This window comes from Mytilus galloprovincialis, chromosome 2 (assembly GCF_965363235.1).
Source record: "Mytilus galloprovincialis chromosome 2, xbMytGall1.hap1.1, whole genome shotgun sequence".
Lineage (NCBI taxonomy): Eukaryota > Metazoa > Mollusca > Bivalvia > Mytilida > Mytilidae > Mytilus > Mytilus galloprovincialis.
The window spans coordinates 106,555,263-106,693,946 of NC_134839.1; the positions used below are offsets into that span (position 1 = coordinate 106,555,263).

Here is a 138,684-nt window from a genome sequence, read left to right on the forward strand (position 1 = left end):
TAAACATTTCCAGATTATGAGGGCAATACAACAAGAGTCTTTAGATTGCAGTGAACTATTATTCCAAAATCTGTTTGACAATACATGTACTAGAATACATCTCTAAGTTGACTGTTTGTCTATTTCTCATGTATGCATTAAGTTAAATTATGTCCCCTTACATAATCAATTTGCCTTTATTGTGCTTTTCACTGTCAGAAAATATTAACAACTAAAGGTAGTTGCATGGAAAATGAATAAACCATTTAATCTTACTGATATAGCATCATAAATACATTCTTTGTCAAAAATAATGTCTAGTTAATGTACAGAAACCCCTATTTCTATCTCTTTTTCAGACCAATATGAGAGATAAATGACTAAGTAAGAACCCCTTAACCACTTACTGGTTCCCCAAAAGCTCCTTCTGGTGTCAATTTACATTAGAACTACAAATTTAACCTCAAGAAAACTAGTATAGCTGTACTTGTGTTGAAAAAAATAAGAAATTATGCAATTTATTTATTTCGGTGAAAATAATAGGATGTACATGCAACCGAAGAATGTCGCGTCTCAAATTTCAGTGGTTGCACATGTGTCAGACACTGCGAAAAGTTAAAGCGAGCATTTATAATTAAAAACATTTTGCAAGTTACATAAAAATAATGAAGTTCTACTTTCTAGGTAAATTTTTACATTATTACCTACACATCAGCCAAAATTTGCTGAATCAGCAATTTTTACTCTCAGGGGTGGAATTTAAGGCTTGTTTTTATCATAGTTGCCCTTAATCAACTTTTTATTGATAAACTTACAAATTGCATGGGTAAAAAAAGTTCATTTATTGATTTAGTGTAAAAATATATATCCCCCTTAAGGTGGCACGGTAGTATTTCCTGGCCCATAAGGGATAATGATAGCCTTTTTAGAATTTTCACCACTTTCTAACACTGCAAAAAATTCTACATTCACAGTTAACTGAAGTACTTTCATTTTACTATTCAGAAATGAATTTGAATATGTATCATGACCGTTTACTTTTTTTGCTATTTTTAAAAACCTAAGGCCACTAGTACTTTTAGGTATTTTATGGTGCAGTGAATACAAAATTTAAAAAAATTCTCAAAAATTCATTTTCATCTGTATGTAAAATTATTTCATATTTTTCTACACCTGATTCATCCCTCAGTTTGGGAAAGTATGTTCAGTTGATACTGTATTTTTTGTCCAATCACACTGTTTAGATACATTTACCTAAGTAGGGTACACAAAAGAGCAACCTAAATTCTGGAATGCAAATACTACCGTGCCACCTTAACCAAGACTTAACAAACTTGAAACCAGTCATGACACCTATGATTCATAGACTTCTTACTTTGGAACATATTACAATAAAAAATACTAGTCTGCACTCATTTCTTACCAAAAAAAATGAAACATTACATCCCTACCCCATCTGGCAGATTTTCACTTTTTTTTCATTTTACCATTTTTACTTAAGGAGTGAACAAAACCCAAATATATTATGTTTCAAATCAACACAGAAGTCAAACATGGTGATTCAGGAGGAATTATTGGATTGCCAACTATGTTTATGGTTAATCTGACTAAAAGAAACAGTTTAAGCACCAAATCATGAAAACTGATATTAAAGTCCATTCCACATTTTACAGCATGCCTTATGTTACTTTAAACATTTCCAGATTATGAGGGCAATACAACAAGAGTCTTTAGATTGCAGTGAACTATTATTCCAAAATCTGTTTGACAATACATGTACTAGAATACATCTCTAAGTTGACTGTTTGTCTATTTCTCATGTATGCATTAAGTTAAATTATGTCCCCTTACATAATCAATTTGCCTTTATTGTGCTTTTCACTGTCAGAAAATATTAACAACTAAAGGTAGTTGCATGGAAAATGAATAAACCATTTAATCTTACTGATATAGCATCATAAATACATTCTTTGTCAAAAATAATGTCTAGTTAATGTACAGAAACCCCTATTTCTATCTCTTTTTCAGACCAATATGAGAGATAAATGACTAAGTAAGAACCCCTTAACCACTTACTGGTTCCCCAAAAGCTCCTTCTGGTGTCAATTTACATTAGAACTACAAATTTAACCTCAAGAAAACTAGTATAGCTGTACTTGTGTTGAAAAAAATAAGAAATTATGCAATTTATTTATTTCGGTGAAAATAATAGGATGTACATGCAACCGAAGAATGTCGCGTCTCAAATTTCAGTGGTTGCACATGTGTCAGACACTGCGAAAAGTTAAAGCGAGCATTTATAATTAAAAACATTTTGCAAGTTACATAAAAATAATGAAGTTCTACTTTCTAGGTAAATTTTTACATTATTACCTACACATCAGCCAAAATTTGCTGAATCAGCAATTTTTACTCTCAGGGGTGGAATTTAAGGCTTGTTTTTATCATAGTTGCCCTTAATCAACTTTTTATTGATAAACTTACAAATTGCATGGGTAAAAAAAGTTCATTTATTGATTTAGTGTAAAAATATATATCCCCCTTAAGGTGGCACGGTAGTATTTCCTGGCCCATAAGGGATAATGATAGCCTTTTTAGAATTTTCACCACTTTCTAACACTGCAAAAAATTCTACATTCACAGTTAACTGAAGTACTTTCATTTTACTATTCAGAAATGAATTTGAATATGTATCATGACCGTTTACTTTTTTTGCTATTTTTAAAAACCTAAGGCCACTAGTACTTTTAGGTATTTTATGGTGCAGTGAATACAAAATTTAAAAAAATTCTCAAAAATTCATTTTCATCTGTATGTAAAATTATTTCATATTTTTCTACACCTGATTCATCCCTCAGTTTGGGAAAGTATGTTCAGTTGATACTGTATTTTTTGTCCAATCACACTGTTTAGATACATTTACCTAAGTAGGGTACACAAAAGAGCAACCTAAATTCTGGAATGCAAATACTACCGTGCCACCTTAACCAAGACTTAACAAACTTGAAACCAGTCATGACACCTATGATTCATAGACTTCTTACTTTGGAACATATTACAATAAAAAATACTAGTCTGCACTCATTTCTTACCAAAAAAAATGAAACATTACATCCCTACCCCATCTGGCAGATTTTCACTTTTTTTTCATTTTACCATTTTTACTTAAGGAGTGAACAAAACCCAAATATATTATGTTTCAAATCAACACAGAAGTCAAACATGGTGATTCAGGAGGAATTATTGGATTGCCAACTATGTTTATGGTTAATCTGACTAAAAGAAACAGTTTAAGCACCAAATCATGAAAACTGATATTAAAGTCCATTCCACATTTTACAGCATGCCTTATGTTACTTTAAACATTTCCAGATTATGAGGGCAATACAACAAGAGTCTTTAGATTGCAGTGAACTATTATTCCAAAATCTGTTTGACAATACATGTACTAGAATACATCTCTAAGTTGACTGTTTGTCTATTTCTCATGTATGCATTAAGTTAAATTATGTCCCCTTACATAATCAATTTGCCTTTATTGTGCTTTTCACTGTCAGAAAATATTAACAACTAAAGGTAGTTGCATGGAAAATGAATAAACCATTTAATCTTACTGATATAGCATCATAAATACATTCTTTGTCAAAAATAATGTCTAGTTAATGTACAGAAACCCCTATTTCTATCTCTTTTTCAGACCAATATGAGAGATAAATGACTAAGTAAGAACCCCTTAACCACTTACTGGTTCCCCAAAAGCTCCTTCTGGTGTCAATTTACATTAGAACTACAAATTTAACCTCAAGAAAACTAGTATAGCTGTACTTGTGTTGAAAAAAATAAGAAATTATGCAATTTATTTATTTCGGTGAAAATAATAGGATGTACATGCAACCGAAGAATGTCGCGTCTCAAATTTCAGTGGTTGCACATGTGTCAGACACTGCGAAAAGTTAAAGCGAGCATTTATAATTAAAAACATTTTGCAAGTTACATAAAAATAATGAAGTTCTACTTTCTAGGTAAATTTTTACATTATTACCTACACATCAGCCAAAATTTGCTGAATCAGCAATTTTTACTCTCAGGGGTGGAATTTAAGGCTTGTTTTTATCATAGTTGCCCTTAATCAACTTTTTATTGATAAACTTACAAATTGCATGGGTAAAAAAAGTTCATTTATTGATTTAGTGTAAAAATATATATCCCCCTTAAGGTGGCACGGTAGTATTTCCTGGCCCATAAGGGATAATGATAGCCTTTTTAGAATTTTCACCACTTTCTAACACTGCAAAAAATTCTACATTCACAGTTAACTGAAGTACTTTCATTTTACTATTCAGAAATGAATTTGAATATGTATCATGACCGTTTACTTTTTTTGCTATTTTTAAAAACCTAAGGCCACTAGTACTTTTAGGTATTTTATGGTGCAGTGAATACAAAATTTAAAAAAATTCTCAAAAATTCATTTTCATCTGTATGTAAAATTATTTCATATTTTTCTACACCTGATTCATCCCTCAGTTTGGGAAAGTATGTTCAGTTGATACTGTATTTTTTGTCCAATCACACTGTTTAGATACATTTACCTAAGTAGGGTACACAAAAGAGCAACCTAAATTCTGGAATGCAAATACTACCGTGCCACCTTAACCAAGACTTAACAAACTTGAAACCAGTCATGACACCTATGATTCATAGACTTCTTACTTTGGAACATATTACAATAAAAAATACTAGTCTGCACTCATTTCTTACCAAAAAAAATGAAACATTACATCCCTACCCCATCTGGCAGATTTTCACTTTTTTTTCATTTTACCATTTTTACTTAAGGAGTGAACAAAACCCAAATATATTATGTTTCAAATCAACACAGAAGTCAAACATGGTGATTCAGGAGGAATTATTGGATTGCCAACTATGTTTATGGTTAATCTGACTAAAAGAAACAGTTTAAGCACCAAATCATGAAAACTGATATTAAAGTCCATTCCACATTTTACAGCATGCCTTATGTTACTTTAAACATTTCCAGATTATGAGGGCAATACAACAAGAGTCTTTAGATTGCAGTGAACTATTATTCCAAAATCTGTTTGACAATACATGTACTAGAATACATCTCTAAGTTGACTGTTTGTCTATTTCTCATGTATGCATTAAGTTAAATTATGTCCCCTTACATAATCAATTTGCCTTTATTGTGCTTTTCACTGTCAGAAAATATTAACAACTAAAGGTAGTTGCATGGAAAATGAATAAACCATTTAATCTTACTGATATAGCATCATAAATACATTCTTTGTCAAAAATAATGTCTAGTTAATGTACAGAAACCCCTATTTCTATCTCTTTTTCAGACCAATATGAGAGATAAATGACTAAGTAAGAACCCCTTAACCACTTACTGGTTCCCCAAAAGCTCCTTCTGGTGTCAATTTACATTAGAACTACAAATTTAACCTCAAGAAAACTAGTATAGCTGTACTTGTGTTGAAAAAAATAAGAAATTATGCAATTTATTTATTTCGGTGAAAATAATAGGATGTACATGCAACCGAAGAATGTCGCGTCTCAAATTTCAGTGGTTGCACATGTGTCAGACACTGCGAAAAGTTAAAGCGAGCATTTATAATTAAAAACATTTTGCAAGTTACATAAAAATAATGAAGTTCTACTTTCTAGGTAAATTTTTACATTATTACCTACACATCAGCCAAAATTTGCTGAATCAGCAATTTTTACTCTCAGGGGTGGAATTTAAGGCTTGTTTTTATCATAGTTGCCCTTAATCAACTTTTTATTGATAAACTTACAAATTGCATGGGTAAAAAAAGTTCATTTATTGATTTAGTGTAAAAATATATATCCCCCTTAAGGTGGCACGGTAGTATTTCCTGGCCCATAAGGGATAATGATAGCCTTTTTAGAATTTTCACCACTTTCTAACACTGCAAAAAATTCTACATTCACAGTTAACTGAAGTACTTTCATTTTACTATTCAGAAATGAATTTGAATATGTATCATGACCGTTTACTTTTTTTGCTATTTTTAAAAACCTAAGGCCACTAGTACTTTTAGGTATTTTATGGTGCAGTGAATACAAAATTTAAAAAAATTCTCAAAAATTCATTTTCATCTGTATGTAAAATTATTTCATATTTTTCTACACCTGATTCATCCCTCAGTTTGGGAAAGTATGTTCAGTTGATACTGTATTTTTTGTCCAATCACACTGTTTAGATACATTTACCTAAGTAGGGTACACAAAAGAGCAACCTAAATTCTGGAATGCAAATACTACCGTGCCACCTTAACCAAGACTTAACAAACTTGAAACCAGTCATGACACCTATGATTCATAGACTTCTTACTTTGGAACATATTACAATAAAAAATACTAGTCTGCACTCATTTCTTACCAAAAAAAATGAAACATTACATCCCTACCCCATCTGGCAGATTTTCACTTTTTTTTCATTTTACCATTTTTACTTAAGGAGTGAACAAAACCCAAATATATTATGTTTCAAATCAACACAGAAGTCAAACATGGTGATTCAGGAGGAATTATTGGATTGCCAACTATGTTTATGGTTAATCTGACTAAAAGAAACAGTTTAAGCACCAAATCATGAAAACTGATATTAAAGTCCATTCCACATTTTACAGCATGCCTTATGTTACTTTAAACATTTCCAGATTATGAGGGCAATACAACAAGAGTCTTTAGATTGCAGTGAACTATTATTCCAAAATCTGTTTGACAATACATGTACTAGAATACATCTCTAAGTTGACTGTTTGTCTATTTCTCATGTATGCATTAAGTTAAATTATGTCCCCTTACATAATCAATTTGCCTTTATTGTGCTTTTCACTGTCAGAAAATATTAACAACTAAAGGTAGTTGCATGGAAAATGAATAAACCATTTAATCTTACTGATATAGCATCATAAATACATTCTTTGTCAAAAATAATGTCTAGTTAATGTACAGAAACCCCTATTTCTATCTCTTTTTCAGACCAATATGAGAGATAAATGACTAAGTAAGAACCCCTTAACCACTTACTGGTTCCCCAAAAGCTCCTTCTGGTGTCAATTTACATTAGAACTACAAATTTAACCTCAAGAAAACTAGTATAGCTGTACTTGTGTTGAAAAAAATAAGAAATTATGCAATTTATTTATTTCGGTGAAAATAATAGGATGTACATGCAACCGAAGAATGTCGCGTCTCAAATTTCAGTGGTTGCACATGTGTCAGACACTGCGAAAAGTTAAAGCGAGCATTTATAATTAAAAACATTTTGCAAGTTACATAAAAATAATGAAGTTCTACTTTCTAGGTAAATTTTTACATTATTACCTACACATCAGCCAAAATTTGCTGAATCAGCAATTTTTACTCTCAGGGGTGGAATTTAAGGCTTGTTTTTATCATAGTTGCCCTTAATCAACTTTTTATTGATAAACTTACAAATTGCATGGGTAAAAAAAGTTCATTTATTGATTTAGTGTAAAAATATATATCCCCCTTAAGGTGGCACGGTAGTATTTCCTGGCCCATAAGGGATAATGATAGCCTTTTTAGAATTTTCACCACTTTCTAACACTGCAAAAAATTCTACATTCACAGTTAACTGAAGTACTTTCATTTTACTATTCAGAAATGAATTTGAATATGTATCATGACCGTTTACTTTTTTTGCTATTTTTAAAAACCTAAGGCCACTAGTACTTTTAGGTATTTTATGGTGCAGTGAATACAAAATTTAAAAAAATTCTCAAAAATTCATTTTCATCTGTATGTAAAATTATTTCATATTTTTCTACACCTGATTCATCCCTCAGTTTGGGAAAGTATGTTCAGTTGATACTGTATTTTTTGTCCAATCACACTGTTTAGATACATTTACCTAAGTAGGGTACACAAAAGAGCAACCTAAATTCTGGAATGCAAATACTACCGTGCCACCTTAACCAAGACTTAACAAACTTGAAACCAGTCATGACACCTATGATTCATAGACTTCTTACTTTGGAACATATTACAATAAAAAATACTAGTCTGCACTCATTTCTTACCAAAAAAAATGAAACATTACATCCCTACCCCATCTGGCAGATTTTCACTTTTTTTTCATTTTACCATTTTTACTTAAGGAGTGAACAAAACCCAAATATATTATGTTTCAAATCAACACAGAAGTCAAACATGGTGATTCAGGAGGAATTATTGGATTGCCAACTATGTTTATGGTTAATCTGACTAAAAGAAACAGTTTAAGCACCAAATCATGAAAACTGATATTAAAGTCCATTCCACATTTTACAGCATGCCTTATGTTACTTTAAACATTTCCAGATTATGAGGGCAATACAACAAGAGTCTTTAGATTGCAGTGAACTATTATTCCAAAATCTGTTTGACAATACATGTACTAGAATACATCTCTAAGTTGACTGTTTGTCTATTTCTCATGTATGCATTAAGTTAAATTATGTCCCCTTACATAATCAATTTGCCTTTATTGTGCTTTTCACTGTCAGAAAATATTAACAACTAAAGGTAGTTGCATGGAAAATGAATAAACCATTTAATCTTACTGATATAGCATCATAAATACATTCTTTGTCAAAAATAATGTCTAGTTAATGTACAGAAACCCCTATTTCTATCTCTTTTTCAGACCAATATGAGAGATAAATGACTAAGTAAGAACCCCTTAACCACTTACTGGTTCCCCAAAAGCTCCTTCTGGTGTCAATTTACATTAGAACTACAAATTTAACCTCAAGAAAACTAGTATAGCTGTACTTGTGTTGAAAAAAATAAGAAATTATGCAATTTATTTATTTCGGTGAAAATAATAGGATGTACATGCAACCGAAGAATGTCGCGTCTCAAATTTCAGTGGTTGCACATGTGTCAGACACTGCGAAAAGTTAAAGCGAGCATTTATAATTAAAAACATTTTGCAAGTTACATAAAAATAATGAAGTTCTACTTTCTAGGTAAATTTTTACATTATTACCTACACATCAGCCAAAATTTGCTGAATCAGCAATTTTTACTCTCAGGGGTGGAATTTAAGGCTTGTTTTTATCATAGTTGCCCTTAATCAACTTTTTATTGATAAACTTACAAATTGCATGGGTAAAAAAAGTTCATTTATTGATTTAGTGTAAAAATATATATCCCCCTTAACCAAGACTTAACAAACTTGAAACCAGTCATGACACCTATGATTCATAGACTTCTTACTTTGGAACATATTACAATAAAAAATACTAGTCTGCACTCATTTCTTACCAAAAAAAATGAAACATTACATCCCTACCCCATCTGGCAGATTTTCACTTTTTTTTCATTTTACCATTTTTACTTAAGGAGTGAACAAAACCCAAATATATTATGTTTCAAATCAACACAGAAGTCAAACATGGTGATTCAGGAGGAATTATTGGATTGCCAACTATGTTTATGGTTAATCTGACTAAAAGAAACAGTTTAAGCACCAAATCATGAAAACTGATATTAAAGTCCATTCCACATTTTACAGCATGCCTTATGTTACTTTAAACATTTCCAGATTATGAGGGCAATACAACAAGAGTCTTTAGATTGCAGTGAACTATTATTCCAAAATCTGTTTGACAATACATGTACTAGAATACATCTCTAAGTTGACTGTTTGTCTATTTCTCATGTATGCATTAAGTTAAATTATGTCCCCTTACATAATCAATTTGCCTTTATTGTGCTTTTCACTGTCAGAAAATATTAACAACTAAAGGTAGTTGCATGGAAAATGAATAAACCATTTAATCTTACTGATATAGCATCATAAATACATTCTTTGTCAAAAATAATGTCTAGTTAATGTACAGAAACCCCTATTTCTATCTCTTTTTCAGACCAATATGAGAGATAAATGACTAAGTAAGAACCCCTTAACCACTTACTGGTTCCCCAAAAGCTCCTTCTGGTGTCAATTTACATTAGAACTACAAATTTAACCTCAAGAAAACTAGTATAGCTGTACTTGTGTTGAAAAAAATAAGAAATTATGCAATTTATTTATTTCGGTGAAAATAATAGGATGTACATGCAACCGAAGAATGTCGCGTCTCAAATTTCAGTGGTTGCACATGTGTCAGACACTGCGAAAAGTTAAAGCGAGCATTTATAATTAAAAACATTTTGCAAGTTACATAAAAATAATGAAGTTCTACTTTCTAGGTAAATTTTTACATTATTACCTACACATCAGCCAAAATTTGCTGAATCAGCAATTTTTACTCTCAGGGGTGGAATTTAAGGCTTGTTTTTATCATAGTTGCCCTTAATCAACTTTTTATTGATAAACTTACAAATTGCATGGGTAAAAAAAGTTCATTTATTGATTTAGTGTAAAAATATATATCCCCCTTAAGGTGGCACGGTAGTATTTCCTGGCCCATAAGGGATAATGATAGCCTTTTTAGAATTTTCACCACTTTCTAACACTGCAAAAAATTCTACATTCACAGTTAACTGAAGTACTTTCATTTTACTATTCAGAAATGAATTTGAATATGTATCATGACCGTTTACTTTTTTTGCTATTTTTAAAAACCTAAGGCCACTAGTACTTTTAGGTATTTTATGGTGCAGTGAATACAAAATTTAAAAAAATTCTCAAAAATTCATTTTCATCTGTATGTAAAATTATTTCATATTTTTCTACACCTGATTCATCCCTCAGTTTGGGAAAGTATGTTCAGTTGATACTGTATTTTTTGTCCAATCACACTGTTTAGATACATTTACCTAAGTAGGGTACACAAAAGAGCAACCTAAATTCTGGAATGCAAATACTACCGTGCCACCTTAACCAAGACTTAACAAACTTGAAACCAGTCATGACACCTATGATTCATAGACTTCTTACTTTGGAACATATTACAATAAAAAATACTAGTCTGCACTCATTTCTTACCAAAAAAAATGAAACATTACATCCCTACCCCATCTGGCAGATTTTCACTTTTTTTTCATTTTACCATTTTTACTTAAGGAGTGAACAAAACCCAAATATATTATGTTTCAAATCAACACAGAAGTCAAACATGGTGATTCAGGAGGAATTATTGGATTGCCAACTATGTTTATGGTTAATCTGACTAAAAGAAACAGTTTAAGCACCAAATCATGAAAACTGATATTAAAGTCCATTCCACATTTTACAGCATGCCTTATGTTACTTTAAACATTTCCAGATTATGAGGGCAATACAACAAGAGTCTTTAGATTGCAGTGAACTATTATTCCAAAATCTGTTTGACAATACATGTACTAGAATACATCTCTAAGTTGACTGTTTGTCTATTTCTCATGTATGCATTAAGTTAAATTATGTCCCCTTACATAATCAATTTGCCTTTATTGTGCTTTTCACTGTCAGAAAATATTAACAACTAAAGGTAGTTGCATGGAAAATGAATAAACCATTTAATCTTACTGATATAGCATCATAAATACATTCTTTGTCAAAAATAATGTCTAGTTAATGTACAGAAACCCCTATTTCTATCTCTTTTTCAGACCAATATGAGAGATAAATGACTAAGTAAGAACCCCTTAACCACTTACTGGTTCCCCAAAAGCTCCTTCTGGTGTCAATTTACATTAGAACTACAAATTTAACCTCAAGAAAACTAGTATAGCTGTACTTGTGTTGAAAAAAATAAGAAATTATGCAATTTATTTATTTCGGTGAAAATAATAGGATGTACATGCAACCGAAGAATGTCGCGTCTCAAATTTCAGTGGTTGCACATGTGTCAGACACTGCGAAAAGTTAAAGCGAGCATTTATAATTAAAAACATTTTGCAAGTTACATAAAAATAATGAAGTTCTACTTTCTAGGTAAATTTTTACATTATTACCTACACATCAGCCAAAATTTGCTGAATCAGCAATTTTTACTCTCAGGGGTGGAATTTAAGGCTTGTTTTTATCATAGTTGCCCTTAATCAACTTTTTATTGATAAACTTACAAATTGCATGGGTAAAAAAAGTTCATTTATTGATTTAGTGTAAAAATATATATCCCCCTTAAGGTGGCACGGTAGTATTTCCTGGCCCATAAGGGATAATGATAGCCTTTTTAGAATTTTCACCACTTTCTAACACTGCAAAAAATTCTACATTCACAGTTAACTGAAGTACTTTCATTTTACTATTCAGAAATGAATTTGAATATGTATCATGACCGTTTACTTTTTTTGCTATTTTTAAAAACCTAAGGCCACTAGTACTTTTAGGTATTTTATGGTGCAGTGAATACAAAATTTAAAAAAATTCTCAAAAATTCATTTTCATCTGTATGTAAAATTATTTCATATTTTTCTACACCTGATTCATCCCTCAGTTTGGGAAAGTATGTTCAGTTGATACTGTATTTTTTGTCCAATCACACTGTTTAGATACATTTACCTAAGTAGGGTACACAAAAGAGCAACCTAAATTCTGGAATGCAAATACTACCGTGCCACCTTTACACATAAGCATTATCAATTTGCAACTAAAAACAAACATTAAATTCGATTTATGTTTTTTTTTGTGAGACAAATTATTTTATAAAGTGAATGTGTAACGAAATATCTATGAAAAAAATACAAATTAAGGATAAATATTTGCGTTCAGAAAAGGTGCATTCTATCGAACTCAATAAAGGTGTGCTTGATAACATTTTGTGTTTTAGCTCTGCAGACACTGCAAAGCTGGCCAAATCCACTTGAAACATCTCAGCAGTTATATAGCTTGTCCTCGGGTTCTGTGGCTTTGGAATTAATGTGCGACCTTCTAAACGCGTATAAAAAGGGAAAGTTTGATTCAGATATTTTCATTATGGAATGGCTTATTCAAAAGTCAACCGAAATCTTCAAACCAATCAAATGAAAATCATTGCTTACATTTTCAAAAAAGGAAATGAAAGGCAAGCAGTTAATGGCTGATAAGAACAACAAAACATTGAAAGCAGGTACAAATATTTTTTGTCGCCAGCTTGTCATAGCCCAGAAAAGACAGTTGGTTATGCGAGAGGTTCTCCAATTTGAATTAGGTCCTCTTCCATGGTCATTTGCAAACTTTGAAGGTACACATGTAAAGAAAAACAAATCTGTCCTGGGTCTTTTAGAAAAGGGCCATTCATTAGGAAAGCATGTGGATATTTGATGGTAGGCAGTCGTTCAATCCATTATTGGGATACCAAGTAGTTTTTCTTTTTTGACAATTGTTGTTTTTAAAAATCAACCTTTTAGTTTCAAAAAGAGTTCCCCGCATTGATTTTGTCACTGATAAGTATAACACAATATCCATAAAAAAATTAGAACGGCAGTTCCTTTGGAGGGTAAATCATTGCGATAAATTCTAGATCATCACAATCGTGTCCTTGACAATGGAAGAAATGTTTGTCAGTTGGGAGAAACAAAGTTGCTCATGTTGAATTCTTTGTGTCGGAATAGAGTAAACAATCCTATAGATTTACACTTGAGATATAAATTTATTTGTATCACATGGAAGTATGTGCCACAAAATATATGTTGAAAATGAAATAGTGTAGAATGTTCTGAGCTTCTAAGCAAACAGGTAGAAGCCGACAAAAAAAATGTTTCTTCATGCAAAAATACGCAGCAGACAAAGGTTTCGATTCTATTGTTATAAAATCTTTTGACACTGATGTGGAAGTATTGGCCTGCTATTTTCACAGTTGCATCAATTCTAATATTGTTAGTCTGACTTGTATTGTACGTCTTCCAAATGCAGATTATCTAAGAGGGGGGGCAAGGGGGGTCCCCATAACAGCAAAACAGTGAATTGATTTGGTGAAAAACAGATAACAAGAAATTGAAAAGGGATAATAACAGATAACAGTAAATGAAATATGAAAATAAATCTGTCCAGGACCAATCCAGTATATGACTCGTAGATCTTAGTATATAACTTGTGGTATGGACCTAGAAAATTGTAATTTGTGTAAACAAGACGTTTCGGCCGTTGAGGCAGTTCTGCCTTGGTTGATTTTTTTCCGTAACTTGTACAATAAGTTATGGTATGATTGTTGAATTTTTCTGAACGAAATTACTAGTTTCTGTTTTTGATATAGGGATATTTTTAATCTAGGGCATTTGAGGGATCAATTTTTAATGATTTAGGTTTTTTTATTTAATTTTTGAAAATAGTGCAGCCAGTGACACTTTATTATCAATTTGATTTTTAGATTTTTTTCTTCTGAAAAGCAATATATATACTTTACAAGTAATAAAAAAAAACTTTGATGCACAATATTTTTTTTTATTAAATGACCTCAGGATAAAACTTACTTATAAAATACAAAAATACCCAGATCAGTGGAGACAGGACATGTAACTGAAACACGCATGCCACTTATGGTTCTTCTGATAGTGACTCAAGTGACAATTCTAATAGTATAATAGAATTTGGACCTAGTGAAAATTTGAATGACACCAAGTGAAACACCAATCGTGCATCTTATGTGAAATTATAGAATATGGAAAATTTGGGTACCGCATTGGAAAAGCTGTAGGATTTTAAAAAGGGTATTTGTCGAAAAATTAAACTGAAGACACATCTTTATTTGCATCAATGGTTTCAGAGCTTCAATTTTCGCCATGTGAAGCAGTTAAAAAGCTTTTAAACATATGGTGGTCAGGGTTCTCTTTCATGTAAATGAAAAGAGAGGGAGTAGCACTTATAATATAAATGCTAAAAGAAAAAGATGTTGTATAATTCCAAAAGCCATAATTCAAACCCATACCACTTAGTAATGTAAAACAATTCAAAGGAGAAAACTAACTGCCTAATTTATCCACAAAATAGTGAACGAGAAACTTAGTAACACAGTAACAAACTACAACCACTGAATACAGGCTCCTTACTTGGAAGTAGGCACATACAGAATGTGATTGCGTCAACGTTAGCATGCTAGTTGGTGTCCAATCCTTCCCTAATCAGGGATATTGGTGTAATAGTACAACATAAACATTATTATGTGGTCATTGAATAAAAAAAATCTATAGGGTGTACCAATGCTTTTTTATAACAAAATCCATACTATAAGTTTTTGTACAAGTGATAAGTGAATTATAATTTGTACAAAATGCTACATGTTCACATACAATGGATTTTATTACAAAATATAATAATAATAAATACTAGAATGGTCCTGGGTCCAATTGATTTTAATATGTTTATGTGATGCATGTTACTGAAATTCTTCTGCAAATGCAGGGCCACCCGATATTTCCAGTAGAAAGACCCCAATAAATATATATTGTAAGAAGATGTGGAAAGCGTGCCAATGAGACTATTATCCATTCAAATCACAATTTTCAATTATCTTCAATTTCTACGGAAGATTGGCTGTCAAAATGCTAACATTCCAGTTTTCAATAACAGTTAACAGCAAATATATTCTCACAATAACAGATAACAAAATAGATAATAGTCCTATAACAGCTAACAAAGAATAAGACAATAACAGCTAACAGTAAATATATTTTTAGAATAACAGATAACAAAGAATTAAAATGCCCCATAACAGCATAACAGTTAAACCCCTTGCCCCCCCCCCCCCCCCATCTAATGTGCAATCAATGTATGCGAAATTGCTGGAGAATGTTTGTAGAACACTGGTAAATGAAAAAGCATAGCATCGGCGTTTTGACACGTTCTGTGCAGTTTTCAGAAGGTCTACCCTGCCTTGGTGAAAACTTTGAATAGGTAGGCGAAGAGTTGTCGAACACACTCGAGAGGTTTTTGTTTTCTATATATGGCTACGAAATTATTAACATCGATGAATTAAGATTCAGAACTTTTTGAAATGCAAAAAACATGCATTGTCATCTACTGTCCCTAACAAAAGATGCAATGTTGAAGCACATGCAACAAGCCAACTTTCAGATGAAGATTTGGAAATCTGCTCTTGAACACAACACTGGTCCGTCGCCAAACAACTATGGTTGGATTGTTAAGAACGATTTGATCAGTATGCATTGGCTAGACCAACCACCAGCGTTATATGCTTTATTAATTCTGATAAGCTGTTCATGTGAAGCTGGTTGCGCCAACAAAAGATGTTCATGTGTTCGTCAAGGTTTATCCTGAACAGATAGCTGTAAATGCTCGAAAGCTTGTAGCATGAAGGATTATCAAATCGTTGATATTGGTAACGATGACGACGACGATGATGGAGATGATGATGATGATGATGATGATGATGATGATGATGATGATAATTCGGTAGATGCAGGTGACCAAACTGAATGATTCTATGGATTGACCTTCTTCATGACTTCATGACTTTAAAATACGGTGATTCTGTTGTTAATTTTTTTTTAATAGAGATCTAGAAACCCTGACAGTTTTGAGTTATTTCATGAATGTGATGTATAAATACGTGACAGAATAGTGCATTTCTGGTAGCTTAAGTTTGTGTTTGTCGTTGATTCTATGTTTTTATTTCTAACCTTTGAATATGTTTCAACAGCCTTCTTTATAAAGCACAAAGGTGTCAGTATTCACCTCAGAAACTTACAAAACCTTTGAATAGACTTATTAAGAAGGGATATAATTACGATACTGTTGTCAAGTCATTAAAGATTGCATATTTTGGCGTTAATATTGAGTCACTGATAAGGTCTTTGCATCGGAACTAAACACATTTATTCTAAAAACAGTTGTTGGCATGACACGGGTTATGTTCTTCTCATATATGTTATGATGGTATAATACTAAACCCCTAACGGGAAGGATTGTGCCTGATGTTAATATGATGAAATCATAATCTTTCAGTCAGTTTAGTTGAAGTCTGGAGCTGGCATGTCAGTTAACTGCTAGTAGTCTGTTGTTATTTATGTATTATTGTCATTTTGTTTATTTTCTTTGGTTACATCTTCTGACATCAGACTCGGATTTCTCTTGTACTGAATTTTAATGTGCGTATTGTTATGCGTTTACTTTACTACATTGGTTAGAGGTATAGGGGGAGGGTTGAGATCTCACAAACATGTTTAACCCCGCCGCATTTTTGCGCCTGTCCCAAGTCAGGAGCCTCTGGCCTTTGTTAGTCTTGTATTATTTTAATTTTAGTTTCTTGTGTACAATTTGGAAATTAGTATGGCGTTCATTATCACTGGACTAGTATATATTTGTTTAGGGGCCAGCTGAAGTACGCCTCCGGGTGCGGGAATTTCTCGCTACATTGAAGACCTGTTGGTGACCCTCTGCTGTTGTTTTATATTTTGGCGGGTTGTTGTCTCTTTGACACATTCCCCATTTCCATTCTCAATTTTATTTAGTTACTTGATGCTTTATGTTTCAATGTAACAAATATACAATTTTATCAAGAAAATAAGTACGTATGCTTTTTTTTTATTCAAAATCATGAACTTTAGAAACTACCCTCCCCTTTTTTACTTGGTCCTCTATGATTTAAAAATTAAATAAAAATTAGCCTGCGTTTTAATAAGACATGATTTATTCCATCTTATATGAAAAATAGTACTGAATACTTGGTAATTTTTACATATTTCTGTACATATTTGTAAAACAATTTTTTTGATATACTCTTATATAAGTCCCCTTTTAACCCCTTTTGAACACTTTTTCAAAAGTATTACACCTCTTAAATTATTCTTCAGACATTACTCTTTAGATTTATACAAAATACTTGCGGTACCCTGGGGTGTAACACAGAATTGAAATTTTACCCTACCAGCTGATGGACTATTGGATTTGGTTTGGTTTGAGCGTTCCTAGTGAAAGTAAATCAAGAAAAGGCGCTTCGGGCGCACGAAGTTTATAAAATGTAATCTTCTTTTATTAACGCCGCTGGGCCGTTATCACTGCTGTTGGACTGATAGTCCCCTATGGAATCGTCAGCTCATTTATACTGGCATAATTTCCTTCAAAAGATTTCCCGTGATAAGTTAAACAGATATTTTGAAACTAAGGTTCTATACCTCCCTCAGGCATGTTTGGTCTTAGATTTTGAAACAAAGGTTCTATACCTACCTCAGGCAAGGTTGATCTTAAATTTTGAAACTAAGGTTCCATACCTACCTCAGCCAAGGTTGATCTTAGATTTTAAAACAAAGGTTCTATACCTCCCTCAGGCAAGGTTGATCTCAGATTTTGAAACTAAGGTTCTATACCTCCCTCAGGCAAGGTTGATCTTAGATTTTGAAACTGAGGTTCAATACTTCCCTCAGGCAAGGTTGATCTCAGATTTTGAAACTAAGGTTCTATACCTCCCTCAGGCAAGGTTGATCTTAGATTTTGAAACTAAGGTTCTATACCTACCTCAGGCAATGTTGATCTTAAATTTTGGAACTAAGGTTCTATACCTACCTCAGCCAAGGTTGATCTTAAATTTTGGAACTAAGGTTCTATAACTCCCTCAGGCAAGGTTGATCTTAGATTTTGAAACTAAGGTTCTATACCTACCCCAGGCAAGGTTGATCATAGATTTTGAAACTAAGGTTCTATAACTCCCTCAGGCAAGGTTGATCTCAGATTTTGAAACTAAGGTTCTATACCTCCCTCAGGCAAAGTTGATCTTAGATTTTGAAACTAAGGTTCTATACCTACCTCAGACAAGGTTGATCTTAGATTTTGAAACTAAGGTTCTATACCTCCCTCAGGCAAGGTTGATCTTAGATTTTGGAACTAAGGTTCTATACCTACCCCAGGCCAGGCAAGGTTGATCTTAGATTTTGAAACTAAGGTTCTATACCTACATCAGGCAAGGTTGATCTTAGATTTTGAAACTAAGGTTTTATACCTCCCCCAACCCCAGGCAAGGTTGATCTTAGATTTTGAAACTAAGGTTCTATACCTACCTCAGGCAAGGTTGATCTTAGATTTTGAAATTAAGGTTCTAAACCTACCTCTGACAAGGTTGATCATAGATTTTGAAACTAAGCCAGTAAGGTTTTATACCTACCTCAGGCAAGGTTGATCTTAGATTTTGAAACTAAGGTTCTATACCTACCTCAGGCAAGGATGATCTTAGATTTTGAAACTAAGGTTCCATACCTACCTCAGGCAAGGTTGATCTTAGATTTTAAAACTAAGGTTCAATACCTACCTCAGGCAAGGTTGATCTTAGATTTTGAAACTGAGGTTCAATACCTCCCTCAGGCAAGGTTGATCTCAGATTTTGAAACTAAGGTTCTATACCTCCCTCAGGCAAGGTTGATCTTAGATTTTGAAACTAAGGTTCTATACCTACCTCAGGCAAGGTTGATCTTAGATTTTGGAACTAAGGTTCTATACCTCCCTCAGGCAAGGTTGATCTTAGATTTTGGAACTAAGGTTCTATACCTACCCCAGGCCAGGCAAGGTTGATCTTAGATTTTGAAACTAAGGTTTTATACCTCCCCCAACCCCAGGCAAGGTTGATCTCAGATTTTGAAACTAAGGTTCTATACCTCCCTCAGGCAAGGTTGATCTTAGATTTTGGAACTAAGGTTCTATACCTACCCCAGGCCAGGCAAGGTTGATCTTAGATTTTGAAACTAAGGTTCTATACCTACATCAGGCAAGGTTGATCTTAGATTTTGGAACTAAGGTTCTATACCTCCCTCAGGCAAGGTTGATCTTAGATTTTGGAACTAAGGTTCTATACCTACCCCAGGCCAGGCAAGGTTGATCTTAGATTTTGAAACTAAGGTTTTATACCTCCCCCAACCCCAGGCAAGGTTGATCTCAGATTTTGAAACTAAGGTTCTATACCTCCCTCAGGCAAGGTTGATCTTAGATTTTGGAACTAAGGTTCTATACCTACCCCAGGCCAGGCAAGGTTGATCTTAGATTTTGAAACTAAGGTTCTATACCTACATCAGGCAAGGTTGATCTTAGATTTTGAAACTAAGGTTTTATACCTCCCCCAACCCCAGGCAAGGTTGATCTTAGATTTTGAAACTAAGGTTCTATACCTACCTCAGGCAAGGTTGATCTTAGATTTTGAAATTAAGGTTCTAAACCTACCTCTGACAAGGTTGATCATAGATTTTGAAACTAAGCCAGTAAGGTTTTATACCTACCTCAGGCAAGGTTGATCTTAGATTTTGAAACTAAGGTTCTATACCTACCTCAGGCAAGGATGATCTTAGATTTTGAAACTAAGGTTCAATACCTCCCTCAGGCAAGGTTGATCTTAGATTTTGAAACTGAGGTTCAATACCTCCCTCAGGCAAGGTTGATCTCAGATTTTGAAACTAAGGTTCTATACCTCCCTCAGGCAAGGTTGATCTTAGATTTTGAAACTAAGGTTCTATACCTACCTCAGGCAAGGTTGATCTTAGATTTTGGAACTAAGGTTCTATACCTACCTCAGCCAAGGTTGATCTTAGATTTTGGAACTAAGGTTCTATAACTCCCTCAGGCAAGGTTGATCTTAGATTTTGAAACAAAGGTTCTATACCTACCCCAGGCAAGGTTGATCTTAGATTTTGGAACTAAGGTTCTATAACTCCCTCAGGCAAGGTTAATCCATCCGCGTGAAAGTTAAACCAGAAAAAAAATGTTATTTCCATTTATTGAAGTTAAACCTGCGTCATCCTTATCAAAACCGATTCATCGACTTACTTGGATCAGTTTTAGGCATTTTGGATTATTCCCCTTGGTACACACAATCTACTTTATTTATATAACAAAGAACTTATTGAATACATTTCATACTATTTTACCATTATCCTAAACTATGTTTTTTTAATTTGATATAGTTTTTGTTCATATATTTAGAGATTTTTTATGACTTACTTCTATGTTTAATTTCTGGTTGCTGATCTTTAAATAACATAGATACACATGTGCATATCCCCTTCTTTTATCTAACGATGTTCAAGTTATGTGTATCGGTTGCTTGATATATCTGGCTGATCTTCTCTGTTCCATATCTAATTATGTGTATTTACTCATTAATGTTCATCGTTTTTCGAAATGCGAATCTCATAAAATGCACCTGTACTCAACTGTTGATTTTACAAGGAACATGTAGAAGTGAGGCGACAAATATCAAAGGGACATTCAAACTCACAAGTCGAAAATAAACTGTTGATTTTACAAGGAACATGCAGAATAGACACGAAAGATACCAAAGGGACATTTTGGATTATTCCCCTTGGTACACACAATCTACTTTATTTTAAATAACGAAGAACTTATTAACTACAGTTCATACTATTTAATAAAATTGAAAAAGGAAATGGTTACTAGAGCGCAATTATTCGTAATGCACTTTCCATAGGGTACCACTAGTGTTCCGTATTTTCTTTCTCGAAGAATACACACAAACTAGGGAAAAACGGGTAGCATTTCCTGTTATTAGAAATGCCAGTGTTGCATTACAACCAAAAAAATGTATAGGGTCATGCGGCTCAAATTGACTTAAAATGCAGTTGAAAAAGATCGTCTACTTTTTTCACTTAATGAAAAAGGCATATTTTTAATGGCTGCGACGTGCAGAAATGGAAGATATTTTCTATACTTCGTAAAATGTGAATATTATTTTCGGCAATTTTTAAACCTTATTGGATAAGCTTTCGATTAAATGTAATTCCAATCCTATATCAACCAATCAGAAGCCGTATAGGATTCTATTCTGAGTATCATCTTGCCGGTAAAATGTAAACAAATAATTGCGCTCTTGTAACCAAATGGGGAATGTTTTAAAGCGACAACAACCCGACCATAGAGCAGACAACAGCCGAAGGTTACCAATGGGTCTTCAATGTAGCGAGAAACTCCTGCACCCGTAAGCGTCCTTCAGCTGGCCCCTTAAAAAATATGTATACTAGTACAGTGATAATGGACGTCATACTAAACTCCGAATTATACAAGAAACTTATTAAATTAAAAATCATACAAGACTAATAAAGGCGAGAGGCTCCTGACTTGGGACAGGCGCAAAATTTCGGCGGGGTTAAAACATGTTTATGAGTTCTCAACCCTCCCCCTATACCTCTAGCCAATGTAGAAAAGTAAACGCATAACAATGCGCACATTAAAATTCAGTTCAAGAGAAGTCCGAGTCCGATGTCAGAAGATGTAACAAAAGAAAATAAATAAAACGACAATAATACATAAATAACAACAGACTACTAGTAGTTAACTGACATGCCAGCTCCAGACCTCAATTAAACTGATTGAAAGATTATGTCTTCATCATATGAATATCAGGCACAATCCCTCCCGTTAGGGGTTTAGTATCATACTATAATAAAATATATGAGAAGATCATAACCCGTGTCATGCCAACAACTGTTTTTTAAATAAATGTGATTAGTTCCGATGCAAAAACCCTATAAGGGAATCAATATTAAACCCAAAATAAGCAATCCTTAATGACCTGACAACAGTATCGTAACTTTATCCCTTCTTAATAAGTCTTTTTAAAGGTTTTGTAAGCTTTAGAGGTGAATACTGATATTTTTGTGCTTTGTAAAGAATATTACCATAAAAGATTGGATGTGAAATACCTGAACGTATAAGATGTCTGCATGTTGAGTTTATTTACGAATTATTTCCTTATACCGATGATAAAATTTAGTAAATGTTTTGATTAGTTTGTGATATCGAAAACCCTGGTGTAATAATTTTTCAGTAATACATACATTTTTCTCGCTAAGATCTAAAACGTTGTTACATACACGAGCGAATCGTACAAGTTGAGATATATAAACACCATAAGATTGTGACAAGGGAACGTCACCATCTAAAAATTGATAATTCACGATAGGAAATGAAAAATTATCTCTTTTATCGTAAATTTTTGTATTAAGCTTCCCGTTAATGATATAGATATCAAGATCGAGGAAAGGGCAGTGGTCATTGTTAGTATTAGCTTTCTTTAAAGTAAGTTCAACAGGATAAATTTCTTTAGTATACATACTGAAGTCGTAATTATTGAGAGCCAATATATCATCCAAATATCTATAAGTACTGGTTTTTTTTGTATCAAATGTTGTTTCGATGGGTCTTTGCTAATTTTAGTCATAAATTGTAACTCATAATAATACAAAAACAGGTCCGCAATAAGTGGTGCACAGTTAGTCCTCATTGGAATTCTAATAACTTGACGATATACTGAATCTCCAAAGCGAACAAAGATGTTATCAAGTAAAAATTCAAGCGTATATATAGTATCAAAGCATGTCCAATTGACATAGTTCTTTTGTTTTTTGCTACTAAAAAATGGCCTAAAAGAGTTTGAACATATGTACTCGCATTCTGACTTTTTAAATGCCCAGTTAATTAGGGATGTGAATCGTTTCTTAATAAGAATATGAGGCAAAGTAGCATATAGGGTAGAAAAATCAAAACTTTGAACAGATTCAAATCACCAATATATGCATGCAATTTATCAAGTACTTCCAACGAGTTTTTGACAATCCAAAAGTAATTAATTCCACTATTTTCAAAAGCCTTATTTGAACAATTTATTATCAGTTTTTTTTATTGTACCAAGTGTACTAGTAAGTAGAATAGACAATTTATTAGTGGAACAATGGCTTTAAGATGAAATAAATCTATATTTGTAAGGTTTTTTTGTGTAGCTTCGGAAGCCAGTACATAGTTGGGACTTCCATTGTATTTGGTTCTGCATGTAAAAAAGTATCCAAAAGCTTGTGTTTGTTATAGATGTCGTTTTCTGAAAATGAAATCAGTTGGAATGTTGGTGAATTAATCATTCTATTATCCTAACATATTTTTTTTAATTTAATAGAGTTTTTGTTCATATTTTGGGAGATTTTTATGACATTACTGCTATGTTTACTTTCTGGATGCTGATCTGTATATTACATAGATACAAATGTACATATCCCCTCTTTTCTCTAACAATGTCCAAGTTTTGTGTATCGGTTGTAAAATATATCTGGTAGATCTTCTCTGTTCAATATTTAATCAATATGTGTATTTACTAATTAATGTTTATCTTTTTTTGGAGATGAGAATCTCATAAAATGCTCCTGTAGTCAACTGTTGGTTTTACAAAGACCACGTAGAAGAGAGGCGAACGATATTAAAGGGACATTCAAACTCACAAGTCGAAAATAAACTGTTGGTTTTACAAAGACCACGTAGAAGAGAGGCGAACGACATCAAGGGGACATTCAAACTCACAAGTAGAAAATAAACTGTTGGTTTTACAAGGAACATGTAGAAGAGAGGCGAACGACATCAAGGGGACATTCAAACTCACAAGTCGAAAATAAACTGTTGGTTTAACAAGGAACATGTAGAAGAGAGGCGAACGACATCAAGGGACATTCAAACTCACAAGTCGAAAACAAACAGTTGGTTTAACAAGGAACATGTAGAACAGATGCGAACGATATCAAGGGGACTTTCAAACTCACAAGTCGAAAATAAACTGTTGATTTTACAAGGAACATGCAGAATAGATACGAAAGATACCAAAGGGACATTTTGGATTATTCCCCTTGGTACACACAATCTACTTTATTTAATATAACGAAGAACTTATTGAATACAGTTCATACTATTTAATAAAATTGAGAAAGGAAATGGGGAATGTGTCAAGGCGACAACAACCCGACCATAGAGCAGACAACAGCCGAAGCCCGTCAAGGCCACCAATGGGTCTTAAATGTAGCGAGAAACTCCCGCAGCCGTAATCGTCCTTCAGCTGACCCCTTAAAAAATATGTATACTAGTACAGTGATAATGGACGTCATACTAAACTCCGAATTATACACAAGAAACTTAAATTAAAAATCATACAAGACTAACAAAGGCCAGAGGCTCCTGACTTGGGACAGGCGCAAAATTGCGGCGGGGTTAAACATGTTTATGAGTTCTCAACCCTCCCCTATACATCTAGCCAATGAAGAAAAGTAAACGCATAACAATACGCACATTAAAATTCAGTTCGAGAGAAGTCCGAGTCCGATGTCAGAAGATGTAACAAAAGAAAATAAATAAAATGACAATAATACATAAATAACAACAGACTACTAGTAGTTAACTGATATGCCAGCTCCAGACCTCAATTAAACTGATTTAAAGATTATGTCTTCATCATATGAATATCAGGCACAATCCCTCCCGTTAGGGGTTTAGTATCATACTATAATAAAATATATGAGAAGATCATAACCCGTGTCATGCCAACAACTGTGTTTTAAATAAATGTGTTTAGTTCCGATGCAAAAACCCAAAAGGGAATCAATATTAAACCCAAAATCAGCAATCCTTAATGACCTGACAACAGTATCGTAACTATATCCCTTCTTAATAAGTCTGTTTAAAGGTTTTGTAAGCTTTTGAGGTGAATACTGATATTTTTGTGCTTTGTAAAGAATATTACCATAAAAGATTGGATGTGAAATACCTGAACGTATACGATGTCTGCATGTTGAGTTATATTTACGAATTATTTCCTTATACCGATGATAAAATTTAGTAAATGTTTTGACTAGTTTGTGATATCGAAAACCCTGGTGTAATACTTTTTCAGTAATACATAAATTTCTCTCGCTAAAATCTAATACGTTGCTACATACACGAGCGAATCGTGCAAGATGAGATATATAGACACCATAAGATGGTGACAAGGGAACGTCACCATCTAAAAATGGATAATTAACGATAGGAAATGAAAAATCATCTCTTTTATCGTAAATTTTTGTATGAAGCTTCCCGTTAATGATATAGATATCAAGATCGTGGAAAGGGCAGTGGTCATTGTTAGCATTAGCTTTATTTAAAGTAAGTTCAACAGGATAAATTTCTTTAGTATACATACTGAAGTCGTAATTATTGAGAGCCAATATATCATCCAAATATCTATAAGTATTGGTTTTTTTGTATCAAATGTTGTTTCGATGGGTCTTTGCTAATTTTAATCATAAATTGTAACTCATAACAATACAAAAATAGGTCTGCAATAAGTGGTGCACAGTTAGTCCCCATTGGAATTCCAATAACTTGACGATATACAGAATCTCCAAAGCGAACAAAGATGTTATCAAGTACAAATTCAAGCGCATATATAGTATCAAATCATGTCCAATTGACATAGTTCTTTTGTTTTTTGCTACTAAAAAATGGCCTAAAAGAGTTTGAACATATGTACTCGCATTCTGATTTTTAAATGCCCAGTTAATTAGGGATGTGAATTGTTTCTAAATAAGAATATGAGGCAAAGTAGTATATAGGGTAGAAAAATCAAAACTTTGAACAGATTCAAAATCACCAATATATGCATGCAATTTATTAAGTACTTCCAACGAGTTTTTGACAATCCAAAAATAATTAATTCCACTATTTTCAAAAGCCTCATTTGAACAATTTATTATCAGGTTTTTTATTGTACCAACTGTACTAGTAAGTAGAATAGACAATTTAGTAGTGGAACAATGGCTTTAAGATGAAATAAATCTATATTTGTAAGGTTTTTTTGTGTAGCTTCGGAAGCCAGTACATAGTTGGGACTTCCATTGTATTTGGTTCTGCTTGTAAAGAAGTAGCCAAAAGTTTGTGTTTGTTACAGATGTCGTTTTCTGAAAATGAAGTCAGTTGGAACGTTGGTGAATTAACCATTATCCTAACATATTTTTTTTTAATTAATTTAATAGAGTTTTTGTTCATATTTTGGGAGATTTTTTATGACATTACTGCTATGTTTACTTTCTGGGTGCTGATCTGTATATTACATAGATACACATGTGTTTATCCCCCTCTTTTCTCTAACAATGTCCAAGTTTAACATATATCTAGTAGATCTTCTCTGTTCAATATCTAATTAATATGTGTATTTACTCATTAATGCTTATCTTTTTTTGGAGATGAGAATCTCATCAAATGCTACTGTACTCAACTGTTGGTTTTACAAAGACCATGTAGAAGAGATGCGAACGATATTAAAGGGACATTCAAACGCACAAGTAGAAAACAAACTGTTGGTTTTACAAGAATATGTAGAAGAGAGGAGAACGACATCAAGGGGACATTCAAATTCACAAGTCGAAACGAAACTGTTGGTTTTACAAGGAACATGTAGCAGAAAGGCAAAATATGTTAAAGGGACATTCAAACGCACAAATCGACAATAAACTGTTGGTTTAACAAGGAACATGTAAAAGAGACATAACAGATATTTAAGGGACATTCAAACTCACAAGTAGAAAACAAACTGTTGGTTTGACAAGGAACATGTAGAAGAGAGGCAAAATATGTCAAAGGGACATTCAAACGCACAAGTCGACAATAAACTGTTGGTTTAACAAGGAACATGTAGAAGAGACATAAAAGATATTTAAGGGACATTCAAACGCACAAGTCGACAATAAACTGTTGGTTTAACAAGGAACATGTAGAAGAGACATAAAAGATATTTAAGGGACGTTCAAACGCACAAGTCGACAATAAACTGTTGGTTTAACAAGGAACATGTAGAAGAGACATAAAAGATATTTAAGGGACATTGAAACTCACAAGTAGAAAACAAACTGTTGGTTTAACAAGGAACATGTAGAACAGAGGCGAAAGATATTAAAGGGACATTTTGGATTATTCCCCTTGGTACACACAATCTACTTTATTTAATATAACGAAGAACTTATTGAATACAGTTCATACTATTTAATAAAATTGAGAAAGGAAATGGGGAATGTGTCAAAGCGCCAACAACCCGACCATAGAGCAGACAACAGCCGAAGGCCAATGTAGCGAGAAACTCCCGCACCGTAAGCGTCCTGCAGCTGGCCCCTTAAAAATATGTATACTAGTACAGTGATAATGGACGTCATTCTAAACTCCGAATTATACACAAGAAACTTAAATTAAAAATCATACAAGACTTACAAAGGCCAGAGGCTCCTGACTTGGGACAGGCGCAAAATTGCGGAGGGGTTAAACATGTTTATGAGATCTCAACCCTCCCCCTATACCTCTAGCCAATGTAGAAAAGTAAACACATAACAATACGCTCATTAAAATTCAGTTCAAGAGAAGTCCGAGTCCGATGTCAGAAGATGTAACAATAGAAAATAAATAAAATGACAATAATACATAAATAACAACAGACTGCTAGTAGTTAACTGACATGCCAGCTCCAGACCTCAACTAAACTGATTGAAAGATTATGTCGTCATCATATGAATATCAGGCACAATCCTTCCCTTTAGGGGTTTAGAATCATACTATCATAAAATATATGAGAAGAACATAACCCGTAACATGCCAACAACTGTTTTTTTTAATGTGTTTAGTTCCGACGCAAAGACCCTCTAAATGAATCAATATTAAAGCCAAAATATGCAATATTTAATGACCTGACAACAGTATCGTAACTATATCCCTTCTTAATAAGTCTATTTAAAGGTTTTGTAAGCTTTTGAGATGAATACTGATATTTTTGTGCTTTGTAAAGAATATAACCATAAAATATTGGATGTGAAATACCTGAACGTATAAGATGTCTGCATGTTGAGTTTTATTTACGAGTTATTTCCTTATACCGATGATAAAATTTAGTAAATGTTTTGACTAGTTTGTGATATCGAAAACCCTGGTGTAATAATTTTTCAGTAATACATAAATTTCTCTTGCTAAAATATATCTAATACGTTGTTACATACACGAGCGAATCGTACACGTTGAAATATATAAACACCATAAGATGGTGACAAGGGAACGTCACCATCTAAAAAAGGATAATTAACGATAGGAAATGAAAAATCATCACTTTTATCGTAAATTTTTGTATTAAGCTTCCCGTTAATGATATAGATATCAAGATCGAGGAAAGGGCAGTAGTCATTGTTAGTATTAGCTTTATTTAAAGTAAGTTCAACAGGATAAATTTCTTTAGTATACATACTGAAGTCGTAATTATTGAGAGCCAATATATCATCTTAATATCTATAAGTATTGTTAATTTTTTGTATCAAATGTTGTTTCGATGGGTCTTTGCTAATTTTAGTCATAAATTGTAATTCATAACAATACAAAAACAGGTCCGCAATAAGTGGTGCACAGTTAGTCCCCATTGGAATTCCAATAACTTGACGATATACGGAATCTCCAAAGCGAACAAAGATGTTATCAAGTAAAAATTCAAGCGCATATATAGTATCAAATCATGTCCAATTGACATAGTTCTTTTGTTTTTTGCTACTAAAAAATGACCTAAAAGAGTTTGAACATATGTACTCGCATTCTGACTTTTTAAATGCCCAGTTAATTAGGGATGTGAATCGTTTCTTAATAAGAATATGAGGCAAAGTAGTATATAGGGTAGAAAAATCAAAACTTTGAACAGATTCAAAATCACCAATATATGCATGCAATTTATCAAGTACTTCCAACGAGTTTTTGACAATCCAAAAGTAATTAATTCCACTATTTTCAAAAGCCTTATTTAAACAATTTATTATCAGGTTTTTTTTTTGTACCAACTGTACTAGTAAGTAGAATAGACAATTTAGTAGTGGAACAATGGCTTGAAGACGAAATAAATCTATATTTGTAAGGTTTTTTGTGTAGCTTCGGAAGCCAGTACATAGTTGGGACTTTCATTGTATTTGGTCCTGCTTGTAAAGAAGTAGCCAAAAGTTTGTATTTGTTACAGATGTCGTTTTCTGAAAATGAAGTCAGTTGAAACGTTGGTGAATTAAACATTATCCTAACATATTTTTTTTAAATTTAATAGAGTTTTTGTTCATATTTTGGGAGATTTTTTATGACATTACTGCTATGTTTACTTTCTGGGTGCTGATCTGTATAATACATAGATACACATGTGTTTATCCTCCCTCTTTTCTCTAACAATGTCCAAGTTTTGTGTATCGGTTGTAACATATATCTGGTAGATCTTCTCTGTTCAATATTTAATTAATATGTCATTATGTGAATTTACTCATTAATGTTATTTTTTGTTTTAGATGTGAATCCATGAAATGCTCCTGTACCCAACTGTTGGTTTTACAAAGACCATGTAGAAGAGAGGCGAACGATATCAAATGGACATTCAAACTCACAAGTCGGAAACAAACTGTTGGTTTTACAAGGAACATGTAGAAGAGAGACGAAAGATACCAAAGGGACTTTGAAACTCAAAACTCGAAAATAAAATGTTGGTTTTACAAGAAACATATAGAAGATACGCTAAAGATACCAAAGGGATATTCAAACTCACAAGTCAAAAATAAACTGACGACGTAGACATTGTCTTGGATATTGAAAATCTAAATGAATAATGTGCTTTAAGACAGATGTTTCTGATTTGATTTTCGCACTTAATGTCTGATATTCCAGAGTGTGGTTGTGTAGAGATTTTTTATTTGTCATTGGAGTTTTGCATTTCATGACAGAGAGTACCTAGCATTTATCAGGATGTAATTTCATTATTCATTTTTCTTCCCAGAGGACTAATTTATCTAAATGTTCATTGAGTGTATTTTACTCTGATAATACATAAATGTCTGTAATGAAGTCACCTGCAAAGAGCCTCATACCCTAGACGATTTATGTTCACTTGCATGTCATTTACGTAAAAGAAGAAGAGGCTGTGACAAGTACAGATAATTGTGGGTACTCATAGACTCTAAATCGAGGAACTCAGATGTTTCCCCTTCTATCGGTACTCGCTGAGTTCTTTCGGTTAGAAAGCTCTTGATACGGTTGTTTGTTTTCCTTGTTATTCTGTAGTGTTGAATCTTGTAAATTAGAAGAGTATTGATAATCTTGTCAAAGCCTTTGAAATATCCATGATCAGGCAGTCAGTATGATAACCATAGTCAAGGTTGTGGATCATACAGAATGTTGTTTCTTTCTTCATGACATATTATATGGCTGGTAACTATGTGCTCCATTGTTTTGTTCACACACCGTTGTCAATATAATCCGAATTACAATAAGTCTTAATTAAACAATGAACAATGGAATTTTATGCGACTGCCAAACAAGTGAGATGTTTAACTAGCTAAAAAACAAGTTTTAATCCACCATTTCCTATATAAGAAAATGCACGTATCAAGTTATGAATATGACAGCTGTTATCCATTCGTTTGATGTGTTTGAGCTTTTGATTTTGCCATTTGATTAGGGACTTTCTTTTTTTAACTGTCCTCAGAGTTCAGTAGTTTAGTGATTTTCTTTTTGCAACATATGTAGCTTAATTGGTTTAAACTTTTGCCCGCTTTTTTTATACTGGTCATACTTTTGCTGTATTCCAAGACCTTGGTACTATACCCCTGTGTCGTGAGATCCTCTAGAGAAAAATTATAACAGCATCTGAAATCATCCCCAGTTTTTTGTTGTGTTCGTGTTCTTTACTCTTTAGTTTTCTTTGTTGTATTTTATGTACTACTGTTTGTGTGTTTGTCTTTTTCTTTGTTTAGCCATGGCGTTGTCAGTTTATTTTCGATTAATGGGTGGATTTTACATATATAAATAAATAAAGGCAACGTAGTATTTGGCTGTCCGAAAGTCATAAATCGATTGAGAGAAAACAAATCATACAGGTTATTAACTAAAACTGAGGGAAGCACATTAACTATAAGAGGAAAACAACGATACAACAGAAAACTCTAAAATACAACAAAAACCAAACGACACCCACCCACAAAAACACACACACAGATATAAATGTATGTTGGAACTGTGAAATTTTTATGTTAGCTTTATCAGTTGAGATATCGTGTAGAAATCCTGTTGATTTTATTGGTGATAAACTGACGGTTTACTGCATGTTTCATATACATATATATCGTAGAACTTGTTTCTGTTCTTGAGCCATTCCATTTAACTTGAGATCAAGGAAAGATAAAGCAACAGTAGTATACCGCTGTTTGAAAGTCATCAACCGATTGAGAGAAAAAAAATCCGTGTTGTAAACTAAAACCTAGGGGAATACATCAACTTTAAGAGGAAAACAATGAAATAACAGAAACACTAAAGTTTAAAAAAAAACGACAATGCAACACACACACAGAAACAAACTATAAGATAACAACTGCAATTTTCCTGACTTGGTACAGGACATTTTTAGAATAAAGGGTAGGTTGAACTTGGTTTTGTGGCTAGCCAAACCTCGCGCTTTTATGGCAATGCTAAAAATAACACTAAAAGGACAACATTACATGACAGGACTACAGTATAAATAAATGCAATAACTTTCAGGAAAGAGAAATACACTAATAAATAATCCAATAATACATTTCGACATGCTTATAGTTATCAAAGGTATCAGGCTTATAATTTAATATTCCAGACGCGCGTTTCATTTACATAAGACGCATCAGTGACGCTCAGATCAATATAGTCAGAAAGCCAGTATAAAATTAAAGAGCATTGATGACCCAAAATACCAAAAAGTTGTGCCAAATACGGCTAATGTTATTTATGCATGTAATAAGAAAATCCTTATTATTTAGAATAATTCATACTTTTGCAAACAGTAAATTTATATAAAAAAAAAAAACAAAAAAAAAACAATGACCATTTAATAGGTATTCATGTCAACACCGAAGTGCTGACTAACCACAAACTAAAAACAAACATGTAAAACAACCTAGGGTAGTACATTAAACAGCATAACATAACCACGCATTGTCTATTACACGACTTGAATGACGCTACAAAATGACGTCACAGGTAAATTTCTAAAAATATTGATATACAAAATGTAGTTCAAGATTAGGTTTGAAATTATCGTATCAGATGTATTTTATAACAATGAAAAAACTTAGTATAGAATTGTGTTAGTAATTGGATAATTGTTTGTATTATCTAGCTATTTCTTCTGAATCAAACCGTAAAACAAATAAATCCTGTACGTTTAGTTGCTTTAAAGTAAAATCTTACAAATGAGTATTTATCTATACTTTAGAACAGCTGATTCTGCATCATATCTAGACTTAGCTGCGGAACCGTAGCTCATAGGTCCTTATGGGTTTTTTTTTAACTTTTTGCGGACCATAGAGATACGGATTTTTCCTATTTCAAAACGTTCGGAATTGCGACCCCGGTTCAGGTCGCACTTATTTGCAAAAAAAAATTATTGTTTATAATCCATGATCCATGCATAGCTTATCAATACATATAGTTCGTTTCGTTAGATATTTTTCTATGATATTTCGTACCTATTTATATTTGAATATTCATTTCCTTAACACTATTAACTAATTATTTCCATTTATAATCTGTATAATTTCCTGTCCGACTAGAGCTTCTTTTGTTTTTTTTGTAGGTATTTACTCTTGTCTATGGCTACACGACTACAAGGTTGTTTATAGCACATGATTAGTCGAGCTTCTGTTCATCTTATTTTTAGGCTTTTCCATACTAGTTCAGTTATCATATTGCTAACACTTGAACTGTTTCGATGTCAGCTGGCTATCTATCCTGCAGCTCGTATTTTCAAATTTTATTTGTATGGTTGTCCCATACTGTCGTGGCGTATCCAGTTAACGATCTTCCTAATATTTTAGGACATGATCAATTTGCGCCAATCACAGTTGTTATATTTGTTATTCTAGTGGGATTTTGTCTGATGCTTGGTCCGTTTCTGTGTGTGTTACATTGTAGTAATGTGTCGTTGTTCTCCTCTTATATTTAATGCGTTTCCCTCAGTTTTAGTTTGTTACCCCGATTTTGTTTTTTGTCCATGGATTTATGAGTTTGAACAGCGGTATACTACTGTTGCCTTTATTTAAAAGGTATCAATTGTGCCAATCTCTATTCTTATGATGGTATTGATTGTTCCAATAAATGGAATCGAATTGCGCCTCAGTTACCTGTGTATTCCTACTATATATATATCATACGACATGTAAAATATCCACTTTAGATGAAACTGTACACTCGTATCAAAATTAAGAAATATCGCCAATAAATAAAATGATCAGTAATGGAATAGTTTTTTTTTTAAACTGTAATGAAGGAGGAGGGGAGTAAATCATTTAGTGAATATATATGTAAAACTCAGATCGACGTCCAGTCTCTAATCGACGTTCAAATTTGACGTCACAATAAAATAACATTCCAAATCAACGGCCAATCTAATTCCCATCTAATCGACGTCTTCTTTGTTGTTTTGAAATTGACGTTAATTCTTTTGCTTCATTAATCGACGTTCGTTTAATGGACATATCGCAATGAAATCACAACTTCATTAAAGCCTGGGTTAACTCAAGAGTTGTTAAAAACATTATTGGCCGTACGCTTTAATTCTTTCTATTGTTTGAGTCTGCCCTCTATATGTCTTTCGATTATCTTTGTTTTGACAAAACAAGACAGATAATATAACCAAATGTCAATTCTAATATGACGTTCTTCTTTCACTTCGGTAACAAAGCCATCTCCTATTTACGACTGACATCACAATTGAAATTTGTACGTCAGTTGTGTTTTGACCAACGCCAAAATTTAAATTAAACATTTGTATTCGTGTTGCTAGCAAGTAATTTGATAGAGTCATTCTAAATTTAACTAAAACTAACATGTATCTGTTCATTTTTTAACCGTGAAACGGTTGATTTTCTATAACGTTTTGGCATAAAATCAAAATGGATGCTTTTCGAACGTTATTTTATAGGTCCACTTCAAAGTACAAAACTTAAGTTCAAAATTTTCCTATTTTAATCGAAATAGTTCTATCATGGCTTGTTTATGCCTATTTTAACATGTGAATGTATTATATTTGTCAACATTTCAGTATAAAGATATTGACAAATATTATACCTACCAATCTTAAGCTGAGCATAGAGCATGGCATTAAAGAATTATTTCATAATTTAAAGATAAATAATTGAATGAAATTAGACATATCGATGAGAGTCAGTTTTTGTTATCTATTACGTTACATTGGAAGTTAATTAGAGGGTTAAAATATTGGACACTGATTTCAGAACGTGACGTTAGATTTATACGTCAATTTGAGGAACGGACGCCGAATCGAGACAGGACGTCGATCTGAGTCTAACATATATAAATAAAAATTAATTCACAGAAAATGCGCAATTAAATGCATATTTTATTGAGACAAATGATACCTATAGTTTTTAAATTAAAGTGGCGCAGAAGTAGCATTGGCGCAAATATTTTTTGACCCAAATGATTTCATTTTGGCGCAAAAAAGATATCGCCCATATTTTATAAGCATGCTCTTTGATGGATTTTGAGTTGATGTGGAAGTTTGGATGTACGCAACCAAGGCTTCGACTTGCATGTCCTGTGATGATGTTTATTTGCCTCCCCTTGTCTAGATCATTTGCAGTGGTGCAGCATTGGTATTTAGTTGATGTTTCATGCTCCAGAGTTTGACCGTGGAGTTTGTAGTCTCACTTTAATGGATCCTTCTTTTTTCTGACTGTGTGAACGCTGGAACTCCATTCTCCTAACTTTTGTCCATTATGGCAGTTTGTCAAGGTCTAATTGAAGTTTGTGGCAATTGTTGTCTAAGGAAATGATCAAATGAAAAACAGTAACGTCCGCAAGCAGTCTCACTGTTGAATGTAAGACTTCTGGTAGGTCATTTATGTAAAAAAAAAATGGGTCCTAAGACTGATCATTGCGAGTACTCAGAATTATACTTTTACCTTGTTTGATGTTTTGCCTTTAAAAATCTACTTGGGTTTTGTCGATGAGAAATTCTTTTATCCATTTTGTTTACTTCGAATGCTATAATGGTTTATGGAGGAGTAAACAGTTGGACACTTTTTCAAACGTTTGTATATATACCAGTATTAGAAGATTTGATTGTTTTTCGTTCTTCAGACCTTTTGTTGTATACTTGTAACCGATATATCAAAGGAGTTGTGTTTCGCATGATCTTTTCCTCCTGAAGCCATTTCTTATAAAAAAAAATAATTTCGCGTCTATGCATTGTTCATCGTTTATTTAAGACTTATTGTAATTCGGATATATATTTTAGTATGCTATCAAAATCAAATATGAGAATTTGAGTTATATCAGTGAATATGAATTTGACAGCTACTGCCGCTTTAAAATAAAGATAACTTCAAGATACTATATTATAACAGTGCAATTCAGAATAATACATGGTAGAACAAACAAACTATATTGTATCAAAGAAGACTAGCACTACCTGGTATACAGCCAAACGTACCCAGTCTGCTGATATATGTCGAATTCATTAATGGAAAGGAATTTCATAAACATGCATTCATGTATGTCTATACATGTACTGTATTCGTTTCTGTTGGTGGTATTGTTATTTTAGAACTGAAAAATTAATTTGGAATTTAAAAATTACTTCAGACTTAAAACATTACTTTAGTATTTTTTAAGTAATAAATTAAAACTTCAGATTTTGTTCACGTAATTGTGTACTATTATTGTTTAAATCTGTCACGAGTTTAGTAATTTTGCTGGCACTTTCTACCGATTCAACGCAAAAATATCTTAAATGAATAAATAAATAACTTAATAAATAAGTTGCATAACTGCAAAGAAATACCTAGCTGTCTGTCTGTTGTCTGAGGTTTTTAACCGTCATTTTTTTTTAACCAAAATAATGATGCAAACTGCACTAAGAAATAGGTGATAGTGTATGATTGAATAAATCAGATAAATTGAAAATATTCTATACGATACAATTCGTAATATGCAGACATAGTGATGAGACTAAAGCAACCACCTACATCGATTACTGTTCAAAAGTGAAACGTCGTGGTGATCCAGACTGATTAAAGTATGATCTTTATCTTTAAAGAGCTTAATGGCTTGTAGAAGAGCATCATCAACGAAGTCGCTAATTGAGAATTGGAAGCATATTGTCAAAACAATTTACTTCACACAGCGAATATTGTTGATTTGGTTTGGAAAGCTTCCAAACGGATGTTTTCAGTATATTTTTGAGTCGAAGCAATTTAAACTGATTTAAAGACTTGTTTGTAGGTAAATGTAATTCTGAGATATAAAACTAAGGTACACATTACGACTTACACTGGATTTTAATAAAAGACCAGTTATGTTAATTTTGACTTATTTGTAAATGTTTATATGTTAATCCCATTAGTGTTTCATTTTTACTTTTTTATGATGTTTAAACAAATAAATGTCACATGTTTAGACGTATATAAATACATTATTATCTGTTGTGATGGTAATTGCAGTATCATCCTTTGCTACAGAGAGATATGATATCTTTCTTACCCCTATCCATCATGCACTGTGTTACTCCATCAACAGACTGCCTTGTTTTGAAACTATAGGCGTTACCCATGTAGCATCTCTCATTTCACAAACTTTCTTTAACAAAAGACAAACAACAGTTGATCTGTAAGCTGTATATTCTACTTTTCACTATAAACGACATTGTTCGACTTAAGCCTTCTTCTTCTTCTTCTTCTTCTTCTTCTTCTTCGTCTTCGTCTTCTTCTTCTTCTTCACTTCTTCTTCTTCTTCTTCTTCTTCTTCTTCTTCTTCTTCTTCTTCACTTCTTCTTCTTCTTCTTCTTCTTCTTCTTCTTCTTCTTCTTCTTCTTCTTCTTCTTCTTCTTCTTCTTCTTCTTCTTCTTCTTCTTCTTCTTCTTCTTCTTCTTCTCAAAAATGAAGGTTCGAGTGGTATACAGCATTGGACACATGTTTGTCACGACGGCAAAATGGCAGGGCTTCGACTGCTGCCTAGGAAAGAAAACAAATAAGATTTAACGTTGATAGGCTAAATTTGAAAAGAATTATTCATGTTAATATTTGATAAAATATGTTTTAATAATAATAGAAGTGTTATATTAGTTGCAATCGTTGTGGACAGTACGTTGCTGTGAATAGACGAGTTCTCACAATTTAACACACCCTACCTCATAGCCCTTTCCTCCATTTTGACGCCTTTTGACGCCTCAATTGAAACACTTTGACTACAAAATGTCTGCATCAGACTTAAAAAAAAAATAGCATCCAATATGAAAAGGATATTCATAAGAATATCTGATTTGAATTTCATTGATGAAATATTCATTTCACAATGCATTAATACTTTAAACCCGTTGATTTTTTTGTTATTAAAAAAATCCTATGCTAATCAAGTATGTAAGAAAATTAATTCCACGGAGGAAAGGGATAGTATAATGATATAGAAAGTTTCATTGGATTTATAAAACACTCTTACTTGACTTTCAAAATGCTTACAAAAAACACCTAAGTGTTATTTCCATAAGTGTTTCTCGTTTCACATTTTTTATATAGATTAGATCGTTGTTTTTTCTGTTTGACTGGTTTTATACTAGTAATTGTGTGGCCCTTTATAGCATGTTATTCATTGTAGGCCAAGGTTCCATGTTGAAGGCCGTACTTACACCTATAATTGTTAACTTTTTATAAATTTGGAGAGTTGTCTCATACCACTCGTACCACATCCATCTTCTTCTAACAATGTATAGAATATTTTCTAGCAATTGAAAGATCTTTCCAAATTTGAGACCTTAATGTTTGCTAAGTCAATATTTTAACCAATTAGATGGCAAATTTTAACACTGAATAACTTCTGTAGCAAAGGTTATCAGTATAAAAGTCCCTTGATGGTATATGTATACAAGCTGTGACTGTGTTTCTATACATGTCACATATTTAGTTCGTTAGAGTACCATAGAAATATTCGGGGGTGGGGACACATTGCACTATAAAAACATATTAAGGAAAAAAAACTTTGAATCTGATTTATTAAAGACATTAACGTTTATTTTTAAAGGTATTCAAAGACAATTCTGATTCCTAAAATATAACCATCGATCTTTTTATAATAAGGAACATCTTATAATAAGCTTTGGTTTCGAGCATCACTGAAGAGACATTGCTTGTCGAAAAGTGCATCTGGTGCAGAAAAATTGGTACCGTTTATGTTAATTTTCATATCTACATACTTGTGAGAGATTCCACGAAAACACCCATTCTCAAGAAGAAGAGCAAAGAAAAATTCAAGCTATTGAATGTATTTGTGAGATTGACCATAAATGACAATGGTGTCTTGTCAACCCCGATACTATAATATGTCCAGTACTCAGTATTTCTTCAGCTTTGTACTTGTTTGACGTTCACACTATTTTGATCTGAGCGTCACTGATGAGTCTTAACTAGTATATATTTGTTTAGGGGCCAGCTGAAGGACGCCTCCGGGTGCGGGAATTTCTCGCTACATTGAAGACCTGTTGGTGACCTTCTGCTGTTGGTTTTTTTCTATGGTCGGGTTGTTGTCTCTTTGGCACATTCCCCATTTCCATTCTCAATTTTATTAAGTAGACGAAACGCGCGTCTGGTGTTTCAAATTATAAGCATGGTACCATTGAAAACTATTTCGTCAAATACACTGCTGGTATAGCGTCAGATCTCTGAGGCTATCGTTAGCTCAGTGCTCCTTTTTTGTCGACACCACAGCCAGTATATTTTCAGATTTCCATGTTACTAGTATTATCCTTATGTGTCCAGTCTTTAGTTAATTTCACGTCTTGTGATCTGTAAGTCAACAAGGCTATTTTATTCACCCACATAACAAATGTTCTGAAGATACATACATTGATGCACTAAAAAGTTTCATCAGCTCCGTCGTCAGTCAGCACTGGCTTTGTCCAGGGTTATCATCCGCCTAGTGTCTCGTATTTCATTGATAGCACTCATGTTGCGCTGCCAGTCATCATTGATTATCATCAACCATGTATTCTATCTGCCAAGTGTTCAATGTTTTCGTCGATACAGGAACATGTGTTCTGTCAGTCCATAAGCCTATCATTATCTCGGTGTTTGTTGTTTCGCAGACACAAATGCAGGTACTAGGTACGATTCGCCAAAGCCATTATTTGCTCAGTGCTCCATCGAAGTCTCTGGTCCATACTCCATCATCCACGTAGTTTTCTGTGTTTTGTCGATATCAATGCTGATGTTCTGTCAGGTTGTGTGGTGTATATCCAACCATGTTCAATTTTTTGTTGATATATATATAGATTCTTACATTGGTACCAGTGGATTATCGGATTTATCCAATCGAGATAGTTAAAATGATCAATTTTAAATTCCGAGCCGTCTTGGAGAGGACACTAAAATTCATAGTTTATCTATCGAGATTGGATAAATCCGATAATCCACGAGTAACTATGTAAGAATCTGTTTCTAATGATTAAAAATCATTTTTTTCTTTTTTTTGTTAAACGAAAATCCCCTTCAAGTGCCTTTCACATTCCACGAAGTTATCGATTTTATTAACACCTGTTAGCACATTTTGATTCATCCAGTTAGCTAAAAAGGTTATGACCCTTAAAATCATCCAATCATCTTTTGAGATCACCGGTAACCACATGTTGATTGTTTTTTTTTTATACAATGGGTTCGGAAAGGGATAAATTTCCATAGAATGAAAGAAAATTGATTATGAACCGTCATTAACCTAGTTATCAGGGTTTAGTCGATGCCAGCATTGATGCAATGTCAGATCATGATGCTGAAATTCGCTCAGTTTTCAGTATTCTGTCAATATCATTGATGGCGCGCTGTTTGTCTTGAAACTTTCATCCGTGTAGTGTTAAGTATTTGGCCGGTACCTCAACCGGTGTATTTTCAGTCCCAGAACCTATCATCTGCTAGGTGAGACAGTCTTGTATATGTGCTAATACTATTAACAGTTTTATGTTTCGGTGACACCACTGTCAGCATACTCCTTTATCCGATGAAATCACTTACCTATTGCATCGTTCAGTGTTTCGTTATTAACTGTCGTATTTGTAAATACCTATTCCGATTTACTTCCGTCCTATCATCAGCTCCTTGTTCACTGTTTTATCTTACGGCTATACAACGGTCGGTGTTTACCTGTGTAGTGATTCATTAATACTACTGTCGATGTACTGCTATAGTCAACCATCAGACAAGAGAGTCGACTCTTGTTTTTCAAGTGAGTTTGTCCCTGAAACAATCGTTCGCCTATTGGTCAATATTTCATCAAAATCTATTCTGTTGAACTCTTAATCCCTAGTTCAGTGTTAAGTGTTCGGTGAAACCTCTTTTGGTTTACTGTCGATCAGCGAGATTATCCTCCGTACAGTGTGTCTTTGATACCACATTTGATGTACTGTAGATCCTCAAGGTTATCATCCATTCAGTGTTTGGATGATACGACTTTTGGCGTGCTTTTAATTCTCAAGGAAATCATCTATTAAATGATCATTGTTCGTTAATTCAGTGTTTCCTGTTTGAGTTGATACCTCTTTTTTTTATTTATTTGTTTATTTTCCGTTTTAATTTTTTCTGGAACTACGGTATTTTTTTATACACCTTGCTGTACTGTCAATCTTGAACGTTATTATCCGTTCAATGTTTAGTGTTTGGTTCTTTTACTTAGATCATATAGTGGCCGCCCTCAACAAATTGAAGATCGTGTCACATGAGGATAACATACAACTAGACATAAAGTAATATATACACATGGAAAAAAGTATTGCAACACCTTGATTTTTTAAAATTTGAAAAATCAGCCTTTTTTTTTGGATGAAATATAATAAAATATGTGTATAATATTATTGAAACATAGTTTATGATAACATTGACATTGAAACGAACAAAAAATGTTTGAAAACAAAAAATTTATATAACCACAATTTTAATACCAAAATGGAGTGTTTTTTGTACAAAAAAATGCATTTTACAACTTTTACTGTAGTCGAACTTTACAATGTCAGACATTTCAAAATTAATCCTTAGATGACTGTTCATATCATGGTTGATCGTTATACGCCAAAGAATTAGTACTTTGTGCGCAGCCGCCATTCAAACGGATAACCGCATCTAAACGTCTTCTGATTCCTGCCATAAATCGACTAATTTGTTGCTAAGGTAGCAGCAACCATTTCTGATGAAGGGCATTGTTTATTTCATGATGTGTTTGAACTGGGGTGTCCTTTCGCTCACTTTCCGCCCAATAGTGTCCCAAATATGCTCGATATGGTTGAAATCCGGGCTACGATCGTGCCAAGGAAGATGAACCGAATTCCATTTGAACATTGAATCTTCCTCCACGATGCTAATTTCCAACTTTGGCGAGCTCTGCACTACATTCGATAAGGAAAACTGTGTGTCTGTTCGTTAGCAAAGGTCTCCGAAATGGTCTTATCGCACGATCACCAGTAGCGATGAGTCGATCTCGAACAGTTCTTGTTAAAAAGCTCCTGTATGGCCACCACTCTCTTTTTAGGATTGTCTTGTATGCAATGGGTTTCCTTCTTACCAACCTTCATTATGCTTGATTTTCCTTAGCAAATGGTATAGGGGGTCTTCATTATCTCGGAATGTCTTTAACAGCGTTTATTGCCTGATTTATTCTCAAAACGACTTATAGTGAAATGGTGATGACCAACAATACGTGCAGTTTTTACATCGACATCCCTGCTTCCCTTATGCTGATAATCTGCCATCTGGCTGCAGTTAAGAGTTGTCAAGGACCCATTATAAGGTGTCAATCACATAACTTTAAAAATTTTGTTACTTAAAGGGTTGAAAACAAAGAGGATAAAAACAACTGTTTTGCTGTTTACGGGTACAGTAGCTGCATGTGCAGATAAAAAATTATTGAGTCGATATTTAATGATTAAATTCAGGTGATACTTAAATAATGTTTAACTAGTTCTATTTTACCAAATTATATCCCAAAAAAATGAAAAGTGTTTTTTTAATTTCAATTTCAATTTGGTGTTGCAATACTTTTTTCCATGTGTATATATACAAATTAAAATTAAGGAAAATGAACAATGCAAATAGTTTTATGTAAATAGTTTGAAATGATGCTTTGAAATTGAAGATTTAAAAGAGTCTACTGTTTTACAATTCATGGTGTTATCAGATAGTTTGTTCCAGTCGGTTATTATTCTCGGGGGAAAAATCTTTTCTGTTCAGTGTTTTGCAGGATCGAATTTGAAAGCTGTTCGAATTTAATGTCTTAATTCGTCTTTTTTGTGGAATTGATTTATTGTTTTTATGTATTGACACCTATTCATGTTTTATTATATATAGCATTACCAATCGTGTATCTTTTCTTCTGTCAGAGAAGCTGTGTCATTTTTAAAGGTGTTACTAACGCTTGATATGTTTCTGTATCTGTTTGTTGAAAAAACGATCAGCTCTTCTTTGAAATTTTTCAATGCTATCTATGTCTTGTTGTAAGTATGGTTCCAAAACAGAGCAATCATATTCTATCTTATGGTCTTACTAGGGACTTATATACTAGATCTTTAAATAGATGTTGAGCTGAATGTCAGGTTGATACAAATTATTTTGAAATGCTGTCAATCCTAGATGTGATCAGTCGTTTAATGATCCCTGTTTTAGAATATTACACTTTATATGAACTGTCGGTCCTATAGGTTTTCATTCGTTCAGTGTATACCACATTTGGAGAACTGTCGGTTATCTAGGTTTTCATCCGTTCGGTGTTAAAAAAATGAAAACAACACGTTTAATAATTTCTTGCGTCCGAATCGCTTTTCTGTAAAGCGTTTCTTTGGTATCACATTTTTGGTGACTTTGTTTTTTTGTGAACTGTTGGTTCTCGGGGTTATCAGTGTTTCACGAAACCTCGTCTCGTGTACTGCCAGGCACCAACGCTATAGTTTGCACAATGTTTCAGAATCGAGGATTATCTAGTATATGTTCATTTTAATTTATTTTGGTATTAGGTTTGTAAAACACTGCAATTTGAACTCGATTATATAGCTAAAAGGTAAAATCACAAAAATACTAAACTCAGACGAAAATCTAATCGGAAAGTCCATAATCACATGGCAAAATCAAATGACAAAACACATCAAAAACGAATGGACAAGTACTGTCATATTCCTGACTTGGTACAGGCATTTTCAAATGTAGAAAAGGGTGTATTATGCCTGGTTTTAAAGCGCTAAACCTCTACCTTTGATGACAGTCTTATCAAATTCCGTTATCTTTACAATGATGCGTGAACTAAACAGGCATAATAAATAAAATAGTCAAAATATGGGTACATCAGTCATCATCGTGTAACAATTTTAAAAGGAACCATTTAACAGAACACAAAAACATCTATCTACGAACACATTAGTTGATTCGCGTGTCTGACGTCAGGAAATTTTATACGTCACATATATTTGTCGTTCAATGTACATACAAACAATTTTAAAATTTCACATGGGCAATATTGGCATACAGGGTTAAAAAATCAAAAGTATCTAAGAAGTAATTTCAGAAATAGACTGTTTTTTAAAATAGTCCAAAAGTTATATAGAATTTATAAGAATCCACAAATAGATCATTCCACTACGCGATTGAATAATTTTGACATTTGTGGTTCAACGTATTTTCTAATTCATAATAGAAATATATCAAAATGACATATAATAGAACAATGTCATACTGACGGGATCTTTTAAAGTACAGAGTCATGTTATAAGACCCAAAGAAACACAAAAAGTCGCATATACAAAACACACCTGCAAAAAATGAAAGATAATACAAACACATTGACGGGATGTTTAACGAGCCACGTTAAATGGATATCACATAAAACAATCCAACAGTAAAAGTAATACTGATATTTGGTTTTTAATAGTTCCGCGTGTTTTTATTCCATACTTATGAATCAAACTCTTGACTCATAGTGTTTCAGATAAAACTTATCTAGAAATTGCGTGGAAGGCTAACAATTCACAGGTTACACCCTGATGTAATTAACTGAAACAACGAAACATCATTAAATTTGACTTGTTATAGGAGATAATTAAATCAATGAAGACACTTTTTGGAACACTGAAGATAAAATATTATCTGTGTATCTTTATGGCTGAAATCTAGAGACAAAATTAGCTTGATAATATATATATTGTAGAAAATAGCATTTTGATGAAAAAATTTGCACCGTCTTCTAGATGCACTGTAAGACCCCGTTTACCCTTGTACGAAATTGAATCGATCTTTATTTGAATCGATCTTAAAAAGATCAGTTCGCGTAAACATTGCACAAGCAAGATCGATCGAGATCGATCTTATTTAATCCAATGCGTTTACACTACAACATAAAAAGAACCGATCTGACCTTATTACCTTATATTTCGTAAACAAATAATCCTAGAAATAGAATGTGCACACACTGCAAAATGATGTAGAAAATAGTTGTTCATTGGGATGTCGTATGGATTTATTAATTATTATTTTGGTTCACATATCACAAGTCATTAAACAAAGATATGTGTGTTAACTATCGCTAAAAACGAACGGTCAATCTGTTTGAAGCTGAGGGTTTGTTGCAAAGAAATACATGACATGAATAGAACTTATCGATTTAGAAGATAATCCGAAAACAGCAGAATCTCTGTCTTCTTTTCTTATTCCATCCCTCGTTTTGAAACACGTGTGTCTTTGCCGCCGAACATGCGCAGATTTATTTTCATATCTAAATATAACATTCACCTGAAAAAAGATCGATCTAAGCGTTTACACTAAAAAACAAGAGGCTCTCAAGAGCCTGAATCGCTCACCTTAATTCTTTTGGTTAAATCTCTCATCAATGATTATTTTGGCTTTTCAATTTATTTAAATGTATTTTGGATCGTCCTATTTTCTTCAAAAGCCAAAAAAAATAATCATTTTCTCCTATGTTCTATTTTAGCCATGTTAAGGAGCTATGTTTCTTGACATACAAGGAAATAAAATATAAAATTTATACTAGATACTCTGAAACTCATTTAGCCTAAGTTTGGCTGAAATTGATACAGCAGTTGCAAAGGAGAAGATTTTTTAAAGTAAGTCAACATGATGAACAAATTGTGAAAAAGTCTTTAAAGGGCAATAACTCCTAAAGGGGTCAACTGACCATTTCCGTCATGTTGACTTATTTGTAAATCTTACTTTGCTGAACATTATTGCTGTTTACAGTTTATCTCTATCTATAATAATATTCAAGATAATAACCAAAAACAGCAAAATTTCTTTAAAATTACCAATTCAAGGGCAGTAACCCAACAACAGGTTGTCTGATTCATCTGAAAATTTCAGGGCAGATAGATCTTGACCTGATAAACAATATTATCCCATGTCAGATTTGCTCTAAATGCTTTGGTTTTTGAGTTATAAGCCAAAAACTGCATTTAACCCCTATGTTCTATTTTTAGCAATGGCGACCATGTTTGTTGATAGATCACAACTTCGGATACAATTTACAAACTAGATACCCTAAGGAACATTCAGTTAAAGTTTGGAAGTATTTGGCCCAGTAGTTTCAGAGGAGAAGATTTTTGTAAAAGATTACTAAGATTTACGAAAAATGGTTAAAAATGGACTATAAAGGGCAATAACTCCTTAAGGGGTCAACTGACCATTTCCGTCATGTTGACTTATTTGTAAATCTTACTTTGCTGAACATTATTCCTGTTTACAGTTTATCTCTATCTATAATAATATTCAAGATAATAACCAAAAACAGCAAAATTTCCTTAAAATTACCAATTCAGGGGCAGCAACCCAACAACAGGTTGTCTGATTCATCTGAAAATTTCAGGGCAGATAGATCTTGACCTAATAAACAATGTTACCCCATGTCAGATTTGCTCTAAATGCTTTGGTTTTTGAGTTATAAGCCAAAAACTGCATTTGACCCCTATGTTCTATTTTTAGCAATGGCGACCATGTTTGTTGATAGATCATAACTTCGGATACAATTTACAAACTAGATACCCTAAGGAACATTCAATTAAAGTTTGGAAGTATTTGGCCCAGTAGTTTCAGAGGAGAAGATTTTTGTAAAAGATTACTAAGATTTACGAAAAATGGTTAAAAATTGACTATAAAGGGCAATAACTCCTAAAGGGGTCAACTGACCATTTCCGTCATGTTGACTTATTTGTAAATCTTACTTTGCTGAACATTATTCCTGTTTACAGTTTATCTCTATCTATAATAATATTCAAGATAATAACCAAAAACAGCAAAATTTCCTTAAAATTACCAATTCAGGGGTAGCAACCCAACAACGGGTTGTCTGATTCATCTGAAAATTTCAGGGCAGATAGATCTTGACCTGATAAACAATATTACCCCGTCAGATTTGCTCTAAATGCTTTGGTTTTTGAGTTATAAGCCAAAAACTGCATTTGACCCCTATGTTCTATTTTTAGCAATGGCGACCATGTTTGTTGATAGATCAAAACTTCGGATACAATTTATAAATTAGATACCCTAAGGAACATTCAGTTAAAGTTTGAAAGTATTTGGCCCAGTAGTTTCAGAGGAGAAGATTCTTGAAATAGTTTACGACGACAGACGACGGACGACGGACGACGACGGACGCCAAGTGATGGCATAAGCTCACTTGTCCCTTCGGGACAGGTGAGCTAAAAAAGATCGATTCAAATAAGATCGACCTTTTTTTTTATAAAAACCACCTCTGGAGGTAGACTTTTTAAGCCAGATTGGAGATCGATCTTTCCCGTTTACATTAGACCAAAAATCGATCTTAGAAATTTAAGATCGATCTCGGTAAAGATCGATCTTTTTTGCTAGTGTAAACGGGGTCAAAGAGGGCACAGATCGCCCCACAAGATTGTTTGATTGTATCTTATCACCACTATGATATGTTTAATGCAAAACATAAATTTCAATAAATTCATGATAACTGAAGGATATCCAATTACAATTAATAACATAATTGGTGAAATATTTTTTTATATCACGTTACACTACTTACTGACGGATAAAAACAATAGGACCGCGCTAAATTAAGTCTATGTTATCAACTCATCATAGAAACCAATATTGTGAACGTCAAACGGGAGTTTTGTCTCCAAAAGACACATCAGTGACACCCTAATCAAAAGAGTTAAAAATGCCAAATATAAAACTAAGTTGAAAAGCTTTGAGGACCCAATTTTCCAAAAGATTTTTCTAAATACAGCTAATGGTATAGTGGGTAGAAAATCCTTAAGATTTCCAAAAATTTAAGGTTTGATAACATTTGATTTATGATTATTACCACATCAATGATAATTTAAATCAATACAGAAGTCCTGACTACTGGACTGTTGAATCCCTCGAGGAGGAAACATCCACCAGCAGTGACATTCACCCAGTGGTTGTAAATATACTCATCAAAGATAGCAAAATTTGTTTAAATAGTCATCTACGTCTTTTTTGAATTGACGACTTAAGCGAATCGTGTCCAAATTTGGATTTATCCATTGTTCACTGACCATTGTAACGACCATCCTACACAGGTGTTGCAATATATATTTAAGCAAAAGCAAAATTCAAAACGGAAAGTCCCTTCTCAAAAGGCAAAATCAAAATCTGAAACACATCCAACGAATTGATAACAACTGTCATACTCATGACTTGGTACGGAAATTTTCTTATGTAGAAAATGGATAATTAAGCCTGGTTTTATAGCTAGCTAAATCTTTCCCTGGTTTGACAGTTGAACACAGCTCCATTCTATTGAAAACGATGTAAGAACAAAAACAAACAGACGTTATAGGAAAAATGTAAAAAAATAAGGGTTCAGCAGTCAACATTATGTTATAATCTTAATCACTATAAAAATAATTAATATGTAACAAAGAACCACAAAAAGGCATATAGATAAAGCACATACGCATAAAGTAAAGACCAGAATACTGAATTCTACCATATCACAATATCACAATGACGGAATGTATAAGTACAGAGATACGTCATATGTTACAAAGAAACATAGGATGTATAAGTACAGAGCCACGTCAAATAGTTATCACCAAAATACAGATTAAACAGTTAAAAAATCATAAGACAAATAAAAGAATACTATAACACGTTATTAAGATGATAAACAACGTCAGTACCCAGAATCTGTACTTCTTCAAGGTGTTGGTATCTTCCAGTGAACGTTTTGATAAAGGACGAAACCTTCTTTGACGTACCCCTGGTTTTTCAACTTTCTGCTCAGACACTGGTGACCTTTAACAAAGTCTAAGTAGGAGCTACAAGCTCTTGAATAACGAGAATAAGTTGAGAACTGTATATCCCATATGCAGGTGAAATCGGTATACAGCTACTTAGATGGGGGAAATTGTTCATTTCAAAATCAAAATCGTCTTGTTTGTCATATTAGGTTCTGGTACTCAGATGACCGTGTATGTCAAATTCGAGAAATAAGTCTAAATATGAGACGTAGGAAGCCGTGTCTGTTGTTAATTAAATTTTTAATTTTGGGGATATATAAATGGAACCCAATCAGTAATATTTGGTTTGTTAATGGAAAGAACATCGTCATTATATCTGAATATGAAATGAAATGACCTGGCTTCTTTGATCTTTTGACAAGTGTTTGAAGGAATTCCGATTCATATGAAAATAAGAAGAGGTCGGTAAGGAGAGGTGCACAGTTTGTTTATAAATGAATTCTGACAATTTGATGAAAAAGACTACCTCAAAATTCAACAATAATGTTGTCAACAAGAAACTCTAGCATACCGATTACTTTTTTCTCTATGTAGCATATTTTACTTTTTTGTCAACTATAACCAAAATTTGCAGTATGGTATCCCAGAATTAAAACAAATATAGCGTAGGCTACCCATAAAGCATTGTAGATAATTTCTTTTAGACGATGTTGTGGAACTTTGCTTTTAGAAATAATAAAAAATATTTTTTATCTAATCCAATGTTTTTGTGACAAATGGTGTTACTTGAAACAAACGTATAAATATAATTCTTTATATTAATGAGAATGCACATTTAAACGCAGAGGGATTGGAAGCAAATAAAAAAAATCAACTAAAAAACGAACAAGAAAGCACAAAACATTCGAAAGTGTTTTAAAAACATTATTCTAAAGTATTTAAAGGAAAGGAATGATACGTACGAATGTATGGTGTCCACCCTCCTCGGTGCAAACAAATTGTTAATGAATGAAACAGTACGTTTATTCTGTTACGCCGTTCCGTTATTTATATAGTTCGTTTGATTATATTCTTAATCTGTTTATGTGTTCCAGTCTAGAAGGATTATTCACCTTTAACCTTATAAGAACGTTAAAACATCTTATCGTCGCTACTTTTCCCTCTCTCACACGTATCTAAAACTGAAGATTGCAAGGTCATACCAGTACTGGAGAACATTCTAAGGACAAACGTCATCTTGGACATAATTCGTGGCTAACCACAGAGTGAGTTAATTCTACAACATTGTATTTGAACCCTTGAAAATTGCTCTCTATATATTTGAACCCTTTTCTCCGTGAAATACCTGAAATTTAACCGTTCTTGAAAGTACACCATTTTCTCGCATTCAACGGACTATCTATTATTTTTGACATTTCGTTTTAATAACATTAATTGAACACATTGTAAAATTGTATTTTATTTGTATTTTCAGCTTTTTACCATTTGTTAGATTGACTCTTGATTAAAGTATCAGCACCTGATAGTCTTTTCTACTTCAGCCCAATCGCCGTCGGTTATACTTAGTGGTCCGGCCATTACAGTAAAAAGTCTACAACTTGCCTGTTGTGTCTCACAGATAACGCCACTCCACGTTAGTTATACAGCTACATAACAACCTACATGTTGAGCCCTGCATGAATGCGTCATCCCTTGACGTACAGTAAATTGACGACAACCTGTCTTTAATACATATCCAGACAAGGAACGACAACATAACAACGTTCATACCTTTACACTGACAGTGGACTATATAACTTGTGTGTAATAGGCAGCAACCCAACAACGTTGAGTCAACATGGATCCCAGTCATGTGGAACAACAAGAAGAGATACAGCCCCCAGAGGGAAATGTCCCAGATCTAGAACTATTACAAAATCCGTCTAATACAACACTTTCAGATGAAAATGTCGAGACTAGGCGAGTACGTGACCTCACGGAAAAAGGAAAAGGAGCTTTCACTGAAAAACGTGACAAGTTCTGTCAGGAACAAGAGACTCTCTGGACAGACATTGAATCCCAGTTATTGGAAGTAACAACGCCTCCTAACGAGCTCCAGCAACTCCTAACAGCCCAGGACATACTTGTTAAAGCCTGTAATAATTATCGTATGCTCACAGATGAATACCTAGACTTTCTGAAAAGGACCAGAACATTGGAGAGTCAAAAGGAAATAGATGCATGTAAACTCTCTTTGAATTTTCGTCCGTCCAAAGTAGAACTGGTTATGGAAAAACTACACGAGCATCGCCTCGCCCTTACGAAGGCCAAATCCACTAAAACAAAGACCTCAAAGGGTAAGAAAACATCACACAGCGGTAGCTCTAACGTGTCAGACATGTCAAGCCTGGCACGGAGAAAGCGTGTCAAGGCAGAGGCTGCCAAGTCTAAAATAGCAGTTGTTGAAACAAACATGCCCTTATCCTACAACAGGAATCAAAGTTAGAGGAACAAGCCCTGTTCAGACAAATTGAAATGGAATAGGAAGCAGCACACAAAAAGGCTGAAATGGAACAAGAAGTCGCTCAACGTAAACAGGAGGCTGCTCACAGAAAAGTGCAATTAGAACAAGAGGCCATGCGCAGGAAGGCTCAAATGCAACAAGAAGCCGTGAAAAGCCGAGCTGAAAGCCAAACTTAACATTCTTGAAGCACAGAGAGAAGCTGCAGCCGCAGAAGCCGATGCTCGTATCCTGGAATACGATGACAGCCAAGCGTTTAGCGATCTCCCTGACGAAAATTAAGACCCGATCCAGCGTGTGCAAGATTTCGTCAATAAACTTCCTGTATCAGCTGTTGTAAAGTAAATAACAGGACCTCAAAAGAAAAAAAAAACAAATTCCTGTTAAGATCGAGCTGAGTCACGAAGCACCAGCGTTCTTGCCATCCGTGGCACCGAACTTGCTGTCACAGAAATCTGTTGTCTTGCCTTCCGATACTAAGTCACCGGAAGTTACCTTAATCCCAGATCTGGGATTAGTAACCGGCATATAAAAACTAGGCCTTTCAGATGAGAGCCCTACTTAACACCACAAACAAGGTGTTATAGAAGAGACCCCTGTTGCATACCAGCAACAAATCAATCCTACGTCGGAAATAACCAGATTTCTCCTACGTAAAGACCTGTTGTTTTCCCGGCTAACAAGCTTTAACGACCGGGCAGAATCCTTCCATACATGGAAAGCCAGCTTTAAAAATGTCATAGACGAATTACAAGTTTCGGACTCGGAACAGATAGATCTATTAATTAAGTGGCTAGGGCCAGAGTCTACTAAACATACAATGAGTATAAGGGCATCAAATGCCAACAACCCAACAAGAGGCCTACAGAGGTTATGGCAGAGATTCGATGAGCGGTATGGTGCTCCAGAAACGTTGGAGGCCTCTCTCACAAGTAAACTCGTCAACTTCCCTACCTTGACGAACAAAGATAACGCACGTCTTTATGACTTGTCTGATATTCTATCAGAAATCGAATAACACAAGGAAAATCCCAAGCTGGGATATTTGCTTGCTTATTTCGATTCTTCGTCCGGGGTAAATCCTATTGTGGAAAAACTGTCAAACGGACTCCAAGAAAAGTGGATTACAAGTGCTTCAAGATACAAGTCTAAATATGAAGTTGCCTTTCCACCTTTCACAGAATTCTCTGCGTTCATCAGGGAAATAAGCAAAATTAAGAACGATCCTGGGTTCATCTTTGAGTCAAAAGTAACACCAAATACAAAAGACGTTACGCCAAGGTTCACACCTCAGACGTACTCTAAAGTCAACGTCCATAAGACGGCTGTTGAACAGCAAACTAAAGACAGCAGTCAACAACAAGATCTGTGTATCCTACACAAGACAAAGCATACATTGAATGAATGCCGAGCATTCCGAGCCAAACCAATCGAGGAACGCAAGGAACTGTTAAGACAAAACAATGTGTGCTACAAATATTGTGAGTCAACCACACACAGAAGTCGGGACTGCAACGCAAGTATTAGTTGTAACAAGTGTGGAAGTGAACGACATACCACAGCACTTCACATCACTAGACCACAACAATCTGAAAATTCCCTGTTTAGCTCACCCAAACAAGCGTACGGCGGGGAGCTTACACAAGTCTACGGCGGGGAGCAGACAGAGTCCGCTGAAACAAAGTTAACCTCTGTGAGTTCGATCTGCACAGAGATCTTCAAAGATCATAAGAGCGAGAAATCTTATGCCAAGATATTACAGGGCCGTAACTACCTATGAGGCAGGGGAGGCAACTGCCTCCCCTGAATTTTCTACACCAATTTTTTTTAAAGTAATAAAATGAAATATTGACAATATGTACACGAAGAACTTGGATTTGTATTATAAACAATACAAGTTTACAGTTTTAACAGTGTTATCATGATACGTGATATATATACGTCATTTTCCGGATTTTTGATCGATAGTGGAATGTTTCAACAAGGACGTATAAATAAGGACGTATAAGTATACGTCCTTGGTTTCAGTATTTGGTTTTTTTTTTCGTGTAGCCGTCCGTCTGTTATTCAGTATTTGTACGAGAACACATATGAAACTTTGCTTTCGACAATTTTGAATAAAACTTAACTGTTCACATTTATTTAGGGGCTCAATTAAGCAGAGGAAGTTCCCTTTGTATTATGAATCTTTTATGATATCAGAAATTTGTTACCGACTGAATCAGCTGTTGGATCATTTATTTTAACGTCTCCATATCGTACAAGAACATTGTGGTCAATGCCTTAGTAGTTAAACACTCCCATTCGTTGTAGCAGTGAATTTCTATACTAAATATATACTAGTATAGAAAGTCCCTGGTTGTAGTTATATACATGTCTGTTCAGATGTCAACAATATTGAAATTCAAGGGCCTCGATAAAAAAAATATCTTTCGTTCTATGATCTTGCTTTATATTGTTTTTTTTTTAACTTACCAGTTCAGGTCGTTTTCTAACGAAAATATCTTTAAATACAGATAATAATTGTTTGCATAAAAATTGCTTCCAGGATCCAGCAATACTGATGTTTCTTAAAGTAAGGAAATCGAAGGAAAACATATCATTCTTAGCCACTGATTCTATTGAGAAAAATTCTGCGGTCACAATTTATTCAATGTTAATAATTATAGGTCAAAGTACGGCCTTCAAAACATTGGCTCACCCCGAACAACACTCTCAGCAATCTCAGCTTGTTTTTGCATAAAATTTGCTTCCAGGTTCAAGCAATCCTTAAAGTAAGGAAATCAAAGGAAAAAGGGTGATTTTTAGGCATTTTACTGAGAGAAAAAAAATGGCCGGGGGGGGGGGGGGGGGGGGGGGCGGCCGGCCTCAGTCGGCGGCCCCAAACCCCGGCCTCCCCTGAATTAGAACCCTAGTTACGGCCCTGTATTACCTGTGGACGTGTACCACAAGGACAAGACGGACAAATTTATCAGAATGTACGCCATTATTGACGACCAAAGCAAACGGTCTCTTGCCTCGCCTGAATTCTTCCGTCTGTTCAACGTTCGGGAGAAACCTAAAAACTACTCTCTTACAACATGCTCCGGCAAAGTAGCTACTTCCGGGAAAAGAGGAAAAGATTTCGTCATAAAATCTGTACATAGTGACGTACAATTTGATCTGCCTACCTTAATTGAATGTAATAATGTTCCCAATAATCGAGACGAAATTCCTACTTCTGAAGTTGCAATGCATCATCCTCATCTGAAAGAACTCAGAGGAAGCATTCCACCAATAGAAGAACGTTGTCAAATTCTACTCCTAATTGGAAGGGACCTTATAAAGGCACACCACGTCCTTGAACAACGCCTAGGACCATCCCGAACTCCATTTGCCCGAAAGTTGAGACTTGGTTGGGTCATAATTGGAAATACATACATTGACAAGCAAACTGTTCCTATTGAAGTCAACACAAAGATAACTAACGTTTCAATCAAGGAATCAGAACAACGTCTTGCCTCAAGACCGGAAATAGCCGTTAAGGACAAGAATCCAATTGTTGTTCAGTCTAACGACAAAAACTTTCATTCGAATGCCAAGGTCGCAAAATCACATTCAATACAATCCCTTGAATGAACAGGACCTAGTACCAAGCCTGGTAAACGCACGAATTCCTCTAAAGGGACATCACTCGCGTCACTAAAAGCAAAATCTTTGACTTCTTTAGAAAAATCTATAGATAAAGAAAATTTCATTCCGAAATCAACAGGACCTAAAGTTCATGGAGTGGAAATCAGTAGCATTCACAAACCTATTCCGATAGAAGGACCTATTGCCAATATCAATCTGCCTTTGAGCAAGCAACCTCTACTCCGAGTAGGAAGCAGTATTGCCAAATCTGACTTGAATTTTAGTGAAAAGGAACCAGTAGTCTTATCTGGACATCATCACAAAGTAACACCTTTTCTTGGACATTACTACAACAAAATCAAACATAGAGGACCCCACTTCACAGATAGAACAACTGGATCAGCAGGATGGAACGTTAGGACAAAACGCTTAATTTCGTTTGATACTCAAAAAGATGTGACATTTCGCCAAACCGGAAGAGGATCAAGTATTAGCTCTCGTCATACCCACTGGAGGACCACCTTCAACCGTCGTCGCCGTCTAACAAGGTTGGAAAAAAACAGTTCCTACTATCTCAACAGCAACCGTGGAACATTCTGCAAATCACAGCAACCTTATTGGAAAGATCCTTATTCATAGGACAAGAAACTGTGCCGAACCCAGTTTTCCGTGGAATAACTCTATTCTGGAAACTTTATAGTGAAATGTCGTAAGTTGAGACGTGATATTTCTCACACGACCAATAGTGGTTATTTCATCTGTATATATTCAATTTATATTGGGATTTTATTCATTTATCTAGATCTTATATTCATTTGCGAATAGTTTATAGAATAGTGATATCAGATACACATCAGACGGGGAGTATTCTGTTACGCCGTTCCGTTATTTACATAGTTCGTTTGATTATATTCTTAATCTGTTTATGTGTTACAGTCTAGAAGGATTATTCACCTTTAACCTTATAAGAACGTTAAAACATCGCATCGTCCCTACTTTTCCCTCTCTCATACGTATCTAAAACTGAAGATTGCAAGGTCATACCAGTACTGGAGAACATTCTAAGGACAAACGTCATCTTGGACATAATTCGTGGCTAACCACAGAGTGAGTTAATTCTACAACATTGTATTTGAACCCTTGAAAATTGCTCTCTACATATTTGAACCTTTTCTCCGTGAAATACCTGAAATTTAACCGTTCTTGAAAGTACAACATTTTCTCGCATTCAACGGACTGTGCTGTGCTATCTATTATTTTTGACATTTTGTTTTAATAACATTAATTGAACACATTGTAAAATTGTATTTTATTTGTATTTTCAGCTTTTTACCATTTGTTAGATTGACTATTGATTAAAGTATCGGCACCTGATAGTCTTTTCTGCTTGAGCCCAATCGCCGTCGGTTATACTTAGTGGTCAGGCAATTACAACGCTGTATAAGGATAAATGCTGATAGCAGTAATAATTATGGATAACCTAGTTAATCCAGGAATGGTATTTATATATTTTTCAATCTGTTAACAATAAGATTTTTCACTTCGACATGTTAAGAAAACACGGGATTCATCTTCAACCTCGATATTATTGCAAAATTTAAAAATTAAAAATTCTATTTTTAAATTGATCATCTTTTTCTATTTCCAAGAAATGGCCACCTACTCACATTTAATATTTTTTTTCTATTTCAAAATATTTTTAAAGAATATATTTGCAAACCGTATTGTGTCTCTGTTTAACTCAACAAGGAAATGTTACTGTTTTTATTAGTTGATTTTATTTTTTTCAAAGAATACATTCTTATATTTATCTTTACATTTTTAATATTTTTAAATTTATATCTATTTTCTTTGTGTTCGATATATTTAAAAAACAAGAACTGTTTGTGCTGATTCATTACGATGTAGCTTATCATACATTTAGCTGTTGTTACTGGATAAAAAAAATTTTAAAACAAAAAAAAAAAACATTCATACCGTCTTGATCCTATAGCAAACTTTAAATCTAAATCATTTTGATAAAACGAGTGGCAACCGTTGTTACCATCTCATCCCAGACAATAACTAGTAAAAAAGGACTGATTCTAGAAACGTCAGTTAAAGCCACAGGCACTTGTCTGCGGGAAAAAATCCTATTTACCTTAATATAACAAAATTACAGCCACTTGTCTCAGAAAAAATTTTCCTGTATACCTTAATTTAACACTATTAAGGTATATATGACACTTGGTTTTTTTTCTGAGACAAGTGGCTGTGGTTATAGCTGTAAGCATACATCAGTATTGTATTGAGTAATGTTGTTCTTCGTTGAGATAAGTCTGTGTTAGACAATCTCCGCATGTAAGCTGTTAACATATGCTGCTCAAATAACTTGTTGTTATTTTCAATAAATTACAAGATATGTGCAATTCATTCATTGAAAAGGTTCGTGAATTTTACTATTAATGACCATGTTGTAGAACTACTATACTTTTAGAAATGGTAACAAATATTTTTATATGAATATACATTGTAATCCAATTACAAAATACAGTAGTATTTATTAATAATAAGGTAAAGCGTCAATCATATAAAATGGTCAGTGTTTATTGTTATATTTCCACGTTCATTGATGATGGTGTTGTAAACTGTAAGATACAAGATGTTGTTATTGTTGACTGCACTGTATGATCCCTATCAAGTATACAAACTGATTGAATGGGTGCCAAAGATTTCCTATGAAAGCAAACAAACGATGAATAGTAAATTAAACTCTCATCGTTCACTATAGATTGTTTTACGATCAATTGTTAAAGTAGGCAAGACAAATAAAATCGTTTAGGTTAGTTTCGATAAAACAAAACAATCTTCGTTAAAGTTATGATTCCGTGAATAAAAATAACACAGAAAAGAGAAAAAGGTGTTCTATACAAGAGACAACAAACTCAACCAAAGACAGAAAACAGGACAGGGACACCAATGGGACTTCAACACAACAAGAAAATCTCGCACTAATATTCTACTTATGATGGTTTGATTTCATTGAATCCAATAACGAAAAAAGCTTACGAGGTAAAATGTGTTTCTCCCTATCTGGCAATACTACGGATATTAAGTAGTGGTGGTAAATTAATTGCGAAAATAAAATAATGAAATATTTACCAACATAAAATAACTACACTTCAATTCCAAAGAAACTTATCAAACATAAGTTTTCCTATTCAATTAAAAGAGGGACGAAAGATACCAGAGGAACAGTCAAATCGTCGTTTGAAAAAATGATTCCGAAATTTATCTGCTGTAACTCATAATTCCTTCTGTATTAATTTTATGGAAAAACGAGCAGAAATGCATCTGATTTTTTTGGACCACTTGATAGATATAAACCTATTGTTTCAGGAAAGGTATCACTGTAATTGATTGAAATTTTCCTTTGAACCAAATTTTGGAGACTTTGTGACATGTTCACCCCCCTTTTTTGCAATATTTTATCAAAAACATGCAGATTGTTACCATGGTTACACCCAAAAGGGGTTATATTTCACCATTATGACCATTAGAAATGAAATCTATGGAAGATTCTCTTACTATGAATATATATATGCATAACACAAATATTAAGCCTTATTTGCTTGAAACACTTATAATTTTTAAACACCCTCTCTCCCCTGAGAGGGTGTTTAAAAATTATAAGTGTCAATTTTAAGTTTTTTTCCTAACTGTGTATTGCTACCTAAGTCGGTCTTAGTCATTTATACATGATTCATATCCTACCATTGGTATGTTAATAAGACTCTCAAAAGAAAAGGCACTGATGGATTGTCCTAGAAGCATATTTCATTAGACTAATAAAGGTTTATTATATATATATATATATAAGCAGTTACATTTATTTCATGTTTGAAAGGGTGCAAATTTTTAATTTGATTTGACTTTTACCAAAAGAGGCATCGTAGCAAAGGAGAAGAATAATTGTTGTCTGAGGCCAGAAACACGAAAATAATTGAATTTAACAGAAAGGAAACAAATATCGGACTTTGGAAAAGGAAGAGGGCTTTTGATACCTTTTATGAAATTATCCATACATAAAATCTTTTACAGAAAAAAAATCATTCTACAACAGTTCACAAGCTGTATATGCCCGCAAGTTTATAGAGTTTATTATTATAGCAAATTAACCTGACGATATCGGGATATGGGTATTTAGTCGGATCTTAACACGTACTTGTGATTTGCTTAAAACCGGTTTTAACGAAGAAATGTCGAAATGTTCAGAACTTAATTAAATCTGTTTTTGGGTAAGATGGTGCAAGCATACGATTTTTATTGCGTCTTACACTTTGAGAAGCGAATAATCTTTAGCTACTTTATTTAAATATTGTGTAAAAACGTTAATTATGAGCTATGAAAGTCAAGTGGCTCAAGCATTTTACTGAGGAAGTTTTAAAAAAATGCAAAGAAATATTTTAACAGTGGGTTAGATTTCATTAGTCTTTACTATCTATAGATTAACAACTTTTGGTTATATTTATAATTTAGAATCATCATTGAAGGTGGAGCGCGATTGCACAGTTAATTAATATATTGATGTGCCATTTGTATGCAAGAGTGACATTCCGTTGTATTATGTGCCAATTCGAAAAAGTTATGCGAGTATTGTCTCCCTTTACCAGGTTCATTATTTTATAATTAAGTTTAGGTTTCTGATATTAATATGAATAGTTACAAAATGTATCGATTCAATATATTTCAGTTTTTGTTATTGGTGTATCAAAAACATTGATGTACGAATATAATTTCATAAATTTGAAACGTTTAAAATGATTACATACCAATATAAAGAACCGTTCATCATTTTTGAAAAAGACTATGATTGCAATCTGTATTAATTATCTTCCCTTCATGATAGATTGATTGGGAAATGAATCAAAATTCTCTAAAGGTAATCACAGAGAGGGACTAGCAAGCAATTTTTAATTGTAGCTTAGTTAACGTTAAAACAACTTTCCACTATAAACAAATGTTATTTTATACAAATATTAGGACCTTGTTAGCTAAATCTACAAATTTTATTAGATATTATGAATTTTTATTACAATAGATTAATATGCTAGTTTATATATCCAAACTCGTTTGCTGCGTTATTGTCTTTATTGACTATTTGGTTTGTTATATTGAAAAAAGAAGATGCGGAATGATGGCATACCAAGAGACCAGTATTACTTTATCTTTGGTAAATTATATATTCAGTCATGGATTTTGTTACAACAAATCACTGAAAACCTTTAATAAATACAAGACGAAACGCTCGTCTGGCGTAAATACACAATTTAATCTTGGTATCTATGAGTTTATTCACAACCACCGGGTCGATGCTACTGCTAGTGGAGTTTTAATTCCCCGTGGATATCACCAGTCCAGTAATCAGCACTTCTGTGAATTATCATTGATATGGTTATATTCAAGGATTAACTGTTTTAAAAAAAAATGAATTTTTGATATACTAAGGCTTTTCTATCTCAGGAATAGATAACCTTTGCTGTATTTGGCAAAACTTTTAGGAATTTTGGTCCTCAATGCTCTTCAACTTCGTACTATATTTGACTTTTTAAAACTTTTTGGGATTCGTGCGTCACTGATGAGTCTTTCGTAGATGAAACGCGCGTCTGTCGTAAATACAAAATTTAATCCTGGTATCTATGATGAGTTTATTTACAACCACTGGGTAGATGTCACTGCTGGTGCAGTTTTAATTCCCCGAGGGTATCACCAGTCCAGTAATCAGCACTTCTGTGAATTATCATTGATATGGTCATATTTAAAAATTAACTGTTTATAAAAAATGAATTTTTGATATACTAAGGCTTTTCTATCTCAGGAATAGATTACCTTTGCTGTATTTGGCAAAACTTTTAGGAATTTTGGTCCTCAATGCTCTTCAACTTCGTACTATATTTGACTTTTTAAAACTTTTTGGGATTCGTGCGTCACTGATGAGTCTTTCGTAGATGAAACGCGCGTCTGTCGTAAATACAAAATTTAATCCTGGTATCAATGATGAGTTTATTTACAACAACTGGATAGATGCCACTGCTGGTGCAGTTTTAATTCCGCGAGGGTATCACCAGTCCAGTAAATAACACTTCTGTGCTGACATGATTATCATTGATATGGTAATATTTAAAAAATAACTGTTTACAAAACTATTGAATTTTTGAAATAGTAAGGCTTTTCTTCTTTAAAAAAAGATAACCTTAGCTCTATTTGGCAAAACTTTTAGGAATTTTGGTCCTCAATGCTCTTCAACTTCGTACTATATTTGGTCTTTTAAACATATTGGGATTCGCGCGCGTCACTAATGAGTCTTTTGTAGACGAAACGCTCGCTTGGCGTAAATACAAAATTTAATCCTGGTATCTATGATGAGTTTATATACACCTATGAACATACACGGTCCTAGATTCTGTCGATACTTATATTTTGGCATTGCACAAGGTCGTGTTTTTCTCTGACTGTTTATGATGTCTTATACTATCAATTGAATGTAGGATGTGAACTGTTGATACATTGGTCTTAATATATACGTTTTTTATTAATTGTTATTGGCTTTAAACTAGCTTTCAGTAAGTGCAAGTACTCTCAGCTATTATGTGTTTTGTTTCTTTTGTGTTTTAGACTATTAGTCTGTTAGTTTAGTCATTTTTATCGATCTAATGTTGATAGTTAGCTCTTATGTTATGTTATTACACCATCGTTCTAGACTGAGTGTTGGTGCCTGTAGCTCTTTATCATATTTCTTTTTCGTTTATTGTTTCGTTTAATTTGTTCTTGTGTTGTTCTGTTAAACCGCTGTCCCATGTCGGGGAGGACTTGGCAACCTCTAACATGTTCAAGCCCGCAACATTATGCATTGTTTTTCACGTCTCAAGTCATTGGTTGACATGTGTAGCTGTATATGATATTTGTTTTTCGTTTATTGTTACTCACATACATCAAGCTGTTAGTTTTCTTATTGGTAATTCCTGTACCTTTTAAAGCTTGTTTGTGGTATTTGGTTTGCTTATTAGTTTTCAACTTTAAACATATCTTATTGTTCAAAAAAAATTTCATCTCATTGATGAAGGCCTTGCGATGACCTATAGTTGTTTATAACTTCTACATCACTTCGTCTCTAGTGAAGAATTGTCTTATTGGCAGTCATATATTACCACACCTTGTTTTCATTTATAATGAGATTTTGATAAGAAACTAAAAGCTTTTTGTGTTTAGGTTTCTATAACATTTGATTTCACTAAATAATGTATATTTTGATACGATTGTCTAACGAAAAACTAACGGCCTTGTTTATGTACAAAAAAGAAAAGTCCATTTCGGTCAAAGCTAGGACATTCGTCAACGGTTTTCTATTGTTATGAACTAATGTTTTTATATATCTTGTGGAATTTGATGGCAGATCTTTGTCAGTTTAGAACTTGACGTATTGTAAAGTTAAAGATTGTCGACATGTCGGAAAATATTGATGTTCCCCTGTCTGACCGTCTATCTTCCCGTTTACCCGTAGTTAAATATGATCAGCAAAATAGGATCTTCAAATAGGTCATTCTGGCCGAAATTGTCAAATGATCCTTATAGGAATCGTTGATCCTGGATATACTTTCCGCCAAATTATGTATGCTTTTAGAAATTATATATATATTCTTATCTTGTCTCATCTTATACACATAACCAAACATAATTGAAAGTAAGAAAGGTCAAAAATAAATACCAAAATGGCATATGTTTACCAGTAGAGCGATTCAGGATTGTGTGTGGCATATGTTTACCAGGAGAGCGATTCAGGCTTTTGTGGGACTCTTTCCGGTTTTTGAAACTTTCTGAAATGAGAATTTTCTATGAGCAACATTTTACATCAACTAGGTCTTATAAAAGGTACATTCACATTTTACCTAATGTGTATTTCAGTGATGTTGAATTAAATAAAATTTATTTATCTATTTTCTTCCGTTTTTCTGTTTTGTTTGAGTGTTGGGGAATGATTCAAACGCTCCTGTAACTTTGTATCAAGAGTTCAATCATGATCAACATGCGTTGAATGATTTATTGTGATTTCAAGCTGGTCTCGAGGAGTGGCCAAACGGAAGCACTACCTATAACCGAGTACGTCAGAAAGTGATTTCTCCCCAATTTTAATACTGATGTTTATGATAGATTTTACACTATAGATCTGGTAATTAAGTAGCTTGAATAAATCAATTGGTTAAAGATCATTTACTCTGTCTGGTCAGCAGTCATTAGTAAATGATATCCTGACGTAGGATTGCCTTGACGTTGCATCACGACCTTCCTTATTCTGTGTGTTGATGTTGTTGCAGCTGATTTGAGTCCAAACAAAAAATGAGAGTGTGAATTAGATTTTTTTTCAAATATAATAACCTGAAAAATGCATATAATAGTGTCCATATGCCCATCTAGGCTGGGTATTTGTCTTATTTTATTATTGTGCAATGTGAATTATATAATCCGTATAAAAATCTGTAGACAAGCATGTGACACTTTAATAAAATAAATTATTATTATTAATTATAATTGAATTAGAGATTTTTTGTGTTCATAGATATTTCATTGGTTGTTTCAGAACCTTCAAACGTGCTTCTTCTTGCTTGGGGTTCATATCTTGCTGTTTGTATATATCTGGATTCATAGTTTGGTGAATGAGATAAATTGTCTGAAATGGTTTGATATTACGATGATGTGCTTTTTTGGTTAGCTTTTGTGAGGTAATTATTGATAAGTTACAAGTTAAAATATTTTCATCGTGCATTTTAAAGTTTTTCCTTCTCAGTCAAGAAGAATGCATGGTATGTTCTGCTTTTTTAATCTCTTTCACCATCTTCTTCAAGTCTGCTCCAAATGACAAGTTTCTCATACAGATAGGTCTTCTGATACTGAGCCACTATGTTTCTTCAAAGATGAATTTCTTTTGAAAACAATTAAAGCATTTGTATGTTGGACATTTGCTTGCAAGTAACATAGGAAAATCGGGAAAAATCAGTAATCGATCGGGGAAAATCGCTTTCTGTTACTCGGTTACAGGCAATGATAAAGTTAGTCTTTAATAAAATCTGTAAATTTCCGTTTAGATTCGTCATTTTTTAATAAATTGACCTGTTTAGTTTTAAGATGAGTCTTTTTAATTAATTGACACAATTTGTAATCTTGAAAGTTCTTTAGCTATATCTGTCTGTCTGCGTCTGTTAATTGCTGTCATTACTCTTTGGGGAAGATTTGTCTGTACGATATTCTCTTGTCTCGCCCACGTTTTGGTATAAGCGTATTTCCTAAGATATATTTATTACCTTTTCTTTAAGGTGGTTAACGAGTTTTGTAATACTCGAAGCATCAAAGTGTAACAAATTTACAGTCTGTATTTACCATTTTTATTACTTATACTAAGTGCATCCTTTCGATTCAATAATGACCGGTAAACAAACAAAAACAAAGCAATAACACCGCTTCTAATTTTGTTACTGACAAGGTGGTCACTCATCTACGTCTTTTGACCTCGAAGGAAACCGTGCTGAAGGCTTTGATACTTTTATGAAAAGCATACCTATATTTCTAGAACCTTACTAGATTCCTTTGCCTTTGTTACGTTTTATGTCAATGTATCTAAATAGCTTGATGTGCTTGATGGTTTTATTAACATTGCTTCGATTCTTTATAAAAGTATGTAGATGCAAATTGTTTGTCAAATAAGACAACAATTCACCAGAGAATAATTGGAATGAAGTTAGTAACTATAGGTCACAGTCTTGCATTCAACAATGAGTAAAATCCATACCACACAACAAATTATAAAAGGCCTGAAATGACATATGAAAAACAATTACAACGAGAAAAAAACTAACGGTCTAATTAATGTAGAAATCAATAATCGAAAAATAAATATTGTATACAGCAACAAACGACTACAACTGAATTACAGGGTCATGACTTGAGACAGTCACTTACAATGTTGTAGAGTTATACATGTTTGCTTATTGCGAGGACCGAATCTTCCTGTAACACGGAAGTGTTGTAACACCTCAAAATAAGAACAAACTAATTAATTAAAGATGCTTAACTCTGATCGATACAAAGTATGAAAACAGTAACAAAAATATTACAATATTAACAAAGTGCAGATCTGAGATGGCTCGCAATAAGTTCAGAGCTTATAACAACTAACAAAGAAAATATATACTAGTATCTAAGCCTTAAATGTCAATCAGAACACACCCACCATCAACTAGTTCTAGACACCATTTACTGCAAAAATATAGGTATCGATCAAGTGTTGGACATTGAATGTTTATCGTGTATAGCATTGGCCGTTTGATGAATTATTGATAACAAAAGTATTCAAAGGTCTAGTTACAGCCTTTACTTCATCAGTTATTTAAAGGATCGATGAATTTACCTGGATCGTATCTAAATTTACCGGCTTAAATTACAATATCACTGTAATAGTTAAGTTTGTAAGTTCCCACAGATACAGCCAAACTTCCAAAGCAAATATGTATATCTATGAATGAATTTAGTAACGATTTCAAGTCATTTGTGATAACGAAATTTTTTACTTGATTAGTAGTTATATATGTTCATAAACTGTGATTCATAACAATGTAGCTCGAAGTCTGCTATTAAAGGTGTTTGAATGGTGCCCATAGAAAAACCCACAACCTATCGATAAACGTTAGAGCCGAAATGTGCATATTTGTCAAGAAAAACATTTTCAGCTTTCACGTTGCTTGAAAAATTTCTATATAAATGCTGTAGATCCTAGGTGTCTATGTTAGGTACCTGTCTCATTGATGATTATGTAGGATGGCTTGTATTGGCGGGACATCTTCCACACATTTGGTTTGGTATTTTTTATGCACCATTATATTTGTCTTGCCAGGCTATCCCATTTAGTAAAATCTATATAGTTCTTTAAAATTATTTGACATATTGGTTTTTACAAATGACAATATTGTGTCCTCACTTTAAGTCCTATTTAATATGCTGACAAGTACGAATAAAACGTTTAAGAAACAAGTCAGGTCTCTAAGATTAGGATGCTAGTGATTTAATGGAATATGAAAAAAAATATGATCTTTCTGAAGAAAAACAATTTTTGTGAACATGCTCTTGTAAAAGTTTGATAAATGGGTTTTCATAGCAATACTATCGTGTTTTACTATGAGATTTCACTGTTTTACCCTCTAATATCGGCTACTGTATTGCAAATGACGACAAGTCGTAAATATTATAAAAAATAAAACGGTAAGTACAATGCCATGAATAGGCCCAAAAAATTGAAACATTCTAGCATATATAAAGTAAAGAATAGGAATGAGATGTTGATTTACAGATTGTTGGTAAATGTTCAGCGAGACATATTTCATCCATGTACAGATTAAATTGTCAGAGATGTGCATTGCCGCTGGAAATAGAAGGAAGTTGGATATGAATTGAACTTTTGCCTTACCTCCAAGTAGTTCTTAAAGTTTGTAAGTAAAGTGCTAATGCGGTCCGCATGTATATTATTGCAAAGGGGAAATGTTGCCTTTTAATCAGGTCTACCATCTGTGCAGCGCCATGAATGAAATACTTTACACTGGAAAGTTAAGCAACACTCATTCAAACATTCAAAATTTATAATTGTGTGCGCGTTAGTCTTTTTAATGTTTTGATTTGGACATACTATGAATTTCGATATTTTGTAACCCTTTTCTTCTTTGAAGCTTTGTATACTAACTTACGAGAATGTGTGTATGCTTAAAAAAAATGTTTAATTTACATTATTATTTAATGACTATAGTATTTTTGAATTTTAAGAGTTTAATGATTGAGAGTTAACGTATGAAAGCCCTGTGTGTTTGTTGAATGTTTTTGCCGAGATGTAGAGAGAAGACAAAACCCGAAATTACAATTTTAAGTAACCGTAGAAAGAATTTCTTTGGCCTTTACAACGTGTGAGAGAAAGATAAGAACAATTCTTTTGTTGTCACATTAACGAATCAATCAGTCAGTCTATTAATGAAGTTCGCGCCAAAACATCCGTGTTGACCTTTCACCTGAACAGACGCTTGAAAATCGCATTATTCAAGGATACTAAATGGTCTGTCTGGGAACAGCGACCTTAGTTTGCCTAAAACCCCAGACTGAAACGTTCAGCGAGAAGACCCTTAGAAAAACAAAGACTAAAATAAATTTGTGAAGGATCTGACTTATTCCGTAATCAGGGATTGAAAAAAGATTCTCAATAAGTTTGTTCAAAGTTGTCTTAATAAGATATTTTAGAGGACTATTTTCCGAATCATAAACAATGAACATTTTTATAGTATTCATGAACTTTTTATATTATTCTGTTGTTTTATTTTCTGTAAATGTCGTGATTGGTCAGAATGACACGGACACTGACCCTGGAACACCACACCCTAGAGGTCAAAACAGATTTGAAACTATGAGAAGAAGGTAAGAATTATTGTCTTTCTTCACCACCCCAGGAACTTATTTTTTCGTCATATTGAATATTCCAGTCTCTTATTGTAAACAATTATAATTAATTAGATCATATCTTGTATATATTTGTTTCATGGTTTTATGTGTCAAACTTTTTCAATATATGAATTACACTCCAGTATACACGGGACAGTACAAATATGACAAAGTGTGACCGTGCAAAAATGTAAATCAATACTTATTACATGTGAAATCCGAAGCATTGTTACATTAAAGTACTTTTCTTATACTAGTAATATTTTTAAAGTGAAATTTAATAAAAGGAGACGTATTAACATCATTAAGACAGCAACCCAAACGAAAAAAATATAACCAAAAGACCTTTTTAAAAGGATGTTTTAAACAAATGACTTATTTTGGCGGTTTTATTATGAATTTAAAACTTTTACCCTGATGGTTAAAATTGAATAACGGGTATATATTTCTTGTTAGCAAATGAAAAAAGATTCAAAAAAATTCTTTTAATGTGTCATTGTTCTGTGTAATAACTATGTATTAAACGACAGTAGGGGATGTTGACCAAATCTATATTTTACTAATATTAAAGCCAAGTTCATTTCTTTTTATTTGAAAAGGTGAATACATTTAAGATTTTATTCCAGCTGAATACAAATAAATCAATAAATAAAATTCGTTTCTGTAACCTTTTTTTAATTTTAAACAGCCACATTTGCTGTTGTCGTCAGAATGTGTATTTTTCAGTTAAAATGTGTAAGATTTGAGAATAACTTTTTTTTTAATTATTTTTCATTTATATGGAAACTACACCTACAAACTTTTAACATGTTAATGTTCAGATTTTTTATTTGATAGTTAAATTATAAAGAAATTTGTGACTGAACATGTTCCTCTATATCTTTTAATGTTTCCGTTATTTTTTAAATATCATAAATCGCAAAAAAAACCAACAGAACTAATGTTACCTTGATAGATAGTTTTCGCAAACAACAAAACTCGTCAATAATCATTTTTTTCCCTATGAAATAAAAATTACGTATTTAATAGTTTTAGTTTTGTGATCAATTTGCTCATCTCTATATTATAATTTAATCGTGTCTGAAATTGTTTCCATGCAGACTTTTTTCACACTTTCTTTTAAAAAAAATATTCTCAATTCCTGTTAATGTCGTTTATGTAAGATGGCGAAAAACTCCTGACTTTGGAAGATTTTGAAACATTTTTTCTGCTTTTGAAATATTTCGAAAATCTTCTTCTGCTTTTGGAGGTTTGTGAAACTCTTCTGTCTTTGAAATATTGTGAAATCCTTCTTTTGCCTTAGAAAGATTGTGAAACAAACCCTTCTGTTGCCTTTCAAATATCGTGAATCCCTTCTGCATTTGAAAAATTTTGAAACTATTCTTTAGCGTTTGGAAGATGATGAAAGCATTCTTTAAGCATTTGGAAGATGATGAAATTATTCTTTAGCATTTGGAAGATGATGAAATCCTTCTTTAGCATTTGAAAGATGATGAAATCCTTCTTCTGCCTTTGAAATATTATGAAATCCTTCTTATGCCTTTTGAAGATTGTTTAAATTTTTCTGACTTTCGAAGCCTTGAAACACTTCTTCTGCTTTTTAAGTATTGTGAAACCATTCTGCCCTTGTATTATTGTAAAACCCTTCTGTATTTGTATTATTGTGAAACCCTTCTGCCCTCGTATTATTGTGAAACCCTTCTGTCCTTGTATTATTGTGAAATCATTCTTATGCCTTTGAAATATTGTGAAATCCTTTTTCTGCCTTTGGAATATTGTGAAAATCCTAGTCTGCCTTTGAAATATTATAAAATCCTTCTTCTGCGATAGGAAGATTTTAAAACCGTTCTTCTGCCTTTGGAAGAGCTTTGGAAGCTTATTTTATTATATAATATTTTAGGACTCAATTTGGTGCTTGTTAGTAATTGCAACAATTTTAGTTTTTTGATATTTTTTGTATCCCAATTATGACATTTGATGATAAAAGCTATTAAAGTTTGTTTTTAAAGTTTTTACTCTATCTCTATATCTTATTCATATCATTTTAAATCCAATCATATCTTTATACTTTTTTTTATATCTTTAGAACTGAAGTTTTTTAACATACGTTTAAGAGATGTTTATAATTATTTTTATCTTAAAGATTGACGAGCTGACCTTAGTGCAAGGAAAATATCAGCGGTCAAAGACCGAATTAATTGAATGTGCACAGTGCAATGTCCGGTTGTAGAATTAGGTGGCAATCTGACCTCTGAACTGTTTAAATTTATCATGGTTATCATGGGTTATAATAATGTTCGCTGCCTTCACTCGACCAGTAAATTCTGACGTGAGCAATGATTTCAATATTATCAACTGATCATGTAATATCATTTTAGTTTAAACAGTATTTTACTCGAATAAATCAATACATATTATGCAATTCAAAAGGATTCAAATAATAGGACAAATAGGATAAATGTATCATGCATAAGATATCGCAATTCTAAAACCCTGTTATCATTGTTTTCCTTATTTTAAGATATTTTAGTATTACAGTAGAATAACCCTACTGAATATCATAGTTTCCCTTATTTTAAGATGGTAGTTAATATTACAGTAGAATAAAGTTGATATTATTTCATGCAGAAATTTTAATACATATTTATTTTAAAAACGTGCTTAATGTTCACGTGTAACTTTTGATAGAATCACATTCGATCTTGTTTAAAGACACGAAGTCATTTGTTTACTATTCTGACAATGAAATTTGCATTTTTAAAACTGGCCATTGTTTCAGAGTTGTGCTTTAAAGACATCCGTTGGTGTAAAGGGAACACTAAATAAGCGAGAATGTAAATAGGAATCTATTTCTGTCCATCTATAAGGGATTGGTTCTTCAAAGTTACAATTGAACCGGATATTCAATATGATATGTCTGAAACACTACGTGAGGTTTAACAAGTTTATGTGTATATGTGTTTAACCTGTAAGTTTATTGTTTTACATGTAGTGGCTGGGAAGATCCTGACTGGTTACAAACACTTTTAGTTAATCAATACCAGAATTTTAACCATTCAGGAGCCTGTAATTCAGTGGTTGTCGTTTGTTTATTTGTTACATATTTGTTTTTCGTTCATTTTTTTTTACATAAATAGTTTTCTTGTTTGAATTGTTTTACATTGTCATATTGGGGCCTTTTATAGCTGACTATGCGGTATGGGCTTTGCTTTTTGTTGAAGGCTGTACGGTGACCTATAGTTGTTAATGACTTCATATGTTCTCACGATTTTACACATTTTCAAAAAACAACAGAAGTAGTAAATTTTCAACACATGTTGACCAAGTGTTATCTGTTAAATTAATATAATAAATCGTCTGGATTTTTTTCATTTATTTCTCCATTCATAAAATTTCAAATACCCAGATGTTGTTATTTTTAGACGAATGCGATGACCCGAAGGAAGATCTCCCATAATGAAATAAAGTCAGGTGTTCATTTGAGAAAAACAAAACAGTGAAGGCCATTGTCTAGACTATATCATACTGATGAAGAAATATTTTAATCAACCACGTTAACCACCAAAAAACAACACTATAACGCAATAATATTATATTGGTAGACCTGAATTAGTAGCAAAGAAAATGACAAGGGATCATAATATGATTCGCTCAATCATTTTTAAAATCGATAAATTATTTATAGCATAGAATTGTCACAGTTCTCATTCTAATGTAAATTAATAAACCTTTTTGTATAAAGATATGTGTTTAGAAACATTTTAAAAAAAAAAAACGCTGTAGGTCATTTGTATGTGCTATCTGGTAAAGTTAGCTGTAACCTTCTAATACCAAGCATATAGTCTTTTCCAAGTGTTGTTATTTGACATAACTTTCCGAATTTTTGGTTTGCTTTTCAATTTATAAATATTCAATTTGGCTTTGTTTTTGTTTTGTTACGAACACTACTGATGAGTCTTATGTAGACGACACGCACGTCTGGCGTTACAAATTATAAGTCTGGTATGTTTTACAATTTATGTTCTAAAGTTTGTCTATATATAATTATAAGTACAAATAATCATGAATGATGCACTACCTACGAAAGCAATTAAGAACAATTATTATCAGACTTTACATTAATCATTTAAATTAGACGCAATTCAACGCACTTTAGACGCAATTCATCGCACGTTATATATAAATAAAATGAATGAATACACATAAAAAACAGTAATCCAACCTCCATAATCACAAAATATATATAGATGTCAATATTCCTCCTCTTTCAATATACGAGTTTATACGGTACCAACTCTCATATCTTCAACGTGCCGAACAGAGATATAAAGAGGAAGATAAATTATTTAGGTTTCAGTTATATTATTACTATGAAATGAATAGTGTTCGTTGTACTAACTTCTCAAGTGCACGTTATAGACCATTCTTTCTAAACTGCATACTATTATAGACTAAAAACCATTTATAACATATCGTTATGGAAAAGTTATTTATCTGTTAAAATGCACAAAAAGAGCTTTAATTTATATCTCATTTCGAATATCATTTCATTGTTATCAAAATAATAAACGTACCAATTAAAACTACCGGTAGCAATGCGTATCCGACGCGATCCTAAAGCAATACAATACCTCGATTGGCAATTTGTTGTCTCGAATACCCATAATGCTAGTTTATTCCAACCGGATCCTGATTTTCCGTGTATAATTTCTTTTTCTTTCCTTAATGGGTTCTCAACTCCTAAAGTCATTTTTGGCTACCCATAAAACCAGGTCCAACCTACTATATTTTTCCCTACAAATGTCCTGTACCAAGTCTGGAATATGTCAGTTGTTATTTATAAAAGTAGTCCGTTTCTTTTTATAACATATTGGCGTTTGTTTTTGCAGCAGTTCGGTGTTTCTGTTGTTCCAGTTTTTTCCTTTTATAGTTGATGTGTTTCCCTAACTTTTGGTTCCCTCACTTTTGGTTTGTGAACCAGATTTGTTTTCGCTAAATCGATTTATGACTATTGAACAGCGATATACTACTATTGCCTTTATTTAGCCAATATAATCTGAGCAATATCATCAGGAAACCAAAACCGACTTTTGTTACTTAAAAATTTCAAGATGGCGTCGTTATCAAATTTGATTTGAACAACTTCACATCGTGATGCGAAGGTAAAGGGATAAAATGCGACTCTAGGTTTACATAAAGCCCCTTCCGGTATCTATGATAGTTTACATGGTACAATATTGTTTCTTAGCAACGTAATAAATTTAGTTTCCACATGGACAACTTCCCAGAACATTCGTATAGTCGACGCATTTGTGGTTTTAACACTACGAGTGAAAATAATCACATGAACATTCGAGTATTACTCATAAATTTTTATCGAAATATTCTGTAAAAAGTATCACTGTTTTAATACAGTTCACTGATAAATTCTTCATGAATACTTTAACAGGTTAAGGAAGGCAAAAAACCCAGGGACAGCGCCCTTTGCTGTTTGAGATCTTAGAAACACACTGATGAACGTAGATATTAAAAAATGTTAATAGTTTAGTTGTCATTTCTTTTAGGTCAAGAACTCAGAGAATAAACAATATCAGAAGCCATGTATTGTCTACCCTCGGGTTCTCGTCACCTCCTCAGATAGACGAAAACATGAAGGAAGAGATTCTGAGAAATCTAAGTATATCAGGTGTTCCTTATAAGGCAGTATCACAGCAGTGCTATGCTGGATCATGTAAGTTATGATAAATATAATTATACATCAGGTGTTACTAATAAGGCTGTATCACATCAGTGCTATGCTGGATCATATAATTTCTAGGAAATCTAAGTATATCAGATTTTCCTTATAGGACTGTATCACAGCAGTGCTATGCTGGATCTTGTAACTTCTGAGAAATCTGAGTATATCAAGTGTGCCTTGCAAGGCAGTATCACAGTAGTGCATTGCTGGATCATGTAAGTTCTGAGAAATCTAAGTATAACAAGTATTCCTTATAGGGCTGTTTCACAGCAGTGCTATACTGGATCATGTAAGTTCTGGGAAATCTAAGTATATCAGATGTGCCTTACAAGGCTGTATCATAGCAGTGCTATGCTTGATCATGTAAGTCCTGAGAATTCTAGTATATCAGGTGTTCCTTATAGGGCTGTATCACAGCAGTACTATGCTGGATCTTGTAAGTTCTAAGAATCTAAGTATATTAGGTGTTCCTTATAGGGCTGTATCACAACCCGGCTATGCTGGATCTTGTAAGTTCTAAGAATCTTAGTCTATCAGGTGTTCCTTATAGGGCTGTATCACAACAGGGCTATGCTGGATCGTGTAAGTTTTAAGAATCTAAGTATATCAAGTGTTCCTTATATGGCTGTATCACAACAGGGCTATGCTGGATCTTGTAAGTTCTAAGAATCTAAGTATATCAGGTGTTCCTTATAGGGCTGTATCACAACAGGGCTATGCTGGATCTTGTAAGTTCTAAGAATCTAAGTATATCATGTGTTCCTTATAGGGCTGTATCACAGCAGTGCTATGCTGGATCATGCAAGTCTAAAAATCTAAGTATATCAGGTGTTCGTGATGTATCACAGCAGTGTCGGATCGAAGTATACTATATGCGGGTTGGTCCAGATTTGCAATTCAAATGCATGCAGTTTGATAATTTTCTTTTCATTCTGAAAAACCCTAGGTTTTTTTATTTTACCTTATTTGTAAATCATCGGGAAAGTTTGTATGCAATTATAATTTACTATATTCTACTATCAACTACAAATGAAATGTATTGTAGACCTCTTTGTCAGATGTTTGTTTGTGTTGTTTTGTGTCAGTTGTGTTGTGTATCTATGATGTATATTTACATAGTTTTGTCTGCTTGATCCCATTATCGTCACGTAAATCAATTATGTCTGATTTGATTGCTCTCGTAAATTTGTTAAATGTCAATATGACTGCATTATAAACAACTGTCATACAAGTGGGGGGTTAAACCCATCATTTTCTTTGAGAGTGCTTGTACCAATTTAGGAATATGACAGGGACAAACCAATTGGACCGTTGTTTGATATAGCATTTAAATTTTGATTTTTGTCAGGTTAAATGCACTTCCAGGTTTCTTTTTACATCACCTTACCTCGGAGTTCGGTATTTTGGATAATATTATATTTTAGCAAAGTTCAATTATGAGCAACTTTGTATTCTGCACAAAATACTAGTATTATCATACGTATAGCTATTTATTCTGCTATTGATATATCAGTACTAAATTACTTTATTTTTGGGATATTTTAAAGCCTTCTTTCTATGATATATGATCAATCCCTCGCATTTCCTACGCCTTAGGTACGTTAACCAAATATCTCGCAGCGACTTCATTTTTAATATTAATATTTTGATTATTGTTCCACATGTAGGTACATTACCAAGTTGGATTGATGAAGATTTATGGAATGACCCTGACACGAAGACTTTACGACTTTTCTTTGATATTTTGCCTGTAGAAGACAGTGGAACAAGTATACTAAATGCTACTTTAAAGCTTCACATCAAAGAAAGAACAGGTAAACCCTATGTCTTTGTTGTAAAGAGTTGCCAATAGAAAAACAGTTATGTTTATTCTGAATGAAACTTGAATGTCTTTCATAATGATTCAAGATGTGTGCCCTTGGTACATGATAGTAAATTTAGTAAGTGTTCTCTTCAATTTAGATAATTAGCAATAAAGAAGGTTATATGATTATTAAGACATTAGTTAAAAGATAAAAGGAAAATGTCCTAGATTTAGATGGACTAATGTTTTTAATGTTTCTACACTAATTGTGTCGACATGAACTTACAAGTTTTAGGAAGGCACGAGATAACAGGAAACACGAGTTTATTTATTATGCATTTAAAATTATTTTCAGACTGTGAAATTAGCAATACTAAATTTAATCTCTGGTAGTTAAGAGAGGTTATTAAGTTTGACAATAAGTGCATCACTACATTGAAATCTATAGCTTATCTTCAGGTAATGATTCAAACCTTGTAAAATATAAAGATAAAGTCGACATGAAAAATTATATACATCATTACCATCGAAAAAAGGGGGGAGATACATACGGTGCAATTATAAATCATTAGTGAAAGATACCATGTCAAAAAATAGAAAAAGAGAAAAACAACAATGAACCAAACCGACCATCGTTAAACTTAGGTGCTCCAGGAGGGTAGGAAGTTACTGTTCTCCTTGATATTAATCAAGTTTTGTTAACATTTTTATCAATGTTGCACATACTATGAGGAATTTCTTTCTCTATCAGAACTTTCACGAGATTATTTTTATTGAAAAGTATTAATCCGTAATGCTAGACTCCCAAAATCCTTATTTGTTCATCCTCGTACTGGTTTTCTGTGTAGTACAGTAATAATTTCTTGTTATTTTAGATAAACATGCATTAAAGTCCATATTTGGACAAAATTGTCATTTTCATAGTGTTTTAAGAAATCCATTGTATATATATGAGAAACATCTAAAAGTCCCTCGGTTTTATTTTGTAACCCGGATTTGCTTTCTCTCAATCGATTTTTGACTAATGAATAATTTAGCGATATTGTACTATTGCCTTTACTTATATCAAAGACAACGTGTGAATACTCTTTTCGATTTTTGTTTGTTTACTTATAGTCCCACCGAAATAAAAATGTAGTAGAAGATATAAGAATATTACTGATATCTGAAAACTTTTGTGTTACTTAAAACAATGTGATTTGAAAAGAATTATAAATGCATTTTTTTAAGCATGTCGTTGTTTTACGGAGGACAATGAATCAGGAGAGGAGGACAGCGTTCGATTTACCGTCTTTGTCAGTCAGTTTCTCAAACCACTGAGACGCAGAAATCGAGGTAAGTGAAATAGTATTATTATATAAAGGATATCCCTTTTTAAAGATTGTGTGTATGTCCTATATATCAGATAGATATTTGATTTTAATACCCGTACCCCATAAAATTGTAGCAGATGAGCATTATTATTCCCTGTCTGTGCGTTCTTCTTCCACCGATCATTCTGTCCGTCAAGTATGTAGTTTAAAATGAAGTTGTGATTATATGCGTTCAATTAATAAAAATATGCCAAATTTAGTTATCATAATGCTCTTGTATATCTACTTAGGAGGGACATCTTGAACCATCCAGCTACCATTTTCGCATAGTCAATCTTCCACGCAACAATATTTTATTATTATACTACCTCCCAATTTGAAAACAAACCAGAATGAAAATAGAAGAAATAATATTTGAAGATTCATTTGACATTTCACACTGTCAATGAACCAAACAGAAACAAAAAATTATCTCTTAACATATCTTTTTATCGTAGAGTAAAGAAAAAGACAATGCAATGATAAATACTAATATATAACTGATATGATACATTTAAAATTTCGTTTTACTGTTTATGATTTTCTATCTTTAGTACCGCGAATGAGAATTCTTGATGTGAAAATGGTGGTGGTCAAAAGGGATAAGTGGATAAGCTTCAATGTCAAAGAAGCAGTAGAGGAATGGATGCAGCGTCGGAGGCGACGTCATGGACTAGAAGTCAACGTTATCGACTCTCAGGGATTCCCGATTGATGCCAAAGCTGTGTTTGGAAATACAGACTGCTTGCTGCCAGTTGGTATGTATACCTCTTTTGTATGTTTGGATTAAAATAATGACAGATGCATCTAGATTATTTGTAAGACGATTCTGTACGTTTGGGTAGTAACATTTTATGTCTGAAAAACCTTTTGTTCTTTCTTTTTTTTTTGTAGCAGTTCTTTCTAATCATTTGGTATTAATTGCGACTGAAAATATTTATCAAAATATTCCATTATTTCCATTTTATTTTTTTATTATTGTTTACGGAACTATAAACAACTGTCATACAAGTAGGGGTTTAGTTAGCTGTAAAACCTGGTTAACTATAAACAACTGTCATACAAGTAGGGGTTTAGTTAGCTGTAAAACCTGGTTAACTTACTATTTTATAATATGTTAAGCATATGATACTCGTCTTTAATTCGTTCTGTTGGTTGATAAAGTTTGAGTTTGTCAGTTTTTAATAACTTTCTCCTTTCTTTACCTTGGAGTTCGGTATTTTTGTTATTATACAATTTTGGTTTTAAAACAGATAGTATTATATTCATGTTTTTTAGAAGTTGTAATGTCAAGATTTGAAACATTGCTATTTTAGATGTTGAATGTCAAGATACCAGTTTACCAGTAGCTGTACAAAAAAGTCTGAATTTTAGCACATCCCCAGTGTTGGAAGTTTTTACCGAAACCAGACCTAATATACAATTTAGGGAAAAACGAGATATTGCAACCATAATGCAGCCGTTCACCGAGGAAACCAGTAACGATAGTAAGCTTATTAAAGAAAGTACCTTCCTTAAACGATTACGAGGGATGTCAAACTGTGACGATGAGGATTGTGAAAAAACAGAGGCAGGTAAGAAAAGTAAGGTAGAAAAACAATTGTCATACCCAAGTCCTGCTTATTTTGACATTCAATGTCGTTTAGACAAGATATACGTCATGGCCAAATCTTCATTACCCGTACTAAAATTTATTCGATTTGGTAACAGCCGTTTTACATGACTGATCGCAAGTCCCTGTGATTTGGTAAAAGCGCTGATCGTGACGGATGACAAGTCTTTGTGATTTGGTCAAAATAATTATCATGTCTGATGGCAAGTCCCTGTGATTTAATAAACGCATTTATCGTGACTTATGACAAGTCCTTGCGATTTAATTAAAGCACTTTTTTGACTGATGGCAAGTCCCTGTGATTTGATAAAAGAACTTATTATAAGTGATGGCAAGTCCCTGTCATTCATAAAGGTTTTTTTCTCCAGAATATTTGGCAGCAAAACAATACGGCTATAATGTATAATTTTTTGTCTATATTTTCAGCACCAGTACGTGTGGAACATACTTAGGAGAGGTTGAACTATCACGTGCCACTATTCCACTCTTCTGTCGTACAAAGAGTATTACTAATTATTGTTCGACTCATTAGACATTATCAATTTCCATAAATCAATCGCATATAATTCAAGCCGAATCATAAGAAGTTTGCACTACATTATGTTAACTGATGCAATACAAAGTGTATATATTTAGAGAATTAACCGTATTCAAATCGGAAGACCACCACGACGAATACAGTTGTAAGACACATACATTGTATATACATTGTCGGGTCATTATATCTTTTTCATCTAGTTCCATCGACATCCATTTATACAAGATGATGCTACAATAACTGCTTGATTTAGAATAATGAATACAATTGTGTCTGTCTTTATTGCTACCTCATTTAATATTGTTAATGTTATTTGTTATTAATGTGTATTTTATTGTATATATATATGCATTTTTTTATTTATTGAATTTTGCGATAGGCTTTTGTAACTTGTATATTTTTGTAACAGATATTGCATTGTTTGTAAGTTACCATAAACATCAGTGCTTCTTTTTTCTTTTTCTAGGTTAAACATCCCTATTGTATGTTCTTCTAATCATGAAAAATTTGTATTTTAAAAAGGCTAAAACTTTGCCAGAGTAAAAAATCAATTTTTGAACTATTCGTCCACTTTGATTATGTTCAACTTTCCGTGCATTTATTTACATTTTTTTCAACCTTCTAAATGCCACTGTTGTTTGAATGAGGGACATTGAAAATCTGACATCAATTCCATGGGTGATGGTTGTGTTCATTGCTTTTTTACAGTGAACTTTGAATGGTTTAATTTGAACATTTAAATGCATACACAGAACCGTCCTGTATGAAGAGTTGTCCCCCTTCTTTAACGATCATTTCGTACAATTTTATCCCACTTTTCTTACTAACACGTGTTGCAGGATCGCAATATTGATGACTCAAATGTGCTTGCAATACATTGTGTTTAATGAAAGATTTCCCTGTAAATTTTTTCTTTTTGTTTGATCGATTATCTTTTGGTCATAGAGTTGTCTCTCTTTTTTTTCGACTTGTGTTTATTGCCTCATTTTTCTCAATCAATTAGACATTTAACGGAAGCAACTCTCCAAATGCAGCACTGTTATTGCTTTACATGATAGTCTAAGCTGTATTTTCAAATTTTGTTGTATTTATATTTTGTTAGATTTTATATACAATGTAAATATTTGAATAAAGCGCAACAGTAAATGTTAATTGTCTTTATATATCATTTTCTAAATTAATTGGAACACAAATCAAAAGTAAAATGATAATACTTTACACTGCATATGATCTCGAGTTGTATAATTATAATTTTACTGTATTAAACTTATTGAACATACATTTATTTTATCTTTAATCACACTTACATAAATATATCTACATTACGGAAAGAACATGGAAAAAGTTTGAAAAGATAAAGAAAGAGTCACTCTTTCTTTGAAGTCACCATCAACACAAGAGAAGCACAGTTTCCATTTTTAATTCCATGAATATAAGAAATAAATTTGTTTGTAGAGTTTATCGTTTGTGACATGAATATCAATTATGTGGTCATTTGTCATAAAAATCCTGTTTACAAAACTTTGAATTTTTCGTAAAGCTAAGGATTTTCGTATCCAAGGCATAGATAACCAAAGCCGTATTTGGCACAATGTTTTGGAATTTTCGGTCCTCAATGCTCTTCAACTTTGTACTTGATTGGCTTTATATATATATATATTAATATGAACGTCACTGATGATTCTTATGTAAACGAAACGCGCGTCTGGTGTATTAAATCATAACCCTGGTACCTTTCATCACTAATTATTGTGACGTTTGAATATTCCGTTCACAAATTTCTAAAACAAACGACAATCACTCATAAATATGTCGTACATGTTAAAATATCAATTTCTAAAACAAACGACAATCACTGAGAAATATGTCGTACATGTTAAAATATCAATTTCTAAAACAAACGAGAATCAATCATAAATATGTCGTACATGTTAAAATATCAATTTCTAAAACAAACGACAATCACTCATAAATATGTCATACATGTTAAAATATCAATTTCTAAAACAAACGACAATCACTCATAAATATGTCGTACATGTAAAAATAGCAATTTCTAAAACAAACGACAATCACTCATAAATATGTCGTACATGTTAAAATATCAATTTCTAAAACAAACGACAATCACTCATAAATATGTCGTACAGGTTAAAATATCAATTTCTGAAACAAACGACAATCACTCATACATGTGTCGTACATGTTAAAATATCAATTTCTAAAACAAACGACAATCACTCATACATGTGTCGTACATGTTAAAATATCAATTTCTAAAACAAACGACAATCACTCATAAATATGTCATACATGTCAAAATATCAATTTCTAAAACAAACGACAATCACTCATAAATATGTCGTACATGTAAAAATAGCAATTTCTAAAACAAACGACAATCACTCATAAATATGTCGTACATGTTAAAATATCAATTTCTAAAACAAACGACAATCACTCATAAATATGTCGTACAGGTTAAAATATCAATTTCTAAAACAAACGACAATCACTCATAAATGTGTCGTACATGTTAAAATATCAATTTCTAAAACAAACGACAATCACTCATAAATATGTCGTACATGTTAAAATATCAATTTCTAAAACAAACGACAATCACTCATAAATATGTCGTACATGTACATGTTAAAATATCAATTTCTAAAACAAACGACAATCACTCATAAATATGTCGTACATGTTAAAATATCAATTTCTAAAACAAACGACAATCACTCATAAATATGTCGTACATGTTAAAATATTAATTTCTTAAACAAACGACAATCACTCATAAATATGTCGTACATGTTAAAATATCAATTTCTAAAACAAACGTCAATCACTCATAAATATGTCGGACATGTTAAAATATCAATTTCGAAAACAAACGACAATCACTCATATATGTGTCGTACATGGTAAAATATCAATTATGTTTACATGTTAACTTTTATACACAAAAAGCGCAAATGTCCTATGAATTTCGTATAGGTGTATATATACAAAAAATAAAGCGCAAATGTCAATACTTTTGAAACGCAAATGTTTTTTCGTGTTACAAATAAATAAACGCAGACTTTGAAAATTGAAACAAGTGTATATCAAAGAGACAATAAACCAACCAAAGATACGAAAACAGCTCAAGAAAACCAATGGGTCTTCAACAGAGCAAAAAAATACTCGTGCCAGAAGCGGACTAAAGCTTGCCCCTATACAAAAAAGTGTACTAGTTCAGTGAATATGGACGTCACACTCAACTTAAAAACATATAAATGTAATAAAATTTTAAAAATACAACATACAAGACTAACATAGGCGGGGTTAAACATGTTTTGTACGATCTCAACCATTCCCCAATACCTCTACCCAATAAGAATAAATAAACACACGGCATTGCATGTTAAAATGCTGCTCGTGTTGCAAAATTTTGAATTGTAATGTTTGTGGATTTTTTTAGATTTTTAAGTGATTGTTGATTCTATCTTTCATGTTTGCTTTTCTTTGATCCGATTACCTTTTTTTTCAATTTCCCTATGGGACGAATACTAACCGTCTTTAACAGAAGATAACAAAGAGGGCAATCAACAATCAATAGTCGAAGAAAAGCAAATATTATATAACCATGACAAAAGAGAAACAGATAACACCATGACAAAAAAAGAGACAAAACTATGACAAAAGAAAAGCAAACAAAACCATAATAATACAAAAATAAACAAAACCATGACAAAAGACAATGAGACAAAACTATTATGACAGAAATAAGACGAACCCATGACAAAAGAAGAACAGTCAAACCCAAGACAAAAGAAAACCAAGCAAAACTATGGCTAAAGAAATGTAGACAAAGCCATGACAAAAGAAAAGCAGACAAAACTTTCACAAAATAAAAAACAGACATAACCATGAGAAAATAAAACTAGAAAAACAAAAAACTAATACAAAAAGGCATTACGAGGGGCATTACAAGTATGAATACAGTGTTGTTTATAATATCGATAAAAAATATCAGATAAAGGAATTGGCACCCAGTCACATGATAAGTGAATTCAGTTTAATTAGTTCTCCGATTTCTAACTAGCAAACAAGTTGCAATACAATACATATTAGAAGACAATTAATGAAAGAAAACATATACTTGTATAATAAAATTAACGGTACCAATTTTCTTGCACCAGATGCGCAATTCGACAATACATGTCTCTTCAGTGATGCTCGTGGCCAAAATATTTGAAATCCAAAGCTTATATAAAAGATGAAGAGCTATAATTCAAAAGGTCCAAAAAGTATAGCCAAATCCGTGAAAGGAATCACAGCTTTGCATGAGGGAGATACATTCCTTAATTTATAATAATTTCTATCATTTTGTAACAGATAGAGTCGTTGTACAAACAAGGAAAAGGTAAAATTTCAAAAATACTGAACTCCAAGTAAATTCAAAACGGAAAGTCCATAATCAAAGGCAAAATCAAACGCTCATTACATCAAACGAATGGACGAATAACAACTGTCATATTCCTGGTACAGGCAATTTTTTTTATGTAGAAAATAGTGGATTCAACCTGTTTGTATACCTAGCTATACCTCTCACTTGTATGACAGTCGCATAAATTCCATTATATTGAAAACGATGTGTGAACAAAACAAACAGACATAATAGGTACAAGTTTCAGCTTTCTTAAAACTGTGGACTGCGTCGCTGTATCCTAATTTAAGGTAATATGTGTGTATGTGGTCGTTGATTTAGTATTGTAAATGTGGATTTTTTAGTTATTGATTGATAAAAAATGGATTTAATTTAAGAGTGTGCGTTTAGAGTTTACCTCTCTGGAGGTGTGCCTTATAAAATACAGATAATGCAGTTTTTCTAAACATTGGATAGGAACATTGTTTAGCAAAACAAATCGTGAATATTGCAGATTGACAAAGCAAATAAACACGTATTAATAATTGATATTTCAATATTGAATCTCGGTATGCAATATATGCATAATAAAACGAACATGAATTAAAGACAGTTGATCGGAACTGAAATACACATAGTTAATTTTCCGGACTTTGGTGTCTTATCCTGAGACGTGAAAATATAAGGTACAACAGTCAACGTTGTGTTCTATGCTTATTCACTATTAAAAAAAAAGCAAATACGTTACAATGAAGCACAAAAAGGCATTTTTGCGCCTGTCCCAAGTCAGGAGCCTCTGGCCTTTGTCAGTCTTGCATTATTTTAACTTTTAGTTTCTTGTGTACAATTTGGAGTTTAGTATGGCATTCATTATCACTGAACTAGTATATATTTGTTAAGGGGCCAGCTGAAGGACGCCTCCGGGTTCGGGAATTTCTCGTTGCATTGAAGACCTGTTGGTGACCTTCTGATGTTGTTTGCTCTATGGTCGGGTTGTTGTCTCTTTGGCACATTCCCCATTTCCATTCTCAATCTAATATAAACAAAGCATATATGCAGAAATGAAAGTCAAGAATACAAATTATACAGAAACTTACTTTAAATAAAGCTAATACTAACAATGACCACTGCCCTTTCCTCGATCTTGATATCTTTATCATTAACGGAAAGCTTAATACAAAAAATTATGATAAAAGAGATGATTTTTCATTTCCTATCGTTAATTATTCATTTTTAGATGATGACGTTCCTTGTCATCATCTTATGGTGTTTATATATCTCAACTTGTACGATTCTCTCGTGTATATAACAACGTTTTGGATTTTAACGAGTGAAATTTATGTAGTGCTGAAAAATTTCTTTTCTACATTGGCTAGAGGTATAACCCCGCCGCATGCTTGCGCCTATCCCAAGTCAAGAGCATCTGGCCTTTGTTAGTCTTGCATTATTTTTAATTTTAGTTTCTTGTGTATAATTTGGAGTTTAGTATGGCATTCAATATCACTGAACTAGTATACATATTTGTTTAGGGCCAGCTGAAGGACGCCTCCGGGGGCGGGAATTTCTCGCTGCATTGGAGACCTATTATTGACCTTCTGCTGTTGTCTTTTCTATGGTCGGGTTGTTGTTTCTTTGACACATTCCCAATTTCCATTCTCAATTTTAAAAATGTTACCATAGTACAATAACACAATGACATGATTTATAAGTACAGATCCACTCATCGTGTATTATTTGTGAAGTTGGTAAGCAATATTTATCAAGAAGGTCTTGGTACCTTCCGATGAACTTTTTTTTAAAGGACGAGACGTTATTTAGCATACCCCTGGTTCATCCACTTTCTGCTCAGACATTGATGAAATTTTAGAAAGTATGAGCAAAGTATGAGTAGGATCTGCAAGCTCGTGAATACCGAATAAATTGGAAATGTATATCCCATATGCAGATGAAGTTGGCATATTGCTACTTAGGTGGGGCAAATTGATAATTTCAAAATTAAAATCGTCTCATTTGTCATAGATTCTGGTACCGAGATGACCGTGTATGTCAAATTCGATGTATAAATCTAAAAATGAGGCGGAAGACGTCGTGTCTGTTGTTTTTTTTTTTTTATTATTTCTAGTTCGAGCGGATATATAAGTGGAACAAAATCAGGAAAGCAGCTATCATGCATGCTTTAGATTCGCTGTTCATTTAATCGAAATTTTAAAGTCGTGTTTCTGTAACAGTATACTAGTAATATTTAAATACTTCACTAAATCTGCAGAATACCGATGACAAAAACATACAGCAACCCCAGCAAAGTACAACAAAGGAATTCAACAACAACATATTTAACCTGGAGTACATTAGGAACCATTACATACGACAAACCCAAGCTGTACAATTACAACTACTATCAGAACAAGGAACGATATACAACGACTTTACATATACCATAATGCTTCGTATCATTCAGTGCCAATAAAAAATCTGGTGACTGAGTGGGTTTTTTTTCTTCGACAGTTGCGTTGGAGGTGCCAAGTCCAAAGCATAGTTAAATTCCTACAATCAGTTATGTTTTTGCGAAGACTAATCAACAAATTATGTCATCACTTGATATCACACAAAACTACTTCGTGCACTTAAAAATTATGCTTATTTAATTTAGGTGGAGAGATTATATTATTCCGGTAGGCTTTGACCTTCGACTTATCATTTTTATTCTTAGGAGTTCATACTACGGTCAGAAATAAATGAAAACAACACTTGCGTCATAGCATAGTGATTTGTACCAAGAGTATAAAATGAATTATGTTATGAAAGGTGGTAGCTGTTTATAGCACTATGTCAACTTTTTTGTTTTGACATTTGACAATTCTGCCATCGGTGGCCTAAATTTCAAAATGGCAGGTGCAATTTTTTAAATGCAGATGTTAATGAATTAATTTTAACATTTTTTTTATACGAAGATGAATTTTCTATCGCTTTGGATTGTATTTATTCCCGTTATTCGTAACGGTTTCACAGACGATGACATTCCGAATACAACAGTGTTCCCTACGTCTACATTACGAAGGTAAGGAAAAATATCTTTTTTATATAAATTCTAGATTTTTATAAGTGAAGAAAAGAAATTTATATATATCAAACCCATATAACTATATCAAAACAATAGTAAAGAACAATTTCTTATATTAAATTGTCGCATGGTTATCTTCAATCAAAAATTGACAAATAATTGGATTACTTTTCCTTTCTTATTGTTAATTTTCCTTTCATTGATGTTGATAATCCATTGGCTTTTTCTATTTGGGGTTTATTTTGCAGTTAATTCATTTCAGTTCAAATGTACTATTTCTGTGCTTTTAACTGGTTACTTTTCTACAATTAAAGAACTTTATTTTTTTTAACTTTTGTAACAAAGCATATGAAGATAATAAGATTGTTTATTGTAAATTCAGAAATTATTGCGAGGTTTACTAATACGAATAATGCGACTGGGTAGCGACCGCAATAATAAGAACTCATATTCTGATATTTGATACATATATCTGTATGCAGCATAAATTTTCCTGAAATTGCAATAACAAATCTACATTTATGTCCAGTCCTCAAAAATCCCAATAATATTGGGGATAATGAATCTGTTCAAAGTTTAATTTTTCTACACTATATACCACTTTACCTCATATTTTCATTAAGAAATTATTCACACACCTAATGAAATGGGCAGGTTAGGGGAGGGTTGGCATCCCGCTAACATGTTTAACCCCGCCACATTATTTATGTATGTGCCTGTCCCAAGTCAGGAGCCTGTATTTTAGTGGTTTTATGTATTGCATATTTGTTTTACCTTTTTTTTTTATATAAGTAAGGCCGTTAGTTTTCTCGTTTGAATTGTTTTACATTGTCATATCGGGGCCTTTGATAGCGGACTATGCGGTATGGACTTTGTTAAATGTTGAAGGCCGTTCGGTGACCTATAGTTGTTAATGTCTGTGTCATTTTGGTCTCTTGGGGACAGTTGTCTCATTGGCAATCATACCACATCTTCTTTTTTATATTTAAAAGTTAGAATGCGAATATATATATATATATATATATATGTTCAAACTCTTTTAGATCATTTTTAAGTAACTACAAACAAAAAAACTATGTCAATTGGGAATGCTTTGATACAATAACTGCCCTTGAATATTTACTAGATAACTTTTTTGTTCGCTTTGGAGATTCCGTGTATCGTCAAATTATCGGAATTCCAAAGGGAACAACTGTGTACCACTTATTGTGGACCTGTATTGCTATGAGTTACAATGTATGATTAAATTCAGCAAAGACCTATCGAAACAACATCTGATACAAAAATTTAATAATAATTTCAGATATTTGGATGATATATTGGCTCACAATAATGCCGAATTCAGTATGTACATGAAAGATACTTATCCTCTTGAACTAACTTTAGATAAAGATAATACTAACAATGAACACTGTCCTTTCCTGTATCTTGATATTCATACCATTAACGGGAAGCTTAATACCAATATAATTTTTAAAGATTTGATTTGTCATTTCCTATAGTTTAAAAATATCCATTTTTAGATGGTGAAGTTCCCTTGTTACCATGTTAAAGTTTATATATCTCAATAGTTATCAAAAGTACCAGGATTATAATTTAGTACGCCAGACGCGCGTTTCGTCTACATAAGACTCATCGGTGACGTTCATATCAAAACATCCATAAAGCCAAACAAATAGAAAGTTGAAGAGCATTGAGGATCCAAAATTCCAAAATGTTGTGCCAAATACGGCTAAGGTAATCTATACCTGGGATAAGAAAAATCCTTAGTTTTTCGAAAAATTCATAGTTTTGTAAACAGGAAATTTATAAAATGACCACATTATTGATATTCATGCCAACACCGAAGTGTTGACTACTGGGCTGTTGATACCCTCGGGGACGAAACGTCCACCAGCAGTGGCATCGACCCAGTGGTGTAAATAGTTATCAAAAGTACCAGGATTATAATTTAGTACGCCAGACCCGCGTTTCGTCTACATAAGACTCATCAGTGACGCTCATATCAAAACATCCATAAAGCCAAACAAATAGAAAGTTGAAGAGCATTGGGATCCAAAATTCCAAAAAGTTGTTCCAAATACGGCTAAGGTAATCTATGCCTGGGATAAGAAAAATCCTTAGTTTTTCGAAAAATTCATAGTTTTGTAAACAGGAAATTTATATAATGACCACATTATTGATATTCATGCCAACACCGAAGTGTTGACTACTGGGCTGGTGATACCCTCGGGGACGAAACGTCCACCAGCAGTGGCATCGACCCAGTGGTGTAAATAGTTATCAAAAGTACCAGGATTATAATTTAGTACGCCAGACGCGCGTTTCGTCTACATAAGATTCATCAGTGACGCTCATATCAAAACATTCATAAAGCCAAACAAATAGAAAGTTGAAGAGCATTGGGGATCCAATATTCCAAAAAGTTGTGCCAAATACGGCTAAGGTAATCTATGCCTGGGATAAGAAAAATCCTTAGTTTTTCGAAAAATTCATAGTTTTGTAAACAGGAAATTTATAAAATGACCACATTATTGATATTCATGCCAACACCGAAGTGTTGACTCAAACTCAAAAACTCAACTTGTACGATTCGCTCGTGTATTTAACAACGTATTAGATTTTAGCGAAAGAAATCTATTACTGAAAAATTATTACTACAGGGTTTGCGACATTATAACAAGTCAAACCATTTACTAAATTTATCATCTGTTCAAAGACATCATTCGTAAATATAAATTAACATCCAGAAGTCGTTTACGTTCAGGTATATCACATCGATTATTTTATGGTTATATTCTTTACAAGGCACAAAAAGGCCTCAAAAGCTAATACAACCTTTAAATAGACTAAATAAGTGAAAATACGATACTGGTGTTAGGTCATTAAAGAAAGTATATTTTGGCTTTATTATTGATTCACTTGATAGGGTCTTTGCATTGGAAATACACACATTTATTCAAAAACAATTTAAAACAACTATGGACAATCAAAATGACAAAACACATATGATATACAACAACACACGACAACCATCGATTTGTAACCTCTAAGCTGTCTTGTGACATGTACATGCAGAATGCAGCGGGGTTAAACATGTGTGCGGGCGCCTAACCCCTTATCCCGTGAAAGCAGAACATACGAACAAACTTTTAAAATAACTTGAAAACGGTATGACTCATTTATGAGACATAAAGTAAACAAAAAACAACTAAAACAAATAAATCAGACACAGATTACCGACATTGGAGTACTCGCAGTTGCTTAAGCAATTTCAACGCCAAAAACAACAAATACAACGATCATTTATCCAATTAAGACTAAAATAGCAATCAGTCCTCATCCAGTGGATTAAGTATAAAATAAAGACATTATTAACAGCCAGAGAAAAACATGATCTTGTGAAATGTCGAAAATATATGCATCTAGTTTATCTACAGAATGTAGGACCTCAAATGTTTATAGCTATATATCTATTATATATAGTTATGCTTTATTTATTCATAACAAAATCAATGTTTGTACCTTAAAACAATATTTAAAATCTGTTACAATAATTAAGTTGATAATCTTATTGAATCCATTTAAATGATCCACGTTTCATATATAAATGTACGAGCTCAAAAAAATCACTACATTCAAACTCGTTTTTCGTTTATTGTTTTGTAATAATTTAGACCGTTAGTAATCTCATTTGATTTTCACTGTTTATAATTTATAGTCCTTTCGATACTTCTACCATCGATTCAATACCGTAACTGGTTGACTGTCAGTTCCTTGGTGTACTTTTCATTCATACAACTACCATCGATTCAATGTCGTTGCATGGGTTGACTGTCAGTTCCTGGATGTACTTTTTATTCATACAACTACCATCGATTCAAAGTCGTTACACGGGTTGATTGTTAGTTCCTGGGTGTACTTTTCATTCATACAACTACCATCGATTCAATGTCGTTACATGAGTTGATTGTCAGTTCCTGGGTGTACTTTTTATTCATACAACTACCATCAATTCAATGTCGTTACACAGGTTGATTGTCAGTTCCTGTGTGTACTTTTCGTTCATACAAATACCATGGATTCAATGTCGTTACACGGTTGATTGTCAGGTCCTGGGTGTACTTTTCATTCATACAAATACTATTTAGTGAATGCCGATGCTGTTTGACTGTCAGTTCCTTGGTGTAATTTTCATTCATACAACTACCATCGATTCAATGTCGTTACACGGATTGACTGTCAGTTCCTGGATGTACTTTTTATTCATACCACTACCATCGGTTCAAAGTCGTTACACGAGTTGATTGTTAGTTCCTGGGTGTACTTTTCATTCATACAACTACAATCGATTCAATGTCGTTACATGAGTTGATTGTCAGTTCCTGGGTGTACTTATTATTCATACAACTACCATCGATTCAATGTCGTTACACGGGTTGACTGTCAGTTCCTGTGTGTACTTTTCATTCATACAAATACCATCGATTCAATGTCGTTACATGAGTTGATTGTCAGTCCCTGGGTGTACTTTTCATTCATACAAGTACCATCGATTCAATGTCGTTACACGGGTTGATTGTCAGTTCCTTGGTGTAATTTTCATTCATACAACTACCATCGATTCAATGTCGTTACACGGGTTGACCGTCAGTTCCTGTGTGTATTTTCATTCATACAACTACCATCGATTCAATGTCGTTACACGAGTTGATTGTCTTTTCCTGGTTGTACTTTTCATTCATACAACTACCATCGATTCAATGTCGTTACACGGATTGACTGTCAGTTCCTTGGTGTACGTTTCATTCATACAACTACCATCGATTCAATGTCGTTGCATGGGTTGACTGTCAGTTCCTGGATGTACTTTTTATTCATACAACTACCATCGATTCAAAGTCGTTACACGGGTTGATTGTTAGTTCCTGGGTGTACTTTTCATTCATACAACTACCATCGATTCAATGTCGTTACATGAGTTGATTGTCAGTTCCTGGGTGTACTTTTTATTCATACAACTACCATCGATTCAATGTCGTTACACAGGTTGATTGTCAGTTCCTGTGTGTACTTTTCATTCATACAAATACCATGGATTCAATGTCGTTACACGGTTGATTGTCAGGTCCTGGGTGTACTTTTCATTCATACAAATACTATTTAGTGAATGCCGATGCTGTTTGACTGTCAGTTCCTTGGTGTAATTTTCATTCATACAACTACCATCGATTCAATGTCGTTACACGGATTGACTGTCAGTTCCTGGATGTACTTTTTATTCATACCACTACCATCGGTTCAAAGTCGTTACACGAGTTGATTGTTAGTTCCTGGGTGTACTTTTCATTCATACAACTACAATCGATTCAATGTCGTTACATGAGTTGATTGTCAGTTCCTGGGTGTACTTATTATTCATACAACTACCATCGATTCAATGTCGTTACACGGGTTGACTGTCAGTTCCTGTGTGTACTTTTCATTCATACAAATACCATCGATTCAATGTCGTTACATGAGTTGATTGTCAGTCCCTGGGTGTACTTTTCATTCATACAAGTACCATCGATTCAATGTCGTTACACGGGTTGATTGTCAGTTCCTTGGTGTAATTTTCATTCATACAACTACCATCGATTCAATGTCGTTACACGGGTTGACCGTCAGTTCCTGTGTGTATTTTCATTCATACAACTACCATCGATTCAATGTCGTTACACGAGTTGATTGTCTTTTCCTGGTTGTACTTTTCATTCATACAACTACCATCGATTCAATGTCGTTACACGGATTGACTGTCAGTTCCTGTGTGTACTTTTCATTCATACAAATACTATTGAGTCAATGCCGATACTGTTTGACTGTCAGTTCCTGGTTGTACTTTTTATTTATACAACTACCATCGATTCAATGTCGTTACACGGGTTGATTGTCAGTTCCTGGGTGTACTTTTCATTTATACAACTACCATCGATTCAATGTCGTTACACGGGTTGATTGTCTGTTCCTGGTTGTACTTTTCATTCATACAACTATCATCGATTCAATGTCATTACACAGTTCCTGGATGTACTTTTCATTTCTACAAATACCATCGATTCAATATTCACACTACTACCATCGAGTCAATACCGTTACTAATGGGATGTCAGTTCCTGTGTGTACTTTTATTCATACAACTACCATCGATTCAATACCGTTATTGGTTTTGAATGATATTTCCTGTGTGTACTTTTTATTCATACTATTATCATTGAGTCAATACCGTTACCGATATACTGTAATTTGCTGGGAGTACTATCCATTCATTACATCGAGTCAATACCGTTACTGGTTTACAGACATTCTAGGATAGGGGTGGAATTATGCATTCATGTACTACCATTAAGTCAATACCGTTACCGGTAGACTGTCTGTCCTAGGGTGTACCATACATCCATTCTACTATCAGCGAGTCGATGCATTTATACTGTCCGCTTTTGTTAACAGTAGCAGGTGCATTAGAACTGGCATATTCTAAATGATTGTATTTTATTTTTCATTACAATGTATTCAAACTATTTTAAGGTTGAAGTTTAACTTAATAATGACATATGTCTAAAAGAGAAAAACTGATATATACTAATCCTAAAATATTGTAAACTTGTTGATCCTATTTTTTTTTATCGGTAAGATATTGATTTTGTTATCAATAAATTAAAATATAATTATACAGCTAATAGCATTTACGGTTCCACATTCTGCCAATATTTAGTTAATTTTTGGCATTACACAAGACTATTTTTTCTCTGACTTTTTGATACGTCTTTACACTAAATCCATTAGATTTGAACTTATTAATATGTTATTCTTTTCATTAGTTGTTATAGGCTTTGTATTGCAGTCTTGTTATGTAATGCTGTCATTTTAATGTTATATCAAACATTGCCATGAAAGCGGGAGGTTTGGCATTCCACAAAACCAGGTTCACCACACCATGTTTTTCTTAAAATGTCCTGTACCAAGTCAGGAAAATGGCCATTGTTATATTATATATTGTTCGTTTCTGTGTGTGTTACATTTTAATGTTGTGTTTTTGTTGTGTCGTTGCTATCCTCTTATATTTGATGCGTTTCCCTCAGTTTTAGTTTGTAACCCCGATTTTTTTTTTCAATCGATTTATGAGTTTCGAACAGCGGTATACTACTGTTGCATTATTTTTGAACTACATTGTAGTTTTAGTTACTGTGAGTACTCCAGATCGGTTCTTTGTGTCTTAAGACTTTTTATACCTTTTGTCAATCTGACGAAGTTTTTTTTTCTTATGTTGTACTGTTACGTCCTTTTCCCAGTTAAGGAGGGGAGCATGTTTTCAGTGGGAACAATCTTTTTCCCAGATAAGGAGGCGAGAATATTTTCAACGGTACAATCATTTCCCCTTTCCATCTACTGCTTTATTGACTGCTCAATCAATCAAATTATTGTTTAACTTGTATTTTCTTTCTCAATCTTTCTTTTTTATGAAAGGCTGGATAATCATTTGTTATGTATCAAAATTTGCAATATTAATTGTTATTTCTATTACAGAATTCGGAATCATAGATTATCCATGTTACGAAGTTACGTTCTAGAAAGTCTGGGCTTTTCCTCGCCACCTCGAATAACCCATCGACAAAACGTAATGGCCGTTTTAAACGAATATCAAAATAGAAGAATAGTTCAAAGTAGATGCTATTTACCGTCATGTAAGTATAGAGTTTTCAAACTTATTTTTTTAAGTAAATCAAAGATGAAACTGCTGAATCTCAAAATTAAGTGGTTATTTGTATAAGTTATACTTGGCAAAGAACAACCCACACTGATAGGCTTTGATGAATGATCGATTCCATATTGCTTACCCAAAATAATTGGAAAAGAATGTGACCGAGGAAAATATCCGTTTTTAAGGAAACGCATATTTATTTGTAGTGTAAGGGTAAAACTTACTTGTGTTATATTTGAAACGGTACGGCATGTTGTCGAAACATAACTTGTAAATTTTAAATGTCGCATTGGGGAAAATACAGACAAAAAAGTTAAACTAAAATATAAAGTAGGCGTTTGACAATGAATAGGTGGACAGCTCTGTGTCAATGTGTCTGACTTTCCTATGTTACAGGTTCTATTTCCAACAGAATTAATTTGACAATGTGGATGGATACAAATGCCAATGAAATGAACCTGTATTTTGATGTTATTACCTCTGATGTTAATAGTGATGAACAAATTATAAATGCAACTTTAAAATTGCGGGTAAAACCAAGACCAGGTGAGATATGAATAAATTTGAATTCAATATATCAAACGTACTTCAAAATCTACACATAATGTAATCCAGTGGTTGTCCTTGGTTGCTTTCTGTCATAATAGCTCATCGTTTATTGTTGTAATTTAAAGCAGGGCGTCAGTTTTCCCTCTAGAATTGTCTTACATTTTATCATCTTTGGACTTTTATAGCTTTTTATAAGGGTTAGCTCATTATTGAAGGACGTGCGGTATCATGTAATTGATTATATCTTTGCCTTTTGTATTTATCCACCAGTTGTCTAATTGGTACTTATATCACATTTCATTATATTATATAAGATATTGTTGTAAAGCATCATGTTTCAAGGATCATTCTGATTCAAACAAAAACTTTTCTGAAACTGACTTTATCAAGATCCTTCATTTGTTTATTGGCAACATATTTGTTACGTTCGGAGGATGTGTTTTTCAACAGACTATCGGCTTTCCAATGGAAACCAATTGTGCCCCTCTTTTTGCCGACATGTTTCTTTATTAGTATGAGGCTGACTTCATACAGGAACTAGTTAGTTAGCAATATCCATTAACTCTACTTTCTGCTATATAGATAATGTTCTTTCACTTAATTCAAAATTTGGTGACTATGTTGAACGCATCTATCCCATCGAACAAGAGATAAAGGATACAACAGATACAGTTAAGTCGGCCTCATATCTTAACTTACATCTAGAAATTACAATGTGAGTCGGTTGAAAACAAAACTTTACGATAAAAGAGATGATTTCAGCTTTCCAATTGTGAACTTTCCATTTCTAAGTAGCAACATTCCAGCAGCACCTGCATACGGGGTATATATCTCCCATTTGATACGATATTCCCGTGCTTGCATTTCCTATCATGATTTTCTTGAAAGAGGGTTGCTGCTCACAAGGAAACTATTAAACCAAGAGTTCCAAATAGTGAAGTTGAAATCATCCCTTCGTAAATTTTACGGACGCCATCACGAGTTGGTTAACCGTTATGGAATAACCGTTTCACAAATGATATCGGATATGTTTGTTTACGTCATAACTACAATATCCTTCCTTTTCATGAATGTGACCTAACAAATTATACTATTTACCGGATTTGTTATAACAGGAGCAACACAACGGGTGCCACATGTGGAGCAGGATCTGCTTACCCTTCTGGAGCACCTGAGATCACCCCTAGTTTTTGGTGGGGTTCGTGTTGCTTATTCTTTAGTTTTGTATGTTGTGTCATGTGTACTATTTTTTGTCTTTTTCATTTTTAACCATGGCGTTGTCAGTTTATTTTCGATTTATGAGTTTGACTGTCCCTCTGGTATCTTTCGTCCCTCTTTTACAAGACATTATAAAGCATTCCTTTGAGCATTCTAATATACAATACTGTACAACAGTGTCTGATAAATCTGCAATATTCATTTTATTATCATTAAGTTTTACCCAACCCAATAAGTGAGCCTATATTGCAATCCCCTTGTCCGTTCGTTCGTTTGTCAAACACTTATTTTAGTCACACTTTCCCTAGGAATCACTATAAAGCAGACAACTTCATATTTGGTCAGTATTTTGCCCGTGATGAGTTGTAATGTTACTTTATAAAAGAGGGACGAAAGATACCAAAGGGACAGTAAAACTCATAAATCGAAAATAAACTGACAACGCCATAGCTAAAAATGAAAAAGACAAACAGACAAACAATGTTGCAAGCACTTTTAGGATATATCAGACACCGACTTCCTGGATGTTGATACTTTAAATATTTCAATATGATTAACGAACTTAAGATTTCTCTTCTCACATTTCTTCTGTACTAATGAAGAAAACGTTTTCTTATTTGGACATCAACTTGACACCTCAGTTAAAACTTTTGAGAGTGTTTTGGATTGTGGTACATCCTGATTCGTTGAATTTTTTAGCATGCAAGAAAACAAATATTTTCGTCACGCTTTTCTCAAAATCTACTGATCGAAATGACAACAGTTTTGACAGTGATGAGTTGTGATAAGGGAGCACTTTTTTATAACAGCTTCCTGTTTTCCGATACATCATGTTGTACTAAGAATTATTTGAGGTATGCTTAGTACGACGACGCGTGCATTCTTGTTAAGCTATCTCTAAGCATTAATTAAGCTATCTATATTATTGGTTATATATAAAGTTTGTTCTGCTACAGATAATGTTAGATTTGAATAAATAGAAATATTGGGAGTGTGCCATTGAGACAGAGTTAACAACACAAATTAAAATAAAACAATTTCATATTACAATTTCTCACAGAAATCTTCACTCCAAATGCATTCGAAATTTTTATAGAAATATGCAAACAACAGATCGTTCTTTCCTTTGTGGTGTTTTTTTTTTTTTTTTTTTTTTCATTGGTACTGTCTTATGGGTTGTTGTTAATGTATTCAGTATGTTCCACATGCACTTACCGTGATATTCTCCAATTCAAATGTGCTATTTTCAATTGCCTTGCTAAATAATTTCTAACTTCGATATAAATTCCAAAAATTATTTAAAACAACTAACTTGTATTTCAAATAACGGAATGGTTCACTTTTGATTCACTTTCAATGTTGACATTCTTTTTCTTTTAATGTCTAAACACGACGTATGCATGCGAAGCCAATCTCTAGTTAATGGGTTAAATTGAAGATCACATGAATACGGATTCAATGAGTTTGAATTATTTATTTGCAAGTAAATAATTCATTAGCGATGTTTCTTTTGATATTTTGACAAACACTGACCCGAATTGGCTGCTTAAAGCGAATAATTATTTCACAAACTCGTAGCTAATTGCTTTTTGAATTGTCGCTCTTAAATCATGATATCTTGTCTTTATAAATAAATAATGTCGATTCTATGAGAGTTTCTGATACAGATGAGTCAAGAAATTATCCCTGTATATTCATCTTACTATCCACAAGATCATGGTTTACTATAATGTTCATCACGTTACGGAATATATATGATGTACATTTAATAAGAAACTTGATAGGATAAACGGCAGAAACGGCCTAAGAGGCATGATTTTTTTTTTTTTTTTTTTTTTGCGTCAGCAGATTGAATAGTTTGAGTTTGTATTCCTCTTTACCATTGTAATAAATACTTTTAGTTGTGTTTGTTGTCTCATATACATATCTGATTGAATAGAGTTCTTTTATATTTTTAAGTTCATATTTTGTATTTATCTGTTGTTTTCCCCCAATGGTTAAAGATTTTAATTTGCCTATTCCAATGCACATATCCTAAAAATAAAGGAAACTGTAGTATTAGACCGCTGTTCGAAAGTCATTAATCGAGTGAGAGAAAACAAATCCGAAACTAAAACAGAGTGAAACACATCAACTATAAGAGGAAAGCAACGAAACAGTAGAAACACTAAAGTGCACCAAAAGACCAAACGACAGTGTATCACACACAGAAACGAACAACTGCCATTTTCCTGACTTGTACACGACATTTTAAGAAAAGTTCATATTTTGTATATATCTGTGTATTTTTTTGTTTTCCCACTGGTTAAAGTTTTTAATGTGCTTATTCCAATGCACATATCCCAAATAAAGGCAACAGTAGTATACCGCTGTTCGAAAGTTATAAATCAATTCAGAGAAAACAAATCCGGGTTACAAATTAATTAAACGGAAACACGTCAACTATAAGAGGAAATCAACGAAACAGCAGAAACACTAAAGTGCAAAAAGACCAAACGACAATGTAAGACACACGGAAATTAACCTTAAGATAACAACTGCTATTTTCCTGACTTGTACAGGACACTTAAAGGGGGAATGGTGGGTTGAACCTGGTTTTGTGGCTAGCCAAACCTGGCGCTTTTATGGCAATGTTAAATATAACACTATAACGATAAAATTACATGACAGGACTACAGTACAAATAAATGCAAAAACATTCAAGACAGAGAAATATACAAATAAACAATACAATAATACATTTCGACATGCTTATAGTAACTGTTGTCAAAGGTGACAGGTGGTAATTCAAAACGTCAGACGCGCGTTTCATCTACGTAAGACTCATCAGTGACGCTCAGATCAAAATAGTCAGAAAGACAAACAGGTATAAAGTTAAAGAGCATTAATGACTAAAATTTCAGAAGGTTGTGCCAAATACAGCTAAGGTTATCTATGCCTGAGATAAGAAAATCCTTAGTTTTAAGAACAATTCATACTTTTGCAAACAAGTCTGGGATTGTTAAATGTACATATCCCAATTCAGTTTATTTACTTTTCCTAAGTCTGTTAATGTGCCTATACAAAGTCTGTTACTATGCCTATTCTTAGTTTGTTAATGTATCTGTCCGAAGTCTGTTTATGCACCTTTCCCAATGCAAAAGCTTCGTCAGTTTATATTGTACATATCGCAAGTCAAGAATATCGTCATTCATAATTGGTCTACTAGGATTCCAATTCTGTTAATGCGCATATCTCGAAGTCTGTTAATGTTCATATTTAAAGTTTGTAAATGTGATTGGCTCAAGTCTGGTAATGAACCTATACCAGGTATGTTTATGTACCTTTCCCTAGTCCAAAACGCTGCCAAATGTGTGTATATGCCATTGTATTATATGAATGAATAAAGAAATATCTTACACTGAACATATTTTAAATGCTAAACCTGAAAATTTCGACTATTTATTATCCAGACGTTGTTATTATTAAAGGTGTATGAAGAAGTGATGAAAATGTCATATTTTTGTCAGATATTGTTGTTTGGTGAATATTTAGAACGACCACACGAAAAGCTTTATAGTGAGCCAATAAATCAGTGTGATTAAGTGGTTCTGTTACTTAGAGTGAAAATATGTGTAAGACAACTGTCTTTATATTGATGCTGTCGAATAATTAGTTTATTGATATATCTCTTTTTTGCGTGGTATCCAAACGATTACATATGTTTTACCGTGTTGTTCTGAATTCTGGTGGAAATGTTTAAAATCCCAAAACTATTTCATGTCAATGTTGCACCACCACACATCTCCCTTTTATCCGTATCAGTAAACAGTTAAAGTGTATGATTGGCGTCTGTACAACACGTGTTGGGTATGGAAACCAAGAAGGCATTAAATTCAATTGCGTACGATTCATATGGACCACTATTGTCTTCTTATCTACCTTTACCCGAGTGACTTACAGTCATATTTTAGCAGAATGGAATTATCTTTTGAACTGGATATACAGATAAAGTTTATCATTTGAATCATGTCCGGTGCTCAATAGTTATTGAAGAACATTAAACATCTGGCAGTTTCTAAGGCAACGGCACCCAAATAAGACCGCTACAACTATTAGGCTAACCTTGTCCTAGCTTGACTACTGGTCGGATGTAATCGCTGCTGCTATAGTTATACATTGTTACCTTCAACTCAGTAGTTTATCACTTTCAATAGCTGAAATTCTTTGCAATTTCATAAGTAGACATTTACCCATACTCGGAGGGACCTTTTGTTAGAATTCTGCAGATCAACCTTCGATTGTGTGGAGCTCTTTTTTTGTGGTTTATCCTCGGTTTTTAGCTTGACGTACAAGAGTTTGCCCTCTCTTTTAGTGAGAATTGTTTTAATTTATCGTCTGTTTTGTGTATTGTTGGTTTATTATCGGTCATCGGTGTAGCCCCGGGTTTTAAGTGACTCGTGTTGGTTTACACTAGCCCGATGTTCATGTAACTTGTGCTGGTTTACCCTCGGGTTGTGTGTCTTGCATTGGTTCTCCTTCAGTTTTGGAGTTTGTTTACTCTCAAGTTTTTTATGAACTATGTTGGTTTGACATTCCTTTCTTGTCTTATTTATGTGATGTTTACCCACGGTTTTAGGAACTCATGTTGGTTGACAGTCGGTTTTTAATGTGGGTTTCTTTCGTTTTTTTGTGACTTAAGCTGGTTTACTCTTGTTTTTTTTCTTGGTTTTTTGTCCTAGGTTTCGTGTGACTAATATGTGGGTTTATCAGCATGTTTGTTGGACTTATGCTAGTTCACCGATGGGTTTCATGATGGGACTTGTGTTGGTTTACCATCTGTTGTTGTGTTTTCTTACAGTCAGATTTTCTGTGATTTATGATGATTTGCCTCAGATTTGTGTAATATATATTGGTTTACCCTCGGTTTCTGATGGACTTATGTCACTTTACACTCGGTTATTGTGTGGGTTAACCATCGTGTTTTGTGTAATTTTTCTTGGTTTATTCTCGGTTTCTGTGACACTTGTGACGCTTAACACTCAGTTTTGCGTTGATTTAAGTTCGAGTTTTGTATTAATCATGCAGGCTTACCCTCGTGTTTGGTCGAACTTGTATTGGTTAACTCTTTAGTTGTTTTTTTTTTTTCTTGTATTACGTATTTGCATTACCCTAGGTGATTGTATAATTTATGTAAGTTTGATATATATATATATATATATATATATATATATATATATATATATATATATATATATATATATAAAAGTCTATAAAAACGACCAACCAGCAAATTTACTATGTACCGGATCGTCTAGAATAGGCGATACTATGCAGATAAGGAAAAAATTATATCAGTCTAAAGATTTGCACAACGGTACTGATATAAGATGTTATAATACGAAAAAGTATGAATTACAAAATAAAGCACAGAAAATGATTAGAATGATTAAAGTACATTTAAACAAAATGTTTTCGTATTATAACATCTTATATCAGTACCGTTGTGCAAATCTTTAGACTGATATATATATATATATATATATATATATATATATATATATATATATATATATATATATATATATATGAAATAAAATTGATCAGGAGTTGTCTCCCATAGACCTAGAACTATAAAGAATTATGTAATTTCTCCAAGTCACAGTGGCACCCATAACAACTATGTTTTGTCAATAACTTGGTTTATATCAGTTTAATTAGTGTAAATGTGTATTCATGTAGTTTTTTGTTTAAATGTACTTTAATCATTCTAATCATTTTCTGTGCTTTATTTTGTAATTCATTTGATTGTATAGCTCAAATTTTGGGCACCATGATTGGTTAATAAAAATTATCTATCTATCTACCTCGGTAAAAACTTGAGTCAATATGATTTTTCATCAATTTATCTGGCTACATGAGGAAAAGATATAAAGTTTACAAATAAGGAATCGATATTTCTGCGATTTCAGTTTGAATGATCAACTTATCGAGATTTTTTAAATAATAAAACGCTCTACTTTTGTGTAGTTTAAATTTTATCTTATTCCTTCGTTTCAACAACAACTTTCAATACTGGTATTAGAAGAATGTTAAAGTATATGTTCAATAGGTTTTAATACACATAAACATTACCGTTACAAATTAGGCTAGCCTTATTTCACTTTTTCAGTTTGTCTTGACTGTGGTGTTGAACAGGGTGATGAAAGATTCATTGTTACGCCGTATCAGTATGTTAAACCTCTCAGGCGAAAAAGTAAGTATATTGAATAATCTACACTTTCTTCTACGATAATGTTGTGACCGTTTGATCCGTTAAACTTCTTTACCGAATTTGTAATAATCCACACAATGCACCAACCAGTCAGTTCTTTTAACTTAGCACAGGGTCTGTTACTCCTAAAACATCCAATTTTATTTCATCTGCTCGCAAACAACACAGACTCAACTTAAAATCCGAAAAGCTCGGATACTCCGGAAAGATAAACTTGTATATCATAAAAAAAGAGTTATCTGAGACTTAATTTTTCTATAACATCGACTTGTGATTTTAGGAAAAACTAGAATGATGGATGTCAAAATGATACGTTGGTCAGAATCAACATCATGGCTTGCTTTTAATGTAATTGAAGCCGCCAGGGACTGGCTGTCAGAATCAAAGAAAAATAATGGAATTGCAGTCAAAATACAGTCCATGATGGGAGTTATTAATATAACAGAAGTGTTTAGTCCGAATGACTGTGCCGCACATACAGGTAATCTATAACAGAAGTGTTCAGTCCCAATGATTGTGCCGCACATACAAGTAATATACATAACAGAAGTGTTCAGTCCCAATGATTGTGCCGCACATACAGGTAATATACATAACAGAAGTGTTCAGTCCCAATGATTGTGCCGCACATACAGGTAATATACATAACAGAAGTGTTCAGTCCCAATGATTGTGCCGCACATGCTGGTACTTATATTAACAAAAGTGTTCAGTCCCAATCATTGTGCCGCACATACAGGTAATGTATGTAACAGAAGTTTTCAGTTCCAATGAATGTGCCGCACATACATGTCATTTATATAACAGAATGGTTTTTTTCCAAATGAGTGTGCCGCAAAAACAGGTAATCTATATAACAGAAGTGTTTAGTCCAAATGATTGTGCCGCAAGTACAGGTAATCTAAGCTTACTAGATATAGGAAGATGTGGTGTGAGTGCCAATGAGACAACTCTCCATCCAAATAACAATTTAAAAAAGTAAACCATTATAGGTCAATGTACGGCCTGCAACACGGACCATTGGCTTACACCGAACAACAAGCTATAAAGGGCCGCAAAATTACTAGTGTAAAACCATTCAAACGGGAAAACCAACGGTCTAATCTATATAAAAAAAAAACGAGAAACGAGAAACACGTATAAATTACAAACGACAACTACTGTACATCAGATTCCTGACTTAGGACAGGTGCAAACATTTGCAGCGGGATTAAACGTTTTAATGGTACCAAACCTTCTCCCTTTTTCGGAAACAATAGCATAACATCACAACATAGAAAAACACACGATAAAATATTAAATGGCAGGCTTAACTCAATCAAAAAACGTAAATTAATATACTATGAACGAATAAATTTGATATGCGATATCTGAATGTGAATGCACAGTTAATAAAATGTTAGGGACAAACATTCAAGGTAAAAAAGCAAACAAACAAGTCTAAACACAGCCATGGCAAGACACCACTGCGAAATATTTAACCCTTCGAAAATTATCACTTTTGAAAAAAAAACGGTTTTAATAATACAGGTAAATCTTTAAGTTTATACAAATGTAGTAAGTGAAAATTAGAAGATATTCCAAATAATCAAAGCTGGTATATATTGCCAAGTTCCATATTAATATAAAATAACAAAAAAACATTACTAGTATAAACAGTATCAACCATTATGAAATAAAATCTTTCTGCCAGATGGTTGTCTTATTTCCAATTAAACAACTTTTCCTATTTTATATCAATAGTGTCAATACATAGAAGTACAAACATATATATAATGAATTGTTACAAAATTGGGAATACTAGTTTAAACTAGAGGCTCTAAAGAGCCTGTGTCGCTCACCTTGGTCTATGTGAATATTAAACAAAGGAAGCAGATGGATTCATGACAAAATTGTGTTTTGGTGATCGTGATGTGTTTGTACGTCTTACTTTACTTAACATTCTTGATGCTTACAGTTATCTCTATCTATAATGAACTTTGCCCAGTAGTTTCAGTGGAAAATGTTAGTAAAAATTTACAAATTTTATAAAAATTGTTAAAAATTGACTATAAAGGACAATAACTCCTTAGGGGGTCAATTGACAATTTCGGTCATGTTGACTTATTTGTAAATCTTACTTTGCTGTACATTATTGCTGTTTAAAGTTTCTCTCTATCTATAATATTATTCAAGATAATAACCAAAAACAGTAAAATTCCTTAAAATTACCAATTTAGGGAAACAACCCAACAACGGGTTGTCCGATTTATCTGAAAATTTCAGGGCATATAGATTTTGACCTGATAAACAATTTTACCCAAGCCAGATTTGCTCTAAATGCTTTGGTTTTTGAGTTATAAGCCAAAAACTGCATTTTACCCCTATGTCCTATTTTTAGCCATGGCGGCCATCTTGGTTAAATGGCCGGGTCACCGGACACATTTTTTAAACAAGATACCCAAAAGATGATTGTGGCCAAGTTTGGATTAATTTGGCCCAGTAGTTTCAGAGGAGAAGTATTTTGTAAAAGATTACTAATATTTACGAAAAATAATTAAAAATTTACTATAAAGGGCAATAACTCCTAAAGGGGTCAACTGACCATTTCGGTCATGTGACTTATTTGTAAATCTTACTTTGCTGAACATTATTGCTGTTAACAGTTTATCTCTATCTATAATAATATTCAAGATAATAAACCAAAAACAGTAAAATTTCCTTAAAATTACCAATTTAGGGGAAGCAACCCAACAACGGGTTGTCCCATTCATCTGAAAATTTCAGGGCATATAGATTTTGACCTGATAAACAATTTTACCCAAACAGATTTGCTCTAAATGCTTTGGTTTTTGAGTTATAAGCCAAAAACTGCATTGTATCCCTATGTTCTATTTTTAGCCATGGCAGCCATCTTGGTTGGATGGCCGGGTCACCGGACACATTTTTTTAAACTAGATACCCCAAAGATGATTGTGGCCCAGTTTTGATTAATTTGGCTCAGTAGTTTCAGAGGAGAAGATTTTTGTAAAAGATTACTAAGATTTACGAAAAATGGTTAAAATTTACTACAAAGGGGAATAACTCCTAAAGGGTCAACTGACCATTTCGGTCGTGTTGACTTATTTGTAAATCTTACTTTGCTGAACGTTATTGCTGTTTACAGTTTATCTTTATCTATAATAATATTCAAGATAATAACCAAAAACAGCAAAATTTCCTTATAATTACCAATTCAGGGACAGCAACCCAACAACGGGTTGTCTGATTCATCTGAAAATTTCAGGGCAGATAGATCTTGACCTGATAAACAATTTCACCCTGTCAGATTTGCTCTAAATGCTTTGGTTTTTGAGTTATAAGCCAAAAACTGCATTTTACCCCTATGTTCTATTTTTAGCCATGGCGGCCATCTTGGTTGGTTGGCTGGGTCACCGAACACATTTTTTAAACGAGATACCCCAATAATGATTGTGACCAAGTTTGGTTAAATTTGGCCCAGTAGTTTCAGAGGAGAAGATTTTTGTAAAAGTTAACGACGACGGACGACGGACGACGACGCAGGACGACGACAGACGACGGACGCCAAGTGATGAGAAAAGCTCACTTGGCCCTTCGGGCCAGGTGAGCTATAAAATGGAATTACACCTGCTTACATTATAGCGAGCGTTGAGTTATCTTTCTTTCACCTAACTGACTCGAGATCTCCTCTCACTAATAGATTTTATTTTTTGTCTTCTTGGTTATTGGTATGCCCCTATTGCCCCTTTACATTTAGGAGATAAGCTTATCTAATTTATTATGAATTGATAAACAAAAATATTAACCAAACCTGAATGTACGCGATTGACAGCAACCAAAAACAACCACTGCATTACAGGCTTATAACTTTGGACAGATACGTAGAGGGTTCATTTTGTAACGTGTCCTAAGGTATACATATTTATCTCATGATCAGCTAAGTATAGTTTATATAAATAGGATTAACATGTACAATAAATATTGTTGACATACGGATATATGCAGTGGTACAGACATAAAATAATCCGATAGTTTAACTTTAAAGTTATTTAATCGCGCTAGCGTGATGAAGGTAACTGTTGATACGTACAGGATCTGCACTTTTTACAAATATTACTGTTTATGATTAAGGTATTATATGTAGTAATGTTCATTTTTTTTATTTCTAGATATTGACTGCAGCATTGTTGATACTCCGTTTCATTTCCAAGGCACGCCTAACGCTATCTTGGAAATATTCACCGAGAAAAACATATTCAGGTAGAAACTGGTTGAAATATATGACCTTTGATGTATTGTTATTTGTTATTTAATCAATTTTTTTTTTTAATAAATTATGTTCAAATTGTCTAACTGAATAAAGTATGTAGATTTTGATTTACGGTCATACAAATAAAACGAAATTCACAGATATTATATCAATGGTACATAATAAAAAGAGTTAATATCCCCATAGAAATGGACATTTGTGTGGTAATGGATTGAAAAAGTCATTTGTTGTCAGATAACGCAGTTTAATTTCTTTTTGTATGACATTGGGGATGGTGATAATGTAAAACATTTAGATTAAATTAATGAAGTGGAATGATTATCAATGAGACTACTTTGCGCTAGAGACAAAATAACGTAGAAAGTTCGCAACTATAGGCAACTCTGACAACAATGACCGAAACCAAACCTCACATATAAAAAGGCTCCGAAATGACAAATACAAAACCATTAAAAATAGCAAACTAACAGTCTGATGTATGTAAAATAAATAATAAACAAAAACCAAACAGCTACAAACTGACTTGGGAATGGCACATTCAGAAATTAATGTGGTTTAAGATTTTGCTGGCGCCTAACTCTTACCCTAACCTGGGACAGTATTGTCACAATATACCATAAGAACAAACTATGAAAATCAGTTGAAAAAGGGCTCATCAGATCATTGACAATCAATACAAGGAACAAAAAAACACACACACACATATAAAACTAATAAGAGTATAATAGACACAAAACACAGATATAAGAGTACTCTCAGTTACTGAAAGCTTGATCAAAGCTAATAACAACCAATAAAAAATCATGTATCTAAGACTAAAACATCAAACAGTTGAAAACCAAAATACGTTTTATTGTTTTTTACTCGCACATCGTTTTCAATATAATGGAATTTTATGCGACTGGCATATAAGTAAGAGGTTTCATAAGCTATAAACCAAGGTTTAATCCATGCACCGTTTTTACCTAAGGAAATGCTTTTACCAAGTCAGGAATATGACAGTTGTTTCCCTTCCTGTGGTGTGTTTAACCTTTCAATTTTGCCATTTGATAAAGGAATTTCCATGTTGAATTTTCGTTGAAGCTCGGTATTTTTGCTATTTTTCTGTTAAGTGTATAAGCATTATTTTGGGAAGTCGATGAAAGTAACTGCATCCAGACAAAAACCAAATCGTTATTGACTGAAACCAGGGATGATAATTACGTATAATTTATAAATTGATAGCTTGTATCAATTTTACTTTGTAAGTACGTATTGACAGTGTTTGTGTTGCTATATCTCTCAGAGCAATTGTTTAGCTCTATTATCTCATATCAAAGTTTGATATTTGATTAGGGACTTTCCGTTTTGAATTTTCCTCAGAGTTCAGTATTTCTGTGGTTTTACTTTTCACTATCTCATCAACTACTCCGGTTGCAATTATAAAAGAAAAATCGTAGATCTAAATTTAGGATGGTTGGTATTATGACACAGCATATGTTAAATAGTCTGCTTAGATTTTGACTGAGAACTTTAAATACGAAATTTTTTAAGAAAAATATTCCTGTTGTATTTGGTGTCTTCAATTTTGAGATGATAGGAACGTACGTTCGTTCCATCAGTCTAATAGCATCGGAGTTATGAATGATTTTAATTGCGACTTTCAAGGATCTTACATCATAAGTACTTTTTTTAAAGGATCCAAAAGCAAAAGGTTTTATAGCCGGACTTTTAATATTGGATATTACTATACTACATGTACATGAAATTTAAAGGCAGGGGCTATTCTTCACTACAACCGAAAAATAGAAAAAAAATGCATATTTTTCGGCTGTCCGTTTGGAAAAATAGTTTTTTTTTTTTAAATATTATGTTATTTTTACAGACACAGATGAAATAATGAAGATTATTTCTGAAGAATACACATAGTGCATGTTAAATGATTATCAGTGCATCAGTGTATATAGGTGTAATAACATCGTTATCATTGCCCCACCACCACCACCACCAAATTAGTCTTTGTTGAATTTACACTTTTTAAAAAAATGTGCAGAATTCATCTTTGATTCAAATAAAGAAATACTTGACAGAAGTAAAGTTTTGTCCTGTCCAGTACTAAAGACAAAATTTCACACAACACTTCATTGCATGTAAGATAATGACCATCACTGCAATTATAAAGTTAACCAATCAAATTATCACCGCTGTTTGTCCTATGTACAAACTTTAATAACCATGTAATCTCAAGTTTCCAAGATATTTCATAGAAACACCCAAACAAAAATGGTGCTTTGAAACTCACAAGAAATATGTTTTTATGTCTCCATGAGAAATAATTTACTGCGATGAAATGTAGTATCAATTTCCTGCAACTGTCACATTCAAGGGATTATTTGTTTGACCCTTTTTCGTATGCAACCTATGATTTTTTGGTACTATACCTTCAGAAACCAAACACTGGTCGGAGTTAAAATAATGGGACCTGGTAATGTGACATTTCGCCTTTAAGAGATAAGTAGATTTATATGCCACACTTCTACTTATAACAATGCCAGCTTGTTGGGTTATGTGTTTCAACATAAGAGATTTTTACGATGGTATCATAGTCTTCTGGCTAGCAGGGTAAACTAGACAATGCTTACTTTACATTAAATATGGTAATACTGAAAATTGTAAAACTGTATAAAAAGATAGATATATGGACAATTTACTTCTAGATATTGAGAAGATCACTAATTACTACTGCTTAAATCCAGGGATTATATGCAAGCTAGTAAAATAGATGAATGACGATCTTGTATAATTCTAAAAGACCACTTTTTAGCCAGACGAAAATCCAAGCTTTTTATAATGTATTGAAGTCATTGTTTTCAAAGTGTCCAGAGCTAAATTTTCAAGTATAGAAGAAGAAGAAGAAGAAGAAGAAGAAGAAGAAGAAGAAGAAGAAGAAGAAGAAGAAGAAGAAGATGCTTTATTTCCATAAAATAGGCTCACAAGGAGCATAATATAATATCATTATAATATTATTATTTTACAAATATAATAAACAATACAGTATACAAAGTTACAAACACAAATAAGAAACAACAGTCTTATGCACGTGAACAAATTAACAATAAATCCAATTGTTAGTAGATATAAGAAAAATGTGGTATGAGTGCGAATGAGACAACTCTCCATCTAATTCACAATTTGTAAAAGTAAACCATTATAGGTCAATGTACCTATGACCTATAATGGTTTACTTTTATAAATTGTTATTTGGATGGAGAGTTGTCTCATTGGCACTCACGCCACATCTTCCTATATCTATTAGGAAATTTGCCTTGCAACAGGCCCCTATATAAAAATAAGCAGATGTGGTACGATTGTAAATGAAAATACTGTCCATAGAATCAAAGGAAAAAGATGTCAACAATAACACGTGCCCCAGAGAGTCATTTTACAACCGACAAAGTCTATGATAAATGATTTGATTATGTGCTTCTAGTACCTCTTCTTTGAGTTCAGTATGTATTTTCTGGTTAAGACTCAAACACATGTTGTAATGGCTACTCCAGTGCTACATTAACAAGAGTTTTTAAAACTCAGTATCATTTTTTCTTTTATCTTTAACAACTCAGTATACTTTTAACCATCAATATAAATGAAGAAGGATTTATTGATTTTTTTTACTGAAACTAGAGAAATGCCTGTTATACGTTAAAGGTATATACACATGTTCTAAAGTATAAAAATATATATAGAAAGTTATGATATGTTTTGATATTTGAAAACTTTTGTTTTCAAATTGGATTGTTAATTTATTGAAAAATCAGTCTAACAGTTTGTATATATTTTTTTTTGTTATTGTCATTCTTATCGTAAAAGGTCGTAATTTTTTTAATAAAAATTGCATGAAAGCTTAGTTTTGACATTTTACAGCAATTCAAAATTACTACCTATCACCTTTAGCATGACAATTACAATAAAATTTCTATACAAACTGTTAGACTGATTTTTCACAACAACATTAAAGTGGAACTAAATCTTATGGGATTGTAAGTATGCTTTATTTTATCACCTTGCACTTTCACGACTTGACTGGTTCTCTACAGCAGTTTATTCAAATTTCTGACCAGTTGAACAGTTTGGTTTTATAAAACAAATCGCAATTTGGTCAGAATTTTGAATAAGTTGCAATAGATGGAGAGCAACACTAACAGTCAAGTCAAAGTAATAAAAAAAAAATCTTTCGTTTTTTAAAGTTAACAAATATATACAAAGAACGACAATCCAAATTGTTTATTGGGAGAAAGGCTTCCCAACAGAACTGCTAAAATATAAGTGTAGGTTGTCTTTAATATTCTTTTAGTTTAAACATATTTATTTATTGTGGATTGGGAAACATGTTTTGCAACTTATATTAATCCCTTTCCACTTTGCGGGTGCGAGTGCTGCCTTGTAGCGGCATTAGCCTACTCTTTTTCGAAATCTACAAGGGTGTCTTTAACGTGCAAGAGATATGGCTCTATCTTAACACGGGTCAGCCATTTATCGTCCCCTTCCGACGTACTATCATCGTTTCCTCAAGACCATACTCGCAGATGGTGTCAAGGGAGAGCCGAAAGTTGAGTTCCTGAAATTTTCATCTCAAACGGGAATCGAACCAGGAACCTTTGTGTCAGTAGTCCGATATTCTTTTGATGTTAATTAACACGAGTATGTCAATAGAACGTTTATTGCAGCACAACTTTCGAAGGGATGACATCAACTATACCACTTCAAACTCTTAGATCAAGTGCTTCCATGTAATCAGAAAGACTCTTTTGAGGAAATAATGTTGTGAAACGCAAGCACCGGTAGATCGTTTCATGTAAGTAGGCAATATACAATGTCAATAAATGAAAACCTATACAAAGAACGATAATTCAAATTGAAATGTTGTAAAGAAAACTTTTTTTTTAAATATCTTGATTATTTCATCGTTTCTATCTTAACGTTCTGTGGCAAACATTTCATAGATATAGGAAGATGTGGTATGAGTGCCAATGAGACAACTCTCTATCCAAATAACAATTTTTTAAAGTAAAGCATTATAAGTCAAGGTACCGCCTTCAACACGTGTATATAAATATAAAACTCAGTGGGTGGAAACAGAATTAAAATATCTGCTTAAAGAGGGATATTTACAATTACAACAGAAGTACAGAAACAAACAACTACATGCATATGTATACTGAATCATTTAAAGACTTAAAGACTTAAAATTAAGAATGGAAATGGGGAATGTGTCAAAGAGACAACAACCCGACCATAGAAAAAAAAAAACAACAGAAGGTCACCAACAGGTCTTCGATGCAGCGAGAAATTCCCGCACCCGGAGGCGTCCTTCAGCTGGCCCCTAAACAAATATATATACTAGTTCAGTGATAATAAACGCATGTACTAAACTCCAAATTGTACACAAGAAACTAAAATTAAAATTAACACAAGACTAACATAGGCCAGAGGCTCCTGGCTTGGGACAGGCGCAAAAATGCGGCGGAGTTAAACATGTTCATGAGATCTCAACCCTCCCCCTATAAGTCAATATTTCTTAAATGATCTCTAATTATTTCATCTAGCAAAATCTGAATGGATACAATTTTTTTTTGTCAAACACCGCGAGAACTAGTCATAACATAATATTGTGTGAAATTACCACTAAATCAAGATTTGAAAAACAACAGTTACTACTTAAGGAGGCTCGCGGGTATAAGATTTAAAAAAAAAAATAAACATTTATTTTTCATTACAATTTTATTTAAATTACCTTTAGTAGTTGTTACTTTACCATATGGTACAAAAATCATTCCAAAAAAATCAATTGGTGTTGGCCCCAGGTGACTTTTAAAATGTAGATATCATTGAAAAAGCTCCAAATTATCTCCCTTTGATGCAAAAATCCAATTTTTTGGCATTGAAATTGAAATATCTTTTTTTAACTCTTCGGTGACCTATATTTTTTATTGCTGTTTTCGAATAAGCTGTACATAAACTAAATAATTGTAAAATTTAAGCGATTTCTGTAATTTAGTTCTTTTTTTATTTCGATATTACCGCTATTTCTCCCATTAGTTCAACAGAAAAAAAGGACATTAACAAAAATGTATGTTTCTTTCGAAGGTAGATTGTGAGCGTAAATGAACGGTGACCCCATTTTTTTATTTCATTTTTCTATTAAGTATAAGATAAAGTTCATTTATAGAAAAATATAGCGAATTCTTATATTGAATAAAAAATTTGATTTAGACCCGCGAGCCCCCTTAAAACTAGTTGAAGGCTCTGGAAAATACTACTCAGAAACTGATTTAAAACTAGGATAAAGGACTGTTAGAAAACTAAGGAGTGAACAACACGAACCCCACAAAAAAAACCCGGGATGAATCCTGGTGCTCCAAAAGGTTAAGCAGTTCCTGCTCCACTTGTGGAACCCGTTATGTTACCCGGACATCAGTCTCATTTGGTGAAGTTACAATCGATGAATAGAAGACGGGAGTGTGGTTACGTTTATTAGAATATATCCGTGGTCATCTTTGACAGATTTTCCATTAAGGTCAATCAACTCGTGATATCATCCGTAAAACTTTCGAAGGGATGACATCAACTATACCACTTCAAACTCTTAGATCATCAAGTGCTTCCATGTAATCAGAAAGACTCTTTTAAGGAAATAATGTTGTGAAACGCAAGCACCGGTAGATCGTTTCATGTAAGTAGGCAATATACAATGTCAATAAATGAAAACCTATACAAAGAACGATAATTCAAATTGAAATATTGTAAAGAAAACTGTTTTTTTTTTTTTAAATATCTTGATTATCTTAACGTTCTGTGGCAAACATTTCATAGATATAGAAAGATGTGGTATGAGTGCCAATGAGACATCTCTACATCCAAATAACAATTTATAAAAGTAAACCATTATAGGTCAAGGTACGGCCGTCAACACATATAAATATAAAGAACGATGACTTATTACGGTTAATGTCATTCTTATGTCGAACAGGGTCAATGCTTGAGACTGTATGCTGCTAATTTAGCGTCTATTGGTTATCTGTGATGTTGGATGGCTGTCTCATTGACATCTATTATCCCACCACATAGTTTATTCGTTCATTATCTTGTACTAATGAATAATTGATTGATTGATAGAATGATTAGTATTTAATGACACTTTCAGCACTAATAAGCTATTTCGTGGCGGTCATCTCGTATTGGTAGAGGAAGTCGGAGACAAGTCCCCGGAGATATTCACCGACTTTCGGTAGGAAAACTGACAATCCTAATCAATTAAGATTTGAGTCGAGGGCACCTGTAGTTATGAATGAAATTAACAAATAAAGGTAATCAACATATATAACAACTTTACTGGACATCATGATATACATTTAATTTGATTAAGTTTGTTGTTGAAAAGTCAGGAAGGTAGAATTTGTTGCGTTGATTGGACGAAGGGCTACGGTAAGGATACTGGCTTAGTGCGGGTCGCCTATCTATTTGGGCTGACGGAAGCACTGAACATTGTTTATGTGTGTACATCGTCGACTATCTACTGGCGTTTGTTGCGGTCTAACTTGCTATAGTTACAATTTCTGTTCTAGTTTAATTATTTTTGAATATCATATGATAAAAAGAAAAAAAAATATATTTAATGTTTTAAGGCGAGCAGTTTCAATGAATTATATTCTTATACGAGATAAATTTTGAATTGTCATTGAATGATTTTTTTTGTGTGTGTGTGTGCTAAACGTCCAGTGGTAAATATTCCCGCATATTCTAGACAAACATGTATTTTTGTAGAATTTAAACTGTCACTAGAAAAGAGGGTATGTTTGGTTATCTTATGTCTCTATATATATAATGCTTTCTGAAATATTTGTTTTCTTGAGAAAGCGCTCTTTTTTCGTTTTGTATTACAGAAAATAAGTTTCAGTGTATGTTAAAGCATCTCATCATCTGTGACGTATAATTATGTTATTGATTAAACAATAAGTTGTCACAGTTTTAAGGTGGTACCTAACACAGTCTACTTTCTCTCTTTTTTTTTCTACAGGTATGAATCGCCGTTCTAGATCGGCGCATTGCTACATATATAGTAGGTTGGCTAATGTGCTATATACAGATATACACCCACACCAACTAAAAACTCATATTAACACACAAAGGAGCGTGCCACTAATCCACCAATTCATGCATACCGTTACCGTTACCGTTTTATATATATATATATATATATATAACGGTAACGGTAACGGTAAAAGCGTGCTGTACAAATACTGTAGGTGCCATACCACCAATTACTCCCTCAAAGTAGGCCTACTCGGACAAAAAATAGTGCATTTGATGTCATTGTTTACTTAAACTAACCAACAAATTGGCAGAAATGAAAGTTTTGGTGAAAGAGAAATATATTAAGACCATTTTGAGCTAAAATTTACTTGTTTATGAGTTTGCATTCAAAATTGAAGATTAATGTACTCCATAGTATACTTATTTAAGATTTCCAGAAAACCAGGGGTTATTTTTAGTGGTACCTCTATTCGGAAGACCTTTTCCTTTTTATATGATTTTAAACATCTGTTGAAAATTGGCATGAAAGCTGATACATGTACGATTCAGGATATACCTGGTTTCTATATATGAAGTTAAACTTAAGGTAAAATATTTAGAAAGCTGTGAAAATTGTAAAATTTGGTTGAACAGATAGGGACTTTTAATTGGTGGTATGACACCTGTATTGTTATTTACATATTATATACATCGTACATTACAGTGAAGTTACGATTAAGACGGATGTGATCATCTTCACTGCTCCATGCCTAAAATACTAGTTGCTAATTTATGCTAGGTGTGCGAATATATACATTAGCTTTATAGCAGTCTATGAGTAAGCATAAAAAGGTTACTGCCCCTTATATTTTTAACATACTGTTAATATTTGATATATGCGTTTATCTGCAGAATATGTAAATACATGTATAAGTTAAAATTTAGGTACACCAAAGCACTATAAGTAAGTATATAGAAGACTAGAATGTTAAAGCACTATGTTGTAAAATGCCCAAATTAACAATACATGTAGATAAATAGCCAAGCGGATTGTCGTTACTTTTGAGTAGATAATATACTTCTACATAAACTGTCACTACACCCCGATCGCCCTTACCCTGCTATCTGCCTCGTTCTACTGATATGCATGTCGTAGCAGAACAGTCGTGTGAGGTTTTCTAGCTCTATGTATTGTTGATGTTTCATATGGAGTCCATAGTTAATGCTTTTGTGAGTACAGTCCATCAGAATTTGTTCAAGCATGTTACAGTTAATTAAGTTCTGATAGAGACCACCCTTCAAGTTGTCCAGGTATAATTTTATTTTCTGGAGGTGACTTTCACGCGTTTGCGCGTGACTATTGCATGAGAGTATGAAGTGTTCTAGGTCTTCATTTTCTGTACTACACAATGAACATATTGGGGCTATATTATTCTTATTGTTGCGAAAGTACGCAATTATAAAGACATTGGACTTTTATTTTGACATTGTGTATATAAAATTACATTGTTATTTTAATTATAGTAAATGAATCATACTAGAATATTCTAGATGGATAGTGAAAGTACTTGTGTATATTTATGTTCAAGAAAGTGTTGGCAAATTCCGGAATTTACCCTGTTACTAAAAATAGATTATTTCCCATTTCTCTAGTTAATTATAGTTTGTTCTGATTTAGAATGTTCTTATGATTTTAGTATATAAGTTAAGGGTTTTTATGGATAATTATCATTGTAAAAATAGTAGTAACAGAAGTATAGAAGTATTATCAGTTGAATTAGAAAGAAAAAGACGGGTTATTCAAATGTGGTATTTATAAACTGTATATACTGTAAATAACTGTTAGTTATTGGATTAAAGATATAAAAGGATTCCGTGTTAGACTGATTTCGCCACATTGTATGGTGCCGGAACCCGGGAGTTACAGAAAAAGAAATTTATAAAGAACGCGGAAAAGAAGTTAATTCAACCACAGAAAAGATGGCAGTCTCATATTTGAAAGGACACTGTACAAGGTACAATAATTTGTTAGCTAAAGAATTAGATAAAAGTGGAGATACAATAGCACAAGGGATTCAAGATGAAAGTGTGACAACACAATTGAGGCAAGTTTTATCAGCAGAGAGACGATTAAAGGATTTTGCAGCAAAACTTGAAGATAGTATGAAAGAAATTTCACTTATATTAGAGGAAAAAGAAGATAAAGAAGGTGAAATTGTAAAATTTACAAAGGCAAGTGAAATATATTTTAAATTGCTTGACGGTGTAACACAGCGCTTAGACGAATTAAAAATATTCGAGGAAGAAATTCAGGATAAAATTACAGATACTAAGAAAACAGAATCGTCCACGGACCACAAGGTGGAGCATTTATTACAATTACAGACACAAATGCAAGAACAGATATTACAGTTTCAACAGTTACAACTCCAAGAATTACAGAGGAAAAGTCAACCTTCAACAGTAAGTGCAGTTAAACTTCCTAAATTAGACATAGTTTCGTACAATGGAGATAAGTTAAAATGGACAGAATTTTGGGATTCATTTGAAGCAGCAGTGCACACAAATCAAAGCTTGACAAAAATAGAGAAATTAAATTACTTGAAAAGCAAACTTTTTGGAACAGCTAATTCTGCTATATCTGGCTTAACGCTCTCCCATGAAAATTACGATGTAGCAATTTCAATACTAAAGGAAAGATTTGGAAATGTTCAATCTGTTGTCAACAAGCACTATTCAGATTTAATAAACCTTCAGTCAGCTTCAAATCAAACTACACATTTACGTAGACTTTATGATGACTTGGAACGACACTTACGTAGTTTGGACGCAATGCATCAAGATGTAACCCAAGATGTATTCATCTCGATGATAACATCTAAGCTACCAAAGGAAGTCCTTATTCAACTTGAAATACAGAAAGGTAACAATGAAAGATAGACAGTAGGGAAGTTAAGACAGTTTTTCAATACTTACATAACTGCTAGGGAAGCTGCAGAAAGTCAGTCTAAGGAAACACATACTGGTCCCAGTTCTGAAGAAAAACAGCAGTCTAAAATCCAGTCGAACAACAGTAATTTTCAACCAAGAAAACACTTATCTGCAGAAGCTCTGATGACAATAAAGCCATTTGGAAAAAACTCAGGCAGTGGAAATTCAATGGTTTGCCGATATTGTGACGGACACCATTGGAGTGATGAGTGCAGAAAGTTCAGTACAATTGAAGACAGGAAGCAGAAAAAGGGTCACCATAGAAGTCTATGCCCAAAGAAAATTCCCTCTCAATAGAAAGCAGTTTCACATCTAGCTGATGAAATGTGTGAAATAGCTTCAAGTGAAGAGAACGTACCAGAGAATAGCTTGTAGTCCTCCGGAGATATAGTTTTGATGCAGACAGCTCAAACAACTGTGTCAAATACAGAAGTTAATGAAACAGAAGTAGTAAGACTATTAATGGACTCCGGATCTCAGCGAACATATATAACAGAAAATTTGGCTAAGAGGTTAAACTTGAAGAAGAAAGCTACGGAGGAGATAACTCTTGTAACATTTGGTGCAGATAAGCCAAAAACATTAAGAACGCAAAAGGTGTCATTAAAGATCAGACTAAAAGATGGAGTTTGTATGCTTATTGATGCTAATGTTGTTTCTAAGATAACAGGATCAATACTAAGAAGACCTTTACAAATGGATGTATGTGAAAATGTGAAATACTTATGTAACAATCTGCAACTTGCTGACACACTGCCCAGTTGTTTAGAAAGTTCAACAATAGAGATTCTTATCGGAAATGATTATTATTTGGATATCATATTGCCACAGAAAATAGAAATTCAACAAGGGCTTTATCTACTTGGCTCTAAGCTAGGATGGATCCTTACAGGAAGGTCACAATTAAGTGATGAAGAAAGAGAGAACAAAATGACCATGACAGTAAATGGCTTATTATCTATAACAGAATGCTGTCTTCACTCTACAATTGACACATGTCTACACATCAAGCCTTCCATTGAAGATTTCTGGAAATTGGAAACTATTGGAATACAAGATTGTCCATATACATCAGACGACGAAAATACTTTGAGTAACTTTGTCACCTCACTCAAAATGGAAAATGGAAGATATCAAGTAGCCTGGCCATGGAAAGAAAAATTACCGGAACTTCCTGAAAATAGGGAATTTGCATACGGAAGACTAAAGTCACTTTTTCAGAAAATGAAGAACAATCCTGACCTATTAAACAAGTATGATGAGATTATTCTAGACCAGTGCAAAAAGGGCATCATAGAAAAGGTGTCAAACCAATGTAGTAAGGATACCGGAATCAAGCATTACATACCACATCATGCAGTAGTTGACCCAACCAAACCTACAACTAAAGTAAGGATAGTTTATGATGCGTCTGCCAAATCAAAACAAGAGAATAAAAGTTTGAATGATTGCCTGCACAGAGGACCTGTAATGTTACAAGATTTATGTGGACTCTTGTTGCGTTTTCGAATGAACAAAATTGCAGTAGTTGCTGATATTGAAAAGGCATTTCTCCAAATTGAACTACAAACAAATGACAGAGATGCAACTAGATTTTTTTGGCTATGAAACATTAATCATCCAACTGTACAAGTTTACAGATTTTGCAGAGTGCCATTTGGAGTTATATCAAGTCCTTTCCTACTTTGGAATATCATCTTGACACATACAAAAATGCAACAGCAGCAAATATTAGAGAAAACATTTATGTGGATAATGTAATCACTGGAGTAGATTCGACAGAGAATGCAGTTACATTATATAAAGAGGCAAAACAAATATTCAGTGATGCATCAATGAACTTAAGAGAATGGGCATCAAATTCACAGAAATTTTTAGAATGCATTCCCAAGGAAGATCAGGCAAATAGAGAAAAATTAAAGGTTCTTGGATTAACTTGGACTATAAAAGATGATACATTAACGGTGAACAGTGCAAGAAATGATAACATGTTTCCAGTCACCAAACGAGAAGTATTACAGAGAGTGCTTCTGTGTTTGATCCACTTGGATTTTTTACACCTGTGACTTTAAGAACCAAGCTTTTCCTCCAAATGTTGTGGAACAAGAAAATGGAATGGGATGAACAACTGACAGAGGAAGATATTCAGCAATGGAAAGAAATCTCTTTTGATTTAGATGAAATTCAGGAATATCATATTCCTAGAGCTATTGGGCTACCAGGTACAGTTACGTTCAGATTACTATGCTTTTGCGATGCTTCAACCAAAGCCTATGCTTCTGCTGTTTATCTACATCAACTCAGGGAAGACAACTTATGTAAAATTGATTTACTGTTTTCCAAGACACGCTTGGTACCAAATAAGAAAATAACTTTACCACGACTTGAGTTATTAGCAGTTGTCATTGGTGTCCGTTGCATTGACTTTGTTAAGAAGCAATTAAAACTTCCTATCTGTGAGACGATTTTGTGGACAGATTCTCAATGTGTTTTACACTGGATAGGATCGAAAAAACCTCTAGCAACATTTGTTGATAATAGAATAAAGGTGATTAGGCAGCAACAAGACATTCAATTTCAGTACGTCTATACGAAGGAAAATCCAGCTGATATTGCAAGCAGAGGCACAACAGTATCACTGTTAAAAGAAAACAGCCAATGGTGGTATGGTCCCTCTTTGTTAACAAAACACAGAACTGAGTGGCCTAGATGGGATCCTCACAATATAAGTGTTGACAATCAAAATTCGATTGAATCAGAATACAAGGTATCTAAAGTATTACATGAAGCAAAATTGCTTGCTGGAGAGAGTCCTGACGGAGAAACAAACAGTGTTGGAAATTCGAAATCTAGTGTTGGGTATCTGTTAGACATTGATTGTAGCAGATTTTCCTCATTTATCCGCTTGATCAGAGTATCAGCTTGGGTATTGAGATTTGTTAAACGGTTAAATAAAGAGACGATATCTGGTCCTCTAACAGCTGCAGAGCTAGAACACGCAAAGTTATTGTGGATAAAATCTGTTCAAAAACAATGTTTTGGTGAAGTGATGATAGCAATTAAAGAAAATAAAAGACACAACTTAGTAAGTCAGTTAGGGCTCATTTTAGACCAGGAAAATGTGATCAGGTGTGTTGGTAGATTAGGAGCTGCTCAACTGTTAGAAGGGGCAAAAACACCAATATTACTTCCAAAGAAAAACAAAGTTACTGAACTGTTAATTGAAAGCATGCACAGAAAAAACTTTCATGTTGGTGTCTCACAAACTTTATCAGCGATGCGTCAAACGTACTGGATTCCACAAGGACGTTCAGAAGTAAAAAGAGTTTTGAGAAAATGTACAATCTGCAAACCGTGTGAAGGCGGACCATATAAAATGCCATTAATGCCTCCACTACCAAAGAAACGAGTAAACGAGTCAGCCCCATTTACATATACAGGAGTAGACTATTTTGGACCAATTTTTGTGAAATCAGACACTGGAAGCAAAAAAGTATGGGTTTGCTTATATACATATCTAGTGGTTCGAGCCATACATATGGAATTAATGCAAGACATGTCAGCAGAGGAATTCTTACTAGGCTTTCGAAGGTTCATTGCTCGCTGGGGTAACCCAAAACAAATAATTTCAGATAATGGATCCCAGTTCAAGTTAGCTAGCAAAACCTTAGAAGAAGCATGGAATGGTGTAACAGTCGATTCAGATGTGCAAACATACATGGCAAATGAAGGAATTCAGTGGCAATTCATTGTTGAGTTAGCACCTTGGATGGGTGGATTTTATGAAAGATTAATTGGTATTGTGAAACGATGTTTACGAAAACAATTGGAAAGTTATGTCTAAGAAATGAACAATTTAGAACTCTCTTAGCTGAATCTGAAGCAGTGGTGAATTCTAGACCACTTGTTTATATTGGAGATGACATAAATTCCAATATTATTCTTACACCAGCACACTTTCTAACTCTGAACGCTAAAACAGGATCTCCAGATCATAACGAAGAAAATTCTACAGATCCAGAATATTTACCGCAAATCAGTAGTGCTAAAAAATTGCTATTGACATGGAAGAAAGGACAGAAACATCTAAATATGTTTTGGAAAACATGGAGAGATGAGTATCTCCTTAGTCTACGTGAAAGAACTGCCAACAAACTAAGGAGTGGAAGAATTCAGAGCAAAACTCCAGCTAAGGTTGGTGACATGGTGTTAATTAAGGAAAACCTTCCACGAGGAAGTTGGAAAATTGGCCGTATATGTCAATTAGTAGTCAGTCGAGATGGTCAAATAAGATCTGGAAAAGTTATGCTACCTAATAAAAAGACATTAAACAGAGCTCTGAATATGCTTTATCCTATAGAATGTGAAGAGTTAGATGAGGGCTTAAAAAACTCAGATACGGAAATGGATACTGAGTTGATAAATGACAATACTAGTACTACACGAGAGGGAACACAAAGACAAGCAGCCCGAACAGCAATGAAGAAGATACAAAAACAGTTGGAATCATGATAGACTTTCTTTGGCCTCTGGAGTGTTGCGAAAGTACGCAATTATAAAGACATTGGACTTTTATTTTGACATTGTGTATATAAAATTACATTGTTATTTTAATTATAGTAAATGAATCATACTAGAATATTCTAGATGGATAGTGAAAGTACTCGTGTATATTTATGTTCAAGAAAGTGTTGGCAAATTCCGGAATTTACCCTGTTACTAAAAATAGATTATTTCCCATTTCTCTAGTTAATTATAGTTTGTTCTAGATTTAGAATGTTCTTATGATTTTAGTATATAAGTTAAGGGTTTTTATGGATAATTATCATTGTAAAAATAGTAGTAACAGAAGTATAGAAGTATTATCAGTTGGATTAGAAAGAAAAAGACGGATTATTCCAATTTGGTATTTATAAACTGTATATACTGTAAATAACTGTTAGTTATTGGATTAAAGATATAAAAGGATTCCGTGTTAGACTGATTTCGCCACACTTATTGTGTCTAGACCTAACTGTCTGTAGCATATACGTTTATGTTACTAGTCTGCTCTTTATTTCTCCTGTTTTCACATTTATAGGGTTGTTTCCTGTACACTACATGCACTACCAGATATTGTGCGGCATAAATGATGGGTTTTCCTGTATTTATGCCAATGTTTTTTATTAGATTGGTCTTCAAGGCATATTTCATGCCAGTGTTTATTTTGATGATATCTAACTATCCTTTTCGTTTTTCCCTTTGATTTTGGGTGTTTCATTAGATTCTCAACTGGTTCCATCCCGTACTTTGTCAGAGCTTCATCTACTCTATTTATAAATATGTTGCTTTTTTCATTTTTCATTGCAACTTGGCGTTCCGGGATTTGATATTCTAATAAGTTATTGTTTCTTATTATGTTCATCAACAAGGATAGCATATTTCGGTCTATCACGGATTAGTACTACTCCTATTAATGTGTAGACTGCTGTGTTGGCTGCCTGATTGGGAAGGCACTGTAACTGCTTTAAGATTTTCTGTTGCATTCTTTCCATTTGGTCCATTTTTTTTCTTAATTGGCATGACCTCCAACCCATATGCCATTTTTGGAACAGAATAAACCTTCCACAGATTGTGGGATACAAGCGGAGAAAATCCTTTCCTTTATATATGCAGACCAGCTCCTTACATGCCATAAATAGTGGCCCTTCCTACTTTCAGTTTTTCATCAATATCAAATGTATTCTTTTCATTTCTGGTTATACCAAGGCGTGTTGCATTTTCACTCCTACCTATCTGAGAGTTGCCAATGTTTACTTCTCTGTCCTGTTTGGTATTATAGCATACGAGATCCGATTTCTGCGGGTTGAATTTAACCAGGTCCCTCTGTGTATGGTGGTATACAATGTCCATAATGCCTTGTAGCAATTCACATTCAGAGTTTGCTAGTACTAGGATGTCATCTGCACATGTAGGTGTAGCAATGCCTATTGTCTCCATATGGCATCCTAATTCACTTTCTGTAACACTATCTAGAATGTCATTATTATAGCATTTGAATAAGGAGGTCGAGAGTTTTGTTCCTTGCTGAATTCCTTGGATGACAGATATTTTGTCAGAAACAAGATCGTCTCATTTAATTCTTATGCTCATTTCTCTATACATATTACGGAGTAGGATCCACGTCACGGTCACCGTCAATACCATGGTGGTAGATTAGAAACTGGACGATAGTTCTTCAAAACTTCTTTGTCTAATCCCGGTTTCTTCAGTAAGGGTCGTACAACTGCTTCCTTAAATAGACTCCTTAAATCACAAAAATTTTCAGCAAGGCAACATATATTAATAAGTTACAAATTTCGCTGATCAATATAGGTTGTAGGCTTTCACTCTTTAAAGAGGTGATTGGCCAGTCCTTTAAATAATTTATTTACCCTCTTTTGTCTTTTGAACAAAAACTAAAGAAGATAGAGAGAACTAAACAGACTGCTAATAATAGATTGGCAGTACAAGATGAGGGGGAGGTGTCAACAACAACAGATTTGTATCATGCATTCAATTCCCCGGTCTACAATATTGGATCATATTGGAGAGTGTCCTTTGTTGAATATGGCTAAATAATAATAATGCACATAGACCAAGGTGAACGTCACAGTCTAATTATATTACCTAATGGGACCCGGGTGACTCAGGAACGTATATATTGACATGTTGTACTATAGTGAGCGGCTGGACAGGGGGTAGGTTTCTCCCTGCTCCCGCCCCTCTTCTCCCTTCTCCTGCCCTCTTTCTCCCTTCTCCCTCTCTTTTCTCTCTCCCTGACCTTTTCCGACATTCATTTCATTAAAATCCATAAAACATTCAGGAAGGGTTTCGCTCAGAAGATTAGTAATGCCATACTATTAAAGTAACGAGTATCTCCCCTTTAATTAACATTTAGAACTTTCTCATGTAAATATTTCTTCATGATATCCATCAAGTTGTTCAGGAGTAGATGCGCTTAAAAGATACATTAATAGACAGATAGGGTGCAATATACCTGCAACGTGATCAGACGCATATAAATTCCCATCTAGGAGGGACATTCCAATGCAACCTCCCATATTTTCGATTTTTGACAAATTTTTATCGGAAATAGTCCTGTCAAGGACGGCAGTAAAAATCGTGAATGTGTGACCCCAGCTTAATTAACTCTGATGCACGCCGTTTCCTAAATAATTTTAAAGTATAAATCAGAGCATAGCACTCAGATTTATATTGGTACGTTACGGTAAAAATTAATATGGGTCGCAAAGCAACTCATTCCGCCTTGTTGAGGCGGATATTCGGCAGTGGTTCGGGCCCGAGAAATTTTGGGATAAATGGTGCAAAATCCTGCATTCTGACCCTCTCCTGACACTTAAATTTCGCTTATGAAAACATCATTTTTTAGTAACAATTTGAGTTATCTCACTTTTTTGAAAGTCAAATTCAAAATATAGAAAAAAGAAAAGAATTTGAAACATGAAATGTGTCAAAAAGTCAACAATCCAAATGGTTACAAAAAGTGGAATATCTTGGCTTAAATGTATGCTTCCAATTGTGTGTCGGATGCCATTCAATGTGTCTTGGCATACAGGGGATTTTTCATAGTGGTACGTATACATTTGTAATAAATTTCGTTGCCGAGCGTAGCAACTCCACAAATCACGTCGACTTTGGCATAGTTAATAATATATCATAATAATACGAGCGAATAATATCTTTATAAATAACGAATAATCGCTAAAATAAACGGGATATGGAAAAGTCAACGAAATATAGTCTGATTTGTCATTTAAAAAAAAAGTAAAAGAGGGACGTACGACCTCTACGACCCCTCTGGATCCGCCACTGGCATACCCCTATTAGAAATTATTAGAAAGAAAAATTTGTGCAATTCTTTATTTCGGTTGAAAGAAATTAAAAACTTGTGACTTATTTAAGACTATCAAATAGTTGCTAAATGTAGTCAGGGGGTCAGACGTCAGTCAATACAGAAAAAAGTACTCCTTTTTAACTTGAACTTGTAAATTGTAAAAGTTTAGTTATGGTCCTTATGATGATTTTATGACGGGGACCTCAATATCTCCCAAGAAAAAGAGTAAAATTAAAAATCATACAAGACTAACAAAGGCCAGATGCTCCTGACTTGCTACAGGCACAAAAATGCGGCGAGTTAAGCATGTTTTTGAGATCTCAATCTTCCCCCTATACTATCTAGTCAATGTAGAATAAACAAACACACAACACTACGCACAGTAAAACTCAGTTGAATAGAAGTCCGAGTCTGATGTCAAAATAGGTAATAAAAGAAACTAAACAAATTGACAATGATACATAAATTAACAAGGACTTCTATCAGTTACTGACATGCGAGCTCGAGACCTGAATTAAACTAATTAATGATATCGTCTTCATCATATGAATATCCAGCACAGTCCCTGACGTTAGGGGTTTAACAGTATAACATCATAAAATTGAAAAAGGAAATGGGAAATGTGTCAAAGCGACAACCATAGAGCAGACAACAGCGAGCCGAAGGCCACCAATGGGTCTTCAGTGTAGCGAGAAAATCCCGGACGCCCGGAAATATATGAGAAGAACATAACTTGTATCATGCCAACAACTGGTTTTAGAATAAACGTGTTTTATTCATATGCAAAGTAAGTAAGTGAATCAATATTAAAGCCACAATAAGCAAGTATGTTTAAAGGTTTTGTTAGCTTTTGAGATGAATACTGACATTTTTGTGACAATGTATGAACAAAGGAAAATAAAACATTTTTAGCCGATTCTGACAGGGACATCCCAAATTCACCATCATTTCTAAAGAAATCGTATTAAGTTTAAAAAATCTTTCACATAAAGTTCAGCTACACAAAAATAGCGTAATTGATAGGCTAAGGTTGCATCATCTAGACATAAAATAGTATTTAAAAAAAAGTTTCGATAATTTATTTTTTCATTTCAGTTCCCACTTTTTTTTAGCTTGCTGATCTGTGTGAGCATAGGCTCCATGCTGAATGCCGTACTCAGTTTGACCTACAATAATTGTTTACTTTTAACACATTGTGAAACCTGAATTAAGAGATCGTAATGAATTAGTGAAAAGGTTCGGAGTATTTTTTTTGTTACTATGCGCAATTTTCTGCGACTGTCATACAAGTGAGAGGTTTGGCTAACCACAAAACCAGGTCCAATTCACCATTTTCTGCATGAGAAAATGCCTAGCTGAACCAATTCGGAATCTAACAGTTGTTATTCATTTGTTTGATTTTGCTGTTAAAGGACTTTCCGTTTTTAGATTTCGTCGGAGCCATTTTTGGTTTTTTTTTGTTGCTTTACTTTTTATTACCACTTTCTTGAATCTTTTGATTCACTCATTTATTAAATAATTGTTTTCCTGTTTAATTTTAATAATTTTAATACACATTTTTGTCTCCTTTTATACCCTTTTCTCCTCAGTGGCGGATCCAGAAATTTTCATAAGTGGGGGCCCACTGACTGACCTAAGAGGGGGCCCGCTCCAGTTTCGCTTCAGTGATTCCCTATATAAGCAACCAAATTTTTTTCCCAAAAAGGGGGGCCCGGGCCCCATTGCCACCCCCCTAAATCCGCCTCTGCTCCTTTCTCCTGTCCCTTCTCTCCCTTCTCCCGCCCCCTCTCTCCCATGCTCCCAATACCCTGTTCAGGCCCTCTATAGTGTTATCAGTTTGCTGAGAAGAGAGAAACTCTAAAAGGGGGAGAGAGAGAAATGAAAAGTATGCCCACATTTGACAGCAGTTACATTAGGAATCCATGTCAGTTTTCTACATATAATAAAAATTGACATAAAATCATGCGTATTTATATAACAATCTGATCGATCATCTGATATTTCATACCAAACAGGCATTTTGGTTCACGATTGCATTTCTTTATTTTTAAAGTACATTTGGGTGATTGGTTCAAGCTGTTAAAGTTCGCAACACTCCCTTCTCATCATTGTCTCCTTTTCGGAATGATATTTACGATGAGAGGGTGCTAATATACTAACTAGTCTACAATGATTGAAATTAAAGTTCACACGTAAGAATATTAACTACTAACTCCTAACTCATGAAACATTAATTGATGAGTGATTTTAGGCATGACAAAAGGTATTATTAAATTTTTATTAGTTATGCCACCAATGGCACTGCACCATATATATATGTCTCTGGTCACCTGTCCGAGACCACAATTGTCGTCCCTTGAATTTCGTTGTTCACGAATATAGTCCCTAGTGTTAACAGTGGGTTACTTGCCAATAATTTTTATACCCCTTCCAAATTTATTTCTCCATGTTTAATGCCTCAAATTGTAAGTAGGGGGGGGTGAAATTACACTGTAAAAAAATTTGGGTCCAGAATATTACAGGAAAGTAGTGATTTGGTCCAGCTGAAAAAGGTTAAAAATTAGCACTTCGGAAGCTGTCAAAAGATTTCAAGACACCCTAAACACAAAATTGTCCATATTTTGAGTTAGAGGCGATGAAGTTTTCTATAATTTTGATATAATTTGTCCCAAAAGTAGTATAACACACTGTAAAAATTTCATTGAGAAAGCGCAGGTGGGATTTTTTTAATTTTCATTTATGTTCTAAAAGAAATGCACTACGAATTAATTGTGTTCTCGGACCTAAGAGGTGAAGTCTGTAAATATAGAATCTGTACTTTGGCAACTTCCCTAAATGATTTGGTGATTTCAATTTGTCAAATAGCATGAAACTAAAGGATTTAAAATTTTATTTTATAGAAATTCTGCAAAAATGACCAATTTTGGCATTTTATGGTCAAAATAGGCATTTTAAGGCTTTTTCAATATTGATGCATACATGGCATCCTGACTTTCTATCTGACAGGTTTTCATGTGTCAATACTTGTGTTTCTATGCCTTTATCTAGTTCTTTTACTTGTTTATGAACTCAAAACCTACAGAAAAGAAGATTATCTCAGACAATATGTACAAAATGTGTTGTATAAATGACCCTTGTCTAACGCCCTGTTTGGATGAAGTCAAAAGTGGGGTTCTTGGTACATAAAATTTGAAGTCCACAATAAAGACCTCACTAAATTTGTATCAAAAGCACTTTACAATGTCTATTGTACCTGTTCCATCTCACATAATATCTTTCTTTTCTTCTGTAGGAAAGCAAGTGGTTTAAACATAAGCCTGTTGAGACTAAAATTGCATTCAAGTTTTTCATTAAAAAGGCAAAAATCTTTGTACCAGACCATACTGTATGTAAGAAAAGTTAATTGCAAGAGCCTTTTTGTGCTCAGATTTGTTGTATCATGTCACATGAGTATAGAAATGATAAAAAAGACACAATTTTTTAATTTCTTATAGCCTCAATATGCATTTGTTAATGTAAATATGTGGCACGGCCTAAATTGACCCTTATTTTTTTCCAGTCTTACTTGGCTTAAGACCCTTTTAAACTAATATGATATGTTATTTGTGACTTTTCTTTCCATTTAAAGTACATTCAATACATATGTAAGGATTATTTATAACCAAAAAGCTTCACAAATTTAAAATTGCTGGAAAATATTACATCTTCATGTAAGGCCCCCCTTCATTGAAAAACCTCAATTTTTAGGCCTAGGCTGATATAAATTTGACTTTTGAATAATTATGCTCAGTATGATAAATCAAATGAGTACTCTATTGCTTTTAGTACATAATAAATGATATATTAGGGCATTTAAAAAGTATTTTTTTGCAATATTTTAATTTTCAAAGCCCAAAATGTTGATAGTTGAAATTATTCAATTTTAATGTCAAAATTTAACACGCAAAGATGAGTATAGAATTTAACATATTGTCTATAATATATATCCTATTGTTATGAAACTTTGCAGGCAGTGTTATAATTTATTAAGCTTTGGTCATACCAAGTTTTTTTAAGATTTGTCAACTCTTTCTATCCTATTAGGTGAAGTCTGTAAATATAGAATCTGTACTTTGGCAACTTCCCTAAATGATTTGGTGATTTCAATTTGTCAAATAGCATGAAACTAAAGGATTTAAAATTTTATTTTATAGAAATTCTGCAAAAATGACCAATTTTGGCATTTTATGGTCAAAATAGGCATTTTAAGGCTTTTTCAATATTGATGCATACATGGCATCCTGACTTTCTATCTGACAGGTTTTCATGTGTCAATACTTGTGTTTCTATGCCTTTATCTAGTTCTTTTACTTGTTTATGAACTCAAAACCTACAGAAAAGAAGATTATCTCAGACAATATGTACAAAATGTGTTGTATAAATGACCCTTGTCTAACGCCCTGTTTGGATGAAGTCAAAAGTGGGGTTCTTGGTACATAAAATTTGAAGTCCACAATAAAGACCTCACTAAATTTGTATCAAAAGCACTTTACAATGTCTATTGTACCTGTTCCATCTCACATAATATCTTTCTTTTCTTCTGTAGGAAAGCAAGTGGTTTAAACATAAGCCTGTTGAGACTAAAATTGCATTCAAGTTTTTCATTAAAAAGGCAAAAATCTTTGTACCAGACCATACTGTATGTAAGAAAAGTTAATTGCAAGAGCCTTTTTGTGCTCAGATTTGTTGTATCATGTCACATGAGTATAGAAATGATAAAAAAGACACAATTTTTTAATTTCTTATAGCCTCAATATGCATTTGTTAATGTAAATATGTGGCACGGCCTAAATTGACCCTTATTTTTTTCCAGTCTTACTTGGCTTAAGACCCTTTTAAACTAATATGATATGTTATTTGTGACTTTTCTTTCCATTTAAAGTACATTCAATACATATGTAAGGATTATTTATAACCAAAAAGCTTCACAAATTTAAAATTGCTGGAAAATATTACATCTTCATGTAAGGCCCCCCTTCATTGAAAAACCTCAATTTTTAGGCCTAGGCTGATATAAATTTGACTTTTGAATAATTATGCTCAGTATGATAAATCAAATGAGTACTCTATTGCTTTTAGTACATAATAAATGATATATTAGGGCATTTAAAAAGTATTTTTTTGCAATATTTTAATTTTCAAAGCCCAAAATGTTGATAGTTGAAATTATTCAATTTTAATGTCAAAATTTAACACGCAAAGATGAGTATAGAATTTAACATATTGTCTATAATATATATCCTATTGTTATGAAACTTTGCAGGCAGTGTTATAATTTATTAAGCTTTGGTCATACCAAGTTTTTTTAAGATTTGTCAACTCTTTCTATCCTATTAGGTGAAGTCTGTAAATATAGAATCTGTACTTTGGCAACTTCCCTAAATGATTTGGTGATTTCAATTTGTCAAATAGCATGAAACTAAAGGATTTAAAATTTTATTTTATAGAAATTCTGCAAAAATGACCAATTTTGGCATTTTATGGTCAAAATAGGCATTTTAAGGCTTTTTCAATATTGATGCATACATGGCATCCTGACTTTCTATCTGACAGGTTTTCATGTGTCAATACTTGTGTTTCTATGCCTTTATCTAGTTCTTTTACTTGTTTATGAACTCAAAACCTACAGAAAAGAAGATTATCTCAGACAATATGTACAAAATGTGTTGTATAAATGACCCTTGTCTAACGCCCTGTTTGGATGAAGTCAAAAGTGGGGTTCTTGGTACATAAAATTTGAAGTCCACAATAAAGACCTCACTAAATTTGTATCAAAAGCACTTTACAATGTCTATTGTACCTGTTCCATCTCACATAATATCTTTCTTTTCTTCTGTAGGAAAGCAAGTGGTTTAAACATAAGCCTGTTGAGACTAAAATTGCATTCAAGTTTTTCATTAAAAAGGCAAAAATCTTTGTACCAGACCATACTGTATGTAAGAAAAGTTAATTGCAAGAGCCTTTTTGTGCTCAGATTTGTTGTATCATGTCACATGAGTATAGAAATGATAAAAAAGACACAATTTTTTAATTTCTTATAGCCTCAATATGCATTTGTTAATGTAAATATGTGGCACGGCCTAAATTGACCCTTATTTTTTTCCAGTCTTACTTGGCTTAAGACCCTTTTAAACTAATATGATATGTTATTTGTGACTTTTCTTTCCATTTAAAGTACATTCAATACATATGTAAGGATTATTTATAACCAAAAAGCTTCACAAATTTAAAATTGCTGGAAAATATTACATCTTCATGTAAGGCCCCCCTTCATTGAAAAACCTCAATTTTTAGGCCTAGGCTGATATAAATTTGACTTTTGAATAATTATGCTCAGTATGATAAATCAAATGAGTACTCTATTGCTTTTAGTACATAATAAATGATATATTAGGGCATTTAAAAAGTATTTTTTTGCAATATTTTATTTTTCAAAGCCCAAAATGTTGATAGTTGAAATTATTCAATTTTAATGTCAAAATTTAACACGCAAAGATGAGTATAGAATTTAACATATTGTCTATAATATATATCCTATTGTTATGAAACTTTGCAGGCAGTGTTATAATTTATTAAGCTTTGGTCATACCAAGTTTTTTTAAGATTTGTCAACTCTTTCTATCCTATTAGGTCCGAGACCACAATTGTCGTCCCTTGAATTTCGTTGTTCACGAATATAGTCCCTAGTGTTAACAGTGGGTTACTTGCCAATAATTTTTATACCCCTTCCAAATTTATTTCTCCATGTTTAATGCCTCAAATTGTAAGTAGGGGGGTGAAATTACACTGTAAAAAAATTTGGGTCCAGAATATTACAGGAAAGTAGTGATTTGGTCCAGCTGAAAAAGGTTAAAAATTAGCACTTCGGAAGCTGTCAAAAGATTTCAAGACACCCTAAACACAAAATTGTCCATATTTTGAGTTAGAGGCGATGAAGTTTTCTATAATTTTGATATAATTTGTCCCAAAAGTAGTATAACACACTGTAAAAATTTCATTGAGAAAGCGCAGGTGGGATTTTTTTAATTTTCATTTATGTTCTAAAAGAAATGCACTACGAATTAATTGTGTTCTCGGACCACCTAATCAAAATAATTATGACCTCTTGAAAAATATTTATTTTTTGCTTAAAACAAAAGGTCTTTCAAGACGTCATAGTTATTTAGACCAGGCTATAAATTCATACTTCTATTAGTATTAAAAAAGCTTAAATGTAAATAGCTTCAAGCAGGAATGGGAATTTCACTACACTAAAATATGAGTGGGTAGGTTAATAGATTTCAGAATGAAAAATGTATTTTGAAACCATTACTTCTGTGTAACAAGAAGACAGTAACCAGAATAGGAGATATAAAATACCATTATATAGGATATCAGTCTCTGCCAAAATGATTAATTGATTTAAATTATATGACGTACAGGTGCTTGCATCATAAAATCCTACAAGTTAATAGATATTTATTAAATACAAATTGCTGAAAGTCTACTTTTATAGGTAAGGTCACAAATATTTAATACATGTCAAGGATTTGTATATATGTTTAGGATGAGAACATGTCAATCATAATACATGTAGATCAATAGATAGGCTGGACACATACAATAAAAAAAAATATTATGTTATGTTGAGTTACAGAGACAATGTAATAATCTAAGTTTTTAAAAATACATTTCATGTTATGACCACCCAAAGGCGTGCTTCAGCTGGCCCCTAAACAAAAATGTGTACTGGTTCAGTGATAATGGACATAATACTCAACTTGGACAATGTTGGAAACATAAACATTCAAATGAAGTAAAATAAAAAATCATACAAGACTAACAAAGGTCAGAGACTTGAGAGGTATGCATATGTCAATGAGACAGTTACACAATATTTCCTCCAACACTGGCATCAGTTTATCTGCTTGCTTTGGTTATACAGTTACACAATATATCCTTCAACACTGGCATCAGTTTATCTGCTTTCTTTAGTTATACAGTTACACAATATTTCCTCCAACACTGGCATCAGTTTATCTGCTTTCTTTAGTTATACAATATTTCCTCCAACACTGGCATCAGTTTATCTGCTTTCTTTGGTTACACAATATTTCCTCCAACACTAGCATCAGTTTATCTGCTTTCTTTGGTTATACAATATTTCCTCCAACACTGGCATCAGTTTATCTGCTTTCTTTGGTTACACAATATTTCCTCCAACACTGGTAACAGTTTATCTGTTTTCTTTGGTTACACAATATTTCCTCCAACACTGGCATCAGTTTATCTGCTTTCTTTGGTTATACAGTTACACAATATTTCCTCCAACACTGGCATCAGTTTATCTGCTTGCTTTGGTTACACAATATTTCCTCCAACACTGGCATCAGTTTATCTGCTTTCTTTGGTTACACAATATTTCATCCAACACTGGCATCAGTTTATCTGCTTTCTTTAGTTACACAATATTTCCTCCAACACTGGTAACAGTTTATCTGCTTTCTTTGGTTACACAATATTTCCTCCAACACTGGCATCAGTTTATCTGCTTTCTTTGGTTACACAATATTTCCTCCAACACTGGCATCAGTTTATCTGCTTTCTTTGGTTACACAATATTTCATCCAACACTGGCATCAGTTTATCTGCTTTCTTTAGTTACACAATATTTCCTCCAACACTGGCATCAGTTTATCTGCTTTCTTTGGTTATACAGTTACACAATATTTCCTCCAACACTGGCATCAGTTTATCTGCTTGCTTTGGTTATACAGTTACACAATATTTCCTCCAACACTGGCATCAGTTTATCTGCTTTATTTGGTTATACAGTTACACAATATTTCCTCCAACACTGGCATCAGTTTATCTGCTTGCTTTGGTTACACAATATTTCCTCCAACACTGGCATCAGTTTATCTGCTTTCTTTGGTTATACAGTTACACAATATTTCCTCCAACACTAGCATCAGTTTATCTGCTTTCTTTAGTTATACAATATTTCCTCCAACACTGGCATCAGTTTATCTGCTTTCTTTGGTTACACAATATATCCTCCAACACTGGCATCAGTTTATCTGCTTTCTTTAGTTATACAGTTACACAATATTTCCTCCAACACTGGCATCAGTTTATCTGCTTGCTTTGGTTATACAGTTACACAATATTTCCTCCAACACTGGCATCAGTTTATCTGCTTTCTTTGGTTATACAGTTACACAATATTTCCTCCAACACTGGCATCAGTTTATCTGCTTGCTTTGGTTACACAATATTTCCTCCAACACTGGCATCAGTTTATCTGCTTTCTTTGGTTACACAATATTTCATCCAACACTGGCATCAGTTTATCTGCTTTCTTTAGTTACACAATATTTCCTCCAACACTGGTAACAGTTTATCTGCTTTCTTTGGTTACACAATATTTCCTCCAACACTGGCATCAGTTTATCTGCTTTCTTTGGTTACACAATATTTCCTCCAACACTGGCATCAGTTTATCTGCTTTCTTTGGTTACACAATATTTCCTCCAACACTGGCATCAGTTTATCTGCTTGCTTTGGTTATACAGTTACACAATATTTCCTCCAACACTGGCATCAGTTTATCTGCTTTCTTTGGTTATACAATATTTCCTCCAACACTGGCATCAGTTTATCTGCTTGCTTTGGTTATACAGTTACACAATATATCCTCCAACACTGGCATCAGTTTATCTGCTTTCTTTGGTTACACAATATTTCATCCAACACTGGCATCAGTTTATCTGCTTTCTTTAGTTACACAATACTTCCTCCAACACTAGCATCAGTTTATCTGCTTTCTTTGGTTACACAATATTTCCTCCAACACTGGTAACAGTTTATCTGCTTGCTTTGGTTATACAGTTACACAATATATCCTCCAACACTGGCATCAGTTTATCTGCTTTCTTTAGTTATACAATATTTCATCCAACACTGGCATCAGTTTATCTGCTTTCTTTGGTTATACAGTTACACAATATTTCCTCCAACACTGGCATCAGTTTATCTGCTTTCTTTAGTTATACAGTTACACAATATTTCCTCCAACACTGGCATCAGTTTATCTGCTTGCTTTGGTTATACAGTTACACAATATTTCCTCCAACACTGGCATCAGTTTATCTGCTTTCTTTAGTTATACAGTTACACAATATTTCCTCCAACACTGGCATCAGTTTATCTGCTTTCTTTAGTTATACAGTTACACAATATTTCCTCCAACACTGGTAACAGTTTATCTGCTTTCTTTGGTTACACAATATTTCCTCCAACACTGGTAACAGTTTATCTGCTTGCTTTGGTTACACAATATATCCTCCAACACTGTCATCAGTTTATCTGCTTTCTTTAGTTATACAGTTACACAATATTTCCCCCAACACTGGCATCAGTTTATCTGCTTTCTTTAGTTATACAATATTTCCTCCAACACTGGCATCAGTTTATCTGCTTTCTTTGGTTACACAATATTTCCTCCAACACTGGCATCAGTTTATCTGTTTTCTTTGGTTACACAATATATCCTCCAACACTGGCATCAGTTTATCTGCTTTCTTTAGTTATACAGTTACACAATATTTCCTCCAACACTGGCATCAGTTTATCTGCTTTCTTTAGTTATACAATATTTCCTCCAACACTGGCATCAGTTTATCTGCTTGCTTTGGTTATACAGTTACACAATATTTCCTCCAACACTGGCATCAGTTTATCTGCTTGCTTTGGTTACACAATATTTCCTCCAACACTGGCATCAGTTTATCTGCTTTCTTTGGTTACACAATATTTCCTCCAACACTGGCATCAGTTTATCTGCTTTCTTTGGTTACACAATATTTCCTCCAACACTGGTAACAGTTTATCTGCTTGCTTTGGTTACACAATATTTCCTCCAACACTAGCATCAGTTTATCTGCTTTCTTTGGTTACACAATATTTCCTCCAACACTGGCATCAGTTTATCTGCTTGCTTTGGTTATACAGTTACACAATATTTCCTCCAACACTGGCATCAGTTTATCTGCTTTCTTTGGTTATACAGTTACACAATATTTCCTCCAACACTGGCATCAGTTTATCTGCTTTCTTTGGTTATACAGTATTTCCTCCAACACTGGCATCAGTTTATCTGCTTTCTTTGGTTACACAATATTTCCTCCAACACTGGCATCAGTTTATCTGTTTTCTTTGGTTACACAATATATCCTCCAACACTGGCATCAGTTTATCTGCTTTCTTTAGTTATACAGTTACACAATATTTCCTCCAACACTGGCATCAGTTTATCTGCTTTCTTTAGTTATACAATATTTCCTCCAACACTGGCATCAGTTTATCTGCTTGCTTTGGTTATACAGTTACACAATATTTCCTCCAACACTGGCATCAGTTTATCTGCTTGCTTTGGTTACACAATATTTCCTCCAACACTGGCATCAGTTTATCTGCTTTCTTTGGTTACACAATATTTCCTCCAACACTGGCATCAGTTTATCTGCTTTCTTTGGTTACACAATATTTCCTCCAACACTGGTAACAGTTTATCTGCTTGCTTTGGTTACACAATATTTCCTCCAACACTAGCATCAGTTTATCTGCTTTCTTTGGTTACACAATATTTCCTCCAACACTGGCATCAGTTTATCTGCTTGCTTTGGTTATACAGTTACACAATATTTCCTCCAACACTGGCATCAGTTTATCTGCTTTCTTTGGTTATACAGTTACACAATATTTCCTCCAACACTGGCATCAGTTTATCTGCTTGCTTTGGTTATACAGTTACACAATATTTCCTCCAACACTGGCATCAGTTTATCTGCTTTCTTTGGTTATACAGTTACACAATATTTCCTCCAACACTGGCATCAGTTTATCTGCTTTCTTTGGTTATACAGTATTTCCTCCAACACTGGCATCAGTTTATCTGATATTTATACAGAGCAATATTGTTGTATACAATGTTCATTGTTGTCTTTTTTCAGTCGCTAACAGTTTCATTTTTCACTTTTCTAGAACAAATTTAATGACAAATATGATGAATTTCAGCTAAGGTAATAAGAAGTTTATATTTGAAAATTTATGGCTATTCTTTCTTTTATCACAAATTGAAATAAAGTAATTTATCATAAAAAATCCCAATTTGATTTTTGTGTGCAGTTTTTTGAAAAGCTGAATCATTCATTTTATTGATGAAAGATGGGGGATGTCAAATATATTTACTGATGATTTTTATCAATTATGAATATTAATCTGAATAAATGACAAAAGAATTCTAACTGTGCTAGCTGTAACGCAGTTAAAGAAATGTTTGTTTTTTAAGCCATGACACCATTATTTTCTTTAATTAAGATATAAGTGTTTTCTTGAGTTATTGATTACTTTTGTCCAACTATCAGAAAGAATTTTCAGATTTCATGTTCTTTATGTGTTAACATATTGCTGCCTTCAAGATAATTGACAGTTGTAGTTAAAGTTATTGACAAACCTACAGATATACCGAGTTAAGAGAGTGGACTCTGGAGAACCTTTCTAGCTATACTCATATATATATACAATCTCAATACGCTTAAGAAACTTCATTAAGAAACTTTAAAAAGATTTTGGAAATTTTACTGTTTATTTTCATACATCAATACCAAGAAAGAAAATACATGGAACTAAAAAAATTAATGATAGGGCATTTGAGTGAAAATGATGAAGAATTATATTAACGGCCGGGGAACCTCTTCTTTTCGACAGATATAATCTGTAACCCCTAATCACCACGGGGATGTGCAAGTAGGGTTTCCAGCAGGATATAGTTAATTAAAATATGGAGTTTATACCTCAGAAAGTTTAAAACATCTTAGTTGTAGAAAAAACAAAGCAACTCAGCAATGGTATTATTTACAAGTCAGTCTTGAAATTTATATCCTAAACTTCTGACACAAAAATCCCTTATTATTTACCTACTACATTTCTGACTTTTTAAAAATATTTCCTTAATTCGTATAAAAGTATCACAGGAAATTTTGCTCAAACATCCAGGAAAGTTAATATTCTGATGCTAAATGTCCTATGATTTCCGCACTCAATGATCCTATGTGCATTTTTTATTTTTTCGCTCAAATGTCTTATGCCCATGTCATCAGTACATGTTTGTTTATTAGATGTTTTTATTAGCAATTTTTGAATTATGTTTGCACAAACATTTTGAGGACAAAGTTCAGCTGATTTAACATGACACAAGTTTAAGGAGGGTTTGTGTTAGTAATTTTCTATTTGTAATAGAATTAATTGTAATTTTCTATTTGTAATAGAATTAATTAAAACAGTCATCTTAAATCTTAAATGGCACTTGAAAAATTGCAAAAAATGTGGACTAATAGATCTATCTTAAAGATGAGCATGCATGCAATTACAATACTAAAAAACGTCAGACTCTCGTAGTCATTTATCATGGTCTGTGCAAAAACCAATTTCATGAGAAAATAGATTTGTGTTTACTTCTTTGTGGTGTCTAGACTAATTAACATCTGGGTAATTGAATTAATGACTCTAGGGTTCTTAATGATCATATTGTCTTCTTGAATAATGTGATCAATGAGGCATCACAAACCTTGTAGAGTG

The 138,684-nt window shown here is 33.2% G+C and overlaps 3 protein-coding genes across 4 annotated transcripts; all 3 read left to right on the plus strand.

The window, feature by feature from the left end:
* Positions 1-67,057: 67,057 nt before the first annotated feature.
* On the plus strand, positions 67,058-79,749 carry LOC143065284 (uncharacterized). 2 transcript variants are annotated; one of them, XM_076238765.1, is made up of 7 exons: positions 67,058-67,527; positions 73,116-73,282; positions 74,959-75,105; positions 76,326-76,430; positions 77,002-77,205; positions 77,764-78,021; positions 78,486-79,749. In XM_076238765.1, exons 1-7 carry the CDS (start codon positions 67,379-67,381, stop codon positions 78,509-78,511), a joined length of 1,056 nt encoding a protein of 351 aa, XP_076094880.1. In that variant the 5' UTR covers positions 67,058-67,378; the 3' UTR covers positions 78,512-79,749. The 2 variants fall into 2 exon arrangements, with proteins under 2 accessions (XP_076094880.1, XP_076094882.1); XM_076238767.1 differs by lacking the exons at positions 67,058-67,527; positions 73,116-73,282 and adding an exon at positions 73,993-74,092.
* A 6,055-nt stretch (positions 79,750-85,804) lies between these two features.
* On the plus strand, positions 85,805-106,213 carry LOC143065285 (uncharacterized). The gene is made up of 6 exons (XM_076238768.1): positions 85,805-86,069; positions 93,642-93,799; positions 94,213-94,362; positions 101,735-101,818; positions 102,117-102,317; positions 106,006-106,213. The coding sequence occupies exons 1-6, from the start codon at positions 85,963-85,965 to the stop codon at positions 106,098-106,100; spliced, it is 795 nt and encodes a 264-aa protein (XP_076094883.1). The 5' UTR covers positions 85,805-85,962; the 3' UTR covers positions 106,101-106,213.
* A 13,046-nt stretch (positions 106,214-119,259) lies between these two features.
* LOC143062595 (uncharacterized) lies at positions 119,260-121,661 on the plus strand. Its single transcript, XM_076234259.1, has 3 exons — positions 119,260-119,371; positions 120,782-120,946; positions 121,132-121,661. Exons 1-3 carry the CDS (start codon positions 119,260-119,262, stop codon positions 121,659-121,661), a joined length of 807 nt encoding a protein of 268 aa, XP_076090374.1.
* Positions 121,662-138,684: the final 17,023 nt, after the last annotated feature.

Bases quoted from the DNA above. Each gene is read 5' to 3' on its own strand.
- LOC143065284 (XM_076238765.1), top strand. From the start codon at position 67,379: ATGAACATTTTTATAGTATTCATGAACTTTTTATATTATTCTGTTGTT. The intron at 77,206-77,763 runs GTATGTATACCT...TTGCTATTTTAG, and splicing joins AGACTGCTTGCTGCCAGTTG to ATGTTGAATGTCAAGATACC. The intron at 78,022-78,485 runs GTAAGAAAAGTA...CTATATTTTCAG, and splicing joins TTGTGAAAAAACAGAGGCAG to CACCAGTACGTGTGGAACAT.
- LOC143065285 (XM_076238768.1), top strand. From the start codon at position 85,963: ATGAATTTTCTATCGCTTTGGATTGTATTTATTCCCGTTATTCGTAAC. The intron at 86,070-93,641 runs GTAAGGAAAAAT...TTTCTATTACAG, and splicing joins CCTACGTCTACATTACGAAG to AATTCGGAATCATAGATTAT. The intron at 101,819-102,116 runs GTAAGTATATTG...TTGTGATTTTAG, and splicing joins TAAACCTCTCAGGCGAAAAA to GAAAAACTAGAATGATGGAT.
- LOC143062595 (XM_076234259.1), top strand. From the start codon at position 119,260: ATGGAATGGGATGAACAACTGACAGAGGAAGATATTCAGCAATGGAAA. The intron at 119,372-120,781 runs GTACAGTTACGT...AAATAATTTCAG, and splicing joins TAGAGCTATTGGGCTACCAG to ATAATGGATCCCAGTTCAAG. The intron at 120,947-121,131 runs GTATTGTGAAAC...ACGCTAAAACAG, and splicing joins ATTTTATGAAAGATTAATTG to GATCTCCAGATCATAACGAA.